The following is a 121,896-nucleotide window of genomic DNA, read 5'->3' as shown; positions in this document are numbered from 1 at the left end:
AGGAACCGGCTGAAACCGTTGACAACCCACCTGATCCATGGATCCTAGGATGAACATCAGCATATAGGCAGATGCTTTGAACTTGTATCAGGACAGGCACAAAATTTCAAGTGTGCCCAATCATGTGTTTGTTTCTCCTTGTGAGTCTGATAATCAATTGGGCATTTACCATCATGGGAACAAAAATATTCCGATTATATAATAAGTATCCAAGTAACCATGTTCTGATAGTAACAGGTATCCCTGTTACTATCCATGAATCCCCAGTGTCTTGTTTTTGAACAAGTCCCCTACCCTCTTCCAGTGGAGGTTGTGGGGGAGGGCTAACGATTTCTGGAGAAGAAAGAGACAAAGGTTCCCAATGCCAAGATGGGAAGATTTATTAGGATTGGCCTCCTAATTAAACAGGAAATAGATACAGACTATTCCTCAGACCTCCAGGGAGTCTCAGCCTGCTCCTGATCAACCAGATATCTGAATGCTGCCTCCTCTGGGGCTCTCACAAGCTCCTCCTTTCCACCTGCTCCTGGTGTCTCACTTTCCCTGTTTGAAAGGCCCTTCCACTCTTGTCACATACTGAAATCTTTGGAGATATTACTCCTCCTCAAGGTCCTCTCACTTCCCCTGGTCACAACTAATTGTTCTCTCCTATTGCCCTCTATACCTCTTTCAGATGGAGACTCATTATATGTGTTGATGCCTTCTATTCAGATATCTGTGTGCTTAGCCCCAGGGGGACACCCTGTGGAACAGAAAACACTTTGCCTCTAGGGAATTACAGATGCACACTCATGTACCCATGTGCAGCTAGCTGCACACTCACACACAGAAAAACAATACCAGTGGGATAATAAGTACTGAAAAACTGGTAGAATACAACTATCAATAATTACTGGCTTGATATATATATATATAAGCCGTATATATGGCTTTATGTTGTTAATTAGAGCCACCTTCAGATGGCTCAGAGGTTAAAGCGTCTGCCCACAATGCGGGAGACCTGGGTTCGATCCCTGGGTGGGGAAGATCCCCTGGAGAAGGAAATGGTAACCCACTCCAGTACTCTTGCCTGGAGAATCCCATGGACGGAGGAGCCTGGTGGGCTACAGTTCACGGGGTCGCAAAGAGTCGGCCACGACTGAGCGACTTCACTTTCAAGTAGAAAGGAAATTTGAGAGACAAGAGGGACTACCTTTGGCCTAAAAAGAGTCAACCTGACTCCGACTTTTATTCCAAAGAATGAAGAAACTATCAGCATACTTGAGTTCTCTCCTCAACTTCCTCGTGATGATTTCTTCCCTGAGGACTGGAAATCATTTGCCACCTAACAGCCTGTGAATGCGTGAACAAGGGAAACAGGTGCCAAGCAAAAGGCACCTGACCTGGAGGGAGAAACCTGCCTGGGAACTCCTCAGGTTTACAAGCCAGAACTTTGGGGTCTGATTCTCCTACTTAGTTCTTTCAAAAGCCTCGGCCTCACCTCCTCGGATTGGAAGGCTGCCACAGTCTAATGATCCCGCACGAAGGAAAGTCAAGTACTGGGTTAAATCCAAGACCTGAGAGCACTCCCAGCCCCATCAGTTCTGAAGTGCGCCGCTATGTTGCCCGGCAACTAACTGCTACTGCGGGGGTAGAAGGTGGGTGGGATGATGAAGGAAAAGTACCTGAATCAAGGACACCGGAAAACATGAAGTAGGAGGGGCTTTTCAAGTGTCGGCGCTTAAAATTTACATCATCTTCCAAACTGTAGCTGAGTTTCGGGGAACTGAGTTGTGTTTAGCTTGGCTTCCTTCTCAACGTTGACTACCTTGGCGACCGGTTTTCTACAAGGAGCAGGTGCTGCTCCACATCCTTATCCCGCCTGCCCTCCCCCGGCCCCTCCTGCTTCCTGTAGCCATCTTCCCGGTTCCAGAGGCGTCCCAGAGTAAACGCCAGGCATTGGCTCTTTTAGCGTGACCAGCAGAGGCCGACGGAGCTAAACCTGACGTGGAACCAAAAATAAGCCGCGTCAGACACGTGGTACAAGGAGGCGTTCATCTTGGAACCGGGCAAGGAGTTTTTCCGCTTTGGGCTGTACATCTCTAATATGATGTGGCGAAAGAATCTGCTTTTGTTTGTCCTTCTTTAATTGCTTTTCCAGATCCCTGGTGATGATTCATCTCTCGAATCAGGGGTTTGGTTTAAAATCACACTTCTGTCCCCACTGTTATGCCCGTATTAAAAATGGCCGCCTCCTTCCAGTGATAGTTGCTCTGCGAACTAGATCCGGGCGGAAACAGTGGGTAAGCAGAGGCAGAGGGGCCAGAGCCAAGGTTGCTTCATAGAGGCTCGCGGGAGTCCCGAAGGCGGCTCAGGTCAGAGTTGTTGGGGTTTGCTCAGGCTGCTGTAGGAAGAACCAGCCTGTGGGGAGCTGCTACATCTTACTGCTGGAGCTTGCCCATTAGCTAAGAAGGCGGCCGAGTGGGCCCCCTGGCAGGTCACCATGTGGGCCTTCCCGGAGTTGCCTATGCCGCTGTTGGTGAATTTGATCGGCTCGCTGATGGGATTTGTGGCCACACTCACCCTTATCCCTGCTTTCCGAAGCCACTTCATCGCCGCGCGCCTCTGTGGCCAGGACCTCAACAAATCCAGCCGGCAGCAAATGTGAGGGGCCGGGCAGCGGGGGGGAAGGGGTGGGCAGAGGCGGGGACTGGAATGCTTGACTGCGCGCTAGACGAAGCGCTAACCTGGCAGCCAGCCCGGGATTCTGGGAGGTGGAGGGCAGATCTGGTTAGTATTGGGGAAGGGATGGAGGCGGAAAGGTGGCACCCTTGGGTGTATCTGGGATTCCAGTGGTGGTGCCCTTCCCCACCAAATTAGGTGACGGTACTGCTTGTATTAGTGAGTGACCACGCCCCCTTTCCCCTTTTCCCCCCCTTCACCTGACTTGCTGCTGGGCCACAGCCCAGAGTCCCAGGGAGTGATCAGCGGTGCTGTTTTCCTTATCATACTCTTCTGCTTCATCCCTTTTCCTTTCCTGAACTGCTTTGTGGAGCAGCAGTGTAAAGCCTTCCCCCACCATGAAGTAAGTGGGTTAGTGCGGGCGGCTGCCTGGGGCTAGGGCTAGGAGTTAGTGAAGTTATTTGGGTTTGCGGGGAGGAGCTGAGAACGGACGAAAAGACGGGTCTTGAAAGGAATGTTAAGTGGGAGTAGGCTGGAGCCATGACATGCCCGAGCCTCCCCCAGTTTGTGGCCCTGATAGGTGCGCTCCTTGCCATCTGCTGCATGATTTTCCTGGGCTTCGCGGATGATGTGCTGAATTTGCGCTGGCGCCATAAGCTGCTGCTGCCCACAGCTGCCTCACTACCTCTCCTCATGGTCTATTTCACCAACTTTGGCAACACGACCATTGTGGTGCCCAAGCCCTTACGCCCGATCCTTGGCCTGCATCTGGACTTGGGTGAGTAGCACTGCCACTTCTGCCCCTGTGACCCCTACTGCAGGGCACCCTTGCCTTCCGTGAGATATCCGACCGAGCATCCTTCCTGGTGCTCCACATTCTCCTTCCTGTTTTGTCCCCCCCCCCCCACCCCCCCACCCCCGAGTCTTCTTAGATCCTTTTGTTGACCTTTCATCCCACACTTGGTCCTCACCACTTTTGTCAGAGGAATATCCTTAAATCCTCATTCCACAGGCGGCATTACTTTTCTTACTGTCTTCTTCCCGCAGGGATCCTGTACTATGTCTACATGGGGCTGCTGGCAGTGTTCTGTACCAATGCCATTAATATTCTAGCAGGAATTAATGGCCTTGAGGCTGGCCAGTCACTCGTCATTTCTGCTTCCATCATTGTCTTCAACTTGGTGGAGCTGGATGGTAGGTGGGATTGGAATAGGGAGAGAAGTCTGAGTGTTAAGGAAGCGGCCTGATCTCTGGGTTTGGGGAATTCAGAAAAAATGTGATATGTGAGTAATTACGGAAAATAAGGGGAGCTATTTACTTATTAATAGTAAGTTACAAATAGTAACTAAGATTTGTTAAATGTGAGAAAGAAAGCCTAGCATTTATAAACGGTTTGTCACTAATAGGTAGGCCATAGCCTTCTCCTATTGAACATAAACAATTTTATAAAACCCCAAATCAGATAGGGTAACTCCATCTGTGACCAAAACCTGACCCTCTCTATAGCTGTGTCTCAGAATAGACAAAACCACAGGAACACAGTACATCTCACAATGACCAAGATCCCCTGCTGGCTAAAATGAATGGTTGCTGCTTCCTTCTGATAACAGTTCAGTTCTTCTCACTTCTTGGATAAAAATTATTAAGCTTCTCAATCATGGCACTAACCCTGCCGACAGCACCCAGTCCAGGGCAAAACTCTGTTTCCTTGCATCCTCTGCAGAATTACTTAAAACAAATCCTATAACAAGCCCTCCTAACACCTCCTTACTGCGGCATCCTAAGGTTCCCCACAGTGTGTGGGTTCCAAAGTGTCCCTTATTACACCTCAGTAAACCTAGCTTTGCCTCCAGGCATGTTTCTAGTGGTCTTTGGCTGAAGGACCTCCATAAGGGCTAATTAAAGTTAAGCACTTTAAAAATGTAATCTCACTTTAAATTCTGTAGCAGCTCTATGTGGCAGGTATTTTTTATCAACTTTTTTCACAGATGAGAAACTGAGATTCGGAGAAGTTAAACGTGTCATGATACGTTAAATGTGTCATGATCAAGCTCACTCAGAAAGTAAAGCTGATATTCAAACCAGGGTGTGAATGGTCTGAACCAAATGTAAGACAGTAACTAGTTTAGGAGGGGTTCATGAAAGAGGTGAAGTATTGGAAATTGCCTGGGCGATATACAAGGGGTAGTGAGTCCTTGAGACTTTAGAGAGGTGGACTGTATAGCTTGGGAAAGAACTTAGAGACAGAGGAAAATAGGACCATGATGTGCAGGGGAAGTGGACATCAACTTTTCCTTCTTTCTTTTCCCCCTTCTTCCAAAGGTGATTATCGCGATGATCACATCTTTTCCCTCTACTTCATGATACCCTTTTTTTTCACCACCTTGGGACTGCTCTACCATAACTGGTAAGTAGGCCTGTGGACGGGGGGACAGCTCTTTAGACATGTGGCAGGTATTGTCGTGATTGTGACCCATCTCCTGATACAGAGGCTAAACCTGCACATCTCTGTATTTTCTCTGGGTCTTTAGTTGGTTATGTTCTTAAGTCTTGGTCTTCCCCAGTGGCTCAGCGCTAAAGAATCCACCTTCAATATAGGAGACCTGGTTCAATCCGTGGGACAGGAAGATTCCCTGGAGCAGGACATGACAACCCACCCCAGTATTCTTCCCTGGGAAATTCCATGGCAGGCTACAGTTCATGGGGTCACAAAGACTCAGACATGACTGAGGGACTTAGCATGCACACATTCGCAAATCAGTCACTGGGGCAGATGCTGTGGAGCCCCCAGGAATAGAAGGAATCAGGCCCTTGGTTCCTGGAGAGTTGCTGGGAGAGCGGGAACCCTCTCTGAGCCAGATCTAGCCAGGGCTAGCCCAGTGCCCAGGATGTGTAATGTGAGATAAAGGATTGCTAACACCTCTTGCTGCTGGCTCAGATCCTCTCCCCCACGCAGGTACCCATCACGGGTGTTTGTGGGAGATACCTTCTGTTACTTTGCTGGCATGACCTTTGCCGTGGTGGGCATCTTGGGACACTTCAGCAAGACCATGCTCCTCTTCTTCATGCCCCAGGTGTTCAACTTCCTCTACTCACTGCCTCAGCTCCTGCATATCATCCCCTGTCCTCGCCACCGTATGCCCAGGTAGCTTTGGGGCTTGAAAGGGACATCATAGCTTTGTCACTTGGGATGCCTTAGACATTTGCTGTGCAAAGGGAGTGGGCCCAAAGAAGGGCATTCTCCACACAGTTAGCCCTTTATACATTACAGAGCACATTTAGTTACATGATCTCATTTAATGTTCACAGGAGCACTGATCACACAGAAGTATGCAGCAGAACCAGAAATAGATCGCAGGGTGTTTGACTCTATATTCAGTGCTCTTTCTATGAGTTAACCACAGTGAGGAGAGTTCTTTGTGTAGTGGCCCAGTCACATGAAGCTCTCTTCCCCTGCAGACTCAATACCAAGACAGGCAAACTGGAGATGAGCTATTCCAAGTTCAAGACCAAGAGCCTCTCTTTCTTGGGCACCTTTATTCTAAAGGTAACAGGGTAACAAGGAGGTAAGGCTCTAGGCTGCCATTCTGAATTCAGGGAATGGGAAAACCTAGGCCTACATCAGACCTGAGGGGAGTTTGCAAGCATTCAGCAGATCCCATTCCTGAAGCATAAGTATTAGCAAAAGTTCTCTCCACCTTTGGCCTCTCCAGGTAGCAGAGAACCTTGGGCTACTGACGGTGCGCCACAGTGAGAATGAGGATGGTGCCTTCACTGAATGTAACAACATGACCCTCATCAACTTGCTACTTAAAGTCTTTGGGCCCATGCATGAGAGAAACCTCACCCTCTTCCTGCTGCTGCTACAGGTGCAATGCTATTGGGGGTGTGGTTTACACTTCCTTGTCTCCCTCTCTCCAGGGTTCTTACTATAGTTCGTTTCTCCTTGCAGGTCGTTGGTAGTGCTGTCACCTTCTCCATTCGGTACCAGCTTGTCCGACTCTTCTATGATGTCTGAGGCCCCGATCCATTGCCCTTTGCTTCACAGCCTCCGGGGTTACTGACTCAGGCCAACATCTCCTGGACCAAGACTGCCAACTAGCCCAGGCCTCTCCCACCCTTCATTTTCCTCCAGATTTTGTTCTCAGCATTTCCTTTCCCCTGTGATTATTGACACGTGGGCCTGTCTCACTCTCTAATGACTGGTGATTGGACTTTGCCTATGGCTTTCTTCAGCTTGCCACTCTCCCTCTCCATCCCATCTTTGCTGCCTCCTAAGTTGGGGTACTGTAGCTTTTATGCAATTGCCCACAACTCTGACACTCAAGGAGAATGCTGGACTTGGGGACAGAACCCTGGCTGGGGATAGAGACACAGGTTCAAAGGTGACTTGACATTTGACTATAAATTAAGTATTCTGATGATTAAGAGCAGACCGGGGGCCAGGTGCTCCCAGTGGTGACAATAAAGTATTGTCTTTTTCTTCTTGTTCCTATAGGTATATTTCCTATGTGGGCATTGTAGGGTGGATGGGGAAGGTTGAAGGAGGTATTTCCTCGGAGAGGATGCCTATCTCTGTCCCATCCTTTTTTCTTTCTTTCTTTTTTTTTAAGCACATCAGGCGCCTCCTAGCAAGAAGTGATCAGAAAGAACAGACCAGACAGAACATGTTGAATAAATGTGAAATCTGCTGCTTGGGTGGCATAAAGGGCCATAAGATTGGGGTTATCTGTTCTCTGGGGTAGGGTTGGACTTTAAGTGGGGGTCTCATTCCTTCCCTTTTTCACTCTTCTTTTGCCAGGTAGGAGGAGGGAGTGACCAGACCTAGGACGGGAGGCAGAGGTAGTTGTGGTGTTGACTCTTTTCCTTTAAAAATCTTAGGCCTGCCTTGCGCAGACTTCCCAGACGCTCTTGAGGTGGCTTCCGATTCTACCCTTCTTGTCTTCCGGTTCTGGTCTCGGGCTATAGCGTTTAAATCTGGCGCGCTTCACTTGGATTGGCTACAGCCGAGACTGGCTGGCTGTCGGGTAGTCTCTGCGCCTCCTCCCGTGTTCCCCGGGCAAAGGGTTTTCAAATTCGGCCAATCGGCGGACGCGTTCCCTCAACTGGGGCGCGTCACCGAAGAGTTAACCTCAGCCAACCAGAGGCGGGTATTCGAGAAAAGAGCCAATCAGAAAGGCGCGGGGGTGTGCCCTGAGGGGCTTATAAGGGCAGCCCGTGGTCGCGCGCGGAAGCGTTAGACTGCGGCGGGTGGTTGTTCCTGTGTTTTGTTAGCCGTCCTCACCGCTCCTCTACCTCATACAGCATGTCTGGCCGCGGCAAGACCGGCGGCAAGGCCCGCGCCAAGGCCAAGTCGCGCTCTTCGCGAGCAGGCCTCCAGTTTCCCGTGGGCCGCGTGCACCGGCTGCTGCGGAAGGGCCACTACGCCGAGAGGGTGGGCGCCGGCGCGCCGGTCTACCTGGCGGCGGTACTCGAGTACCTCACCGCCGAGATCCTGGAGCTGGCGGGCAACGCGGCTCGCGACAACAAGAAGACGCGGATAATCCCCCGCCACCTGCAGCTGGCCATCCGCAACGACGAGGAGCTCAACAAGCTGCTGGGCGGCGTGACGATCGCCCAGGGAGGCGTCCTGCCCAACATCCAGGCCGTGCTGCTGCCTAAGAAGACCAGCGCCACCGTGGGGCCGAAGGCGCCAGCGGGCGGCAAGAAGGCCACCCAGGCCTCTCAGGAGTACTGAGGGCGCCCGTGCCGCCACCGCCCAGCCCTCCCCTCTACACCACAAAGGCCCTTTTAAGGGCCACCACAGCACTCACAGAAAGAGCTGGGCCACTTCGGGCTCCCGGCCTGGCGGCCGCGCTGTCGCCCCTTCCCGGCCCGCCCCTCCCCCCCGCGGCTGGCTCCCGCCGAAGCCCGGCGGAGGGCGTGCGTTCGAACGCCGCTCGGCCCCGGGAGCGAGCTCGTGACTCGGCCGGCTTGGCCCCAGAATGCCGATGGGCTGCGGGGAGGCCGCGGCACCTTCCGGAAAGCCGGGCCGGGGAGTGCGGGAGGAAGGTGAGTCGGTGCGGACGGTCGCCGCCGAGGCCGTGCGCTCTGCTTCAGCTCGGTGCTTAGTACAGGACTCGATTGTCGCCGCCGGCGGAGTCAATCGGTTGCTTCATTTCGTCCCAGGACCCCTTTTGTTGCCGGATCTCGGGCCTCGCACGTCCGCGTTCCCTCCATCTTCATTCGCAGGCCTGTGCGCGTACTGGAAGAAACCCTTCGCGGCGTGACCGTCTCCAATACTAGCGGGTCCTGGCGGCGTGGGGTCTGCGGGAGCCCTGCCTCCGGGCCCGCCCCTCCTCCCCACTCCCTTCCCGTCGGGTCCATTCCGCCTGCCAAGCACCTAGATACCAGCACAAGTCCGTTAATCCCCGTCTGGACTGAGCCGCCTTTGGCTTCGGAACTGGAATTTTGCAGCTAACCCATCCAAAACTAGTACTTTAGGTATTGGGGGGAGTTTCAGATGGACTAATTTTATTAAAGGGTTTTTTCCTAAAGAAAAGTGAGTTGTGTTCATTTTGCAAAAGGGTTGTAGAGTCGACTCTGTAGATACCTAAAGGTAGTGGGGGAGGGGAACCGATATAAGGCTTTACTGTTAACTGGAGCGACAAATTGTAGATTATTAAGATGATGGCTTTCTTGGCGTTCCCTGGGAGACACTCGATTCTGTCAAAAAATGGGAACTACTGACAGAAGGCGTTTTTCAGGAGAACTTTGAAAGGGTCCTAGCCTCAGAGATCAGGCATAAATAAAGAGTTTTGAGTTTGTCCTTCCTTTTCTGCAGCTCCACCAAAAACAAAAACCACCTTTAAATTTGGTTTATTAGTAGAACTGGTTACATTCAAAGGCTGTGGCTTCTTATTAAGATTTTTTTTTTCTCTAGAGAGGAAGCCCCCTCCTTGCCTCCTGGGGAGGCAAGGCCCCTCGGTGAGACAAGTCTCTGGAAGTCTCTGCCCCTGCAGTTCAATCCTGTGGGGGTAGCCACTCCTCAGGTAGCAGAGGGCTGGGATGTAGGCACTGGACACCAGCAAGGCAGGCACCTGTGCCCCACAGACCAATTAGTGGGCTTCATTGAGCTGCCGTGCAACATCCAAGATATTCTTGGCTCCTTTGTTCAGCAACAACGTGGCCAGGCTGATGCCCAGGTTCTCAGCAGCCAGCTGGGGTTGTCGTGGAATGTTCCGGGCAGTGATGCCCACCAGCTGTGGATCATCTTCAGGGCCATCTTCATGCTGGGCAAAGGAAGAAGGGTTGGATTTAGTGAGAAGGAGAGGGGAGGTAACAAAGATGTGTTTCCTCCCCCCTGCAGCCTTGGCACCTGGACAGGGACATGGATGGTGGTTTGCATGGTGTCTTGCATGGTCTCTGCGCCATTCAGACTCCAGACTCCTCCAGTCAGGTACAGCTGGGAAAGAAAATGGCTGCCTCAGTAAACTGTAAGAGAACTGCTTAGAAACCTGTGCTCTTCATGCTGGTGGATACACAGGGGAAACGCCAGAGTTCCTTCCCTGCCCTCCCATCCATCTCCCCCTGCTTACTTGCCCATCCTTAATAGCTGTATGCACTGCCACTGGCACACTGCAGCCTCCTTCCTGCAACAAGTTCTCCCTGTTAGCTTAAGACCCTTATCACCACCCTGTAACCAGAGCCCACAGAGACAGACAGACCCCTGCCAAGGATATAACGGAAAATGAGGCAGGGGCCCAGACCTGGGTCCTGTCCATTCTTAAAAGAATGAGTTAGGGCTAAATACACAGCAGGAGAAATCTCCCCATTACCCTTCCTAATATCCACCCCTCCACAGGAGCACAGGTCCTACCAGGTGCCTCAGGAAGGATCGTTCAGCAATGCAGCGAAGTAGAGTCTCGGGATCGTGCAACACACCCACCAGATCCAAGATATCCTGGTCTTTGGCTCGAACTTCCACACCCAGAGCTCCCTGATGGGAAAATAGCCTAAGATACCAGTACCAATCTTTCCCCAGCCAATGGAGCTAAGGGACAGTACTTGGTTGAAAACAAAAGGAGGAGACACAATACATGGCTTCCCTGATCAAGCATACCTGACCCACAGCATACATGCACTCCTCAGGGTGCAGGATCTGTGGGGGCAGAAGAGGCAGTCAGAAGGGTGGAGGTAGGGGTGCCTAGAAGCACACAGCACTGAGTTGGGGTTTCCCTACCTACAGAATGCCTGGATAAGCAAAAGTGGGAGTCCAACCTCTGATCCCTAACCTTGCTAACCTGGGTCTCATTTCCAGCTTGCACTGGTTAGAGATGGGTATTCAGAAAGAATATAGGCAGGAAGGAGATGAAGCTAACTAGAGAGGGGAGAGGGAACCTACCTGCCCCACCCGGTTCTGCCAGCCCATGCGCTGCAGGCCAGCTGCGGCCAGGATGATGGCACTGAACTCCTGCAGCTCATCCAGCTTACGCAGCCGTGTGTTGAGGTTTCCCCGCTGTGGAGAGACACTAAGGACCACAAGCTTTGGGCAGGCTGGAGCCTGATGCTGTTTCCTCTGCCTGAGTCTTTCTAGCTGCTAACTTCTCACCTTTTGAGTTCTCAGCTTGGTGACAACTGCTAACACTTACTCATACTTGCTATATGCCACACACTGTCCTGAAGTGCTTTATATACATCAATTCATTGAATTTTCACTACATCCCTAGGGTGAAAAGAGTAGGCAGTAGTATTACATCTCCATTTTACAGATGAGGAAATGATACAGAGAGGTTTTTAAGTTATTATATTTAACCTTACCCAAGGTTACAACACCTCTAAGAAGCCTTCCTTGACCCTCAAGTCTGTGTTTAGATGTTCCAGCTAGAAGCCTCCAGAGAATTCTCTACTTTCCACATTGAAGGACTTAGCAAATATTACTTTGAAAATCAGCTTTACAAACAGAACTGTAAAAATCAAAACAATATGATGGAATATAAAATAAAAATAGATTTATGGTTACCAAAAGGGAAAGTAGTAGGGTAGGGATAAATCAGGAGTTTGAGATAAGCTGATACAAACTACTACATACAAAACAGATAAACAGTAAGATCCCACGGTATAGCACAGGGAACTATGTCCAATATCTTGTAATAAACCACAATGGAAAATAATATGAAAAGGAATATGTATATATATATATATGTATAACTGAATCACCAAATTACCAGAAATTAACACGACATTGTAAATCAACTATACTTCAGTTAAAAAGTTTAATTAAAATGGAAGCAACTGCCAATCCCACTGCCTCCATGTAATCATTATTCAGCATCACTCTGTATTGTCAATTCCTGGTTGTCTGTCTCCAGAACTAAAATGTAAACTATGTTAGGAGGGACAATGCTGATCTTGCTCACCATATCCCCAGTGCCAGGCACTTGCTTGGGGCTAAGAAACCATGAAAGAATTATGAATGGATGGATGGATAGATGGGTGGGTGGATGAATGGAACCACATGCAGTCCACTGCATTCACAGTGTACTTCCTCTGGAAGTTCTTCCCCTCACAACTCCCAGGGCCCTCTGGACTTTGTCTTCCTCCTTGGCTGATGCCTCCTCCCTTCTCTGAAAGGATACAATATTCCTGAACTCCAGGTGTGGGAACTTTCTCTGCAGCTGGGCTGCTCTCCGCAGGGAGCTAGTTCCTACCACACTGTGCAGAGAGATGGTTTAAAATGAGATTTAACTCTAAGCAGGAACTGTTCTGAAATCTCCTCCTTCCACCCCTCCATCTGCTGTACATATCCCAAGATGCCTGTCCACTTACCTCTTCTCTGGCAAGGTTTCTAGAGTCTTCCCAACAAATTTTGGGTGAAAGACAACAGCATCATAGGGGCTCTCCCGCCTGGAGATGGACAGGTGATAGAATGAGGGAGAGATCTCAGTTCAGGTCGTTTCCAGTCTTTCTCAATAGTGTCAACTAACTAGCCTTTTCTGAGTTTTCTGCCATGCACGACATTCCTCAGGTTAGGGGAGACAGCCTAGAGACAGAAGGCCAAGTCCCAAAGGGAAAAGTCAAGGTTAATGTGATTTCCCTGACTGGCAGAGCTCTTACTTGCAGACAGCTCCAATGGTGAAGCCAGGAGGAAGCACCGTGGGCAGGTCCTTCAGCGAGTGAACAACCAGGTCCACTCTAGGGAGATGGGAGAGAAGCGAGAAGAAGGGGTCTGAGCAGCAGGCCCCAGCCCTTCTCCGCTCACTCCTGCCTGTATGTCACTGGTGGAGCCTAGAGCAGTCCAGGAAGCGGGCATTTCTGAGAACTTGGGTCCCTGAGACTTGCTCCCCCTCTTCTCTTCCCTCTCACCCCCCTCCCCCAGCCAGTCCAGCACCCTAGGCAGCCAGATGGCTCAGATCCAGGACTCTCTCCTTTTCTGAGGCCTGAAAAACTCACATATGAGCCCCTCTCTAGCCTATCCAAGCGTTTAAGCCTAACAGTCTAGCTGACACCCAGATGTGATGTGCACTGGGTTCCTAGTGAGAGCTTGGGAGGGCTTCATGCTCCCGATTTCACTTACTCATTCCTCTCCAAGGCATGCTCAAGCTCCTTGGTAAACAGGCTCTTCTCTCCAATCTGCCAGGCAAGAAAGAACTTCAAGGTGAATCTTTGAGGGAAAGGAAAGAGGACCAGGGAGGAAAGGGTTGGATGAAAAATGGTGTTACCTTAGAGAGCGCAGTATCAAGAATCTTGTCCCCCGTGGTGGACATAGCAACTGAAGAGAAAGTCAACCAATTAGATGCTCATCGAACAGCATTTATTGAGCCCCTCCTAAGCCCAGCACTTGTGCTAAGATTGGCAGTGGATACTAAGGCAGAAAAGCGCCCGATCCTATCCCCTGAGAAAGTACAATCTAAAAGGAAGACCAGACGCAATCATAAAAAGACCCAAAGCAGAAGATGTTAAAATGCTAGGCTAGCCCAGGTAAGCTCAAAGCTGGAGGTGTTTGGAGGAGGAGTGGGCCCTCCAAACTGGGGACAGCCAACAACTCTCAGAGGCAATGGGACCAGGCTCTGGTCAAAGAAAGCCCCCTCCAGGGGGGTAAAAGCTTCCAAACAGCTTCCATTCCTGTCCAGAAAACTCACTTATTTCAAACTGCAGGCCTGGGTATAAAGCTTTCAGCGTTGCCACCACACTGTCCGTCTGTATGCGAGCCAGCTGGGGGGGAGAAATTTAGGTTAGCCCTGTAGTCTGGCCACTGCCCTAGGCTCAAATCCTCACAGGGTCATGGAGATCCTGAAGGGATTGGAATTCAGAGAGGGCATTGAATGGCTACCTAGGAAGGGGAGGGGTCTGGACTGGGAGTCCTCTGTATCCCAATAACTTCCCCAGCCTAGGGACTATCTCTTTACAGAATGCCATCTGTCATTCTGCATGGGATTTAATGCTCAGTCACCCCATTTCCTCCATCCCCGGGCTGCTGAGAACCCTCTGGGCCCCCCAACTTATAATACCATGAACACAGAACTCTTCTGACAAACCTCCTCCACCCTGGTACCTGCACTAACCTGGCTCTTGCGGGTACCCACTCGAATCACTCTCATCTTTGGGGTGTCTTCTTCCTGCAAAAAAAGTCCCCAGGTTACAGTCCCCGCTGCTGTTCGAGGTCCTCAAAACCTTGTCCAAGAACCAGACTCACTGGCTTGGAATAAAGGAACCTCAGCCCCTTCCCTGTGGCCACGTGAGCCTCAGAGTAGGGAAAGACTCTCCAAGACAGTCCTTTTACCTTCCCTAATACCTTCTGCCTCCTCACGGATCTAGAGAAGCAGAGACCAGAGAGAAGCGATAGTAGGACCCGCTGTTGCTGTAATGACAAGGACACTAAGCCCTGAAGCTCATCTAAGCAAAGGCACCAGGAATGCTGCACTCAACCAGGTGGACAGAGAGATAAGGCCCATCAGCCTGGCCCCAGAGAGGGCGGGCCTGCAGCAGGCAGGGGCAGGGCAGCTGGGGCCACACAGGGGAACTTGCGCTGAGTCACTGAGGACAAGTTCAGCATCCCCAACAGAGCAGCACTCAAGAAAGCTTCAGTGCTACCTAGACCTACCCCATAGCTGCCACACTATGGATCCCGTAATCTGGTTGGCATGCACATGTAAAGGACTGGGGCCAATAGATCTGACATATAGTCCTGCTCAGCTTCTTGGCAGGGTGACCTTAAATTCACCATCTTGTTTTTCATCTATAAAGTTACTTGTTCATCTATAAAATGAAGTTTGCAGTCAATTATCTTCTGCTTTTGATATTCTATAAGACTGAGGGGATAAGCTGTCTAATGTCCCTTCACCTAGAATGTGGCCTCTGATTTCACCAAGGAAATATTAGGATGTCATAGACCAAGCCAAGAACTCAATGGGACATACCTCTTCCTCTTGTCAGTGTATCTTGGACAAACGTATTCGGTGCCAACCAGGGAGAACAGAGTTCTCCAGTCTGAGGTCCTATTTCTTTCCAGATCAGACCTTAGCCCCTACAGACACTATCAACTTTCCCTATTCTGGAATCTTCATCCGATGGAGTTCTTCTGCAGCCAGGTATCTGGGGCCTCTGTCACTAGAGGAGGTAACAACTAGTTGCTCTCAGACTCTAGTCTGCTCCACAGCTATCACTTCTCCAATAAATAAACCCTAGGGTACCCTGAGCAAATTAGACTGAGCTCAAAATGCCAAAAATGGCCACTAAAACTCTGGGCCACAAGGAGCCCACAGAAACATCCCATAAACTGCTATGTTCAAACAATCCCTTAATTTTATTGATTCTGCACAGCATATTCAAGTCAAACTCTTCCAGTAAAAAGATCCTTATCAAGTACATATATACTAGAGCTATTGCTATTAATCTTCATAACAACTTAGCAGGTAGAGAGGAACCATGTTACAAAAGCAAAGGCTGGCTGTGAAGAGCAAAGCAACTTGACCAGGGCCACAGGTTAAATCACATGGGTGCATGCATGTGTAGGCTCAGTCGTGTCTGACTCTTTGTGACCTCATGGATTGTAGCCCACCAGGTTCCTCTGTCCATGAAATTTTCCCAGCAAGAATGCTGAAGCAGGTTGCCATTTCCTACTCCAGGCGATCTTCCCGACCCAGGGACTGAACCTGTGTTTCCTGTGTCTCCTGCATTGGCAGGCAGATTCTTTACCACTGAGAGCTGGAATCACATCGTTACTCCTAGTCCAGCGCTCAGGTATGTCAACAATGGCAAAGAATCCCACTCCTTACCAGCAGGTAGTTCAGGAAGAGATAAACTGCTGCCTCCCCCCTTTCTTATCTCAGGCTGACTTTGGCCTCACCAGCTCTGCACTTTGCATCTGCACAAGCCCAAAGCTAGGACCCCAGGCTAAGAATAGGAAGGCTCGAGGGCGCTCCCCACCCACAAAGGTAGTAACTCAACGGTGCCTCAGCTGGGGAATTTTGAGTGTAGGTTGGGGCTAGGTGGCCGTTAAAAGAAAAAAAGGGGAGAAGGTGCACTTCCAAAACGTTTGTGTGTAGTTCAGAGACTTAGAGGTATGCTCTCCTCTCTCGATCCTAATTGCCTCAGGCCGGTCTCGAGTGAAGGGATCCCATGGAATAGCACCCTGTCTCGTGTACATGAATTTTTCTGGGTTGGGTCACTAAATCTAGAGCCGTGGACTCCAGGCCTTATGATGCCAGATCCCCGCAGCAACGAGGTTCCCGTTCCAGACAAATCTTCTGCTCTTAAGTCTGTCCCCACTGTTCACAGATTCCCCCAGGGCAACACGGATTTTAAGGGCAACCCAGCTACTGGCCCTTTAAAAACTATTCGGGCCAAAGCGGGGGGTGGGGTGGGGGGGGTGGAGACAGATCATCGTCCCGACCAATAGGCGACGGAGAGTGGCAACTTGGGGCCAATCGTTGCACCGCTAGTGCGGAAGACTGAGGTTGAGAGGGTCACCGGCTCTGGACTCACCGCCGTTGCGGCCGCGTTGCCATTACCAGACATGGCTGTGTTCGGCAGGTAGGCCGGGGGCTGCCGCCAATGTCCTCCGGTGTCGGGGAAGCCGAAGGCCCCTGCCGGCCGGACACTGGGCTCGCGCAGGTCTCCAGCTTCTCCAGCAGCCACACACTCCCGGCTCCGCTAAGGGACTGCGTCACTTCCGGCGCCGCCAGACAGGGCGGGACTTCCCCTGGGCGGGAATTAGAACGATTGCGACAGCGAAGACCTTACCCTGGGTTACCATCGCTACTGATATGGCAACCTTGCTTATTTAACTTAAATGCAGAGTACATCTTGCGAAATCCCGGACTGGATGAAGCACAAGCTGGAGTCAAGATGGCCAGGAGAATGATCAATAACCTCAGATATGCAGATAACACCACCCTTGTGGCAGAAAGCAAAGAACTAAAGAGCCTCTTGATGGAAGTGAAAGAGGAGAGTGAAAAAGCTGGATTAAAATTCAATATTCAGAAAACTAAGATCATGACATCCGGTCCCATCACTTCATGGCAAACAGATGGGGAAACAATGGAAACAGTGACAGACTTTATTTTCTTGGGCTCCAAATCACTGCAGATGATGGCTGCAGCCATGAAATTAAAAGATGCTTGCTCCTTGGAAGGAAAGCTATGACAGACCTAGACAGCATATTAAAAAGCAGAGACACTACTTTACTGACAAAGGTCTGTCTATTCAAAGCTATGGTTTTCCCAGTAGTCATGTAAAGATGTGAGAGTGGAACTATAAAGAAAGCTGAGCTCCAAAGAACTGATACTTTTGAACTGTGGTGTAGGAGAAGACTCTTGGGAGTCCCTGGACTGCAAGGAGATCCAACCAGTCCATCCTAAAGGAACTCAGTCCTGAATATTCATTGCTAGGACTGATGCTGAAGCTGAGGCTCCAATACCTTGGCCACCTAATGCAAAGAACTGAGTCATTGGAAAAGATCCTGATGCTCGGGAAGATTGAAGGAAGGAGAACGGGATGACAGAGAATGAGATGGTTGGATGATATCACCAACTAGATGGACATGAGTTTGAGTAAGCTCTGGGATTTGGTGATGGACAGGGAAACCTGGTGTGCTGCACTCCATGGGGTCGCAAAGAGTCAGACATGACTGAGCGACTGAACTGACTGAGCGCCTCTACTCCCCAAAGCTGGCTCTGGTCTTCATTGTTTGAGACCCAGGCCCAACTGTTCATTTTATTTTTACCTAGCCAGGAGTACTGATGTCCTGTGGCTAAAATACGCTCCCCAGATTTGGCCACAAAATAAGCTGTTGTCCCTACTGCCCCCCAAAAGTAAGTCAATAAGCCAGAAGTGGGAGTCCCCGAGAGGAAAAGGATATTAAGCCCTACTATGCAGGGTTGTGGACTTCCCAGGTGGCGCAGTGGTAAAGAAACCACCTGCCAATACAGGAGACACAGGAGATTTGGGTTGGATCCCTGGGTCCAGAAGATCTCCTGGAGAAGGAAATGGCAACCTACTACAGTAGTCTTGCCTGGAGAATCCCATGGACAGAGGAGGCTGGTAGGCAGGCTACAGTCCAGGGCGTCTCAAAGAGTCCAACATGACTGAGCACCCATACGCCTACGTAGGGTTGGAAGTAAGGCTAATTGAGCAATTTACCATGCCCCCAGGCTGGATTCAAAGTCTACAAATGAAAAGGCCTGCTCTGGAAAGTTAATCATCCAGAATTCTACAACTTTATCTCTTTAGTTGTGTCACAAGCAATTAGTGCAGCTTATGCAGTGCTTCTGCTACAACCCTGAAGTAGGCAACATTTTAATTTCTATTTATTTTTAAAATGTTTTATTTTTGGCAGGGCTGGGTCTTCATTGCTGTGTGGGGTTTTCTCTAGTTGCACTGAGCCAGGGCATTTCTATTTTTAAAATGAGTCAAAACTGGCTCAGAGATCAAAGGTCATGCCTAAAGACAAATAACTGTGAAAAGGGAGTGCCACGACATTAGTGTTAGCCAAGAAAGGACTAGTTAGTAATGCTTTACCCATTAACAGCGCTAATAACCATGTATTAACCACTTCCACAAATCTGGACACCTGTCATCCATACCAGCCCCTGAGGGCTTAAAGTGTCCAAACTTGACTTACCTGTGTGTGTTTCAAAAGCACCTAGTATTTGACAGAGATGTTTTGCAGCTGAACTTTAAGAGAGATGGGGTCATCAACAGCCCCAAACCAGCCCCAAAGCAGATGAGACCTGGTGGTGTCTCAAAGCTACCTTTTCTTCATCACCATGCCAAGATCCCTGCCCAAGGGGGCTATCTGTACACTAGGCACAATTCCTGCTGTGTGCAAAGAAGCATGGAAGACTGTCATGCCCAGGCTGCCCCCCAAAATCTCTGCCCCTTTTCTAGTCTGACCTGTCAACTCCTATCTTTTGAATTCCCTTACTCCCCTCCTTGCAGGGAGGTGTCTTTAGAGCATGTGCTCTCTCTTCTCCATTCCTTCATCAGTGAATAAAGTTTCTGCTCCGCTACACCAAACTTGATTTCTACTGGCATTTGCAACTTCAAGCAAAGGATCCATTGAGGAGTTACCAACTTGCTGGGGACCAATAACACAATAACAACCATACCAGAAAGATGTTTTAATTCCTTACGCATAGACGAAGACCTGAGGTTCAGAGAATGTTCAGAATTGCCCTAAGTGAAACTAGGATTCAAGCTCTGGACAGCTGATCCAAAGTCTGTATTCTCAGCTGCTACCAATGTAGTGCACTCCACCTCTTCTAAATACTGCCTAAACCACAATGTCCAAGTTACTTCTTTTAAGCAAACAGACCCATAGGAGCAATTTCCCAACGGGAAGTGTAATCCAGATGACACACAGACACCTATAACAACATGAACTTCAGCTGACAACTTTCAAGAGAGAGAAAACTGTTTCATAAAGGCCCTTTTTATCCTGCTTATCATCTGGTACTGAATACAGCAAGACACAAACCCACCCATTAAGAAGCTTCAGTCCAAGGCCCCTCACCAGAATCTGCCTCCTGCCTGAATACCTAGTCCACACTAGAGCCACAGAGACCAGCCACACTACAGAGCAGCCTTAGTCCAGGCTGCTCTTGGGTCTCAGGCCTTAGCCTTTGCAGACGTTCTTCAGTAAACTAAACTGTGCTAAATGCCAGAGGCCCGACTCCTTACTGGCGTGAAGTCTCGTTAACATCATCTTTAAGGAACTCTATAGGAAGGGAAAGGACGCTCTAGGAGTGCAGAGGGAAAGAAGTACAGTTTGCAGTTAAGAATCACCAGGAAGTCTCCACAATAAATCCTTCAACCATGCAATCATTATATGCTTTTATTTATAGACTCTGGGAGCCAGGACCCAAGCACAGCCTGGTGCTCTTGGATACAGAATAAAGCAGCTATTGTCCAGACTCTGAGGTTACTGAGGTACCCTCCCCCACTGGTCTGGAATGATCTACACTGCTCAGAAAGGCAACAGGAGGAACGGTGGATTGGCCAGCCAAAGGAGGAGGCAGGAAGAGAAAGTCCCCTTAAGTCCTGAGGCAATGGCATCAGATGAGAGGGGGTTCCTGGGCAGGTCTCCCCAACTCCTATGCAACAGCTCTGTCTCTGTCCCCCTGTGTCCCTGCTGCTGGGCCTCTACCATCATACCCCTTCCCACTAGCCGCTTAAGTGCCCCTCCTGGCGTGCATGAGCAAGTCCCGCTGCAGCCCGGCCTCCATGCTTGCAGTCAGTCGGGCTGTGGGTGGGTCGGTCAGCAGAGTCAATTTGTTGAAAACACCTCTGCCAAAGTAGTCAGCAATCACAGAGAAGCTGTCGTTGGAGCACTTGAGCTGAGGAAAGAGAAAAGGTCTGAGTCAGAACGCAGAGGCGGAGGAAAAAAACAGTAGCCCTCCAGCACTCCCCGCCTCCCAGTAGGTGGGGCAGTCATGTGGCCACGCCTCCCTCCCTACCTGGTGCTGAAACTGATCGTGGAGATCTCGCTTCTGTTCCTGGGCCCGGATCATATCCATGACCTTGCGGTTTTCAGGGAGGCAGGTGGGGCAGTCAGCGTCACTTTCCGAGTAACTCTCAAAGCAGTGTTGGTGGAAGGAGTGGCCGCAGAGAAAGTGGACTGAGGGCAGCTCCAAGGCACTGTTACAGATGCTGCACTTGGTCTTCTGGAAAATCTTTGGACTAAAGGCAAGGGAGACCAGAAGAGTGGCAAAGAATGAGGGCAGGGCCAGGAGCCATGTGGAAAGAGAAGACAGCTCAACGAAACAAGGAGACGTCCCCATTAAGGAACGACAAGGGACTCCCTTGAAGGTCCAGTGGTTAAGAATCTCCTTGCTAACGCAGGGGACACCGGTTCAATCCATAGTCTGGGGCAACTAACCCTGTGCCCTCCAATTACTGAGCCCATGCTCTAGGGCCCACAAGGCGCCAACTACAGAAGCCCACACACCCTAAAGTCCATTCTCATCAATAAGAGATGCCACCACAATGAGAAGCTCAAGCCCTGCAACTAGAGTAGCCCCTGCTCACCACAACTAGATAAAGTCAGTGTGCAGCAACAAAGACCCAGAGCAGCCATGAATGAATGAATGAATGAATGAATAGGAACTACGAGCCCTGCTCTTCCTACCACCTAAAGGAGGTCACAGGAGGACCCCATGCTGGGCTTTCAGGGAGTCTCAGCACGCCCCCAGCATGTCCATCCAATCCACTGGGGGGATTGCTCTCTCTCTTGCAATTTCCACTATTGCCACTAAATTATCTTTCAGGTCTTAATTGCATATGACCCTTTCCCTTTCAACAAGACCTTTCCTGGCCACTTGATCAATTACAACACACCTAACCCCTCACCCTATTCCTCTTCCTCAATTTTCTCCTTAGAACTTAGCACCATCGAACACACTACAATAGTTTGCTTATTTAACACATTTACTGTCTGTCTCTACCTCCACAACATAAGCTCTGTGAAGGCAGGGCTTTTTCTATGTGTTAAGAATGAGGCTTGGGACAAAACGGACTCAGTAAATATTGATGGAATGAAGAAACTGGACACGACTTAGTGACTAAATAACGATAACAAATATTTTATAAAGCTAATGACAAAGTTAAGGGTTAATGTCTACTATAAATACTTGTAAACTGTCCACTTTTTTGTCAACGTTTTTTACTTCCAAGGGCTTCCCACCACAACTTATATGTGTGTTTAGGAAAGGTAAAATACAGGCACATCTAGAGAGAAAAGTACCTGCTACAAGATAACAAAACCCAATAAATCATGTTCTAGGTAATAAATCATTCTTTGGAATTCCCCCATTAAAACAGATCTTTAAGAATGAAATGTTGAAACTGATTCCATATAATCCTCTGTATGTAAAAAATGACACCCTGTGAAGAACAAGCTTATCCCTCTACACTCCTGGATGCCAAGTACCTTGCCTTCAGCTCCTGGATCTCCTGGCGGATGCGGGTAGTCTCCTCTCGGTAGCGCCGCACCCGGAGCTCGTCCTGGGCAATCTGCTGGCTCTGTTTCTGCAGTTTTTGGACCAGGTAGTCCCGGATGACAGACAGAGTGGCCGTGGAGTTATGGGCCAGGGTCTGCACCACTGAGATGAGAGGAAGCAAAACCATGAAGCATGCAGCTTTCTGGACAAAGCTGAAGGACCCCTACCCCAGAGCCCGACCGCCAGCAGCCTGCACCCACCTAGCCACCCAGCCCACCCCTCGGAATACCTAGAAGGGGCGGCATGAGGTTCTTGCTCTCGATGTGCTTGAGCACAGCTGCCACGTACTCCTTGCAGTCCTCCTCCTTGCGGGCAAAGTAGCTGAGCGCCTGCTCCCACAGGGAGGGCTCCTGCTCCCCGTGGCGCTCGCACACGGCGACCACCTGCCGGTACTGCTCGTGCTGCATGTGGTAGTGCATGATCTGCTGGAACCTGCGCCGGGCGGGGTGGGCGTCAGCGGCCGACCCTCACTCAGGCGAGTGCCTCAGCTCTGCCCCCTCCCCTGAGGACCCCCTGACTCTTACAGTTTGCCCTGCTCATAGAGGTAAAGGACTCCATCCTGGAAGTCGTGCATCTGGCAGAGGACCAGGGCCTTGTCAAAGACATCACAGAAGCGGCCACTCTTCAGTAGGGAGATGGCCTCTGCGTGAAGCTTCTCTTTGACCTAGAAGAGGAGGGTGGAGCTGCCGGACATTAGGGGAAAACTGACCCCTCAGCAAGTCAACTACTCTTCCCCTCACTCCAATTTCCTCAATTTCTTCCCAGTATTTATTTATTTAGGCTGCGCTGGCTCTTAGTTATGGCATATGGGATCTAGTTCCCCGACTAGGGTTTGAACGCAGGCCCCCACATTGGGAGTGAAGAGTCTTAGCCTGCCTAAAACTCCGGATTTAGACCAGCAGTGAAAGTGACTCAGTGGTGTCTGACTCCTTGCAAGAAAGTCTTCAATTTCCTTTTCATGGGGAACCATTTAGCCCCTCAGGGTGAGGTGTTATTGATCTAAAGCGAGCAAGTGGCAACCAGAGAAGAAATGGAAGTGCTGTCTTTTTCTCAACACCTCTGGTGGCTCTGCCAGGCCTCACCTGCGGATCCTCCTCGTGGGCCCAGTTCTGGAGTTGCAGCTCAAGCAGCGTGTCGTAGATACCCTGCGGGGAGTCAGGCTGCACCTCGCTCATGTGCTCTAGGAACGCTTTCAGCTCTCGAGGATTGTTGGCAAAGATGGGGATGAACTCCTCCGAGTTGGCCTAGGATGGCAAGGGATGAGAGAGGAGGCCAACTGAGTGGGCCTGCTAACCATGCCCCTGAGATGACCCCCGTATGTTCAAAAGCCATCCTCCCTGAGGCCTCACCCTGCAGCCTGGAGCCTCCCTATCACCTCGGCCTTCAAGGCTAGGCCGATAGTCGGTACAGAGTCCCTTCAGCAGCTGGGTCGTCTGCTCTGGTATATGGTGCATGAGGATCTTGCCATAGCGTTTCATGTTGCTCTCAGCCTGCTCAAAAGGCAGCTTGCCGATATACCGGAGGGCTTCCTGATAATTCTGTGGGGACAAAAAGGGCAGCAGAATTGCAGGCTCCTGCCTCACCCATCAAGACTATTTTCTTTTTTGAGCTCCCTGTGCAGATTCTCCAGTTGTGGCGCATGTGGGTTCAGTGGCCCCATAGCATGTGGGATCTTAGTTCCCTGACCAAGGACTGAACCCATGTTCACTGCACTGGAAGGCAGACTCTTAACCACTGGACCCCCAGGGAAATCCCAGGAGGTACTTTCAGCATCCCAGGGATATCCCAGAAAAAGAACACAGCCTGCCCGAGTCAGGAGGCTCACCTACCTTGATGTCCTCTAGCTGGATCTTCAAGTACCACTCATGATGAGCATGGTTCTCAGCCAAATAGAGGGCGTGAGAATAGTAGCCAGCCTGCCGGAGGACCTTGATGGCTGTCTCCACATCAAAGTGGACTTCACTCTCACTCTTTGTCTGTCAGGAAGACATCAGACAAAATCATTCACAGGTTGCGGCTGGGCAAGGGAAAGGAAATATGCATCTCATTCTAAGACCAGATTCTTAAGGTAATAGTAAAGTGGATTTTTTTTTTTTTTTTTTTTGCCACACCGAGCAGCATGTGGAAACTTAGCTGCCCCACACAAGGGAGTAAACCCCGTGCTGCCTGCAGTGGAAGCAAAGTCTTAACCACTGGACTGCCAGGGAGGTCCCAAAGATGATTCTTTTAAAAGATAAGTTATCCTGCCTCTCCGTGTTTCTCTGCCTCTACTGTTAGAGGGATGCCTCTGGGGACACTGGGCTTCCTGGGGCTTAGATACCACGAGAAGTTCTGGCATCAAGAAACAAGAGCAGGGGAATTCCCTGGAGGTCCGGTGGTTAGGACTCTACGCCTTCACTGCTGGGTCCCAGGTTCGATCCCTGGTCGGGGAATGAAGATCCCACAAGCCACACAGCACAGCAAAAAAAAAAAAAAAAGAGGGGAGACAGGAGAGAACTCACAGAAAAGGCTATTTCTCTTCCTTGCCTACAGACCAGAGGACCAGAGGATTCTGGTCCCTAAATACAGGCAGCTCTTCCCTCTCCCTGCAGTCCTGGTGAAGCCCCTCAAAGAACCCTCTGCCAGCACCACCCTGCACCTTGATGAACTCCTCCAGCTTCGAGCTGTCCTTGAGCTTGGTGTAGCAGTTGAGCAGCAGGGTGGTGTGGTCGGCATTGGCCAAGGACTGCCGGTGCAGGGTCTGCAGGTAGGCTGTCAGGTTATGGATGCGCTGGGCATCGAGGAACTTGCGGATCACGTACGATGGCTCCAACTTTCCAATGGTTCTAGGGAGACACGGGTGTCAAACAGCATCAGGGTCATCATACTTCTCAAACTTTCATGTGCGTAGGAATCGCTTGCAGGTTTCAAAATGCAAATTCTGTTTCAGCAGGTCTGGGGTGAGGCATGAGATCCTGCAATTCTCACAAGATCCCAGGTGGTATCGATGCTACTAGACTGTGGGCCGTAGGAGCATCGAGGCTCCAGAATACTGGTTTTTAGACTTGACTGAAAACAAGAATTCTAGAGACGTTGGCAAAGAAGCTAGACAGGGTTTTAGAATTCTTCACTAAGTCAGAAACTAATTAGTACCAAGGAAAGAAACTGTGGAAATAAGAAATAAATACCCTTTTCCCTTTAAAGAATTTGATCAAAATGGGTATTAACAAAGGCCAAGCTAACATTTCGGAGAAGCCGATGGCACCCCACTCTAGCACTCTTGCCGGGAAAATCCCATGGACAGAGGAGCCTGGTAGGCTGCGGTCCATGGGGTCGCGAAGAGTCAGACACGACTGAGCGACTTCCCTCTCACTCTTCACTTTCATGCACTGGAGAAGGAAATGGCAACCCACTCCAATGTTCTTGCCTGGAGAATCCCAGGGATGAGGGAGCCTGGTGGGCTGCCGTCTATGGAGTCACACAGAGTCGGACACAACTGAAGTGACTTAGCAGTAGCAGCAGCAAGCTAACATTTAAAATAACAGGTACTTTTCAGCTCAACTTCCTTGAGAGCTTTCCTGGTAGCTCAGACAGTAAAGAATCTGCCCGCAATGCAGGAGATCTGCTTTCAATCCCTGGGTTGGGAAGACCTCCTGGAGAAGGCTACCCACTCCAGTATTCTTGCTTAAAGAATTCCTTGGACAGAGGAGCTTGGTGGGCTACAGTCCATGGGGTCGCAAAGAATCAAACACAACTAGTGACTAGCACTTTCACTTATCATCACCTCAACTGCACACTGATCAGGTAGCATCTGACCCTAAATATTCCCTTTCTAATAAGGTATACTGTCTCCTCATTTGAGGCATCGCAATTTATGTAGGAAAAAAGAATAGTTCACGATGGAGTCCACTGCCTGCCCCAGTCCCCAAGTGCAGGTTTCAGTCTAGCTGGCTCTCTGTTCCCACATTCACAGGTATATCCTAAAGCACCTCCAGACTGACCGGATATACTGCTGGACAGCACCATCATGGTTGCCCTTGCTGTAGAGGTGGTCCCCATACTGCATGAAGATCTGAGCCAACCCATCGCTGTCCAGATGCTGGCTCTTGGCCAGGTTAATAGCCATCTCAAATAGGTTCTTCTTAAACAGCATCTGGAAAGGAATAGAGATTAGAAAACTGGAAGAAGTAGGCCTGAGAAGACACCTTCCCAGAATGCATCCACAACACACAAGCTGACGGTTATGAAATTCCAATCAGCCTAGATCTTAGGGTGAAACCCCCAGACACCCCCAAGACTAACATCAGCTCACCTCACCAGGTTCTCTGCAGGCAGGCAGAGTGGACCCTGAGAGTGGGCTCAGGCCCCCAGCCATTGCTTCCCTCTAAGGCCACATCCCAGGCCACTGACCTTGGAATCTTACCCTAAAGAGGCTGAGTAAGGCTGTGACCCAAAGGGAAGGAAACACCCTGGCCAAGGCGACTTGGGGAGTCTGTTCCTAGAGCCATGTCTGGGTGCCCATAGCCAGCTCTGGGAACCTGGTGGCCTTGCCTCCAGTTTGGTCTGTGTGTCCTTCTCCTGCAGTGCGTGGACCCGCCCATCCCGCGTCAGCACGTACAGGGAGCCCCACTCAGCAAGCACATCCACTACATCTTCAAAGACGGCGCTATAGGCTATGAACTTGTTGCACAGGTCATAGATGTTGAGAATCTGTTTGTCAGAGCTCTGGGAGTCCCGGCTGGTAAACTCTGACCTGTGTGGGAAAGGAAAAAGCACCGGATATTTATCTGTACCACCTTAGTCTCAGCTCCCCTCTATTTCCTTTCCCCTGACAACTCTGGTGCTACCTACTCCTCCCAGAACAAATCACTGCTAGCAGCTCATCCTGCAATACACAGCATGGTGCTAGCAGTTGTGGGAAGAGTATGTGTAGACCTGGTCTTACCTTTAAGGATCCTATAATTAATACAGGCAACAGACTGAAAACTTAAGTACATTCCAACATCCAAGATTTAACAAATAATTAATGCCTGGTATATGGAGTCCACTAGGCCTGGTACTGAATGAAAACTAGTATCTGACAAGGATCACCTGCATCACGCTGAAGATTCTGTCCCACTTTCTGATGACTCAGGAAAAAAAAAAACCCACCCTGTGTTGCATCTCCCAGCACTTTCCAATCTCTCTACTACTCAATCCCTTGTTCCTCTACCCAATTCATTTCACCCAAGTAACTAAAAACGCAATGCCAAGTCCCAAATTCCCTGGAGCATTCTAGTGCAAAAGGATTGCTCAGCAAATGTCTGCAGCAAAAGCACACTTTTCAGCAAAAAAAAAAAAAAAAAAAAGTTATAACTGAGTCTAGGTGTAAACACCTGTACAAAAAGTACAAAGTAGGGGGTTGACAGGATGTAGGCATTAGGAGTTTGAAATCAGGTTAATTCTAAGGAACAAGCCCAGCCCACTCCCTTTTGCTTCTCCATAGAATCCTTACTTGGGAGAAACCTTCCGGTCACGGGAGACAATGACAAGATAGCCTCTAAACCAGTGAGCGATGAGTTTATGGCCCTCAAAGGCAAAGCAGGGCCCACGTTCATCAGGCTGGTACAGATAGACACATTCATCCCCTGCCACTATGAACTGCAGGTCCTGAGAAGGGTCGCTGAGGGCTGAGCAGCGCAGGCCACAACCATGGGTGTCCAATTCCACACGAGGATAGTCCTTTCCAGAAACTATGTAGGACTGTGAGAAGTAAGAGAGGGGTTAACAGGCTCCCTCTGAGGAGGTAGCATCTAAATGTTCCCAACAGTATCCCCACCTCCATACTGGTTCTCTTAATTCTTAGCACCCAAGACTACCTGGATGTTTGCCTTCTCCCTTAAATGGGCCATTACCATCAGCCATCTACTAAATATATAAGCAGAACCCACATTTTCTTCCTCTGTATACACTATCACTACTTATTTGGCAAGTAAGAAAATTTTACTGCTTTATCAGAAAACTCTGGCTGAAAAGAAAACAAATCTATTGGTGTGAGTAAGCTGTTATATTAGAAGCACAAGAACCAAAGAAGTAATTTGTCCAGTGTCACTTAACAAGCCTATTTGAAGAAAAACTTATGTCTTCTGCTACAAACCCAAGAGTTCTCTTCCTAGCTCTAAATCTTCCCAGTCTCCTAAGTAAAGAAATAAAATATTAAGTTAGGCAAATGATTCAAGGCTGTAGATTAAAAATATAAGAACCTCTTTTGTCAGTTCCTTACCCTAGCCCACTGAGCAATTAAAAAAACCTTTCTACTTGCCCCAACAGTCATACCAGGAGGCGCTGGTCATACCTGAACATTCTCAGTTGTCACAACAAACAAGTGAGTGGTCTTTCCCGCTTGGCGAAAGGCCAGTCCAGTAACAGGATAGTTGCCCTTGTGCAAAATCTGGGTCTTGCTATGTCGGTCCCGAGTGATGTCCCCTTTGTTCAATGTAACACTGCCATCTGTGAAACCTGTAGGAGAGCAAGGAACAGTATTTTATTGAGGCTGAAAAGGTACGGAAGCAGAAAAAGACCTTTAGAGGCACTTTTTAGAAGTGACTATCTTTCTCCTCATACCCAACCTCTCCAGTGGTTACCATGAGGATTAGAACTCACGGACTTATTTTCAAAGAACAAAATGAAATGCTTTCCCATCCCAAACTTTAAAATCTCAAAAGTCCTCACTTCAGTACAAAATGGTCTCATGAAAACAGTGAAAATGAGCTGTAGAAGCAACTCTGAAGGAAATCTATAAAGAATCATGGGGTGTTAGCTTTGCCTTCTTTCTTCTTACCAATGGCCATAAAGTTGAGATTTTCATGGACAGTCAAACAAGATACAACAGTCGGTTCTGTCCCCGGGATGGCAGGGAAGATTCGAGTGCAGAGTGGATTGCCACCATCTCTCTTCTCCAGGTTCCAGATCTTTACCTGGGGACAGATCTCAGATGTGTGAATGCTAGTCACCCTCCAACAAATAATCATTCCCAGGCCTCTGGGTCTTTCCTGTTTCCTTTCTAGGACTCACCAGGGGGTTGATGCCCTCTTCATCCTCACCAACAGAGGCCAGAATATTGTGCTGCTTCAGTTGGTACAGGTGTGTCACCCGTAGTTTGTAGGCTTGGAAACCCGTAAGCTGTAGGGAGCGGGGCAAGAACCAGATCTGGCCTTCCATATGTGCAGAGCAGTCAAGGAGCCTCCTTTTCAAGGGGAGATTCTTACATTTAGGCCAGAACGGAAATAACAACTACCCCCAGGGCTTCCCTGGTGGCTCAGATGGCGAAGAATCCACCTGCAATTTGGGAGACCTGGGTTCGATCCCTGGGTTGGGAAGATCCCCTGGAGGAGGGCATGGCAACCCACTCCAGTATTCTTGCCTGGAGAGTCCCCATGGACAGAGGAGCCTGGCCGACTACAGTACATGGGGTCCCAAAGAGTCAGACACAACTGAACACAGCACAGCACCCCAGTGGCTCAGCTAGCAAACAACCCACCGGCCAATGCAGGAGACGCAAGAGACGGGGGTTTAAACCCTGGGTCAGGAAGGTGCCCTGGAGAAGGAAATGGCAACCCGCTCCAGTATTCTTGCCTGGGAAATTCCATGGACAGAGAAGCCTGCATGGGCTGCAGTTCATGGAGTTGCAACGAACTGGGCATGACTAAGCACACATGCACAATAAAAACAAAACCTATACAACTGTTTAAATTTTTCAAGGGTTTTTCCACATATCATCTCTGGAAACCCCCCATTTTCAAAACAGTAGAAAGGCCAGAGTTTAGGGGCAGCATTATACAAAACAAAGCAAAAGAAATCGTGGTTTCATTTAACTCTTCCCCCACAATATGGGCTGGGGAGATAATGACACCTTACATATTCATCTTTTAAAATCAACTTGCATCTGTTCTTTTGATCGACCTTAAAAACAAAAACCTTGCCCAACTGTTATTTTACGCCCCTTTTGCAGATAAGGAAATTGAAGTCCAGAGAGGTTAAACGACTTGCCCAGGATTGTTCACTCATTTGGCAACAAGTTAAAGAGAATGGACTTCCTCCTTTCTTCCCTCAGACCACAGAAGGAACACCGAGCGCCCATCTAAAGGAAACTGGCACGTAACACGAACCCTTCTGACGGACAGATTTCATCTCAGCTGGATCTCTTCAGGGATTCGAGGAGGAAAGGGACAGCTCCAGAAGAAGGATATCTCCAAAGACTAGGCTCCCTCGGCCTGAGTCGCAGACTGTGATGCCAGGAGGGAGGCAAAGGAACTTGGAAGTAGCGGGTCCAGAAGCAGGCGCGGCCCCGGGAGCAGCCCCATCATTGCCCTGTGGCTCCTTCACCAGCTCCTTGTCGAAGAAAACGAAGCGCCGCCACTGCAGGTAGGTCGCCATCTTGGCCGCAGGTCCCCGCCTCCGGGGAAGAGGTCACATGACAGGAGCCGGCGTATCACATGACCCCTCGACTTCCTGGAGTCTGGGTGCACCTGCGCTGTCCTCGCGAAGTGACGGTTTCCCGCTGCTGGGACAGTGGGCGCGGCCGCTTGAGGCAGGGTTCACCACCCGCAGCTCGCTCCGCAGTTTTCGGTTTCGCCGGCTCTGTAAGTGCCTTGGCTGAAATGCTTCTTAAGAGCTAGACCTTCACCTCTCTGGGCATCAGTTTCCTCTTTAATTAAATTGGCGGGCAGTGAGGGATGAAGATGAGGGATGACACGCGGTTTGTGAATTGTAACCCGCTGTGCCTAGATGAATTACCTTCTGCATCACAGGACTGTTTTGAGGCCTAAGTGAATCGGTGTATATGAAACTGGTTTTTCGGCTGTAGGAAAGGAGAAATAATATTAGAGGTTTGTGGCTGCCACCAGGTACAGATTGTAACTACAGTCAGTGTGTTTTTGGGTCCCTCTGTCAGAGACATGGTGTTTATTGGGCACCTAAAACATGTTTCTTAAGGAAGCTGGGAAATACTTCTGGGGCACAAATTCCAATAACCTGGCCTTTCTCTCCTTGCCGTAATGACAGGGTATAAGCAGAGTATAGCAAAGAGCCTTGAAGCTGCAGCACTGGGCACTGCGTGATTTTACAGGTGACAAGGGTCAAAGACACTTCATGGTACCCATGGGTCCCAACTTGGGCTAAACCAGCTGTCTCTCTGGAAAACTGCAAGTGTACTGTTTTTTCGCCACTGGTAGCTACAAATGGGAGTGACAGTCATTTGAGACAGTATGCAATATGAAAAAGTGGCCATATGATTAGTATTTGTGAAGTTTATTTTTGCATCCCTGTCCCCCACAGCCTATTTTCAGAACATGTTAGGCTTTATTCCCTCCCCAGATTCTCAGCAAGCAGGGCCTGTGTGTTGCTTACCAAGAACCAGGTCTAACAGCCTAGTAGATGCTCCAAGTGGATTGAAGCGGTGAATGTAGATGATTTTCCTCTTACCCTCTCCTTGATCTAGTTGATGGAAAAAGGTGTGTCTATTTGTCTAAAGAAATAAATGAGGGGAGAGCACACAGATTTCCTGATTTACAGCCCAGATTTCTTTCTTCTTTGTCACGCCGGTATTAGTACCATTTTGAATCTCAGTCTCTGAGCAGAAGCACAAGTAGAGTCTAGATGGGACCTGATTTCACCTTTGAGTTATGTCTGTTGTTAAGGCTATGGATAATACTTGTTAAAGGAAGTAAAGTGAAAGCAAAGAGAGATGTGGACAGCAGAATGACATCTTTGTTGTTGTTGTGTTTGCTCCCCCTACTGTCCAGTGGTAGAGGCTCTGATATCTGAGCCACTGGATCTTCTGTTGGTACATAAAATCTTCTGTTGGTCCTCCGGAGGACCCATGCACCTCTTCAGACTTGCTGCCTTCCTTCCTTTCCTCTTTTTGACAAATATGTCTTTGGTATTCCTGAAATTGTACTAAATGCCCAGCATATATACATGAAATAGACATGGTGCCTGCTCTTCAGGGAGCTTGACCACCACCATAGGAAACAGACATAAACAGGACTGACAGTAATGAGCCTTTAAATTTCTTTTTGCTTAAATTGAAGTAAGTTGATTTTAAAATAAATAAATAAATTGAAGTAAGTTGACTTACATTGTTTCAGGTGTACATCAAGGTGATTCAGTCATACACACACACACACACACACACAAATACTTTTTCAGATTATTTTCCATTATAGGTTATTACAAGGTATTGAGTATAGTTCCCTGTGCTATACAGTAGGTTCTTGATGTTTATCTATTTTATATAGTAATGTGTACCTGTTAACGCCAAATTCCCAATTTGTCCCTCCCTTCCTTTCCTGTTTGGTAACCATAAGTTTGTTTTCTGTGTCTGTAGTCTAGTCCTGCTCTTTAAATAAGTTCATTTGTTCATACTGTTTTAGATTTCACATATAAGTGATGTCATGTGATACTCATCTTTAACTTACTTCATTTAGCATTATAATCTCTATGTCCATCTAGGTTTCTGCAAAGGGCATTATTTCATCCTTTTTATGGCTGATATTATTAATATATACCACATCTTTATCCATTCGTCTGTCAAAGGACATTTAGGTTGCTTCCATGTCTTGGTATTGTGAATTGTACTGCTATGAATATTGGGGTACATGTGTCTTTTCAAATTAGAGTTTTCATCTTTTCCAGATACCAGCCCTAAATTTCATGTAGCGAATTATACCTAATGAGGTACTTTCCCTCTCCATTGACTCTTCATAGCAACCACCTGCAGAAGTATCATTATCTCTGATGAGAAACAGTCTCAAAGAGGTTCAGGAATTCTTCAGTTCCCTAACCTTTAATTAAATAACTTGCCGGGGGTGTGAAGCTAGGCTACACTTGTCAGAACATACACCAGGATTTGTCTTTTAGGTATGCTTGTCTGAATCCAGGTGCTTCAGTATAGTGAGGATGTAAGAAGGCAAACTACACAGAGAGTGATTGTGTGTATAAAATCACTTCCAGTTCTGCACACTGAGAACTGGAGTTCTGAAGGGACTAAAGGTAAAGAAGCAACTCAAGTCTTTAGCTTGAAATTAAAGAGATCATGACTCAGAATCAAGAATTACCTAGCAATGCCCTCTCTTTTGCCCTTCAGCAAACTGCTGCCCATGATGTACAACAGTCATATCCACTACAGCAAAATAGGAACACTTCTTGTTCCAGCTGCAAAATTTTATTTTCTATCATCCCCTCCCCCCCATCTGGCTCTCTGAATAGAAACTATTTTCTTAACTACTGAAAAATCTGTTTTTTTTCCTTACCCTAAAAAGGCTAGCAGCAGTTTCCACTTTAGGAACAAAAAGGTCAACCTAATAAACTCAGAGGTCTTATAGTATAAGAGAGCGCAAGGCTTCAAGGCAACCATAAAACAGGAGAAAGGAGCAATTAGCTGATTATTGATTGTGAAAATCTGGCCTGCAAGAGGGACCTTCGTCATGAATTTGGTAAAGCACTTAACCAAGCTTTTAGCACTGCAATAATGCATATCTTTTAGTTTTATTTCTCTAGACTGAATTTTTTTAAAAAAAAGCTAATGTATATTGGGTCCTTAGGATTCCCTAGCACTGTGTGAAGCACTTTACCCCCTTCTTTAATTTTGACACCAACCCTGTGATGCTGAAAGCTCAGCTTCTCTGCACACAGGTGCTGAATCAAATCTCAGAGTTTTGAGTGAAGTGGAAAAGGATAGCTTTATTAGTTTGCCAAGCAAAGAGGGCCACAGTGGGCTAATGCCCTCAAAGTTGTGTGTCTCCACTTGGAGAAGATAGTGAGTTTTATAGTAATTGTTCAAAGAGGGCGTGATCAGCTTGTGGACATTCTTCTGATAGGTTCATGGTGATGCAAGTAGAAATTAGCATAATTAACCTTCAGGTCAACTAATCTGAGGTCTACATACTTGTACCAGTATACCATCATTAACCATGTCAACTTCTCTCACCTGGAAGGGGTTTCAGTATCTGCAAAGTAACTCAAAGATATTGTTGTGTGTATCCATTGATGGGGAAACAGGACCTTGCCCCAAGACTGCTCTTGAGTTTGCTTCTCCCTGGTCTCACATCCCCTCCCTTCCCTAGTTAACAACTGCTTGAATCTGCCTACCGGAACTCAGGGCAAGTGATGGAGGCTGAATGAAGGCTGTCTCCTACAATCAAAGTAATGGGGATACAAAGCCCTTGTGCCCAGGAGCCCCACAGGCCCTTTTTGGTATGACTTGTGAGGCATGTACCTGCATGCCTCTTTGAAAGATATTGAAACTGAGGTTTCAACTGAGCTACACAACAGACATTTCTTCTGTAATTCTAAAAATATTGCTATAAAAGTAGGAAAAAAAAAAACTTACCCTAGTGCTTCTCCTGCCTAAAGTTACAGTAAATAAACCATCGAGTCTTTCGTGTGACACATACAAAATAATTTCTGAAATTATTATTGAAGTGTAACATACAAACAGATTAAGTATACATACTACAATCCATTGAATTTTCACAAAAGCCATTGCAACCAGCATCCCCAAAGCCAGCCTTATGCCCTCTTCTTACGTGAAAGGGTAAGTACCATCCCAGCTTCTATGACTAGAATTTAATTTTGCCTGTTTTTAAACTTTATCCAAGTGAAGTCATAAACTGTGTGCTCTATGGTTTCTGTCTGCTTTCACTGAATACTGTTTGTGGGATTTATTTAAGCAGTTGAATGTAAGAGACCAGTTGCTCTGTAGAATTCCATTGTGTGAGTGTACCACTATTTATTTGATCCAACTTTTTTTTTTACCAACTTCACGTGGCACTCAGGATCTTAGTTCCCCCAAGGGATCGAACTTGTGGCCCCACCAGTGACAGCACCAAGGCCTAACCCACTGGACTGCCAGAGAATTCCCTATGTATACAGTTATTGCTGGGCATTGGAGCAGTATTCCATTTCAGTGCATTTTGAATTAAGCTATTACAGAGTCTCAGTGAACAAAGTTTCTTCGTGAATATGTTCAAATAGATATATACCTAAGAATGGGGTAACTGGGTGACAACACTTTTTAAATTCTCCTGGACCAGGATGTTCACCACAATTGACACTGGCCTCAGCCCATGACATGGTTATATAATGTATGCATGGTTTATAATGTATGCATGTGCTCTGACGTAGGTGTTCATTTTATTCATGTTCTGTGAGATGGCAGCTTTCTCCCTTGGGCTTCTGCACAGTGTAGGGGAGGGGAGGTAGTCCTCAAACGTTATTACAGGGTTTTCTGGAGCAGAGCTAGTGGATTCAGCTGTCTTGTGCTGTGCTGTGCTTAGTCACTCAGTCGTGTCCGACTCTCTGCGACCCAGTGGACTGTAGCCTGCCAGGCTCCTCTGTCCATGGGGATTTTCCAGGCAAGAATACTGGAATGGGTTGTCATGCCCACCTCCAGGGGATCTTCCCAACCCAGGGATCGAACCTAGGTCTCCTGCATTGCAGGCGGATGCTTTACGGTCTGAGCCACCAGCGAAGCAGCTGTCTTGTTTCATCTAAGTCAGATGTTCTACATTAAAATTTTCCTACTGTTTTACACCTTGCTCTTGTGAAACTCCCATCTGGTCAGAGAACAAAACAGGTGACTCCCCAGAGCAATTGCACCTGCTGCCCCTCCCAGGGGGATAGACACCCAGGTTCAGAAGCATAGCTGATGCAGACTGTGCTCCCACCAAGGATATTCTGGGAGTGGGAGCTCACATAAGGAGCAGGGCAGACTGACTTTCTTACTCTCCCAATAAAGCCATTCAGTGATCTCAAAAATCTGTGGAAAATTCTTAAACAGATGGAATACCAGACCACCTTACCTGCCTTCTGAGAAATCTGTATGCAGGTCAAGAAGCAACAGTTAGAACCAGATATGGAACAATGGATTGGTTCCAAATTGGGAAAGGAGTACATCAAGGCTGTATATTGTCACCTTGCTTGTTTAACTTATATGCAGAGCACATCATGCGAAATGCCGGGCTGGATGAAGCACAAGATGGAATCAAGATTGTTGGGAGAAAGAAGTAAAATAAAGTGAAAGTTGCTCAGTCATGTCCGACTCTTTGTGACCCCATGGTCTATACAGTCCATGGAATTCTCCAGGCCAGAATACTGAAGTGGGCAGCTTTTCCCTTCTCCAGGGGATCTTCCCAACCCAGGGATCGAACCTAGGTTTCCTGCATTGCAGGTCGATTCTTTACTAGCTGAGCTACAAGGTAAGCCCACCCAGAGAGAGATCAATAAACTCAGATATGCAGATGATACCACCCTTATGGCAGAAAGCAAAGAACTGAAGAGCCTCTTTATGAGAGTGAAAAAACTGGCTTAAAACTCAGCATTCAAAAAACTTAAGATCATGGCATCCAGTCCCATCACTTCATGGCAAATAGATGGGGTAACAATGGAAACAGTGATAGACTTTTATTTTGGGGGGCTCCAAAATCACTGCAGATGGTGACTGCAGCCATGAAATTAAAAGATGCTTGCTCCTTGGAAAACAAGTTATAACCAACCTAGACAGCATATTAAAAAGCAGAAACATTACCAACAAAGATCCATCTAGTCAAAGCTATGGTTCTTCTGGTAGATAGAGTTGTACTATAAAAGAAAGCTGACTGCTGAAGGATTGATGCTTTTGAACTGTGGTTTGGAGAAGACTTGAGAGTCCCTTGGACTGCAAAGAGATCCAACCAGTCAATCCTATGGGAAGTTTGTTCTGAATATTCATTAGAAAGACATGCTCCAGCTGAAGCTCCAACACTTTGGCCACCTGATGTGAAGAACTGACTCATTGGAAAAGACCCTGATGCTGGGAAACTTTGAAGGCAGGAGAAGGGGACAACAGAGGATGAGATGGTTGGATGGCACCACCGACTCAATGGATGAGTTTGAGCAATCTCCGGGAATTGGTGATTGACAGTGAAGCCTGGCGTGCTGCAGTCCGTGGGATTGCAAAGAGTTGGACACGACTGAGCAACTGAACTGAAAGTCATTCAATAGGTTTTTAATAAGTGTGCAAAACTGGGAACATACTTGTTTCCCAACAGATTGACCTCTGAAGGAAGGGATAGGTCACCCCCATCTCTGGAATCCCAACACTTAGCACAATGCTTACATGCAACACAGGGCCAATAAATGTTAAAGTGCACATTCTGTTTGAAAGAATCTACCCTACTGAATTGGAGAAGGAAATGGCAGCCCACTCCAGTACTGTTGCCTGGAAAATCCCATGGACGGAGGAGCCTGGTAAGCTGCAGTCCATGGGGTCACAGAGTCAGAGGACACAACTGAGCAACTTCACTTTCACCCCACTGAATAGGTGGTCAAAAGTAGAGTCAGTTATTGAGAAACAAAATCTTGGGGACTTTGCTGGTGGCCCAGTGGTTAGGAATCTGCCTTCCAATGCAGAGGACACAGGTTCAGTCCCTGCTTGGGGAACTAAATCCCACATGCCACTGAGCAACTAAGCGTGCGCACCACAACAGGCTTAGAAAATAAGCAAAATCTTTCTCTGTGACATTGAAATGACAACTTCTATGTTCATCAGTATGACTAAACAACTCCCATGCTATGGAATGTTCTGTAGCAGTAAACAAAGTGAATCTGTACACTGGTATGAAAAATACACCATGATTTATTTTAACCAAAGAAGAAAAAAGCAAGTTGCAACAAGCTAATCATATAACATTTTATCATTTAAAAAAGACAGCAGCTACATATTTCAAGAGGCATACATGTATGTAAATAGAGGAAAAGGCCTAGAATGTTACACATCTAATAACAGCAGATAACTCTAGAGATTGTGGATATTATCAAAGAGATTTAACTTTATCTGGCATATTAAAACTTTTTACAAGATTACATTTGTATATTATTTGCGTAATTAAACTGTATTAGTTTCAAGCGAATTTCTGTTTCTACCAATTTCTCTACTACCTGAAGACTGAATTATTCTAAAAAGGAAGGAAAATAGACCTCCTCTTGATACTGCCAGTAGGTTGATCTGCTAAGCATAGACACCAGACTCAAATCTGAACCCAGCTGGATCTGTTTACTTTAACCTTTGCTTTTCATCGCTTTTAGTCACTAAAAAGATGCTGTCTACAACTGTACTTATATATAATGACCTGGCTAGGGGAACCTGCCCCCTGCCTGAATGTTAAAGTGCCTTTATTCAGCTCCTAGGGATACACTCTGACCCTGCCCAACTGTGAATGGTTACAGAAAAGAAGAAATTAACACATCCCTTCCCTGATGCTTATTTTGCAGGATTTATGGCCTTTTTACTTTACTTCCACACCACCTCCTCCTCTGTTCTATAAAAGAAACTGACATCCAGACCCCAATCAGATGGTACTCTAGGGTGCAAGACTGCCATTTTCTTGGTTGCCAGGTTTTCCGAATAAAGTCTCTAGTCTTTGCCTCAGCACTTTGTCGTCCAACTATTGGCTATTAGACAGAGTTTGGATTTTGTAACAGCCCTAAGCATTATTTAAAAATGTAGGAAAAGGACCAGATAAGATTTCCTTAACCAAGCCTGGGCTGTGATAGCCAGGGCCTTCACAAGAACCTTCTGTAAAGGGAGGCCAGGCAACGATTTCATGAGAGGAAGCAGTGATACCATATTTAAGAAAAGTGCTCTGATGTCAATAAAACTGGAAAAAGAAAGTGTGCTCTCTCAGGACCATGCAGATTTCTATGGGCTTGTGAAGTACAGAGAGGGGAGTTAAGAGCGCCAGAAACCTTTCCGAGGTGCTTTAATTAAGAAAGAAAGTGCACAGGCATAATGGAAGAGAAACAGGAGGTGGTGCATCTGTGCTTAACCAATTAACAGCCTCACAAAAGCGGCTTTTGTGTCAGGGATTTGCAGTTCGGAATGTTCTTTCTCAAACTGGAGTAAAGAGTCCAGGCCAACTTCTGCCACTAATACAAGCGTTACCTCCGACTCATCAGCGAACATCTCTCTTGGTGGCTTTAGTTTCCGCAAAGAAAGAAAGCGGGGGTTAAGGTGGACTAAGCAGTCGTTCTCTGATTTCCAGCCAAAGCCTAGGGCAGTTCAATACCGACCAGCAAGCTAGCACCTCTTCCGCGTGGTTGCCTCGGGGATGCAAGGATGCCTGCTCCTCGGACGGGGCTCCCAGATGACCAGAAGAGGCCCGAGTGCTGGACCACCCGTTTGCCGACTCGCTCCAGGCACCGGCCACTCCAGACCCGAGCAATCAGACCTTCAGCGCCGCGGCCGGAAAGGTCCCTCGAGCGCACCAGGATGGACGCTGGGCCGCGCGTGACGTGGACCAATCGGCGGCCGGGATCGGCGGTTTTCCTCCAACTGATTGACTGGCCTCTCCTTCGCCTTCGCGGCGGCGGCCGGAGACGGAGGAGGGGGTGGGCCTAGGACGTGGCCCAATGGGGACGCGCGCCGCGGCGGTGGGGGGCGGGGCCAGGCCCGCGGCGCAGGGCCGGGCGGCGGAGGCTCCAATGAGCGCACGCCGCGTCCGGGGCCGGCTGGTGCGCGAGACGCCGCTGAGAGGTTGGTGGCTAATGTAACAGTTTGCAAGCAGAGGGGAGTTGTGGAGGGCGCAGGTTTGGGGGACGCGCTGCTGGCCTCGTGGGTTTGTTCGGAGCTGCGTTTGTCCCAGAGCTGGGGTCACGGGAGCGGAGGCAAGAGGTAGCGGGGGTGGGGATGGAGATGGAAACCGGCCACCCCTTAGAGGAGGCAACGTGCTAGCTCCGGGGGCGGGTCAGTAGCGGGAGTGAGGGCCGCACGGACGCCGGTGCGCTTGGCCCTGCAGCTCGGTCTCCGGGGTGTTCTCATGCCTTAGAGGTGGGCTGGGACCTGTTTCCGGGAGTGGGAGCCGCCGTCTTTGGCAGGTGAGGCTTAGGTGAATTCGGAATACTAGCTGCCTTCTCGGCGCGGAACCTTATCGTTCCAGGCACAGCGGCTGTGTGTAGGTACCGGGGCCGGGATGGGATGGAGAAGGGGAGCGGGCGGAACAACCCGAAGGGATGCTGAGGACAAGACGTGCCCTTCTTCCATCCCTGCCTCGTCCAGCGTCACTATCTCTCAGTTCCCGTCCAGGCCCGGCCAGGCTTTCCGCGCCAGCGGGGGAGCTCCAGGTGTAGGGAGGTAGTCTAGTCCTGAGCGGGGATCCCTGGCGGCACCCCAGGTGTGTGACAGCAGGGACATTGCTGGGGTGCGCCCGTAGAGCTGCCTGTGCAGTGGGCGGAAGGCCTTGGTCTCCGTCCTCCTGGCCTGTTACCATCACTGGTTAGGGATGTGGCCAAAGGCTTGGATCCCCGGTGTTTCACCTGGGCCTTCCTGTGGTCACTTCTGAAGATGGTGAGAGTGCTTGGTTCTCATTAGAAGGGAGGGGAGGGGATGTAGCCTATCCTGCCCTGGATGAGGATGGAGTAAGTATGAATTTTAAAGTTTTTCTGTTCTGGATGAGGTTCTGCCTTCTTCACTCAGGGAATCCAGTTACAAGTGTTGTTTTTCTCCTCTCCTAAGGACACAATGGCAGCCACAGTCAGAAGGCAGAGGCCGAGGAGGCTAGCCTGTTGGGCCTTGATGACTGTGCTCTTGGCAGACCTGTTGGCATTGAGTGGTATGTCCCCCAGCAGAGGCGTCAAAAGAAATATGAATGAATGAATGATGGATGATATGTGGCGGGCAGGGGTAATGAGGCTGGTGAATGGGAAACCTTTCGGCTCTTAGGTTGCCAGACCCAGACATTTTTGTTTGTCTGCTGCTGTCTTACCTTCTCCATGGAAAGCGGTATGCTTTGATTAGTGGGGCCTCAGGAAGGCAGGGAAAGGGGCTAACTGACAGATCTGTTTCCCCTTCAGACACACTGGCGGTGATGTCTGTGGACCTGGGCAGCGAGTCTATGAAGGTGGCCATCGTCAAACCTGGAGTACCCATGGAGATTGTCTTGAACAAGTGAGGGCGGCCCCAGGGTCGGGTGGGGAAAAGAGGGTCCGCACCCCAGGCCCAAGTGTGTTCTTCGTAGTGGCCTCAACAGACTTTGTGTCTGCATGATTGTGGGATGTTGTATGTACCTGGGGGTGTTGAGGCTCCTGAGAACACACCGTGCCATAGGCACATGGCCCCAGTGTGTCTTTTCCTCAGGGAGTCCCGGAGGAAAACCCCAGTGACTGTGACCCTAAAAGAAAATGAACGATTCTTTGGCGACAGTGCGGCCAGCATGGTGAGCTCGCAGCCCACCCCTTCCCAGAAGCAGTGGGCAGGAGAGGCGATGGCAGACTCCAGAGTCTACTCCCTGATCGATCTCCAAGGTAGGTAGGTGATGGCAGGTTTGGGAGTCTTAACACTCTGCACTTTCTTTACCTCTTCTCAGGCCATCAAGAACCCAAAAGCAACACTGCGTTACTTCCAGCACCTCCTGGGGAAGCAGGAGAATAACCCCCATGTAGCCCTGTACAAAGCTCGTTTCCCCGAGCATGAGCTGGGCTTCGACCCGCAGAGGCAGACTGTGTACTTCCAAATCAGCCCGTGAGTGCCCTGCTGGGGAAGGTGGGCTCAGGGGGCCTGGTGAGATCCCTGTCAACATGTGTTCACCACTGTCCTTATGTGGATGCTGGGCTTTCCTCTCCGCTAACCATCCCCCTCCCCCAGGCAGCTGCAGTTCTCACCGGAGGAGGTCCTCAGCATGCTTCTGAACTACTCCCGATCTCTGGCTGAAGATTTTGCAGGTGGGTGGCCAAGGTGGAGCCAGTGGCAGCCACGTTCCCTGGAGACTCAAATGAAGGCAGGTCTGAGTCCCCAGGAACACTTAGTAACATCTGATGACATTTTTGGTTGTCACAACTAGGGAGCTGCAGCCACTGTCATCTACCGAGTAGAAGCCAGGGGTGCTGCCAAACTTCCTAGACTGCACACCTCTGCCCCCCAAAACAAAGAATTATCTGGCCCAGGGACTTTCCTGGTGGTTTAGTGGTTAAAACCCTGAGCTTCCATTGCAGGGGACACAGATTCAATCCCTCGTTGGGGAATGAAGATCCCACGTCTTATGTGGTGCGGCCGAGAAAAAAAAAATACTATCTAGCCTAAAATGTCAGCTGTGCTGAGACTGAGAAACTCCCATCTAAGGTGTGGAGCTGGTGGGAACCCTGTTCTCTTGTCCCCTGTAGAGCAGCCCATCAAGGATGCAGTGATCACTGTGCCAGCCTTCTTCAATCAGGCTGAGCGCCGAGCCGTGCTGCAGGCTGCGCGAATGGCTGGCCTCAAGGTGCTGCAGCTCATCAATGACAACACCGCCACTGCCCTCAGCTACGGTGTCTTCCGCAGGAAAGATATCAACAGCACTGCCCAGGTGAGCCAGGGAGGAGCTGCCGACTGGCCTGGCAGGGTGGCCGAGTCTGATGATGGAAGCCACTTGGCTTGATTTGCATCTCATTTGCATTCTGGCCCTTGACAAATGTGGCCACAGCCCCCTCTCAGCTCCTTTTGGAGCTGTTTGGCTTTCATTCAGTGCAGCCCTTTGGAGGCAGGCAGGCAGGCACCCTGGAGTTGTGTTCGGTTCTTGTGACAGTGGCCTTGATGTCTCCGCAGAATATCATGTTCTATGACATGGGCTCAGGCAGCACTGTGTGCACCATCGTGACCTACCAGACAGTGAAGACTAAGGATGCAGGGATGCAGCCACAGCTGCAGATCCGGGGTGTGGGGTAAGTGGGTACTGCGAGGTGGGCTGCTTGCTGAGCTGCCCTTGGGTCCGGGTTTCTTCTTGGAGGGTCAGCTGCCTCACTTTCCTGCTCCCTGCAGGAGAACTCTCCTGGCTAAAGCATCCACCTTTGTAGGATACGTCTCCCAAAGAGCACGAGGTAGATGGAGATACGGAGAGACAGTTTGGGAAGGTTGAGGGCAATGAATGTCCCAAGCTGCTTCTGAGGAAATCCATCAGGCCATAGGCCCTATGAGGAGTGTAAGCTTCAACTATGTCTTTGTTCTTGGCATCTTTGGTTTCCTTATTGCTGATGTGATGTTATTTCATGAACCCATTCTTTACTGTCCACCTTTTCTGTTTCCACATGAGTCTGAACTGCTGCCGCCTCTCACCTGCAGAAGAGCAGATCTCACTGCTGCCTGTGTGGCCTCCCTCCAGTTCTTTTTCCACATTTCAGCCAGAGGGTTCTTTTCAAACTTGTCTGTATCTCATTTCTTTAGAAACCCTTCAGTGGCTCTGCACCTTTGTCTTGGCTTATGAAGCCACCTGTATGTGCCCTGACAACTCCAGCTTGGCTCTGACCTTGAGCTCCAGCCGTCTTTGCCCTCCATTGAACTTACACACTCTTGTTCTCTCACACCTCACCCTCTGCCTAGAATGTTCTTTCCTCTCTTCTTCACCTCGTTAACTCCAACTCACCTTCAAGTTTCAGCTCCAGCATCACTTCTTCACCGAACTTTCCCAGACATCTCTAAATAGCTGAAATTTCCCTTATGTATGTTCTAGTGGCATCCTCTGTCTGTTATAACACAGGGGATTGCTAAAATTTCACAGTGTGGTTGATGGCTCAATTATAAACTATTTGATAGCGGGGACCCTGTCTTTTATTTTCCTTCTTACAGTTGTATTTCCAGAGACAAATATTTAATATGATGCATAATAGTTACAGTTGAATAAATGGCTAGATGGACTGTCACTGAGAGGTGTTAGCCATGTGGGTGAGACCCAGGTTCCTGTGTGGATGAAGGGACCCCGTGTGTTCTTCACACTTACTGCACAGGTTTGACCGTACCCTGGGGGGCCTGGAGATGGAGCTCCGCCTGCGTGAGCACCTGGCCGGGCTTTTCAACGAGCAGCGCAAGGGTCAGAGAGCAAACGACGTGCGAGAGAACCCTCGTGCCATGGCCAAGCTGCTTCGTGAGGCCAATCGACTGAAGACCGTTCTGAGCGCCAATGCTGACCACGTGGCCCAGGTGCTCACACGTGGCTGCTTGAGGGCAAAGATTCCTTGCCCCGCCCCCTCCCAGAGGGTGGAGGACCCTGCCACCCTGAGCTCAATTTTGGGGTGGCCCATCCCTTGTTCCCATGCTTCCTGCCTGCCTCCCAGCATCCTGTTCCCTTGGTGTCTCACCCACCCACCCAGAGAGCAGGACCCGGGTGAGTGCTCTGACCTTCCTATTCCTTTCCCAGATCGAGGGCCTGATGGATGATGTGGATTTCAAGGCAAAGGTGACTCGAGCCGAGTTTGAAGAGTTGTGTGCAGACTTGTTTGAGCGGGTCCCTGGGCCCGTGCAGCAAGCGCTGCAGAGTGCAGAGATGAAACTGGTGAGGCAGGGTCATCGAGGTGGGCGTGACGGGGAGACAGATGGGATGGAAAGTGAAGAGGTGGCAGGGAGGAGGGAAGAAGTCAGAGAAGAGTCTGTGCTGAGGATGAGGGTGACCTCGGAATTGACCCATCCTCCACTTTCTCCCCCTGCAGGATGAGATTGAGCAGGTGATCCTGGTGGGCGGGGCCACTCGCGTCCCCAAAGTGCAGGAGGTGCTGCTGAAGGCTGTGGGCAAGTGAGTGTGGGGCCTGAGCAGCAGGAGGGCTGAGGGGAGGTGGGCCAGGCCAGGCTGCAGATGGATGGTCCTGAGCCTTGGGATGTTTACAGGGAAGAGCTGGGGAAGAACATCAATGCCGATGAAGCCGCCGCCATGGGGGCTGTGTACCAGGCGGCCGCGCTCAGTAAAGCCTTTAAGGTGAAGCCTTTTGTCGTCCGGGATGCGGTGATCTACCCCATCCTGGTGAGTAAGCCTGTGTGCTGGGGTGGAAGGCTTCCCATACCTCTCCCAGGGCCATCTCGAGCCTGTCCCTCTGTCTTCCTGCCATCGGCATTCCCCATCCCAGACCCTGCTCTGCTTCTCCACTGGGCCTCCCCTCTCCTGCCATGTAGGTGGAGTTCACGAGGGAGGTGGAGGAGGAGACTGGGGTCCGCAGCCTGAAGCACAATAAGCGCGTCCTCTTCTCTCGCATGGGACCCTACCCTCAGCGCAAAGTCATCACCTTTAACCGCTACAGCCATGACTTCAACTTCCACATCAACTACGGTGACCTGGGCTTCCTGGGGCCTGAGGATCTTCGGTGAGGGGGTGGGGCCAGATGGGGGCTCGGGGGAGGGCGGGGTGGGGTCTGCGAGTGACACCAGGGAAGCAGCCTGTGGGCTGGGCTTGGGCTTGGGCTGAGCTTCTCCTCTGGGGGTGCTTCCATCCCGAGGGTGTCCTGGGGGAGGGCCCCCTGTCTCATACCCGGAGGCTATGTAGACTAGAGCTTGGAGGCAGGCTTGTGGGGGCCTCCCCTGAACGGCTTTCTTTCTTTTTTTTTTTTTTTTGCCCCTGAATGGCTTTCTCCTCCCCACCTAGGGTATTTGGCTCCCAGAATCTGACCACAGTGAAGCTAAAAGGTGTGGGCGAGAGCTTCAAGAAGTACCCCGACTACGAGTCTAAGGGCATCAAGGCTCACTTCAACCTGGACGAGAGCGGCGTGCTCAGCCTGGACAGGGTGAGAGCAGGAGGCCCCATGTGCCAGGCGGGGCCCAGGCGCTACCAGCCGCTTCCACAGCGGCTCCTTGTATTATTCAAACATGGTCAATAAAATGGGTTTGGGAGTTGGATAAATCTTGAGCTAAACAGGGGATCTGGTGTGGGCCATCTCAGAGCCTGTGAGTGCTCATGGACGTTGTAATTTTCAGGTCTAGGATGGCTGAGAAACCTGCTTATTAACAACAGTTCAGGGGATTTGTATCTTTTAGAACATACTGTGGGCAACCATGGCCTATTCTGTTGAGTGGAGGAGTGTGAGGGTGAGGAGGGGAAGCTCCAGTCTCCTCCTCAGAGGGCTTGTAATCAACTGGGGTGGAGGAGACTCCATCCAGGAGCCCTTGGAGGAGGCAGGGGAGAGGACAGGCTAGCACAGCTGGAAGTCACATGGTTGTGCCTCACCAGGAACCCGCCAGGCAGGATGTTTGTGGAGAAAAGGTGGGTTAGCATGTGCTTGTCTTCACCTTGGATCCCTGTCTTCAGGTGGAGTCTGTGTTTGAGACGCTGGTGGAGGACAGCCCAGAAGAGGAATCTACTCTGACCAGTAAGATGAGCAAGTGCACGCGTGTGAGAGAGTGTCGTTGTGTGCCTTCCAGGGAGGTGGGCAAGCCTTGCCCTTAGGGTTGGGGGTGGAGTCACTTCTGTGGCGCTTTTTAAGTCTTTGGGTTTTCCTCTTTCTAGAACTTGGCAACACCATCTCCAGCCTGTTTGGAGGTGGCAGCACACCAGATACTAAAGAAAATGGTACTGACACAGTCCAGGTAAGGCCAGGATGGAGTCAGGGGAGCACGGAGGACGGTGCATGGGACCAGGCGGCAGCAGCAGAGATGGGGGTTGGATGTCGACCCCAGCTTCTCAGGATGTGATAGGCCCCGCCTCCTCTTAGCCTGTGGAGAAGGGTATGGCAACCCACTCTAGTATTCTTGCCTGAAGAACTCCATGGACAGAGGAGCCTGGTTTCTACAGTCCATGGGGTTGCAAAGAGTTGGACATGACTGAGACTTTCTTTCTTTCTTTTCTCTTAGCCCAAGCTGGGTTCACCACACCCTTCTCTGGACTCTGAGCCATCCCAAGGCTCACCGTCACCTTCAGACACTTTTCCTCTCTCCAGCTAGACTGCCTCAGTCCAGACGCCCATTGCCCATTTCCACACAGTGGTCCTCTGTCTCCCCCAAGCTGTGCCATAGGCAGTGAGCCCTTCAAAGCAGAGCCAGTCCTGATCCATGGGCCCTGCTGATGACTCCTCAGAGGGTGTGTCTGCTTGTTTCCAGGAGGAGGAGGAAGGGCCTGTTGAGGGGAGCAAGGATGAGCCTGGAGAGCAAGCGGAGCTCAAGGAGGAAGCTGAGGCCCCAGCGGAGGACACCTCTTCGCCCCCACCCCCTGAGGCTAAGGGGGCTGCAGCACCTGAGGGAGAAAAGGCCACAGAGAAAGATGGCAGGGACAAGCCCGAGGCCCAGGTGAGCTCTCGGCAGAGTGAAGTTGGCCTGGACCCTGAGGCTGATGGGACAGGCGCCTGCCTTGCTTCTGTCCCTAGAGCCATCCCCGCCTGTGGAGGTCAGGATGGCTGATGCTTTCCCTGACAGCCTCGTCTCTTCCCCACAGAAGCCAAGTGAGAAAGGGGAGGCGGGGTCTGAGGGTGCCCCTCCAGCCCCGGAGGAAGAAAAGAAGCAGAAACCAGCCCGGAAGCAGAGGATGGTGGAGGAGATCGGGGTGGAGCTGGTCGTCCTGGACCTGCCTGACTTGCCTGAGGACCAGCTGGCCCGCTCGGCCCAGAAGTGAGTAAAGGCTGTGAGCGTGCGGAGGGTGGGCACAGGGTGTGGAGTGGCACCTCTCACGCCTGCTGCCCCTCGGCCACAGACTCCAGGACCTGACGCTCCGGGACCTGCAGAAGCAGGAACGGGAGAAAGCAGCCAACAGTTTGGAAGCCTTCATCTTTGAGACCCAGGTGGGTGGGCTGGGACACAGGCCTGCCTCAGGACAAGGGACAGAGTTGGGGAGGAGAGTCCTGCCCCAAGAGCCTTGGCCCAAGGGCCTGCTGCATGCTTGCGCTCTGGTGCACCTCCCCAGGACAAGCTGTACCAGCCCGAGTACCAGGAAGTGTCAACCGAGGAGCAGCGTGAGGACATCTCTGGGAAGCTCAGTGCCACGTCCACTTGGCTGGAGGATGAGGGTTTTGGGGCCACCACAGCGGTGAGAGGGCTCCCAGGACATGGTGGGCAGGATGGGGAAAGGAAAGAGAGCTGGAGTGTGAGGTCATAGAGAAGGATGCAGGGCTGTCGTCCCCTAACCCCTCTGCCCTCTCCCACCCCCACGTCTGTCAGATGTTGAAGGAGAAGCTGGCCGAGCTACGGAAGCTGTGCCACGGGCTGTTTTTTCGAGTGGAAGAGCGCAAGAAGTGGCCCGAACGGCTGTCTGCCCTGGATAATCTCCTCAATCATTCCAGCATGTTCCTCAAGTGAGCGGCCCCTTTGCTCTTCTTCCCCACTCAGTCCCACCCCATCCCTCCTGGGTTGACTGTCTCCTCTCTGACTGCAGAGGGGCCCGGCTCATCCCAGAGATGGACCAGATCTTCACTGAAGTGGAGATGACAACGTTAGAGAAAATCATCAATGAGACCTGGGTAATCCCCATATAAATACTTAATTGGAGGCTTACCTGGCAAGGTGGGCTGTCCTTGGCAGTGGAGGAGATACAGAGAAATGGAGACTCAGCAGTCATTGCCTTCTCACTTAGCAGCTCATTGGAAAGGCAAAAGATGGCTGCATTTGAGATCACATCTGATCAGTCCCAGACCAGGTCATAGGCATGAGTCGTCGATTAGAGGGGTAGTGGAGCCCATCCCCGCAGGGTCAGAGAGAGCTGCTCTGAGGAGCTGGGCCTTGAACTGCATGCAGAAATTGGGGCAGGGTTTGGGGAGGTGAGAATGACTTGTGAGATTGAGAAGCTGTTCTGGATGTGGGGGCTATTTGTTTAACCAGAGCACCAAAGTGGTTGAAATAAGGAGGAAAATAAGAGGTTCAACTGTGGTTAGTCCATAGAAATAGGATGGAAGCCAGAAATAGGCAGTTTGGCAGTCCCTTGTGGAGAGCCTCAGAGGCCATCCTGAGGTATCTGTTTGCTTCTGGGGCTGACAGTGACGGGCAGTGATTTGGGGTCTGAGGGAAGGAGCCAGAGGTTGGTTGTGGTGTGTTTCTGGGACAGAGGCATCTGCTGGCTCCGAGCCTGTCCTGACCTCGCCCACAGGCCTGGAAGAACGCAACCGTGGCCGAGCAGGCCAAGCTTTCCGCCACAGAGAAGCCCGTGTTGCTCTCGAAAGACATCGAGGCCAAGATGGCGGCCCTGGACCGTGAGGTGCAGTATCTGCTCAATAAGGCCAAGTTCGCCAAGCCCCGGCCCCGGCCCCGGGACAAGAACGGGACCCGGGCAGAGGCTCCCCTCAATGCCAGTGCCAGTGACCAGAGTGAGAAGGTCATCCCTCCCCCAGGTGAGGCCAGGGGACTGGTTCAGGCATCACTGGGCAGGAGGAAGCATTCCCTTCCTTCCGGGGACTACCTTTTCCTCCTGGTTTCCCTCCAGGCCAGACTGAAGACACGAAGCCCATCCCAGAACCTGAGAAAGAGACTGGTGAGCTGGGGAAGCGGATGGGGAACATGGACATCACTTAGCCTGAGGGGTCGGCAGACTAGCAGGACAGCCTCTCTCTGGACAGCCCTGGAGCGTTGAATAGCCTTTATATCTTGTAGATGATTATTTCCAAAAACACAATAGACCCAAGTGTGGCCCACAGATCCTAAAATACTGACATTCACTGTCTGGCTCTTGCCGGAAAAAGTTTGCCAACCCCTGCATTAGCCCCTTCCTCCCTCTTGCAGACACTAACCTGTTCTTTCTGCAAAGCAGGACCTGAAGCAGCAGACTCTGAGCCTCTCGAGTTAGGGGGTCCCGCAGCAGGTGAGGGTGGAGGTGGCGGGCTGTGCTGGGGGGCAGTGCCTGCCCTGAGCTGGGCCTGTTCTCTCCGTCTCACCTCCCTCCATCCTTTGCTCTCTTCCCCCAATTCCTCCCAGAATCCGAACAGAAGGAACACCCGGAACAGCCAACAGGACAGAAGGGAACTTTGAAGAATGATGAACTATAACCTCCCAGTTCCCCACTCATCCCTGCCCCCTTCTCTCACCACCTCTATTTATTAAACACCAAGGACTGGGGGAGGGTTGGTTCCCCGTCACCCCAGAGGCTTCAGTTCCTCTTCTCTCACCTGCGACTGGAGGTGCGGAGAAGGGGATGGAAGGGACGGCTTACTGGTTCCTTCTGGAATAGTTCTGTGGTTCAAATCGAAATCGTTCTGTTCCCCAGCCCCACCCACTGGTTCCCTACCCATCCAGGTCCTAGTTTGGGAAAAATCACTATTATGTCTTAATTCTTTGCCTGCGGGTAGGTGAGAGCGTGGCCATCAGTGGTTGGCTGACAGGCCTGCTAGTGGGAAGGGTGTCCTGGGTGGTTAGAGGGTCTCCAGGCTTTTCTGGTTGTCCTTCCCTCCCTTTTCCACCACGAGATCTATGCCACACAGGCCAGTGTCTGAAGAACCTTGCTTTCCCGGTTTGGTTTCTGAGTTCCTGTCTGTACTTTTGCCTCCTCCAAGGTTTTTTCCCCTAAAAATCCCCATTCCCATGCCTCCCCACTGTGGGTCTCCTTGCCTTCCTCTTGCAAGTTGGACAGTCCTCTGCCTCTTGGCCAGAGCCCGTCCATCTGGACTGCCTAAGTCACTCGAGATCGACCCCCACCCACACGTACAACCCGAGTGGCCAGAGTAGGCAGGGAGAAAGTGAAGAAGAGAATCCAGCCGCCTCTCGAGGGAGTGAGATGTGTAAGAGCACTGTAGCTCCCCAGCCTGTGGACTCTGGGCCAGGAAGGGTGTGTGAGTGGCTGGCGCAGGGTGCCAGCACTCTGCAAGCGGCTGTTGGAATCTGCATCTTCCTGGTACTCCATGGCCCTTGGACTTCTGCCCCCCTTCTCTCCCTGTTGTTCTGCCCTCTCAGAGCCTTTCCCTCACCCCCTGGCCCCCTGGGCTGACCAAAATGTGCTTTCTACTGTGAGCCCCTTGTCCCAAGACCCTGGGGGCAGGAGAGAGTGTGGCATGAATGTAGAACTGCCGTCTCGCTCTCTTGGAGGCAGGCCTTGTGGGCAAAGGAAGAGGGTACAGGCTGGCCTTACTGTAGTACATTGGTCTGCTGGGATGGGGGCCCTTTACCCACCACATGGATGTCGGGCAGCCCACCCGCCAGGGTCCCATCTGTAGCAAGAGCCAGGGCTGCCACCCCCACTCCCAGGGCATGGGGGAGCCTGGTTGTATCTGTCTCGTCCTTTCTTTTTCTCTCTCTCTTTTTTTTTTTGCCACATTGGCAGAAATGTGCCCTAAGGGTCCTATCCTGTCCTTTATGTTTGAATTGTTTCACTAGCAGTTGAGGCTGGTTGGACAGATTTGAGTCAAATTGTACTTTGCTCCATTGTTAATTGAGAAACTGTTTCAATAAAATATTCTTTTCTACAGTTTTTGTGCCGTGATTTTTTTTTTTAATGTGTTTATTTCTAGGACTTCCCTGGTAGTCCAGTGGTTAAGATTCTGTGCTTCACGCGCTGGGGGCATGGGTTCAGTGCCTAGTTGGGCAAGTTCCACATGCCACATGGGATGGCCAAAAGATAATATGCATATAAATAATGCATGTTTATTATGGCAAATTTAGAAGGTAAAAATTTGAATAACAAAATTATCTATAATACTACCACCAAAACAACATTAACATTTTTGAACTTAGTTGAGATTCATGCATGTAATTTTTCTTCATGAAAACAAAATTGTTTTATTTTTCCTCTGACATTATTTGGACCAGGTATTTTTAGATAATATTTGAAGTATTTTTAGACAATAACCATTTTTAAGGTAACAGTCTCATTTTACAAATAAGAAATGGCAGCAGTTCAAAGAGGTTGAAAGGTCCAAGGAATCAGAGGTATTGAGAGGCTCAGCTAAGTTTGAATGTAATGCTGACCCTATAACCCTTCTCTTGTTATCCTGACAGGAATGTGTTGCTACAGCTTCATCATATGTAGAACACTTGATTTGGTGGTTCATTGGTTGCGATGAAGCCATGTTTCACCAAAGGAAAGTCACTGTAGTCAATCATTTACATGTCTAAGCAGTTGAATAAGAAATGACCATGAAGGTTGTGTTTTTCTATAAAGCTTAAACAAGTCAGACAAGTTTTGAGCCTGAACCTTTTTTTTCCCCAACAGACTTTTTAAGGGCAGTTAGGTTCACAGCAAAATTAAGCAAAGTACACAGAGTTCCCATATACCCTCTGGCCCTATACATGCACAGCCAACCCCAGTATCAACATCCCACACCAGAGCAGGTGGTTTGTTACGCTCTATGAACTACTATAATAACTATTACTATCTGTGATCTATCACATTGCATCATTGCATATAGAGTACTCACCATCCTAAAAATCCTCTGTGCCCTCCCTCCCTTTTATAACTCCTGGCAACCACAGATCTTTTTACTGTTTCCATAGTTTTGCCCTTTCCAAAATGGCATCTCATCAGGATTCCTACAGTATGTAGTGTTGTTTTCAGGTTGGTTCCTTTCGCTTAGTAATATGCATTAAGGTTCCTCATTGTCTTTTCGTGGCTTGACAGTGTCTTTTTAGCACTGACTAGTATCACGTTGTCCAGATGTATCATAATTTAAACATTCACCTACTAACGGACATCTGGGTTGCTTTTTCAAATTTTGGCAATTATGAATAAAGCTGCTTTAAACATCTGTGTTCAGGTTTTAAGTTTTCCATTCATTTGAGTGTGTAATTATGTATATATTTAAAGTTAACATCGTAACCATGTTATTAGCAATTTGTAATATATTCTTAGTTTTTAAATAATTTTATTTACTTATTTTTGGCTGCACTGGGTTTTCGTTGCTCTGTGTGGACTTTCTCTAGTTGCAGTGTGCAAGCTTCCCATTGTGGTGGCTTCTCTTGTGGAGCACAGTCTCTAGGTTCATGGGTTTCAGTAGTTGCTGTACATGGGTTCCGTAGTTGTGGCAAATAGGCTTAGTTGCTCTGCGGCATGTGAAATCTTGGACCAGGGATGTAACATGTGTCCCTCTCGTTGGCAGGTGGATTCTTATCCTCTGTGCCACCAGGCAAGTCCAGTTCTCAATTTTTAAATAGCCATTTTTCTACAGGGTTGATTTTTTCCCTCTAGTTTCCATCATCAGGTGGGCATCAATAACAACTTTGCAGTCCACTGACTAGATATACCATGGTTTATGTAATCTTATCCTCTATTATTGCACACCTAGAGTATTTCTGCTTTTCAGGGTTATAGACAACAGGATCCAGACATAAGGTTGTATTCATGATCTCTTAGGTTACATTAAAAAGGCAGGAATAAAATGGCAACGGTTATCAAAAGTTGGGCCAGGGGCAGTTGGTAATGTCTGAAGGTACTTTGGGCTATTGTAACTGGGGAGAGGAGCAAGGATTTCTAATGAAAAGATGTCAAGGATGCTGCTAAAACATCCTGCAATGCACAGAACAGCCCCCCACTGCAAAGAATTACCCAGCCCTGGGGAATTCTCTGGTGGTCCAGTGGTAAAGAATCCACCATGCAATGCAGGGGACACATCCCTGTAAGGGAACTAAAATCTCACAGACCTCAGAGCAACTAAGCCTGTATACTGCAGGTACAGAGTCCGTGCCCTTCGTGGAAAGACCTCAAGTGCTGAAACTAAGACCAGATGCAGCCAAATAAATAGAAAAGAAAGAATTACCCAGCCCCAAAAGTCAATAGGGGCTTCCCAGGTAGCTCAGTGGTAAAGCATCAGCTTGCCAATGCAAAAGACGCAGCTTCAATCCCTGGGTTGGGAAGATTCCCTGCAGGAGAAAATGGCAATCCACTCCAGTATTCTTGCCTGGAGAATCCCATGGACCAAGGAACCTAGTGGGCTATAGTCTGTGGGTTCCCAAAAAGTGAGACGTGACTGAGCGCACATGCATGCAAATGTCAATAGTGCTACATTGAGCAGCCCTGATATAAATTCTCATAGTATTTTCTTTCAATTCTTTACTAATGTGTGTGGGAAGCAGCACTGTTCACTGATTAAGAAAATGGGTTCTTGGAACTGGGCTCCTGGCTATTCCCGAGACAAATCTTTTGGCTAGGGTATTTCTTACCTTTTTAAAGGAAGATGAGACTCAAGCTTGAATGATTTCTAGAAACCAACACAGCATTCAGTTCAGTTCAGTCCAGTTGCTCAGTTGTGTCTGACTCTGCGACCCCATGAACCACAGCACGCCAGGCCTCCCTGTCCATCACCAACTCCCGGAGTCCACCCAGACCCATGTTCAAGTCGATGATGCCATCCAACCATCTCATCCTCTGTCATCCCCTTCTCCTCCTGCCCTCAATCTTTCCCAGCATCAGGGTCTTTTCTAATGAGTCAGCTCTTCACATCAGGTGGCCAAAGTATTGGAATTTCAGCCTCAACATCAGTCCTTCCAATGAACACCCAGGACTGGTCTCCTTTAGAATGGACTGGTTGGATTTCCTTGCAGTCCAAGGGACTCTCAAGAGTCTTCTCCAACACCACAGTTCAAAAGCATCAATTCTTCGGCCCTCAGCTTTCTTCACAGTCCAATTCTCACACCCATACACGACCACTGGAAAAACCATAGCCTTGACTAGACGGACCCTTGGTGGCAAAGTAATGTCCCTGCTTCTTAATATGCTGTCTAGGTTGGTCATAACTTTCCTTCCAAGGAGTAAGCTTCATTTAATTTCATTCCTGCAATCGCCATCTGCAGTGATTTTGGAGCCCAGAAAAATAAAGTCAGCCACTGTTTCCAGTTTCCCCATGTATCTGCCATGAAGTGATGGGACCGGATGCCATGATCTTAGTTTTCTGAATGTTGAGCTTTAAGCCAACTTTTTCACTCTCCTCTTTCACTTTCATCAAGAAGCTCTTTAGCTCCTCTTCACTTTCTGCCATAAGGGTGGTGTCATCTGCATATCTGAGGTTATTGACATTTCTCCAGGCAATCTTGATTCCAGCTTGTGCTTCTTCCAGCCCAGCGTTTCTCATGATGTACTCTGCATATAAGTTAAATAAGCAGGGTGACAGTATACAGTCTTGACATACTCCTTTCCCTATTTGGAACCAGTCTGTTGTTCCACATTCAGTTCTAACAGTTGCTTCCTGACCTGCATACAGGTTTCTCAAGAGGCAGGTCAGGTGGTCTGGTATTCCCATCTCTTTCAGAATTTTCCAGTTTATTGTGATTCACATAGTCAAAGGCTTTGGCATAGTCAATAAAGCAGAAATAGATGTTTTTCTGGAACTCTCTTGCTTTTTCCATGATCCAGTGGATGTTGGCAATTTGATCTCTGGTTCCTCTGCCTTTTCTAAAACCAGCTTGAATATCAGGAAGTTCACGATTCACGTATTGCTGAAGCCTGGCTTGGAGAATTTTAAGCATTACTTTACTAGCATGTGAGATGAGTGCAATTGTGCGGTAGTTTGAGCATTGTTTGGCATTGTCTTTCTTTGGGATTGGATTGAAAACTGACCTTTTCCAGTCTTGTGGCCACTGCTGAGTTTTCCATATTTGCTGGCATATTGAGTGCAGCACTTTCACAGCATCATCTTTCAGGATTTGAATGAGCTCCACTGGAATTCCATCACCTCTACTAGCTTTGTTCGTAGTGATGCTTCCTAAGGCCCACTTGACTTCACATTCCAGGATGTCTGGCTCTAGGTAAGTGATCATACCATCGTCATTATCTGGGTTGTGAAGATCTTTTTTGTACAGTGCTTCTGTGTATTCTTGCCACCTCTTCTTAATATCTTCTGCTTCTGTTAGGTCCATAAATTTCTGTCCTTTATCGAGCCCATCTTTGCATGAAATGTTCCCTTAGTATCTCTAATTTTCTTGAAGAGATCTCTAGTCTTTCCCATTCTATTGTTTTCCTCTATTTCTTTGCATTGATCACTGAGTATTAAGGCTTTCTTATCTCTCCTTGCTATTCTTTGGAACTCTGCATTCAAATGGGTATATCTTTCCTTCTCTCCTTTGCTTTTGCTTCCCGTCTTTTCACAGCTGTTTGTAAGACCTCCTCAGACAGCCATTTTGCTTTTTGGCATTTCTTTTTCTTGGGGATGTTCTTGATCCCTGTCTCCTGTACAATGTCACGAACCTCCATCCATAGTTAATCAGGCACTCTGTCTATCAGATTTAGTCCCTTAAATCTATTTCTCACTTCCCCTGTATAGTCATAAGGGATTTGATTTAGGTCATACCTGAATGGTCCAGTGGTTTTCTCCACTTTCTTCAATTTCAGTCTGAATTTGGCAAACACCACATTAATACTATAATTTTGCCAACGTGATAGATGAAAAGTGGCATCAATTTTATTTCATGATTGAGGCTGAGCATCTAATTGAAGAACCATTTATATTCCTCTTCTTAGTGACATTTGTTCTCTAACATTTGTGCATTTTCCCACTAGGTTGTTGGTCTTAATGATTTTTAAGAATTCTCTACCTATTGAAAATCAATCCCTTGTCCACCACTTGTAAATGTAATGACTTGCCTGGTGATCCAGTGGCTAAGACTGCCCTTCCCATGCAGGGGTCCTGGGTTTGATCCCTGGTCAGGGAACTAGATCCCACATGCCACAGCTAGAGATCCTGGGTGCTGCAATTAAGATCCGGTGCAGCCAAATAAATAAATACAGAAATATTTTTTTAAAACCTATAATAATTAAACCTGTACATTACTGGTATATAAGAAACATTATTATTAGCCAGTTACTAAGAATTCTGAAACAAAAACACAGGTGTAAACAACACGGGGATGATAAGCAGAGGAATTAAGAAGGAATTTGTTTGTTAAGAGGATGATATCAATTTTGAACAGCTTAAGGCACTGATGGAAAAATCAGCATGACTATGGTTCTTAATAATTGATGATATGCTTACAAAAGACTCACTTGAAAGAGACAAACAGGTTGAAAATAAAAATACTGAAAATGATATTTCATGCAAATAGTAACCGAAAGACAGCTATATTATTTTATTATTATTATTGAATACCAATTTAAACTTTAAAACAGACATTAAAGGGGACTTCCCTGGTGGTCCAGTGGCTAAGAATCTGCCTTGCAATGCAGGGGCTGTGAGTACCATCCCTGATCCAGAAAGAGCCTGCATGCCAGCAGAAAAACTAAGCCCATTGTCACAACTAGAGAGACCCTGTACGACCACGAGAGACCCTACATAATGCAGTGGAGAGCCCCTGTGCCCCAAGTAAGACCAGATGCAGCCAAATAAATAAATAGTAAAAAATAAAATTAAACAAAAATAGACATTACAGGACTTCCCTGCTGGTCCAGTGGCTAAGACTCTGTGCCCCTAATGCAGGGGGTCCAGGGTTGGGGAACTATGTCATACATGCTACAAATAAGAGCTGGTGCGGCCAAATAAATAAATACATATTAAAAAATAAAACAGTAAATTTTGTGCTATATGAATTATATCTGAATTTTTAAATATGTGTAATTAGTGTTATTATTTTTAAATTTGCTCTATGTTAGCAGTCATATTATAAAAAGGGTATAAAGAGAGAGAAAATTTTGTAGGGCAGAGCAGTGACTTATTTCTATTTTTTCTTGATCAGTATCTTCAGAGTATTCTCTGTTTTTAGTTTTTCAAAGAGTCTAGCTTTGAGACACTGTATTATAGTTTGTTTTTTGTTTCGTTAATTTCTGCTGTTATTGCTGATTCATTTTCTTTGAATTTATTTTATTTAAAAACAATCTTAGGGCTTCCCTGGTGGCTCAGTGGTAAAGAATCCACCTGGCAATGCAGGAGACATGAGTTTGATCCCTGGTCCAGGAAGATCCCACCTGCCACAGAGCAAGTAAGCCCGTGTGCCACAACTACTGATCCCGTGCTCTAGAGCCCAGGAACTGAAACTACTGAACCCATGAGCCACAACTACTGAAGCCTGCATGCTCAGAGCCTGGGTTAGGCAAGAGAAGCTACATCAATGAGAAGCACGTTCACTGCAACAAAGGGCAACCTTCGCTCATCGCAGCTAGAGAAAGCCTTTGCAAAGAAACGAAGACCCAGTGCAGCCAAAAATAAATAAATAAATAAATATAGTTTTTTTTAAGAACTATAGATAATTTTATGCTTTTGATGATGTTATCTTCCGTCAGAGAGGAATTTCTTTTGAATATTGTAAGTAGTATAGGGGAAAATCGCCTATTTTTTTCCTAAAATTGTATTCCCCAGTTTTATTGAAGTATATCTGTCAAATAAAATTGTATTACATTTAAACTGTAGTACAAATAAAAGTGTAATATTATTTAAAGTGTAAAAGTGATGATTTGTTATATGTACATATTATGAAATGATTCCCAAATGAAGTTAATTAAGATCTACTCTCTTAGCAAGTTTCAAGTACAAAACACAGTGTTATTAACTATAGTCACCATGCAGTACATCATTAGATTCTCAGAACTTGTTCATCTTATATCCTTCAACCATCCTCTCCCCATTTCCCCTACCTCGTAGCCTCTGACAGCCACCACTTTGAGTTCAACTTATACTTTCGTGCTGTGCCAGGTCTTAACTGCACCATTCAGATGCTCTAGTTGTGGTGCTTGGGCTTAATTGCCCTGCAGCATATGGGATCTTCATTCCCCGACCAGGGATTAAACCCGAGTCCCCTGCCTTGGAAGGTGGTTTCTTAACCACTGGACTGCCAGAGAACTCCCCTTTGTCCATTTTTAAATTGGGATATTTGGGGGGGTTTTGTTGTTGACTTGGAAAAGTTTCCTTATATATTTTGAAGGTTAATCCTTATTGGTTTGCAAATATTTTATCTCATTCTGTACATTGTCTTTTCATTTTTTTGGTGGTGGTGGGGTGGGGGCGGGGGTTGTTTCCTTTGCCGTGTAGAAGCTTTTTAGTTTGATGTAAGGTCCGTCTAGTCAAGGCTATGTTTCTCCCAGTAGTCATGTATGGAAGTGAGAGTTGGACTGTGAAGAAAGCTGAGCGCCAAAGAATTGATGCTTTTGAACTGTAGTGTTGGAGAAGACTCTTGAGAGTCCCTTGGACTGCAAGGAGATCCAACCAGCCCATCCTAAAGGAGGTCAGCCCTGGGAGTTCTTTGGAGGGAATGACGCTAAAGCTGAAGCTCCAGTACTTCGGCTACCTCATGCGAAGAGTTGACTCACTGGAAAATACTCTAATGCTGGGAGGGATTGGGGGCAGGAGGAGAAGGGGACGACAGAGGATGAGATGGCTGGATGGCATCACTGACTTGATGGACATGAGTTTGGGTGAACTCTGGGAGTTTGTGATGGACAGGGAGGCCTGGCGTGCTGCGCTTCATGGGGTCGCATAGAGTCGGACACGACTGAGCAACTGAACTGAACTGAACTGAATCTCATTTTTTTATTTTTGCTTCAGTTGCCTGTGTTTTTGGTGTCAAATGAAAATGAAAAAAAAAAAAAAAAACATTGCCACGACCAACGTCAAGGAGCTTTTCCGTGTTTTGTTCTAGAAGTACTATAGCTTCAGCTCTTATGCTTAATTCTTTAATCCTTTTTGAGTGGACTTTTGTGTATGGTGTAAGATAGAAGTCCAATTTTAGATTTGTGTATGTGGATATCTCATTTCCCAAATGCCATTTATTGAAGAGATTTCTCCCATTGTGCATTCTTGACACCTTCATCAAAAATTAGTTGACTGTTTGCCTGCGCGTGTGCTCAGTCACCTCAGTTGTGTCTGACTCTTTGTGACCCCATGGAGTGTAGCCCACCAAACTCCTCTGTCCATGAGATTCTCCAGGCAAGAATATTGGATTGGTTCCCAAGATCCTCCAGGGGATCTTCCTGATCCAGGGATCAAACCCAAGTCTCCTGTGTCTCCTGCATTTCAGGCAGATTCTTTATTGCTGAGCCACCGGAGAAACCCCAGTTGACTGCATATATGTGGGTTAATTTCTGGGTTCTCTATACTGTTTCATTGATTTATGTGTCTATTTTTAATGCCAGTATCATACAGTCTGATTATCCTAGCTTTGTAATACAATTTAAAATCAGAAAGTGTGGTACTTCGAGACTTGCTCTTCTTGCTCAAGACTATTTTAGCTACTTGGGATCTTTTGCGGTTCCATATGAAGTTTGGAATTGTTTGGAATTGTTTTTCTATTTCTGTTTCTATAATGCCATTGGAATTTTTATAGGGATTGCACTGAATTTGCAGCTAGCTTTGGGTAATATGAACATTTTAAGCATTATTAATTCTTTCAATCCATAGACACAGAATATCTTCCCATTTGTGTCCTCAATGTTTTTCAAAAATGTTTTATAGTTTTCAATAAACAGATATTTCACCTCCTCAGTTAAATTTATTCCTAAGTATTATATTCTTTTTGATGCTACTGTAAATGGGATTGTTAATCTCTTTTTAGCCTTTTTAAAAAATTATTTTTGACTGGGTTGGGTCTTTGTGCTATGCATGGGCTTCCTCCAGCTGCGGTGACTGGAGGCTACTCTCCAGTTGTGTTGTACAGGCTTCTCATTGAAGCGGCTCCTCTTGTTGTGGAGCACAGGCTCTAGAAGAAGTGGGTTTTGTAGTTGTGTCATGCGGGTTTAGTTGCGTTGTGGCAGGTGGAATCTTCCCTGACCAGGGATCAAACCTGTGTCCCCTGCAGTTGAGGGCAGATTCCTAACCACTGGTCCACGAGAAAGAAAGTGAAGTCGCTCAGTCGTGTCCCATTCTTTGCAACCCCATGGACTGTAGCCCGCCAGGCTTCACTGTCCATGGGATTCTCCAGGCAAGAATACTGGAGTGGGTTGCCATTTCCTACTCCAGGGGATCTTCCCAACCCAGGGATCGAGCCTGGGTCTCCCGAATTGCAGGCAGATTCTTTACTCTCTAAGCCACGAGGGGAGGTCCTTAATTTCTTTTTTGGAGCCCATCCAGCAGTCAGGCAGATCTGCCTCTTGCTTCAACAGTAGTTGGTCAGAACAGAGCAGGGGCTTTCCTTCCAGCCTCTGACCATCCTGTAACCTGCTCTCCAGTCACCACCTCCAGGACTATCTTCTCGGCCACCCTCTACCTCCAGGACCAGCCAACAGGGTTTTGTGTGGTGGCTCCTTACTGTCATCAACCATGAGCTCCCAGATTTGTCAGACCTATTCCACTGACATGGAGACTGTGGCCCACCATCTAGTCAACCAGCATCTGGGAGTCTCTGGCCTTCTACACTTACCTCCCTGGGCTTCTACCTCAACTGCAACAACATGGCTCTGGAGGATGTGGGCTGCTTCTTTCTGCCAGTTGGTCAAGAACTGTGAGGGCTCCAAGCATCTTTAGAAGATCAAAACCAGTTCACTTGCTCTGACCTCTTCCAGGACTCAGAGAAGTTGGCCCAGTAGGGGTGAGGCAAGACCTGGAGGCTATGGAAACCACCATGGCCCTGGAGAAGACCCTGAACCAGGCTCTTCTGCATTTGCGTGCCCTGGGTTCTGCCCACACATACCTGGACGACAGCTTCCTAGAGGTGAGACAGGCTGGGACTCAGGCCTGGGACCCTAGAGTGCAGTGCTTGCACCTGGACAACTGACTATATCTCTGCAGCAACAGAATACAAAGAAACTATAAGGGACTAAAAGCAGCTCCGTACATGCGCAACTGGGGCAAATGGCAACCCACTCCAGTGTTCTTGCCTGGAGAATCCCAGGGACGGTGGAGCCTGGTGGGCTGCCGTCTATGGGGTCGCACAGAGTCAGACACGACTGAAGCGACTTAGCAGCAGCAGCAGGAATAATTTAGGAGAAGGCAGTGGCACCCCATTCCAGTACTCCTGCCTGGAAAATCCCATGGACAGAGGAGCCTGGTGGGTTGCAGTCCATGGGGTCGCTAAGAGTCGGGCATGACTGAGCGACTTCACTTTCATGCATTGGAGAAGGAAATGGCAACCCATTCCAGTGTTTTTGCCTGGAGAATCCCAGGGACGGGGGAGCCTGGTGGCTACCGTCTATGGGGTCTCACAGAGTCAGACACAACTAAAGCGACTTAGCAGTAGCAGGAACAAGATACGTAAAGATCAAAACCCAACTGCCACTTCTGAGATGTCAGACCCTGCACACAGCGTAACCAAGGGGTTGGGCAGATCACCCAAGCCACCCCTCCACCTGGACCCAGGGGACCCATCCTTCCCCTCCCCCATATATATATTTTAATGGCCAAATGGCAAATGCATTGGATCCTGGGTTCAGACTTTTTTAAAATTTTATTTATTTATGTATTTTTGGCTGTGTTGGATCCTCATCGCTTCTCCGACTTTTCTGTAGTTGTGCGCAGGTTCTCACTGCAGTGGCTTCTCTTGTTTCGGAGTACCGACTCTAAGGCACTCAGGTTTCAGTAGCTGTATGTGGGCTCAATAGTTGCGGTGCATGAGCCTAGTTGCTCAGCAACATGTGGGATCAAACCCGTGTCTCCTTCACTGACAGGCGGATTCTTTACCACTGAGAAACCAGGGAAGCCCTCTCCTCCCCCACTTAAGGGACCAGCTTACACCTCCTGCCCGCCTCCGCCCTCCACCCCGACCCCACCGCAGGGAGTGAGCAAGGGCACTGGTTACTTGTTCTCGCTCCCTCCTGCTGTAGTCCCAAGAAAGCCTTGCTGAATTTTTTTCCTGGCCTCTTATCAATTTCTACTGATTAAAGATTTCACGAACTCTGGTCTGTAACAGAGAAAGAGGTGAAAGTCATCAGGAAGAAGGTGGCCACATGACTAATCTCAGCAAGGCTGGCAGCCCTTGGGCTGAGATGGGCAGAGAATCCTTTCCAAAGGTCCCATGAGTAGCCCCCCAAAGCTCAGTAGCCTTTGAGGGGCTCCTCTGCATCTCCCCGGTATAAGGGCTTCTGCCTGAGCCTCTCCCTGCAACCTCCAGACAGGTTTTTAACCATCCTGGAGCCCACCAAATGGAAACAATGAAGCTTTTTGAAGAAAATACAACCTCTTTCCAGATAATTCTTGTTAGTGTATAGAAACTGGCTTTGATTATTAATTTCATATCCTGCAACTTTACAGAATTCATTGAGATAACAGATTTGGGGTTTTTTGGTGGAGTCTTTAGAGTTTTCTCTATATAAAATCATGTCACTTGAAAACAGATAATTTTAAGGGTGGAGGAAGATCATAATGCAGCGATCTCAGGACCATTTTACCTTCTTTTCTTTTTCTATTTTTTCAAGCATGTATTTCACTCTCACATGTGAGACAGACTGAGTAAAAATATGTGATGTGAACGTCAGGTTTTTATTTCTTTCTACATGCCAAAGACAAGTAGAAAATAACACAAATTATCCTTTCAAGCCGATAAAATTCCTATAAAAATAATAAGTTCAGCTGTCAAAGCTAAATCAAATTGTCTCTAAATATAGTAGCAACCCAAATGTGGTGAGGCCAAGAAACATCACAGCCACAAAACTAAGGTTAACTGAGGAAATGGCTTGTTCATTTTGCCTTCTTAGAAATGATCCAAAAAACTGATAAGAACAGACGCTACACTTGATCTTAGTCTAAAGACTTTACACTAACATATGTAAAATAGATAGCCAGTGGGAATTTGCTGTATGACTCGGGAAACTGGAACCTGGGCTCTGTGACAACCTAGAGAGGTGGGATGGGGTGGGAGGTGCGAGGGAAGCTCAAAAGGGAGGAGACATATGTATACCTAAGGCTGATCCACGGTGATGTATAGCAGAAACCAACACAATATTGTAATTATCCTTCAATTAAAAATAAATAAATAAAAGAGATTTTAAAATAAGTTAAATCTGGAACAGAAAAAAAAAAAAAGCGCTTGCCATACCAGGATATCCTTACCTTCTGCAGAGAGAGCTAGGGCAAAGTGCTGGGGTTGGACAGTGTCATCCACTGCACAGACAGGGAGTTCTGCTAGAGGACAGCCAGGCTGCCCTTCTGCAGCCACCCCAATCCACACCAGCTGCCCCGCTCCTGCCAAGATTTAGCGCTGAGTCCAGTGATTGGAAACCCACCCCCAATGTCCCACAGAGCAGTGCTGGAGGTCCAGGTGTGCCCAGTCCTCTGTTCAGGTGTTTTCTAAACTGCTGTCAGAGAAAGTGCTAGCAAGGACATGGGGAGAAGGAGGGGGAGTTGCCTCCCAAATAAAAAGTAAAAACTTATCAAGGACTCCAAAAAGCTGTTATGTATGTGGATTATCTCTTTCTGCATTTTTCATATTACAAGATTAAAAGAGACAATTTAATGACTATTTAATTATGAATACATTTTAAATAACAGTAGGGCTTTCCTGGTGGTCCAGAGATTAGGAACCGCCTTGCAGGGGACACGGGTTCCATTCCTGCTCCAGGAGGATCCCACATGCTGCAGGGCAACTAAGCCCGGGCACCGCAAGGGCTGAAGTCAGTGTACCCTAGGGCCGGTCCTCCCCCACAAGAGAAGCCGCCACAGTGAGAAGCCTAGGCACCAGGCACCGCAACTAGAGAGTTGGGCCCGCTAGCCACAACCAGAGAGAGCCCGTGAGCCCCAGTGGCGACCCAGCACAGTCAATAATACATGAAGTGAAGTGAAGTGAAGTCGCTCAGTCATGCCCGGCTCTGTGACCCCATGAACAGCAGCCTGCACCAATAATACATAAATATTATTAAACAATAAATATTATATAAATTTATATTAAAACAACACTAGTAAACCTACTACCACAGGTCAATGCAAATAACATATTCTTATGAAAAACAATTATATTTTCAGAATTGTGAGGGAATTCCCTGGTGAACCAGTGGTTAGAAAACTGTGCTTTCACTGCTGAGGACCCGAGTTTCAACTCCTAGTTGGGAAACCAAAAAAAAAAGGAAGAAAGAATTTTGAGAACAGCAGGGTTGTTTTGTACCATGTTTGTGAATCTGTTTGATGTGTGGTTTGAAATCCTCACACCTGCTTCAGCATTCAGCTGCCACCCCTGCTATTTTGGTTGAAATCTAGGAAGAACCTCCAGCCTCATACAGATATGTAGTTGGAAAAGGAGAAGTTGTTTAATAATAGCCTTTTCAGACAATTGTGAATATTCTTTTTTTTGGTCTACACTAAATTAGACAAGTGGCAGTTTCTTAAAGATTAGTTGCAATGTGGAATCAGAAACCAACTCAGGAACTTTTCATATCTTATTCAGTTAAAAACCTACTGACCTATTTTGCACTTTGAAGAGATTTTTTTACCCCTGCATGATTTTTTTTTTAATATCATGCATTGGTAATTTGGAAAGTGTTGGTTCACTGAATTACACAGATCTTCAAATGCTAGCGCATTTCATGACACGATACCAAAAAATGATTCTGATAATACACCACCGACCTTATCAGAAACATGTTAAGATGGTGGGAAGTTGTCAAGCTCAAGCTTTATTGTTGGCCACAAATACTATCAGTTGTTTTCCTTGAAGTGATGATAGCTTACAGTGAACAGCGTTGGATTCGTGATCTCCTGGAGAAAAAGAAGATTTAGCTTTGGGACTAGAGACCAGGCTTGATCACTCATGAGCTTTTGTGTAGCAGAGTTTTATTAAAGTATGAAAGGGGAGAAAGCTTCTGACATAGACATCAGAAGGGGAACGGAGAGTGCCCCCCTGCTAGTCTTTAGCAAGGGAATTATATACTTTTTAAATTAGTTATTACAATAAATCAAAAGAATGTCTCAAGGTTGTGAAAATTTTACCAGACCCACTCCCACGATTTACATTTTAGGATAACAGGATTAGAACTTAAAAATAGAAAGATCCTATCAGACCCACTCCCATAATATACATTCTAAAATGTCAGGATTCAGTTCAGTTCAATTCAGTCGCTCAGTCATGTCCAACTCTTTGCGACCCCATGAATGCCAGCATGCCAGGCCTCCCTGTCCATCACAAACTCCCAGAGTTCACTCAAACTCACGTCCATCGAGTCGGTGATGCCATCCAGCCATCTCATCCTCGGTCATCCCCTTCTCCTGCCCTCAATCCCTCCCACATTAGAGTCTTTTCCAGTGAGTCAACTCTTCGCATGAGGTGGCCAAAGTACTGGAGTTTCAGCTTTAGCATCAGTCCTTCCAATGAACACCCAGGACTGATCTCCTTCAGAATGGACTGGTTGGATCTCCTTGCAATCCAAGGGACTCTCAAGAGTCTTCTCCAACACCACAGTTCAAAAGCATTAATTCTTCGGCCCTCAGCTTTCTTCACAGTCAACTCTCACATACATGACTACTGGAAAAACCATAGCCTTGACTAGATGGACCTTTGTTGGCAAAGTAATGTCTCTGCTTTTGAATATACTATCTAGGTTGGTCATAACTTTTCTTCCAAGGAGTAAACATCTTTTAATTTCATGGCTGCAGTCAGACCATCTGCAGTGATTTTGGAGCCGAAAAAAATAAAGTCTGACACTGTTTCTGCTGTTGGAAACAATGGAAAATATCAGGATTAGTCAGAAGTTTTTCAGGAAGGAGAAACTGTCTTCAAGCAGGATACCCTGTTATATAATCCCTAGTACAGAGTTTATACTGAGTTGTTTGTTGTGTAATCATCAGTTCCAGGCTTAAAGAAAAAGAACTTTTCTTGTGACTAAGACTAAGGAATGTAGAGGGATTTAAAAAAAAACAGTTTGTCCTTTCCTCCTCCTAGAGAATCCCAGACTCCCCTCTCCTCAGGGACCCCCGGACTTCTTATCAACCTGCCTAGGAGTTGACTCAGTGACCGGGTTACTTTGTTCATTTTGGAGAAAATGTCTGCCAAATGCCCGAAGTCTAGATAACCATAGCTCTTCTCTCACTTGTTCTTTCAGGTAAAAAGCATGTTTCTTTGAATAAGAGGCTAATTCAGCTCACAACTCAAACAACTGCAAAGAAATGCACCAAGGAAATACATCCTTGGACAACCATGGTACTCCCAGAGGCAGCAGAAGTGTTTTAGGCATACTTCACGTTTCATCACGCAAAACATTAAAAAGATGTGTATTCAGGAGTTCAAAATTAATAAAATTAACGAGTTTTCCTGCTTCATCAAGGACAGTCTGAAGTGAAACTGACTTTTGTCTCTTCTTTTTTTTTAACTTTGTGCAGTGGTGAAGAAAACAATGATTACTAGTGTGGTTTGATGTCACTGCCTGATTCATGCCAGGGGGGCAGCAGCAGCTTAATTTTCCATTGCTTTTGTACCATCAGTACAGATATTAATATGGTTTAAAAAAAGGGCAAATTACATCTCATTATTATTATAAAGATAGTTTTGACCTCCCTACCTCAAAAGACCTTGAAGAGTCCAAAGGTAATACTTTGAAAAACACTTAGTCCAACCAGGATTTGAGCTGATTTGACAGGACTTTAATTTTTAATTATTAATCTATGTTTATTAAATTAATAATTTACTTTTTAATTTTTTAATTTGGCCATGGCAGGTGGCTTGCAGGATATCAGCTCCCGTGACCAGGGATTGAACCCTGGCCATGGCAATGAAAGCCCGGAATCCTAACCACTGGGCCACCAGGGAACCCCCAATTATACTGTTGTCTTTGTGAAGGTTGCGGTATTTCATGTTGATCCTTATTCCCAGAATGTGATCCATCAGGTGCCCCCAGGTTAATGCCTGGGCAGGTTTTCAGGCTGCCTTCTCCTTGATGGCCTTGAACTTCAATTCTTGTCCCCCAAATCTTCGACTTTCAAGAGCAGGGATGAGCATCCCTCCCTCTCCACAGTTTCTCTTGGATTGCAAAAGCCTTTGTGAGACAAACAGCACCAAATGTTGGGTTCACTTCTTTGGGCTTTTCTTCACTCTGGGATCTTGACCTCTGTGGCAGATCTATTAGAAGAAATGACTCTAGTTCTTCACCTGCAACTTTTCATTTATTTATTTGGCTGCGTCGGGTATTTAGCTGTGGCACGTGGCATCTTTGGTCGCAGTGCACAGACTCTCTAGTGATGGCACAGGGGCTCCAGAGCAGGCGGGTTCGGTAGCTTTGAGGCATGTGGGATCTTAGTTCTCTGACTAGGGGATCAAACCCTGGTCCCCTGCACTTCAAGGCGGATTCTTAACCACTGGAACACTGAGGAAGTCCCTATTTACAACTTTTGCAATGTGATTTTGCAACTCCTTTCATCAAGAGGTGGAGACTTTCCCTATCCCTTGAATTTTGGGTGGTGTTATAGTCTGCTTTGGGCAATAGAAGATGACAGAAACAATATTGTGCCATTTCTGGAACTAAGCCTCTTTAAGAGGCTGGCATGCTTCAGTTCAGCCTCAGACCCTGCTGCAAGAATTGCCATGAGAACAAACCAAAGCTACTCTGCTGGGATATGCAAGACCACGTGGAATAGAAAGAGACTGTCTCACCTGAGTCCATCTTAAATCCAGACACCAGCCAAGTCACCTCCTAACTGCAGACATGTCCCCTGAGCCTAACCTGGATCAGCAGAACTGTCCAGGTGTCCAATTATCCCTTGGACTTGTGAGCCATAATAGAATTCTTACTATTGTTTTAAACAACTAAGTTTTGGGGTGATTTTGTTCTATAATAATAGCTAACTGCAAAAGCTAATTGATACCTTGCCCCTTTGGTAGCTCTCTGAGACCTTCAAACACCTATTAATATTTTATATTTTGAGAAGCTTTTCTATTTGTTATTGGTGGGAAGATTGGTCTGAAATAAGCTAGTCTGACATTACTCAAAGCAAAACATCCTTGATGACTTCTTGCTTTTCCTCATACTTTCATGAGACTGCTTTATCTTTTTTGGAATATTTAATATGTTGATTTTAGCTTCTTGGCCCACCAGTCTGCCTTGTCTCTTATGTGCGTGCTAAGCTGCTTCAGTCGTGTCAGACTCTTTGTGACCCCATGGACTGTAGCCCACCAGGCTCCTCTGTCCATGGGATTCTCCAGGCAAGAGTACTGGAGTGGGTTGTCTCTTATAGGCTGTTCAATTTATCTTATATATTTTTGAAGTCTTTATTGAATTTGTTACAATATTGCTTCTGTTTTATGGGGTTTTTTTTTTGGCCCGGAGGCATGTGGGATCTTAGCTCCCCAACCAGGGATCCAACCCACACCCATGCCACCCGTACTGGAAAGGAAAGTCTTAACCACTGGTCCACCAGGAAAGTCCCTCAATTTGCTTCATCTATGTTTTTGCATTTATTCGTTTCTTTTTGGCTGTGCTAGGTCTTCATGCTGCACAGGCTTTTCTCTAGTTTCAGGAAGGGGGTGCTACTCCCTAGTTGCAGTGTGTGGGCGTCCCATTGCGGTGCTTCTTGGTGCAGAGCACAGGCTCTAGAGCACAGGCTCAACAACTGTGGCCACGGCCTTAGCTGCTCCACAGCACGTGGGATCTTCCTGGATCAGGGACTGAACTTCTGTCTCCTGTTTTGACAGCCAGATTCTTTACCATTGGGCCACCAGGGAGGCCCTGTTTTACCTAAATTTAAAAAAATAATAATTTATTCTTATGGTGGTTTCTTCCCTAGAGTTTGCCCCCTTGAACTCATATTCCCCTAGGGATATTTGCTACTTTGGTGCGTGACTCGTGAGAAAGGGCAAGCATTCTGGTTGCTAGCATAGGCCCCTCCTGGTGAAGCAGGCTTGTATTCGGAGGAGGGTATGAGATGTGAAGGAGAGATGTTAAAATTATCCAGGGCAGTACAACTGCCTTTTGATGAGTTCTTTTCCTCACTTAGAATCATTCAGATTTTGAGGTGGTGAATTAAATGCTGCTGCTGCTGCTGCTGCTAAGTCGCTTCGGTCGTGTCCGACTCTGTGCAACCCTAGAGACGGCAGCCCACCAGGCTCCCCTGTCCCTGGGATTCTCCAGGCAAGAGTACTGGAGTGGACTGCCATTTCCTTCTCCAGGGATCTTCCTGACCCACGGATTGAAACAGGGTCTCCTGCATTGCAGGCAGATTCTTTACCATCTGAGCTATAGGGAAGTCCATTTCTTCAATGGCACTGTTTATCTGGGGTTTATTCTGTGTGGGGTTTGCAACAGATATCTAAATGGATTTTTTTCCTAAATAACTAAACAATAATCTTACACCATTAATTAATTAATTACCTCCCCCCAGTTGGTTTATCATGGTTTAAATTATACATGTGAAGGCTGCTAGTACATCTTGTTCCTTTTTACTGTCTGGCTAGTGACTTCCTTGGTGGTCCAGTGGTTAAGAATCTGCCCTCCAATGCAGAGGATGCTGGTTCAAACCCTGGTGGAGGAACTAAGATCCCACATGCCTCGGGGCAGCTAAGCCAGAGTGCCACAACTACTGAGCCCACAAGTAGGGAGAAGCCCGTGCACTTCAGTGAAGATCGCTGCATACCAGAACTAGGAGCTGGCACAGCCAAATTAAAAAAAAAAAAAAAAAGGCCTGGCTATGCTCTACACCACATAATTACCATATCCTTATAATTGCTAATGTTTGGCAGTGGAAATTCTCCTCTTTACTCTTTTTAATTTGTTAAGTTTCTTACTCTGATTTTTTTATTTTCCCAGATGATCTCTAAAATAATTTTGCCCAGTTTCCAAGAAGTTTTACTGGGCATTTTGATTGGATTGAAATCACTTTTAAAACCTCAAATGAAGGGGAGTCTCTGATTGTGTAGCATTGGGACTTTGTACTTTCACTACTTGCATTCATTCCCTGGTCAGGGAACTAAGATTTTGCAAGCAGCCTGGCCCCCAAAAAAGGAAACAAATAAACAAAAAAAAACTCCAAATGAACATAGGAAGGATTGATATTTTGCTGTATCAAAATCACAGGTTATTTTTCAGGCATATAGTATGATTTGCACTTATTCACACTAGGTTTTAGTATCTAGAGTTGGACTGTGAAGAAAGCTGAGCGCCGAAGAATTTATGCTTTTGAACTGTGGTGTTGGAGAAGAGTCTTGAGAGTCCCTTGGACTGCAAGGAGATCCAACCAGTCCATTCTAAAGGAGATCAGTCTTGGGTGTTCTTTGGAAGGACTGATGCTAAAGCTGAAACTCCAATACTTTGGCCACCTCATGCGAAGAGTTGACTCATTGGAAAAGACTGATGCTGGGAGGGATTGGGGGCAGGAGGAGAAGAGGATGACAGAGGATGAGATGGCTGGATGGCATCACCGACTCAATGGACGTGAGTTTGGGTGAACTCCGGGAGTTGGTGATGAACAGGGAGGCCTGGCGTGCTGCAATTCAAGGGGTCGCAAAGAGTCGGACACGACTGAGTGACTGAACTGAACTGAAAACCTGCTTACTTTGGGGGGATGTCATCTTCTTATTTCCTTTCCTGACTTTTCTTGGGCTTCTCTTGTTGCAGAGCATGGGCTCTAGAGTACACAGGCTTAGTAGTTGTGGCACTTGGGCTGGGTTTCCTCTTGGCATGTGCAAGAGGTCTTAGTTCCCTCATCAGAAATCAACCCAGATCCCCTGCATTAGCAAGGAGGATTCTTAACTACTGGACCACCAGGGAATCCCCACAAGCTGATTCTTAGTTTTTTGTGTTTCACTCCACTCAGCTCAAAATTCTTAACTCTATAGAACATGTTTATAATAGGAAAAAAAATCAAGATATAAAAGTATTTAGATGGTGTGGGCAACTGTTCATCTAGCAATTTACAGATTATGACAGTAGTGTTTTATATCAAATACTATCTGGGCACTGTGTTGAAGGGGCCATCGTCCATACTCAGGGAATTTATTTAGTTGGGGAGGCTAACAAGTAAATGGGCAATTTCAACTCAATAGGGAAAATTATAGGATTATATTCATATATGCTAAGGTATATATATGTATGTATATAGAAAAGAGTAAAAATAGAAACACTCAATTTTACATGACAATCATCAGCTAGTGTTTAAAACTTCTTTTTGGTGTTTTCCAAATTTGCTGTAAAGATAATGTATAACATGAAAAAAATTGAAAAGTTAAAAAGAAATGGGGCTCCCTCTGGCCAAATGTGGGACAATTTGACCATTAATAAAAATAATGGTGGACTTCCCCAGTGGCTCAGCAGTAAAGAATCCACCTACAGTGCAGGAGTCATAGGAAACATGGGTTCAATCCCTGGGTTGGGAAGATCCCCTTCAGGAGGGCATGGCAACCCACTTCAGTATTCTTGCCTGGAGAATCCCATGGACAGAGAAGCCTGGTGGGCTACAGTCCATGGGGTCCCAAAGAGTCAGATATGACTAAAGTGACTTGGCACCACATGGCATGACATAGATAATGGTAGCATGGAATATAATACAGCAAATACAAAAACCTGGGAATCCACATTGATCCTAATCTTTTCAAGGTTGGAGGAGGGGGACAAGGTCTTCACAGGAGACTGCTGCTGCTGCTGCTGCTAAGCCGCTTCAGTCGTGTCTGACTCTGTGCGACCCCATAGACGGCAGCCCACCAGGCTCCCCTGTCCCTGGGATTCTCCAGGCAAGAATACTGGAGTGGGTACTAACTCATAAATACAAAAAGAATGATAGAATGAGAAAACCTCTAATTTGCAACCACCCATCACTGCAAATGGTGACTGCAGCCATGAAATTAAAAGACACTTACTCCTTGGAAGAAAAGTTATGACCAACCTAGATAGTATATTCAAAAGCAGAGATATTACTTTGCCAACTAAGGTCCATCTAGTCAAGGCTATGGTTTTTCCAGTAGTCATGTATGGATGTGAGAGTTGGACTGTGAAGAAGGCTGAGTGCCGAAGAATTGATGCTTTTGAACTGTGGTGTTGGAGAAGACTCTTGAGAGTCCCTTGGACTGCAAGGAGATCCAACCAGTCCATTCTGAAGGAGATCAGCCCTGGGATTTCTTTGGAAGGAATGATGCTAAAGCTGAAACTCCAATACTTTGGCCACCTCATGTGAAGAGTTGACTCATTGGAAAAGACTCTGATGCTGGGAGGGATTGGGGGCAGGAGGAGAAGGGGACGACCGAGGATGAGATGGCTGGATGGCATCACTGACTCGATGGACGTCAGTCCGAGTGAACTCTGGGAGTTGGTGATGGACAGGGAGGCCTGGCATGCTGCGATTCATGGGGTCGCAAAGAGTCGGACACGACTGCGCAACTGAAAAAAAAATGTTAATAAATGATTCAGGCAAGAATCATCAATGGATACTGAAACCACTGGGTGGAAAATTGTTGAAACAGGAGGATACATCTGTAGTATCAAAGTATGGTCCCATAGATGACTAATTACAAAGAGGAAAAGCTTCCTACCGTATAGAAATCAGGTGGGTGTCATCTTAACTATAAATGATCAAATTTATCACATGCCTCCTGATGTGTGGTCCACTGAGGACACATCACCATCTATACAGTACTTCTGCCAAAATTATTTAACATGATCCATATTGCAAAAACAAGCAGACAAACTCATAAGAGGGACATTCTTGCAAAACAACTGACCTAGACTTTTGAAAAATATTAAAGTCATGAAAATTTCTTTTTCTTTTTTTAAAAAACATGTTTATTATATCTCCTTTTAGAAGTGGCATCTACATCCTGAACCTAAACTCAAATGGACTGACACAGGTAATAAAGTGTTTTGAAACACTGATTTTGCGCGCTTGCTTAGTCTGACTCTTTGTGACACCATGGCCTGCAGCCCACTAGTCTTCCCTGTCCATGGAATTTTCCAAGCAAGAATACCGGAGTGGGTTGCCATTTCCTACTCCATCTTTCTTTCCTTCTCTTCCTTTTCTTTCTTTAATGGGAAACTGATTTCTTTTTATTTAGGCCTTAGGAAGAAAGTTAAATTTGGTCACTAATATTATTTTTTTAACTATCCAGTTTTGGACTGCAGCACGCCAAGCTTCCCTGTCCTTCACTATTTCCCAGATTTTGCTTAAACTCATGTCCACTGAATCAGTGATGCCATCCAACCACCTTATCCTTTTAAAAATCTAGTTTGGGGAAGAAAATTAAATTTGATCACTAATATTACTTTTAAAAATATCTAGTTTGGGGAGGTCTAGTGATTAGGATTCCAGGCTTTCACTGCTGTGGCCTGGGTTCAATTCCTGTTAGAGGAACTAAGATCCCACAAGCTCTGCAGCACGGCCAATATGAAAAAGAAAAAAAAAAAAAAAGCTAGTTTTACATAGATAGGACCAAAGTATCAGAGAAATAATTTCTTATGTAAAAATTGGCCAAATTTTATAAAACATCTAACATACAATATAATTCAAATTATATAAAGCCTGCTTGGGATCATATCATTCTGAACATATGACAGTTGCAATGCCGTTCTATTAGCTGTGAAAATACTTGCTCTCCTGTGGCTTCAGTTCAAAAGACTAGAGTTGAATCTGCAAGAATAAACTTAATATCTATGGATGAAGAATGTTGTATCAGTAAACAGAGGATGTTGAAGTCATCAACCCCTCAGCCACTGCAGCCACCCCCAACTGTGCACCCTGAGAGAATTTTGTTGTTGTTCAGTTGCTCAGTTGTGTCCAACTCTTTGCAACCCCATGGACTGCAGCACGCCAAGCTTCCCTGTCCTTCACTATTTCCCGGAGTTTGCTTAAACTCATGTCCACTGAATCAGTGATGCCATCCAACCACCTTATCCTCTGTCAACCTTTCTCCTTCTGCCTTCAATCTTTCCCAGCATCAGGGTCTTATCCAATGAGTCGGCTCTTTGCATCAGGTGGCCAAAGTATTGGAGCTTCAGCTTCAGCATCAGTTCTTCCAACGAATATTCAGGGTTGATTTCCTTTAGAATTGACTGGTTTGATCTCTTGCTGTCTAAGGGGATTTAGGGTGGAGTAAAATAGGATACTGGCCCAAATAGTCAATGTGCATAGGAAAGAAACGATTTCAGTGAGCCCAGACTCTTACAACTTCCCATACATAAGGAAGTACTAAATTCATTAACTTGAGATATCTGTTTTTTTCTTTAATTAACAGTAATCTTTTGATGTTCTGGACTACCTGTTTTTATTGCAAATAACTCCTATATAGCCTGACTCCTTCTTCATCTCTTTGGGGCAGTCTCTCAGAGCTGCTCTGAGAGACTGTCTTCCAGGATTAAATCTTCAGCAAAGTTGGCCAAATGAAACACAATTCTCAGCTTTTAGGTTGTGCTTTTTTTTTCTCAGTCGACATATTCAATCTTTTGCCAGCATTAATTTAGACTGTTACTAGTAGGAGAAACATCCATGATGAATAATTCTACTATAACAAAATATTAAAAAAGAATATTTATCATGAAGACATCACAGTATCAGATAAACTTTTAAAAATAATTTATTTTATTTGGTTTCTCCAGGTCTTTGTTGCGGTATGTGAAATCTAGTTTCCTGACCAGGAATTGAACCCAGGCCCCCTGCATTGGGAGCTCAGACTCTTAGCCACTGGACCACCAGGGAAGTCCCAGATGAACTTTTTATAAGAGAAAAGCATGAAGGAACAAAAAAATATAAAACAGCTTCTACAAACAAAAAATTAGTGTCTTCCCCCAAACTCCATAACTCTATTTGAAGGGGTAGAAAAGTGCGATTGATGATGCTAATAAGAAAAGAAACTGAGTATTGTACTTATTTCTTATTTTGTGCAATGCTTACTCTTTACAACAGTGTTCACAGTCACACCCATAACAGTGTGACCAATGGCATCTGAAAGAAAAGTCTTTATAATTATTTTAAAAGGACTTTTAAAATTATAATACAAAGCTCTCTGCTTTTTGAGCAGTCTTCCACTGTGCATTGTAATGGTAAGGCTTACTTTTATTTATTTTTAAAAACTCATTTATTTTCGCTGGATCTTTGGGCTTCCCTGGTGGCTCAGTTGGTAAGGAATTCGACTGCAATGCAGGAGACCCCGGTTCCATTCTTAGGTCAGGAAGATCCCCTGGAGAAGGGATAGACTACCCACTCCAGTATTCTTGGGTTTCCCTTGTGGCTCAGCTGGTAAAGAATTCGCCTGCAATCCAGGAGACCTGGGTTCAATCCCTCGGTTAGGAAAATCCTCTGGAGAAGGGAAAGGCTACCCACTCCAGTATTCTGGCCTGGAGAATTCCATGGACCGTATAGGCTATGGGGTTGCAAGGAGTCGGACACAACTGAGCGACGTTCACTTTCTGGATCTTTGTTGCTGCACACGGGCTTTCTCTAGTTGCAGTGTGCATGCTTCCCAGTGCAGCGCCCTCTCTTACGCAAGGGGCCTTAGCGCTTGCAGGCTTCAGTAGTTTTGGAGCATGAGCCTAGTTGCCCCTCAGCATGTGGAATCCTCCCAGACTAGGACATGAACCTGTGTCCTCTGCATTGGCAGGCAGACTCTACCACTGGACCAACAGGGAAGTCCTACTTTTAATACAAAGACTAAGTGTTTGGGAGTTTTGAATGACTGAATTTAACAAACATCATTTTATAGTTGCTTTAAGCATCTCTTTTGTTTCGAGGATTCTTCATTTCATTGAGGCTATCAGTAGCTTGGAGTTCTTCACCACATTCTTGTTTCTCTGACTGTGAGTCACTTTCAGAATCATCTGGACTTTCAGAGTCAGGAGAATCCTCCTCCTCCTCATCACCACAATTATCTCCAGCCACATTGCCTTCTCCATCATGATTTTCTACTTCACTGTGGAAGGCAAGTCCACAATGTTGTTGATATCTTCCGGATAATTTACTGTCCATACTTCGCTAATACTAAGACTCCAGTCAGTCAATTCAGTTGCTCAGTCATGTCTGAATCTTTGTGACCCCATGGACTGCAGCACGCCAGGCTTTCCTGTCCATTACCAACTCCTGGAACTTGGTCAAACTCATGTCCATCAAATCAGTGATACCATCCAACCATCTCATCCTCTGTCATCCCCTTCTCCTCCTGCTTTCAATCTTTCCCAGCATCAAGGTCAGTTCTTTGCATCAGGTGGCCAAAGTACTGGACTTTCAGCTTCAGCATTAGTCCTTCCAATGAATATTCAGGACTGATTTCCTTTAGGATGGACTGGTTTGATCTCCTGGCTGTCCAAGGGGCTCTCAAGAGTCTTCTCCAACACCATAGTTCGAAAGCATTAATTCTTTGGTACTCAACTTTCTTTATGGTCCAACCCTTATATCCATACATGACTACTGGAAAAACCATAGCTTTGACTAGATGGGCCTTTACTGGCAAAGTAATGTCTCTGCTTTTGAATATACTATCTAGGTTGGTCATAACTTTTCTTCCAAGGAGCAAGCATCTTTTAATTTCATGGTTGCAGTCACCATCTGCAGTGATTTTGGAGCCCCCCAAGATGAAGTCTGTCACTGTTTCCCCATCTACTTGCCATGGACTGATGGGACCGGATGCCATGATCTTCATTTCTGAATGTTGAGTTTTAAGCCAGTTTTTTCACTCTCCTCTTTCACTTTCATCAAGAGGCTATTTAGTTCCTCTTCATTTTCTGCCATAAGGGTGGTATCACCTGCATATCTGAGACTGCTGATATTTTTCCCAGCAATATTGACTTCAGCTTGTGCTTCATCCAGTCTGGAATTCTGCATGATACTCCTTGACATACTCCTTTCCCAACTTGGAACCAGTTCATTGTTCCATGCCCAGTTCTAACTGTTGCTTCTTGACCTGCATATAGACTTCTCAGGATGCAGGTCAGGTGGTCTGCTATTCCCATCTCTTGAAGAATTTTCCACAGTTTATTATGATCCACACAGACAAAGGCTTTAGGGCAGTCAATGAAGCAGAAGTAGATGTTTTTCTGGAATTCTCTTGCTTTTTCAATGATCCAATGGATGTTGGCAATTTGATCTCTGGTTCCTCTGCCTTTTCTAAATCCAGCTTGAACATCTGGAAGTTCTCGGTTCACATACTGTTGAAACCTGGCTTGGAGAATTTTGAGCATTATTTTGCTAGCATATGAGATGAGTGCAATTGGGTGGTAATTTGAACATTCTTTGGCATTGCCTTTCTTTGGGATTGGAATGAAAATTGACCTTTTCCAGTCCTGTGGCCACTGCTGAGTTTTCCAAATTTGCTGGCATATTGAGTGCAGCACTTTTACATCATCATCTTTTAGGATTTGAAAGAGCTCAACTGGAATTCCATCACCTCCACTAGCTTTGTTCATAGTGATGCTTCCTAAGGCCCACTTGACTTCACATTCCAGGATGTCTGGCTCTAGGTGAGTGATCACACTATTGTGGTTATCTGGGTCATTAAGATCTTTTTTGTACAGTTCTTCTGTGTATTCTTGCCACCTCTTCTTACTGTCTTCTGCTTCTATTGGTCCATACCATTTCTGTCCTTAATTGTACCCATCTTTGCATGAAATGTTCCTTTGGGATCTGTAATTTTCTTGAAGAGGTCTCTAGTCTCTCCCATTCTATTGTTTTCCTCTATTTCTTTGCATTGATCACTTAGGAAGGCTTTCTTATCTCTCCTTGCTATTCAAAGCTAGTGGAGGTGATGGAATTCCAGTTGAGCTATTTCAAATCCTAAAAGATGATGCTGTGACAGTGCTGCACTCAATATGCCAGTAAATTTGGAAAACTCAGCAGCGGCCAAAGAACTGGAAAAGTCTTCATTCCAATTGTGAAGAAAGGCAATGCCAGAGAATGCTCAAACTACCGCACAATTGCATTCATCTCACATGCTAGCAAAATAATGCTCAAAATTCTCCAAACCAGGCTTCAACAGTATGTGAACTGTGAACTTCCAGATGTTTAAGTTGGATTTAGAAAAGGCAGAGGAACCAGAGATCAAATTGCCAACATCTGTTAGATCATCAAAAAAGCAAGACAGTTCGAGAGAAACATCTACTTCTGCTTTATTGACTATGCCAAAGCCTTTGTGTGGATCACAACAAACTGGAAAATTCTTCAAGAGATGGGGATAGCAGACCACCTGACATGCCTCCTGAGAAATCTGTATGCAGGTCAAGAAGCACAGTTAGAACTGGACATGAAACAACAGACTGGTTCCAAATCGGGAAAGGAATATGTCAAGGTTGTATATTGTCACCCTGCTTATTTAACTTATATGCAGAGTACATCATGCAAAATCCCAGCCTGGATGAAGCACAAGCTGGAATCAAGATTGCTGGGAGAAATATCAATAATCTCAGATATGCAGATGACACCACCCTTACGGCAGAAAGCGAAGAACTGAAGAGCCTCTTGATGAAAGTGAAAGACTGGAGTGAAAAAGTTGGGTTAAAACTCAACATTCAGAAAACTAAGATCATGGCATCTGGTCCCATCAGTTCAGGGCAAATAGATGGGGAAACAGTAACAGGCTTCATTTTAGGGGGCTCCAAAATCACTGCTGATGGTGACTACAGCCATCAAATTAAAAGATGATTACTCCTTGGAAGAAAAGCTAAGATCAACCTAGACAGCATATTAAAAAGCAGAGACATTATTTTGGCAACAAAATCTGTGTAGTCAAAGCTATGGTTTTTCCAGTAGTCATGTATGGATGTGAGAGTTGGACTGTAAAAAAAGATGAGTGCTGAAGAATTAATGCTTTCAAACTGTGGTGTTGGAGAAGACTCTTGAGAGCCCCTTGGACAGTAAGGGGCTGTCCCCATCTGTTTGCCATGAACTGATGGGACCAGATGCCATCAAACCAGTCCATCCTAAAGGAAATCAGTCCTGAATATTCATTGGAAGGACTGATGCTGAAGCTGAAAGTCCAGTACTTTGGCCACCTGATGCTAAGAACTGACTTACTGGAAAAGACCCTGATGCTGGGAAAGATTGAAAGCAGGAGGAGAAGGGGATAAAAGAGGATGAGATGGTTGGATGGCATCACCAATTCAATAGACATGAGTTTGAGTAAACTCTGGGAGTTGGTGATGGACAGGGAGGCCTGGCGTGCTCCAGTCCATAGGATTGAAAAGAGTCAGACATGACTGAGTGACTGTACTGACTGACTGACATGCAACAATATAATCCTTGATTGGATTCTGGATTTTAAAAAAGCTCTAAAAGACATCTTTGGAAAAATTGGAGACATTTAAATATGGACTATATATTAACAAAAACATTTTTTGAATGTGAGAATTGTAGTTAGTTATATAGGAGAATGCCCTTGTTCTTAGGGCAATACAAGCTAAAATATAGAGGGGTGAAAGTTCACAATGCCTTCAACTAACTTTCAAATGATTCAACAACAAACACATGTATAATTATACAGAGATTTTCAAAACATAGCAAAAAATTTAACATTTGAGAGGTGAAGGGTATTCTTACAATTTTTCTATTGGTTTGAACACTGGTTTGAAAGTTAACTTAATCTAAGCAGTAGTTATAAGGGCATTAACGTATGTTTTTAAAACACAAAACATTGAGCTGTACACTTAAGATTTGCAGTTTTTTTTTTGTTTTCATACCTTTTGTATTTTATACCTTAACAATAAGTGAGGGGGGAACAATGGCTCCCTGTCTGCTAGGTGAAATACGGATTCTGATATGGCTTGGTTTTGGAGACAATCGTTTTCCTGGCCCTGGGCTCTACCTCATGAAAGCACAGTGCCTGATACACACTAGGCTCTGGCTCAGTAGATATCTGTTCAGTTAATCAAGTTCAGCCACCAATTGTCCTATCTTATCTTGCCTCTCCTCCACCTCCTCCCTTTCCTGATCATTTTTCTGCTGTTAAAAAACAAAATTCAACTGAGTAAATTCTAAAGATCTTATTGACTTCATTCAACAATTTATAAATCAGGACACATCCAGTCTAGCACTTGGAAAGGCACTCTGAGGAACTGTAAAAAATGAAAGGCTTTTATAGGTAGAAGGAACAAGAAATTAAACTAGGCAAAAGGCAGATTGGTTATTACCAGGTTACTTTCCTTTAGGGAACGGTAGAGGATCTGTCAGGTAGATGACATAACTAGTACTGATCAGGCAACTCCTGATTAACTTATTTAAGATCCCATTTGTGGGAGAGGCAAAACTGTAATGAAGTCTCCCTTTGGTGATCTGGGGCTTAGGTAAGCACCTCAATTTTGGACCTGCTGCTGTGTTTTTAACATTACTCTAAAAGAACTTTACTCTTGGGACTTCCCTAGTGGTCCAGTGGGTTAAGAATCCACCTGCCAGTGCAGGGGACACGGACTCGACCCCTGGTCCAGGCGGATCCCACATGTCATGGAGCAACCTGTGTGCGCCACAACTACTGAATCCATGCACCCTAGAGCCCATGCTTAGCAACAAGCAAAGCCAGGGCAATGAGAAGCGGCACACCAAAATGAGAGAGCAGACCCCGCTCACCACAACTAGAGAAAGCCCACAGCAACTGAAGACCCAGAGCAGCCAAAAAATAGATAATAGATTTAAAAACAAAACACAACACAGCTTTACTCTCAACTTTGAAGCACTTAAAATAATTTCAGCAATTCTTTAATATACTCGGTGAAAGCAATTATCTAAATTTTCGGAGCTCTAAATCTGTTCAACCCTCACAATCACCCTATGAGGTTGGTAAGAAACTGGGGCTCATACAGATTATTAATTACCCAGGGACACGCTGATCCAAGTAGTGCGTCCGGAATTCGAATTTAAGCTTTACTCAGGGTCCACACTTTAAACACTCCAGCTATTTTAACTATGTCCCCAACAATCTGACCACAAGATAAATCTTCAAATTGTGCTTACTGAGGCCTGCACTAATTTTTACAGAAAACACAAGACATCTCCCAGACCGTGAAAACAGTGACTGGTAGCCAGAGGCACTTACTAAAAAATGGTTTCTCGAAGCCGATCAGTTAAGAAGGGAACATACGACTCCAGCCCCTAAGCGGCGCTGTCCTCATCCGAGGACCAGGGTGACCCGCAAGATTAAACCTAAACCATTAGAGCAGGATCGACTCTCAGGACCGCAAGTCGCAGGCGGAGGCCCCGCCCCATTCAGGGCGCGCACGCATGCGCCCTACAGGCCCGGCCGGCCCCGCCCCTTGCTACTCCGGCTCCCACCTCCGTTCAGGTAGGGGGCGGTGTGCGGGCGAGGGGCGTCTCCTGAGGGCGGGACTGGCGCGCGAGTCTCAGGTGTTGCGGCTCTTTCGTCGGAGGCCCAGCTTTCTACCCCGCCCGGAGCTGTTTCCGCGGCTGCCGGTTCAAGGGTGGGGGCACTCGCTGGGTCGAGGGGCCGCCGAAGCGCTATCTGGGAGCAGTCCGCGCCGGCTCCTTTGTGTTACACGAGTCCTGGGGTCCCCGCACCACTCCAGCCCCGGCACTCGGGCCCTCGTCCATTCCCAGCCGCAGTCGGGTGTCCTGGGTAGCTTGAGGACACGGGGCTGGGCAGGTGCCGAGAGCACGCCGCCTCTCTCCCTCCTTCCCCTTCTTACCGCTCGGTTCCACCCGGTCAGGCCGAGCCACTCGGCCCCCGAAGCGAGGGGCCTCTGGGGCCTCCGAGCGGCCAACTGCTCCGCTTGCGCCCACGCCTTCTGCTCCGGTTGCTTTCCCCACCGAGCCGAAAAGCTGGGGACGTATTGCCGGGGCCCTGGGAAGCGGGGCGCTTGGGCACTGCGCCGGGAGTCCGCCGCTGCACCTTCCCGCCCACGGGCTGTCCAGTCACAGTCCCTGAAGCCCCAGCCTGCCAGACCGGAGCCCATACTGACGTCAAGGGTAAAGGCGATCAGACCTCAGCCCCTAGCAGGGCTTTCGATGTGACACTGTGTGTCTTGAGCTGGGGAGTTTCTCCTGCCTTCCCTTGCTTACAGTTCTGCAACTATCAATAAACAGTTACGCCCCATCGTGTGCCAAGAAGCATCGGGAGTTAAGGGCTTGAAGTCAGCTGTGGAAGACTAGGAAGAGAGGTTGTTTGGAGTTCGTGTCTGATTGAATGTGTATGTGTAGAAACTAACCCAGCACCTAGTGCAGTGCCTCGCAACCAGTAATCCCTCAATAAACTTTCCCTGAATGAATGAGGTAAGTGGCTGAGGAAGCCGGCTGGATCATCCCACCCCTGCCTCCCCTGGGCGCAAGGAGACAAAAGTAATTAGGCTAAGTCTTTAATCACCGCTGGTCTCATAGGCTCGCGGAGGCGGAAGCGCCGTGAAAGAAATCCTGGGGACACCGGGTGCTGGCCCAGGTCAGGGACACTGCCTTCCCTCCCGAACCCCCTCCAGCCCCCACAGCTTGGGCGTCAGTAATCTCCTATTTTCTTGTCTCCCTCAGGACACCGGGTTCCCTAGGAGCCGCCCCAGGCTTAATGATTGTCCAGAAGGAGGCTATAAAGGGAGCCGGGGAGGCTGGGTGGAGGAGGGAACAGAAAAAGCCTAACTCAGCAGACCCGGCACTGAGAGCCCGCCAGCCCCAGCCGTGGTCAGAGACTCTGTGTCCCAGCCAGTAGGGCCTGCTCCTTGCCACCATGGCAGCCCGAGGCTACGGCTATTACCGAACCGTGATCTTCTCGGCCATGTTTGGAGGCTACAGCCTGTACTACTACAACCGCAAGACCTTCTCCTTTGTCATGCCATCGTTGGTGGAGGAGATCCCTCTGGACAAAGATGACTTGGGTGAGTCCTGGCAGGGCAGGGTGATGGGCTCAGGAACACAGGACCAGCAGGACAAGCTGAGTGTGCAGTGTGGTGGGTATAGGCACCGAACGTGTGTGGATTGTCTGCACAGCTGAGGCCAAGGGACAGTGCATGTGCAGGATGAGGAAGCTCTGAGATCCATGTCAGTGGGCACAGGTAAAGGACAGTGGGTATGGTCTGTGCATGTCTGACGTTTCTCGTGTGTGTGCATGTGTGCCTGTGACCAACAGGTGTCCCAGAGACACTGTGTGTCAAGGGGATTCTGAGCAGTTTCTGCATCTCTGTGGGTGCAGGCTTAGACCACAGGGTGAGTGCTGGCTGCTGACATTGTGAGCACTGGAAACCAGTGAGTTGGCACAAGGACTCCATGTGGTCTAGCAAGCTAGCCCTTCAGGAAGAATAAGGTCCTTGACTCCGATTCTAAGCCTTTGCCCCATGTTCAGAGATGGGGCAACAGAACTGCCAGAGGCCCTGAGGGGGAAATCAGGTATATGAGAATCACAGGGAGAAGGGCTGGCCTGCCCCCTGACAGCTGCTGCTAGGACTCTCCAAGAGGCTGAAAAGTCATGGGTCAGCCTGGGGCTAATGCTAATGAAGAGACTGAAGGAACAGCCTGGCACCATGAATGAATGTCAGGAATCCTTCCTCTTGGAAGGAACCTGTCTCACCCTGCCAGGCACCTCTGCACACCTGACCCCATGAAGTCCTCCACCCTCTTGTGCCTTTGGCCCTCCCCTAACCCCCCAGGTGTCCTGCCCCCTGCTCTCCTCCTCTGCAGGGCTCATCACGAGCAGCCAGTCCGCTGCCTACGCCATCAGCAAGTTTGTGAGCGGGGTGCTTTCTGACCAGATGAGTGCTCGCTGGCTCTTCTCTTCTGGGCTCCTCCTAGTCGGCCTGGTCAACGTAGTCTTTTCCTGGAGCTCCACAGTGCCTGTCTTCGCTGCTCTCTGGTTCCTCAATGGCCTGGCACAGGGGCTGGGCTGGCCCCCATGTGGCAAGGTTCTGCGGAAGGTGAGTGTCTGCTTCCGAGGAGCCGGTTCAGATTGGCAGAGAGGACACCTAAAGACCACATGGGCGCGCGGGCACCTCCACCCCAGAGCAGGTTCCTCAGGAGTTTCAGCCCAGCTCCTGTTGCTTGTCAAGATATTTTAGGAGGCCGAACATGGTGGGATCAGGTGGCAGATGAGGGAATTGGCCTTGCCAAGTAGAAGCGCCCTCTCCCTCCTTCCTGTAATGTGAGCTCCTGGGTCTGTCCCACCTGACCCCACCTTCTGAATGGACTGGGGTCTGGGCACCTACTCTGTTCCTCTCTGCCCCACAGTGGTTTGAGCCATCTCAGTTCGGGACTTGGTGGGCCATCCTATCAACCAGCATGAACCTGGCTGGAGGGCTGGGCCCCATTCTGGCAACCATCCTTGCCCGGAGTTACAGCTGGCGCACCGCGCTGGCCCTGTCTGGGGCACTGTGTGTAGCCGTCTCTTTCCTCTGTCTCCTGCTCATCCGCAATGAACCTGCTGATGTTGGCCTCCAAAACCTGGACCCCACCCCCTCCGAGGGCAAGAAGGGTGAGTACCCACCGAAGCCAACCTCTGGGAACCTGTATCATTCACCTGGCAGACTCTCACTGAAGATGGCTGTATGCTTGGCCCTGTGCTAGCCAATGGATGTCAGGGGAGGGATGGTGATGGAGTGGGTGCTGCTGCTGCTAAGTTGCTTCAGTCGTGTCCGACTCTATGCGACCCCATAGACTGGACGATGCAGCCCACCAGGCTCCGCCGTCCCTGGGGTTCTCCAGGCAAGAACACTGGAGTGGGTTGCCATTTCCTTCTCCAATACATGAAAGTGAAAAGTGAAAGTGAAGTCGCTCAGTCGTGTCCAACTCTTAGTGACCCATGGACTGCAGCGCACCAGGCTCCTCCGTCCATGAGATTTTCCAGGCAGGAGTACTGGGGAGTAAAACTCTATCCTGAGAGACAGCAGTACCAGCCAAGTGGCAGAGCCAACAAATGCTGTGACTCATGTTATAGCCTGGTCCTTCCTGGTAACAAAGCCAGTTCCTTGTGTGGACAGCATCCTAAGCTTAAGTGTCTTGGGTACCTCCTCCATCCTCACTGGTTCTCACATTCTCGTTCATTGGTTGAGACTTGCCGTGGAGGGGAGAGGGCAGAACAGTAGGTGAGGGGGTACCTTTGTGCTGATCCTTGTCTATGTGGATGGACTCTGTCCCTGTGGCTAGTTAATGAGTGGTGGGGGCTTGAGGGGGGCCGGGCAGCTGGAGCAGAGTCTGAGGCCTGGCCTCCTCCCACCCGCAGGCTCCTCGAAGGAGGAGAGTACCTTACAGGAGCTGCTGCTGACCCCTTACCTGTGGGTGCTCTCCACCGGCTACCTTGTGGTGTTTGGAGTAAAGACGTGCTGTACTGACTGGGGCCAGTTCTTCCTCATCCAGGAGAGAGGACAGTCTGCCCTCGTGGGTGAGCTGAGTGTTGGGATGGGGCAGGCCTAGGGAGCAGGAGCCAGTGCAGCGGATGGGGAATTCAGGCCCAGTTCCCTTTATCCCCCCGCCTCTGTCCTGAGGCCAGAGACTACTCAGGCAGCTCTAGTCAGTCACTCCTGGGGACCCTGTGCCTCTCTGGGTTTAAGCCAGTCTGGGACAACCCCAAGGTGTAACACCCTTCCACCCTTCCTTTCCCTCTTCCCACTGCAACTCCTCACTGCAGGTAGCTCCTACATGAGTGCCCTGGAGGTTGGGGGCCTTGTAGGCAGCATCGCAGCTGGCTACCTGTCAGACCGGGCCATGGCCAAGGTGAGTGGGCAGAAGGGACAGGAAGGAGGAGGGTCCCTTTAAATCTTCCCAGCATGACTGGGACACCAGAAGTGGGAGCCCTGGGGCACATGCAGCTTGGCATGCTGTTTAGGCTGGCTGAGGTGGGAATGTTTCCAGGATATTTTTTCTTCGTTAAGAATGTGGAGATGAAGCTAACTGATGTCAAGGAGAACCAGCATTTCTCTCCACCTAGCTTCTCCACAGCCCCAGGAAAACTGGGTGCAGCCTGCCAGCCCATGTCCTCGAGCCTGCCCCAGGTGGAGGAAGGGATGTTGTGGAGTTTGGCCTCAGAACATAATAAGCAGGTCCCAGGGCCTCCCAGAGCTGCCCTGGGCCAAGAACTGCAGTGGGATTGCCAAAGACCAGTCAGCAGAGGCCTGCTGTGTCAGAGTCCAGGGGTGGGGGTTCTCTGCTGCTCCTGGGGCCTGACGTTGCCAGGACTGTGCCCACAGGCAGGGCTGTCCATCTACGGGAATCCCCGCCATGGCCTGCTGCTGTTCATGATGGCTGGCATGACGGCGTCCATGTACCTCTTCCGGGCCACTGTGACCAGTGACTCCCCCAAGGTAAATAAAGAGGGCCTGGTTCACAGCAGGGACAAGGATGAGAAAGCAAGGGCCACTGTCTCCCTCTCCCTGGCCTTTCTCGGACTGTCCTTTTCAGCTGTTCATACCTCAGTTCCCCTCTTCTGTGCTCTGGTGCCCCTCCTTGACTCTGGGCCTGGTTTCTTCTCCTCTCTGTGCTCCTCTAGGATATTGCTTTCTGGACTCCAGCTCTTCACCCTCTTGCTGAGCTCACAGGCTTTACAGAGAACGAGGTGCTCCATCTTTATCTCTGGTTTTCTTCTTGGTGTGTCTCACCTTTATCCTACCTCGCTCTGCCTCATCCCTAGCCAATCTGGCTTGCACAAATCTTGAGGGGACAGCATCTAACTCAGGAGGGATGGCTTCTGTACCTCCCTCGCCTACCCACACAGCCCCCCAGGTTGGTTCAGTGTGGCCCCTGCTCCTCCAGTCCTGTAGTCAGTTGTACTGGGAAGTGGTCTGTGTGTGGGAGCCACTCTCTCCTTGTTACAACTGTTTGATCCTGGCCAAGCACTCTCTCCTGTGGCAGGGGCAGGTAGGTAGCAGTCTTTCTCAGACTCTAATTGCCACCCTGCGCTGCCCTTACAGCTCTGGATCCTGGTGTTGGGAGCTGTGTTTGGTTTCTCCTCTTATGGTCCCATTGCCTTGTTTGGAGTTATAGCCAATGAGTGCGCCCCTCCCAACTTGTGTGGCACCTCCCATGCCATTGTGGGACTCATGGCCAATGGTAAGTGATACCCCCATTGATGCCTTGCACTCAGGCCAGCGAGGGGCTGGATTAAGCCTCTCTGGCTCCAGCCTCACTGTGACACGGGCTCTTCTCCTCCCTGACAGTGGGCGGCTTTCTGGCTGGGTTGCCCTTCAGCACCATTGCCAAACATTACAGTTGGAGCACAGCCTTCTGGGTGGCTGAGGTGATCTGTGCAGCCAGCACAGGTGCCTTCTTCCTTCTACGAAACATCCGCACCAAGATGGGCCGAGTGCCCAAGAAGGCTGAGTGAAGACAGCGCAGGCTCAGAGCATCCTGTCCTACTTGGGGCCTTTCCCCTCCGTGGGGGCAGGGAGGAAAAGGAGGGAGGGGGCCGTCTTAACTAACACCTTTGACTTTCCCTTTCTGCTCCTTTTTCCTTATCTACGTGGCACTAGAAGTTATCAGTAGTTAATGAGGTCCCAGCTCATCTCATCTCTATTTAAAGGACAACCTTTGTTCTTGGACTCCATTAGCTCCTATTTCCTGCCTTCAAATAGGAAGCCCCTGCACTTAGGGTGTCTCCTATACCCTTCTCCCTCTCCTGAACCCCATCCTGTCTCCATCTTACCCTCCTCACCTGAGGTGAGGCATCTCCTGCCTGCAGCAGCTGGGCAGCCATGGCCCAAGACTTCTGCCAGAAGGCCTCAGCAGGGGGGCAACTGCTCCTGCCAATACCTTGGACTCCAGGGCCAAAGGGTCACTCTCACCAATACAAAGGGTACAATAGGTGGGAGGGTAGAAAGATTTGTTATAGAGAATTAAAACTAGATTTGATACTAACCTTGTCAGTGAATCATTCTTTCAAAAGGTGTAATACAAGCCAGAGATAGCTTTCCTTTGGGAAATAATCTGCATTCTCTACCCCACAAGAGACTTCATTCCCCTGGAATGGGAAAGCTGAAGGGTAAATGGACTCCTTTAAGCTCCTGCCTCTTCTGCCTTCAACTTCATACTGCAGAATTCAATGAACATTTTAGAGGTTATGCTACTGGGTGTCAGGCAGTTTAAATAACTTGCTGGAAGGAGGCAACAGTATAGTCAGAAAGTCTAGGTTCAAGGTCTGCTGGTAACTAGCTTTGAGACTTCAAAGCAGAGAGTTTGTACTTTGCTAAATCTCATCTGTAACACAAACAGGATGAACATCCTGAGCTAAGGGAGAGAATGCAGTGAGATAAAGCAGGAAAGCCTGGCTGTGAGCCCTTGATAAATGTTCCATCATTGTTTTCATTATCATCATCACTACACCACCCAGGAAGTCAGTGGCAATCCAAGGCTCCTGCTTCAAAGTCCCATGTTCGTTCATTCACTTAATGAATATTTATTTGTTTTGTTTTCTACTGGAACACACTATCTCAGCTTCCTTAAATTCCCTTATCATTCCTGTTTCCCCTTCTGAGGCTTTCTCCCCCAAACCATCAATTAGGATAGCAAACACTGAACTCAAAGGAATGTTTATTACAACATTTATGGGCCTACCTCCTATAAATAATTTGTATAGAGTTGGGAAGTAGAACCATGATAGATATAGGAGGAAAGAGAGAATGGTATTAAGGCTTGGGATCAGAACACATCATCAGGCTCAGCATCCTCCCATTTTCAAGTGCAATAACAATGCTGCCGGGATCTCCATCAAAGTGGAAACCGCAGGATTCCTGCTGTAGGATCTCTTAAGAATTTGGTGGGGTCCACTGCAGGTTGAGCCTAAGACCCAGGTCCAAAGGTTCCAGCCTTCTCTGCCACCTCCAGGGCTAACTTCAGGTTCTGGTCAAACAGTTCACACCTAGGCCAGGCCCAGGAGGCACAAGTAAGGACAAGGTGTTAGGCCTGGCTCTCTCCCCACCGTGAGTACAGAGGCAGAGCCAGTAGAAACTCCGCTTGAAGGCCATGAACCTCAGGGAAATTCCTTGCTTTCTCGAAGAATAAGTAAGTGAAAGGCTAGTTACTTTTGTTTTATTTTTAAATAATTCTATTACACTTCAGAATGACATTGGGGAAGAAAATACAGGGAGAGGAAACAAGGAGGCTTGACTAGAATCTACAGACTGGGACCGCTTACCTGATGGGCATTTCCAGGGAGTAAAATGGATTCTTCAGGGCAAAATCTGAATAAATCTCATAAATTTTTCGGAGAAGAGAATCTATCCCAGCCTGCCTAGGATCCGCCAGCACCACAAACTTTATCCCTGGAGAGGGACCGGGAATGATTACCAAAGGGTAGAGAATCAGCAAATAATATTGTCCTGTTTGTACAGCACTTTATATGGTCACTTTTACTTTATCCTTATTGCCTCATAAAGCATGAAAAGCAAGACTTTGAATCTACAGGTAACAGCAGAGAAGTGAGATGATTTTATAGCACCACCCAGCTGACTGACTGACTAGGCTTCGGGTTCTAGCTTTGGCCTGGGTGTCCCTCAGCAGAAAGCGCCAGGCAGGGAACAAACTCAGGCAGTTTTCAGTGCTCTGCCTTCACGAAGTGAGGACATGCCACTCAGGATCCAAAGGCCATTTTCAACTGGCATTCCAGTTTCATTTTGGAACAACACTTACACCTTCCAAAATGTGTGCAACACGAGAGAACACTAAGGTGAGTTTATCTGCGCACAGGATGACGAGGGCTGAACATGGACAAAACTGGCAGCAAGATTAAATATTGGCTTTAGATTCACAAAACAAATAACTGTGCACTTGTCCCAGAAAAGGTTAACCACCACCCCCTTGGTTACCAGAGCCAACTTTGGTCAATGCCTTCCTCCAACCAGACCCATCGCATGCCTCTGGCCTGTCTGGAAGTGCGTACCTGTCAGTGTCTGGAAGCAGTGCAGTTTGAATGTATCTGTCTCCAGCATCTCAATGCCTGAGCTGCCCTGTTCAGGAGACAGCTGGGAGCCGATTGCGAACAGCCTATTTGCAAGAAAGGCAAAGTTGGGAATGCACCTCAATGCTATAAGGGAGGAGTGCTTCTCAAACTTTTCCACCAAGGTGACCCTTATGTTCTGAACACTTAAATTACAGCTTGAAATAGAAGCAGCAATATCAAAATTTCATAAGAATCCATTTGAATTCTGCATGTATTTTACATTCACACTTTGCTACAAAACATAGTACATTGAAAACTTTGGGTAAAATTAACACTCTGGGATTACTTGCCATGTTTACCCACCAGCTGGGTATGCATATCCAACCCATCTTGTAATACAACTGACAGCAGGAAAGGATCTTAAAGATCATTTAATCACCTTACTTTAAAGATGAACACATTAAAACTCAGGAAGGAGAAGGTGACTTAGGCAAATAAAATCACACCACTGCCAGCGTTACCTAAAGCCTAGTCATACTGGATCAATTCTTCACATGACACAGAACTGACGATTTAGGAGGAGGCAGAGAAGGCTGATGGGACCCTACACTCACAGCAAGAATAGAAGACATTGGAGGTGGACAACTTGTCCAAAATCCTTGACACGACTTGTACAATCATTTATAATATTTTCTTGACTTCGTGAACCTTGGCACACAAATCAAATGTTTTTCTATCATAGGTATGATCCTATGCTAGTTCAATCCAATTGTTGGGTTTGTGACCAATTACCTATGTCTAGTAGTTCTGGGTTACCTTGGTGGATTTCTCCCCTCAAATGCTCTAACTGGCTGGCCGAGAAAATTTAAAGAAAAATTTTAGTTATGTTCAGATCACTCTTGGTATGACCAGATGGACTCCCCTCACCTGGCCAATTGATAAGGATTGCTCTGACCCCGGTCATAAATAGGAATTTTCTTCTACTACTCAAGCTCAATCAGAAAAACAAGCAAAGGTTTAGCCAAGGAATAAAATCTCCCACAATTATGGAATGGATTTATGTAGATGGGGCGTCCCTGGTGGCTCAAATAAATGGTAAAGAATCCCTTTGCAATGCAGGAGACCCAGGTTCCATCCCTGGGTGGGGAACATCCTCTGGAGAAGAGAATGGCTACCCATTCCAATATTCTTGTCTGGAGAACTCCACGGACAGAGGAGTCTGGTGGGCTACAGTCCATGGCGGGTGTAGGGGGGTCACAAAGAGAGGGACACAGCTGAGGAACTATGTTACTTTTTAGAGAAAGCTAAGCACCGCCAGTCAGCAAGTCTCTGAGCGCAGAACTACACTAATCCAGTCAGCCTATGAGCCAAGAGTAGACGGACAGAATCTAGGAAGAGTTGTGGGACTTACGAGTGGAACATCGAGGCCAGCATGAGCTTCTCATTGGAGGTGAGGCGAGGCCGGCCGAATCGAATGGACACAGGGTAGTTAGCAGGGTTGCCCAGGTACTCGAGCACCTCTTTCCCATCGGCCGTATACTTGCCATTCACGTCCACACCATTGATAGCCAGCACTGCGTGGCCCACTGCAATGGCGAAGCTAACCGTCAACCAAGGCTCAGACTGCGGATCCCGCCAACGGTACAAATGACCTGGCCCCCAACTTCATCTGTCCCCCGGCCCAGAAACAGCAGCCCACCAAGGCAGCACCTGGCCCCGCCTCCCCATCCCACCACCTCCCCTCGCGCCCCGGGACCAAGCCTAACCTACCCCGGATGCCGTCTCGCTGGCCGAAAGCTACCAGCACACGCTCGTCGTGCAGCTTAAGCAGCAGATCCAACGGGTAACTGAACGTTTTCTCAGCCTCGGCCCGTGGGGCGTAGCTGTCCAACTGGTAAATAAGGCCGCCAGCTTTGTTCACCACATAAACACTGAAAATTGCCATAGCTGCCGCCGAGGCTGCCGGACTAGGATACGGCCTCTTCCTCCCGGCCCCGCCCCGGAAGCGCAGCACGGGGCCCGCCCTCGGGGCTCCAGGCCTCGCTTCCCTTCCCGCTGAGGCGCTTGCGCACTTGGAGTACGCCTGGGTGTCACTAAGACAGGGACTTTAGTTGCCGGGACCTATAAAATTGTTCTCCTTTCCTTTTTACCGGATCTTAGCGCCAGGAAAGTGTAAAACGTGACTGCCTCTCAACTGGCCGCAAAATCGAAAAGCCAAGGATAACGCCAAGAGCGTGACGTTGCGGAGGCGGACCCTGCTTCCGGCAGCCAGTCCCGGACCAGAGCCCGACCTGCGCCTCCGGACTTCCTCCGCGCGGCTCCGCCCCTTGTCCCGGAAGCAATCGCTGCGGCCGGAGGTTTCTGGGCTTGCTCGCGGGGCGCATTTCCTTTTTGTCCGACATCTTAGCGAGGCGGCAGTGGTTGCAGCTGCTCTCCGGGCTTCGCTATGGTGAGCTTGGTGTAGGGGAAGCTGGCGTGGTTCTGGGAGCGGGCGGTGCCGGCGCGCTTTGGGGGCAGCATCAGAGGAGGGCTCACATAACTGCCGGTCCACGTGTGGAGATGGGAGAGCTGTAGCTTGCCCCATGTGCTCCGGTAGTGGAGTCTGGGCAGGGCTGGGGGCAAAGGAGTAGCGGGAGCGTGGAGGGCTGCCTTGTGACCTGGCCGCATTCCGGCTTTTCTCCTACAGCCGCCCAAGGACGACAAGAAGAAGAAAGATGCCGGAAAGTCGGCCAAGAAAGACAAAGATCCAGTGAACAAATCTGGGGGCAAGGCCAAAAAGAAGGTAGGAGTATAGCCCCTCAAACGGTGAGGGATGTTGGGGACGTCTAGTCTCATTTCCCTATACTGTAGCAAATGGCTTGTAAGGTTGTGGGGTTTAGAGTCAGGTTATTAAGAGTTTATACTCACATCATCGTTTTGCTTTTGACTCATATAAAGAACGGGGGTGTATATGCTACTCGGAAATGAAAAAGTGTGTACTGAGCTACTTTAATTGGGCTAGTGGGGCTCAGCCAATATCCGAAAGCCTCAAAGATGGTTTGTTTTCCCCCCAAAGTAGTGTCTCCAATGCCTTCAGCAGTAACCAAAGTCTCTTTTACTTTGAATTTGGCTCTATAATTATTTCAACCTTAATTTGCTGAGTGTTTGCAGGTTCTGAATTTTATAGGTTTCTGCAGCCCAAGGGACAGACCCACTCTTGTATAGCTCTGCAACCGTGTAACAATTCTTTGAGTCAGGTTGTTCCAGAGAACGGAAATACTGGTTCTTTAGAGAGCACTGATTTTTTTTTTTCTTTTTTTTTGGTGAGCAGAAGTGGTCCAAAGGCAAAGTTCGGGACAAGCTCAATAACCTAGTCTTGTTTGACAAAGCAACATATGACAAACTCTGTAAAGAAGTTCCCAACTATAAGCTTATAACTCCAGCTGTGGTCTCTGAGAGACTGAAGATTCGTGGTTCCCTGGCCAGAGCAGCCCTTCAGGAACTCCTTAGTAAAGGTGAGAGGATGGAGTGTTGTACTGGTTTGTATGCTTTTTGCACCTTAGTTTGGGCTGACCATGTTAGCCATTTTAAGTGCAGTAGGTGGACTTCCCTGGTGGCGCAGACGGTAAAGCATCTGTCTACAATGCGGGAGACCTGGGTTCGATCCCTACCTTGGAGAAGGAAATGGCAATCTGCTCCAGTACTGTTGCCTGGAAAATCCCATGGACAGAGGAGCCTGGTAGGCTACAGTCCATGGGGTTGCAGAGAGTCGGACAAAACTGGGCAACTTCACTTCAGGTGGAGGTTAGCAGTACAATTCTAGCATGTAATCTAGGCTATTGGTAGTGCCTAACAATGGAAACAGTGATTTTCAGATTACAGTAAAGTGTTGTGAGGGTAGCCATCCCAAGAGTAGGTAACTCACCCCTTAAAGTAGTCCCTTCTTTTTAAGGGGTGAGTCAGATTAGATTATCACCAAGAAATGTAGGCATGTCTCCTAAAGTCATGTTTAAATTACGCATTTCTAGTTTGTTGAGTTTTTATAGTACTATTGTGTGAAAATTTTATCCTCTCTTCCTAGGACTTATTAAACTGGTTTCAAAGCACAGAGCTCAAGTGATTTACACCAGAAACACCAAGGGTGGAGATGCCCCAGCTGCTGGTGAAGATGCATGAACAGGTGAGCTGGTGAACCTGGGCCTCCTATACGAAGTACACATCCCCTTCACAAGGGTCTATAGTTCTGATTTTTTTTTTCTTCTTTTTTTAAACAGGTCCCACCAGCTGTACATTTTGAAAAATAAAACTTTATTAAATCAAATAACTGGGTTTGTCTGGTTCGTAAGAAAGGCAGTTACAGGATAATAGCTTATAACAGATTTGTTGCCTTGGCTTTGAGCCTTATGGTGGTTGGAAGTACATCAGGAAGCCATTAGTGTTCTTCCTTTATGTGACTGCTGTTTGTTTCTTGCTGCAGCTTCCGTTTTGAATTGATGCCTGAAAAGAAACGAAAGCTTAGCAGCACAAAGAGTGCGATCTCCACAACAGGGAGCAGGTTGAGGTCCTGACTCTGGGCTGGTACCTGGATTGCCAGCGGCGTCCATTATTCCAGACCCGGCCAAAAGAGGGCAGCCAGCCGGCACTGGTGCTGGAGCTGTGGTCAAAGTTGGCCCCAACTCTGTCTGGTGGGAGTTTCTTCAGTTTCTGTTTTTCCTCTACAATGAGCAGTTTTATTTGAGTAGCAAGAGTTACAGAGTAGGAAGCCTCCATCACCATTCCTGTATTAACTTACTTTCTTTAAGAAACTCTTCATAGGAGGGTCCTATTTGTTGGTTCCCAGAACTACAGTCCTCATCTTGGACCATCCAGGGGGGTGTGGCACCTGGAAAAGGAAGACCCTTTAAGAAGAAATGAAAACACTTCAGTTCTGGACCATGGGAATTAGAGGGGCTTAAGCTTACTGGAGGCATGACATAACAATGCACACATTTAAAGTGTACAATTTGAAATGTTTGGGGTAAAATCACACCGTGTATCCTTGTGCCCCTTTTAAATTTTTTTTTAGTGCATCTCCTTTATACCCCTTTCCCAGGCAACCACTGATGTGTGTTCTGTTGCTATAGATTAGTTTGCCTCATATAATTTTGCATGAATGGAATACAATATGTACTCTTGTCTACCTTTTAGCATAGTTATTCTGAGATTGTGTGTTACAGGTATCGGTCATTCCTTCCTTGTGGAGTATTCTTTGAATTGTTCAGATTTGTTGGGGTATGTTTCGATTTTTTCAACTTTTAAACTGCTAAACTCTTCCCAAGTAGTTATGCCATTTTGCATTCTCATCAGCAGTCTATAAGAGTTCTGCTGCTGCTGCTAAGTTGCTTCAGTCGTGTCTGACTGTGTATGATCCCATAGATGGCAGCCCACCAGGCTCCCCCGTTCCCTGGGATTCTCCAGGCAAGAACACTGGAGTGGGTTGCCATTTCCTTCTCCAATGCATGAAAGTGAAAAGTCAAAGTAAAGTCAGTTGTGTCTGACCCTCAGCAACCCCATGGACTGCAGCCCACCAGGCTCCTCCGTCCATGGGATTCTCCAGGCAAGAGTACTGGAGTGGGGTGCCATTGCCTTCTCCAAACAGTTCTGCATACATACTTTTTTTTTTTTTTTTTTTGCTGTGTGACATGGTCAACTCGTTCCCTGTCCAGGGATCAAACCCACACCCTGTGCATTGAATGCAGAGCCTTAACCACTGAAGCATCAGATAAGTCCATAGTTTAGCTATTTTGATGACCAACTTCTTATATGCCTTTATTGAGTTTTGTGCTATGCTTAAGTTGTTTGAGTTGTGTCTGACTCTGGACTGTAGTTCACTGGGCTCCTCTGTCTATGAGGTTTTCCAGGCAAGAATACTGGCGTAAGCTGCCATGAGCCTTGCAGGGGATCTTCCCAACCCAGGGATCAAACCCCATCTCTTAAATCTCCTCCACTGGCACACAGGTTCTTTACCACTAGTGCCACCTGGAAAGCCTATTGAGTTTTGAAAGGTCTTCATATACTGAAGATATAAGTTCTTCATCAGATGCTTTTCTTTTTTTGAAAACATGTTTATTAAGCTAAAGTTTTGCGGTGTTCCATTTTTCAAGCAAAATAATTTTTATGCTATGGTGGGCATTATGTAAGGTACAAAGACTCTGACCCTCAACTGCAAGTAGTTTTAGATATTAAATACAGTTCCCTGTGCTATGTAGTAGGATCCTATTTAGTTGATACCCTTATTTTTATTTCCTTCTCCACAACTACATGTATTCTTGCTATAAAAGAAATATCCTTATAGTTCTTATTTCTCTTTAATATAAAAATATTAAGTAGTATTTTAAAAAATACAGAGGTTGAACAAAAACCCACATAAGAATTACCATGTCCCAACATTTACTAACTTTAAAACACCTTAGATATGAAAGTAAAAAAAATCTGCTAAGCAGGTAAACGTATGTCTGTTACTTTTCTGAGTTAGATGCATTTGACATATGTGTCGGGTACCCTCCTACCAGTGAAAGACCTACAACTCAAAAACCTCTTACGGTTTAAGAAACATTGCCATGGGCCTTACCTGAGTGTATGTTACCAATTCCTGGTGTATCCTGTAGTGGAAAATGGGGGGAAAATTGTAAGAAAGCCACGAGATGATAAGGATACTCAGCCTAGAGGAAGAAATTGTACAGGAGGTGGATGGAACCACTGCCATATCGCTAACGCTGCACTGGGCTTAGGTTAAATCTCACAGAGTGTAGTAAATCATTGAAAGACAGTCTTGTCCCCACCAGACTCAAGGGCTCAAGCTGGAGATGTCCAAAAATAAAGTGCCTACTACATGGTAAGTAAACAAAACCCCTTCCTCACAGAGCATACATATTACTGGGGAAGAGAACTAAGTGTGAATTACACAAATTACATTCACAGGTTTTTACATGGTATGACATACATTTATAAGTTTTCCATGAAAAAGTGACATCTGAGCTGAAGAGGAAGGTAAGGGTAAGTAGAGGAGGGAAGGAAGACATGTTATTTAAGACGGTGGGAGGGAAGTTAAAAGGGAGGGGACATAGTTATGGCTGATTCATAATGTATGGCAGGAACCAACACAGTATTATAAAGCAATCATCCTTCAATTAAAAAAGCAATTACATATTCAAAACTAAAGAGCACAGCAGGAGGCTGGAGGATAGGATGTAAGATAGCAGGTGATGAGGTTATTTTCTCATGTTTGGCACAAGATTGCAGGCGTAGAGACTGTCCCAAGGTGAAATAAGGAGACAAGGCATACTCACTGAGCAAATGCGAGAGATGAAAAAAAGGAGGTGGGCATACTCATTGAGGGAATGTGAGAGATGAAAAAAAGGAGGGGACAGTCTGTCTACAGTTCCTAGAAAGAGGAGTGTGGGGGTTAGGTGCCTGTGGGGTGTCTGTAAGTGTCCCTCTGTTGGGCTGGAACTGGACTCTGCATGGGATGATGTAGGAGTTGGCACTCCTCTGTGACAGTGGGGGTAGTGTGGACACCATGGAGGCTGAGGAATGAGTACATGACGCTGTGGAACAGGGCAGCCAGAGGGAAAAGCCTGCAAACACAGGAAAGGCCAGAATACACAGAAAAGCCAGGGGAGATGGGTGTCGTGGGAACCGCGGGGGCACTAGCCATTTCCCATCGTACCTGATGGCCAATGAATGTCAGAGGCTGTCCTGTCTCCATCCAGTCGAGCTCGGGGGCTGGTGGCAGGTCCAAGTATGAGGGCTGCTGTGAGGTGGAGGCTACTTGGCTGAAAAAAGACAAACAGGAGCCAGGCTGGCAGACAAGGTCCTTTAGCCATGAGGACAGCAAGAATGAGATTTGTTTCCATGTCCTGATCAAAGTTACAGAACATTCGAAGAGAGAATGTCCGGTAAGAGGTTTCCTAACAGTCTTTTACCTGCTCGTCCCATTCCAGCTTCCAGGTGCTGAAGAGCCCTCTTCTGGGTCTGGCACTGTCTGAGGCTGAGTTTGATTCAGGAAAAATAAATGTGTCTAGAATGCTTAAGAATTTGCCTAGGCCATGCTCCCCACCTCCAGAAGTAAACAAATTGACTAATTGAGGATATTGCCCCAACTGGCAACCTCCCTCCCTCCCAGCCCTGCCCACATTTTCTCCACTGATAAGGCCTGCCCCCTGGTGGGCAGGGAAGGGAATTCAAGACAAGCAGATGGAGTCCATTAATTTTTCATCAGAAGAGCTGGTAGGTGAAATGCTGGACCTGGGAGAACCAGGAATCAGTGGATTTGGATACTGCTCTGGCTCCTCCGAGGGAAACCAACCTCTAAGACAGACCGAACCATCTCCTGCCGGCTTTGCTCCACCTCTCGGATCTGAGCTGCCATCTGTGGGAGAGGGGTGACTTAGACAGGTGCCAGAAGGTGGGGCTGGGTCCTTCAGAGGCCTTTCCTTTAACTCACCTCTTTAATCACTTCATCCTCTTTTTCCTCATAGGAATCCAGACTTTTCACCATGGATTTCTTGAATCTAAAAAGGAAAGGGGCAAGTCACCCCAGAATCCCAGTCCCTGCCAGTTGTGAAAAGATCCTCAGTAGATAATTTTTCTCTAGATTCTGAACAGTGTCAGGCTCCCAGAAACCAAGTCTCAGGAGTACAATGAACACCCATGTACCTCTCACCCAGATTCACTGTTAACATTCTGCCATACTGGCTCCAGTTCTCTTTTCCCTTCTCCCAAGAACATGAGACTAATTCTAAATTTTTCAGTATGCATTTCCTGGGAAAAGAAACAGCCTATAAAACCATTACCACACTTAAAAAAAAAAATCAATTACCCTTTCTGATGTCCAAATTGTCCCATACCTGGGACGATATATTTGCAGTAGTTTTTATTCTACAATATACACAAAGGTATCTGAATATTATCAGTACTACTATCAATGAGACTACTAAGCAAAGCTCAAGATTTCTTTGCAGTTCCTTAGTCCTTAGACAATATCCTTCTAAGGGTATACAGAGTTTTGTTTTCAAATGTTACTTGAATTCTGGGCTTCCCTGGTGGTCCAGTGGTTAAGAATCCATCTTGAAATGCAGGAGACACCAGTTCAATCCCTGGTCCTGGAAGATCCCATATGATGCAAGCCAACTAAGCTCGTGCCCCACAACTACTGAACCAGCACTGGGGAGCCTATAAGCTGCAACTAGGGAGTAGCCCCCCACTGTCCACAACTAGAGAAAGCACACACGCAGCAACCAAGACCCAGAGCAACCAAAAAAAAAAATTTTTTTTAAGATGTTAAATTCTTATTCTTTTGTCATTGTTATCAATTTAATAGTTATACGATAATTTGTCTTTGCCTAATTTTAATATGTAAAACATTTATATAGGGGAATGGCTCTCCCATGGTGCCCTGGCAGTCCTGACAGGCAAAGCCTTGAACTGCAACTTATCAAAAGTGGCTCATTTGTATCTTTACAGGTCAAATCAGTCAAGCCTGGCCTGGCCTTGTCTTGTGTGAGCTTGAAATTATACAGTTGAAAAATCAAAACTATATTTAAATAAAAAGTTTAGAGAGTCTGTCCATATAATTCTCAATTATAACCTTTCTGCTAACTACCCTTTATTCATCCACCAAAAATTCTATAGAGCTGGGTCAGGCTGTGACAAGTAAGTGGCCTGTTTTTCTTTTTTTTTTTTAATTTTTGATGTGGACCACTTTTTAAAAAGTCTTCCAGGGACGTCCCTGGCCTCATTTTCTTATCTCCTCCCGGTCAGAACCGGGAAGACAAGGTGATGGGATTTAAGTACTTCTTGAAGGTGAAGTTAAAGGTGAAGTCACTCAGTCGTGTCCGACTCTTTGCGACCCCATGGACTGTAGCCTACCAGGCTCCTCTGTTCATGGGATTTTCCAAGCAATAGTACTTGAATGGATTGCCATTTCCTTCTCCCAGGGATCTTCCCAACCCAGGGATTGAACCCAGGTCTCCCACATTGTAGACAGACGCTTTTACTGTCTGAGCCACCAGGGAAGTCCTTCTTAATTCCTCATTATTCTCCACACTGAGTAGAAAGGAATGATAAACTATGTATTCTCTTAACTTTGGCTTTGGGATCCTCTTGGGTTCCACTCTCCATAATCTCAATACAGTCCCAATAAAAGTGGTGATGTGAGGCTGCCTGAGTCCTCTTCCTGAGGCAGTCACAACTCACTCCCTCTGTGCTGCCAAGCTTCCTGCCCTCCAGGTAGTTGGGGCCTTCCAAGGCCAGTTAAAACTATTAAAAGTGGGTACTGGGTGAGTTTTTTGCACTCTATAAAAAGCATGTTTTATTTCTAAAGAAACTTAGTAGTCTGTCACATATTTAAACAGTTGACTATGGTCACCTTTTATTATACACTTCTCTATTTGCTAAATACATTGTAAATCCCACCCCTTCAACTAGATCCCTTTCAAGGACTCTGTCATATTTCATTTTTGTTCAATATGGTGCCTAGAATAATGAGTGCTACAAAGACAATGGTCACTAATGAAGTCCTTTCTAAACCGTCCAATTAGTAGAGGAAGCTCCTGACACAGATGCAAAGAATCTACACTCTGCCACCTCATTATGTGAAGGAATGACTTACCGTGCAAAGTCCTGGGGGGAGATCAAAAACTTCTCTTTCATCTGGAACTCAGCCTTGTTTTCCCACCAGAATTTGTTGGTTGCTTTCTTGTGCTCTGGACTGAGAATGGAAAGGACAAGTAATCTCAATGATAGATCACAGAATATTACATGGCATTTGATAAACAATGCAAACTGACACCTGGGTCTCTGGGCAAGGCTGAGAGAATACTAACAGTAGTTTCAAGATCTCCAGTTTTCCCCTTCCAATAAAAATGGGACAATCTGAGAGGAAGCGATGGGAAGGAAACTTGATTGAGCTAGTTGTCCAATCAAGGCCACCCCCAGCACTGGGACCACTGGGACCATAAGGCCGCTACCCCTCAGGGTTGGCCATGCCTACAAGATGACGGAATCATTCAATCTGATCAAATCACAAAAACGTTCTTCTTCTCACCCACCCTAAACCCTCCCTCCATTCATTTATAGATTAATCTAAACCTATTATACAACCGCTGTATCATACAACTAGCGCTGTATGCGGTTCCGGGCCCGGCGCTGACCTGGCCAGATGCTCCAGCAGCCCCCCGTGCAGAACGGTCAGGTTTCCGTGGCTCAGGTGTTTCCGCACCTCACAGCCGCAGCACAGGCACCAGCACCATCGCTCGTGCTCGGGCACGTAACGCTCCACCTGAGCAGCGCGGACGGCCTTGCGGGCGGCCTCCACCTGCGGCGGAGAGGATGCCAAGGCGGACAGGCTAAGTAGGACCCCGGCGGGATCCGCAGAGCCCACCCTTTCGGGCCTTCACAGCCCCGCCCCAGGCCGTCCATGGTCCCCTCCAGCCTCCCGGCCGTACCTGCGGCAGGAGCCGCTCCAAAGCCACCTTCAGCTGCCGCTGGTGCTTGCGACTGTAGACGTGCCCGCGACCGCAGAAGAAAGTCTGGCGGCAAAGAGGACAACGCTGCGCCGGCGCCATCTGCCCAGGACTGGGAAGCCGCGACGCAGAGCTTCTCCTTCGCGGCCCCGTGACCTCTGACCTCTGGGGGCGGGAGAACTCCGGAGCCCCGCGGCCCCCAGCGGCTGGTAGGCGCCACTGCAAGTCTTTCGCGGCTGCGCACGATTTTCTCCCGGCTCCTCCCTGTGCGCAAGCCCAACCAGTCACCAGCATCGCCAAATGCTGTCTGGCTGGGAAAGGTGAAAGGAAAGAGCTCCCGCAATAGTTAAGGGAAACCGCACACGTATCGGGAACACTGACAAGGACCCGTAAGTGAAAGTGAAGTCGCTCAGTCGTGTCCGACTCTTTGCGACCCGTGGACTGTAGCCCACCAAGTTCCTCCGTCCATGGAATTCTCCAGGCAAGAATACTGGAGTGGGTTGCCATTTCCTTCTCCAGGGGATCTTCCCGACCCAGGGATCGAACCCAGGTCTCCCACATTGCAGGCAGACTCTTTAACCTCTGCACCACCAGGGAAGCCCCATACAATGTAACAAATCGTAACTCGTGTTTATAGGGTGCTCAGTATGTGTCCAGAAGTTGACACGTACTCTGTGATCACAATAACTCTCTATGTGCATGCGTGTTGAAGTCGCTTCAGTCGTGTCCGACTCTTGTGATCGCACAAGGACTGTAGCCCACCAGGCTCCTCTATCCATGGAATTTCCCAGGCAAGAATACTGGAGTGGGTTACCATTCCCTTCTCCAGGGTATCTTCCTGACACAGGGGTCGAACCCGGGTCTTCCTCATTGCCGACGGATTCTTTACCCTCTGAGCCACCAGTGACCTCTTGGGAGCACAGGTGGATGGCCTAACCTAAGACCTAGTCACTCACACCCATGCTGCCACAGGGGCGATCTGAACGCTGCCCCTGTAACGCTGTAAAACGGGAAAGCTATAAGGGGTTCAGAATCATTGCTGACATCTTTAATTAATCTATAAACGTGCTAAACTAGTGGAATTTTTTCTTCACAAGCCACTCACTTCTCCTAGAGTCAACAGCCTTCCTGTCTGTCTAGCTCCCTTAAGAACTCATAGGTTGAAATCCCCAGACTGTGACTGTGATCTGCACCCTAGAGCTCCCTCCAAAATATCTGAGGCCTGGCCCAGACTCTACTTGTAGGACTTGCAAACAGAGCTGTCACAGGGTCCCCAGCTTCCCTGACTGTGTGTTACCTGTACTGGTGCATTAACCTGGATGGGTTACAGTGGCTGTGGGTGTATACAGTCAACTCTACATTATTCAGACCCAGGAAGTAGGCAGACTCCCCTTCAGAGCTTGACTTTCTGTTGGAGCTTCCCCTTAGACTCAGGCCTTCACTAGATGTGATCCATTTTGATGACCCTTGCAGTTCTCAATTCCTTGACCTCTCATCACTCCCCTAGCAGGGGTGATCCCGAACTTTTTTCACCAAAAACTGCACCTTCTCTGACTTCAAACTCTGAAATTCTTCTCTGACCACCGTCTTCCATCCTCCCTTGTGGCCCTACCTTCCAGGTAGTCTTTAACTGCAAGGATGAATATAAGCACTCTTATCCATTCACTGAGAAAATTATTCAGCATTTGCCAGAAGCTAAATACTTTGCTCCTTTAAAGATTTTAAAATCTTTAAAGTGTGGCCTCCAGGTCAGCAGCATCAGCATCTGGGAACTTGTTAGAAATGCAAATGCTTGGGCCCCACCCTAAACCTACTGAATTGGAAACTCTGGAGTAGGGCCCAGAAATCTGTGGTTTAATGAGCCCTTCAGGTAATTCTAATGCCCAGTCAAGAATTGCTGGTCTAGGACTTCCCTGATGGTACAGTGGATAGGAATCTGCCTGCCATTGCTGGAGACATGGGTTCAATCCCTGGTCTGGGAAGATTCCATATGCCTTGGAGCAACTAAGCCGGTGTGTCACAAGTACTGAGCCCATGTGCCAAGAGCTGGTGCTCCGCAACAAAAGAAGCCACTGCAGCGAGAAGCCCATGTACCACAACTGGGGAGTAGCCCCGGCTCACTGCAGCTAGAGAAAGTCTGCACGCAGCAAGAAAGATCCAGCACAACCAAAAATAAATAAAAACAATAAAAACCTATCTCTGCTTAAAAAAAAAAAAAAAAAAATCACTGGTCTAGGTCTTAGGTCGTCTTGGCTTTGCTTTACCCACTGGAACCCAGAAATATTTTCACCTCACTCTCATGGCAACCTATCACTTCACTTGACTTACCAAGACCTCTCATTCTGTCACACCCCAACCGTCAACCCAGCTATCTCATCTGTCTCCGTCATTTGTTCCAAAACTGCATTAGGTAGTCTACACTGTCTGCTTCAAATTCTAACTTCGCAGCCCTCTGCAGTTTGGCTTTTGAAACTGTTTCCCTAAAGTCCTCCACCACTATTTATTGGGTTGCCATTTGAACTAGATTCTGTGAAACAGAACTCACCATCTTCCTCAGATCTTCTCTGTTTTCATCCTCACAGGAAATAATACCACGAAGTTAAAGCCTGGAGTTTTGGAGTGAGTTATCTTTGACACTCCTTTAGTCCCCACATCCACCCTGCACAAGTTGTCTTATTAGATTTCTGAGATGTTTAAAATCTGTTCTCCACCTTTTACACTCACAGAGCACTTTATTTCAATTCCCTTCCTTTCTTGTTTTGATTCATGTAAAATCTTTGACTGGTTTCCAAGTGTCCGGTGTACTTCACCTCCATTCATCCTCCAGACTCTGGTCTAAAGGTAGTCTCTAAAATGACTTTCCTGATTAATGTCTAAATTGCCTTCAGGAAGTATCTAAGTTTTGCAGCAAGAATTTTACACTAGGTTTCCTAACCTCCTTTTCAGTCTTATACCCCACACTCCCCTCCCCTTCTCCAGGCAATATTTCTAGTTCCACAGCTTCTCCAGCCCTTGGTTCCCCAGCCTAGAATTTACTTCTTTCCAGCTCTGCCTGACAAATTCTATTACATATAATAGAAATATGAAACTGCTGTGAAATATGAACTAGAATGGAATTTCCCTAAGGCTGGTGATTTTGTCTGGAACATAGTAATATGTCAGTCTATTTATAAACTCTTGGATCAATTCATGATTGAATGAATGAAATGTCACCCCTTTTGTGAAGCCCACCAGAGTGGATCCTGAAGGATTAATTTTTCAATTCCAAGATCCTTTGCTCATCTTGTCATTTTTTTCAGTCGTCAGTTGAAAATCTAACAGTTGAAAGATCAAGTGTAGGGACTCTATCTTGGTCGTGCCTGACTTGGTAGAACTAGCAGAAAGGGGTCTTCAATGCATGTTTGTCAAATTAAGTTAAAATCATCAAAACTCCAGGAACCCTTGTGTTGACATGCCCATGGTATGGTAATCTGTGCTGGGAAGAGCCTCAGAAACATGCAGCTAACAGCCTCCTAATTATGTTGCAGAAAGAGGGACCTATTCCAGGGCCTGAGAGTGGCCTCTTTTCTAACATTCAGAGATGAATTGTCTAAGGAAATACATGTGCTGACAAAGCAAGAGACTTTATTGGGAAGGGACAGCTGGGCAGAGAGCAGGAGGGAAGGGACTCCAGAACTACTCTGCCACCTGGCTCACAGTCCCAGGTTTTATGTTGCTAGTGCTAAGTTGCTTCAGTCGTGTCCAACTCTTTGCTATTCTATGGGCTGTAGCCTGCCAGGTTCCTCTGTCCATGAGATTCTCCAGGCAAGAATACAGGAGTGGGTTGCTATGCCCTCCTCCAGGGGATCTTCCTGACCCAGGGATTGAACCCATGTCTCAAGTTTCCTGCGATGGCATGTGGGTTTTTTACCACTAGCACTTATGGTCAAAAAATAATTTCCAGGTTGTCTCTGGCCACTCATCTTGCTTGGCCCATATTCGATCTCAGGGTCCTTTCTAGTGGCCCACGCATCTCTCAGCCAACATGGATTCCAGTGTGAAGGATTGTGGGAGGTTGGTAGGACAATATTATGGCATCTCCTCTCTCCTTTTGGCCCCTCCCAACTCTCCCCATTTTTGGTGGCAGCACCATGTTCCTTACTGGGACCTCCTGTTGTGAGATAACTTAAGCAAGTGGTCATCATTGTGCCTGGCCAAGGTGGGCAGTTTCAGTCAATGCTTCCCTAACAATTAATAGTATCAAACTACAAAACAGCCTAGTGGATAAGTTTATTTTAAAATTCTAAAAAGTAATTTATTAGAAAAAAAAAACTGTACCAAGGTTATAAATAAAAAAAATTGGCCTCCATCTCTTTGCTACCTGCCATTCCCCAAAGATGACTATTACTGTTTGATATCTATTTTCTTCAAGGCGCTTTCTGCTTCAACAACATATGTGTATCTATATAAACATAGTTTCTGTCACATTTGGAATCATTTCAAACATACTGTTCTGTTTTTTTCACCCTAAAAATGCATTGTGGATATCTTTCTATATCAGTACACTGAGTGTGATTTAAGTACTGTCTATATATTCCTGTCAGATGTGTTTACATCTTCAGCTCAGGCTTATCTTCTGAACTCCAGACTTACAACAATTATCATCTTGACATAACCACTGTGATATCTCAGATTCTAAACACAAAACTGCTCACACCTGCTACTCATTCACCCAATCACTCAAACAAAAAACCTCAGAGTCACTCTTTTCTTCTTCTGCATCTAATCAATCCTGTTGACTTGTTGATTCTGTCTCCACCCTACAGCATCAAACTGGGCTGCCTCTCCCCTTTCTATTGCCATCTGGATTCTGCAGTCATCTCCCTACAGGCTCCCTGCTTCCACTTTTGCCCCTACAAGCCACCTTCAGTGAATAGCTAAGCATCATTTAAAAAATTGAAGGGAGTTATGTCAGTTATTTCAACTACTTTCCACTATACTTGGGAAAAAACCAAAACCTCTCAATTTCATATCATAGTTTAGAAGGGTCTGGTCTCTGCCTCCCTTCCCAACATCAACTTAGTTACCATATTCTGTGGCCCATCCCCATTCTCGCAATAGGCCAAGGTGAGGAGGTTCCTACCTCCTGAGCTTTGTCTATTCTGTTCCCTCTGCTAGAACACTTTTCCTTACCATGCTTCAGCCTGGCTACTCATTAAACAGGTCTCAGTTAAAACACCTTTCTTAGAAAGGCCTTCTCTGACCTCCTCTCCAGTTAGGGTTGAGTATCCATATTGTCTCACAATAACCTAAGTCTACCTTATTAAGACTTCTCATCATTGTCCATTATTAGGGTGTCTGTTTAATATCCTTTGAGACTGTGAGGGAGGAGTCATTCTGGGTTTCACTCTATCCCTAGCAGCTGGCACAGGGCCTGGCATAATGAAAGCTCAAAATGAATAGTTGCTGAATGAACAAAGAGGAGGAGGTAGGTGTAAGTATAGTAGTCTATTAGAGAACAAATGAGCAAAGGCAGATTTTTCTCCGAGTTCCTTTTCCCACAAAGGCTATATTGTTGTATTCTTTCCTTCTGATCTGTTGCTTTTTGGGATCCACTTGTGGCTTAAACCAAATAACAAGAATGTGGACAGGGATAAAGATGTGTACATAGTACAGGTGAAGCAAGCTAAGGCCAGTTGAAACCAGAGCTTAGGATTCAGGACCCTCTTCTTCCTGGGACCTGTATAGATAAGGGCGGTCAGTAAGGGGACTCTGGCTGCAGCGTGTTGGGTGGGCTCAGAGCTGATGACACTAATGACCTGGCCCTCCACCCCTCCTCTGGTGGATGCCACATTAAAAAAAAAAAAAAAAAAAAAGCATCCAGATAGCCCAGAGAAAATCACTCCAGGTGGGCCAGGGAAAGGCAGTTCTCTTTTTTTCAAAGAATATTCTTGGTGGCTTCCCTGGTAGCTCAGTGGTAAATAATCCACCTGCCAATACAGGAGACACAGATTCGATCCCTGGTCTGGGAAGATCCCACGTCTGGGAAGATCCCACATGCTGTGGAGCAACTAAACCCGTGTGCCACAACTATTAAACCTGTGCTCTAGAGCCAGGGAGAGGCATCTACTGAGCCCAAGCACTGTAACTACTGAGGCCTGAGCCATAGAGCCCACACATTGCAACAAGAGAAGCCAGCACAATGAGAAGCCCCTGCTCTCTGCAACTACAGAAAAGCCCCCACACTGATGAAGGCCCAGGACAGCCAAAAACATTTTTTTAAAAGGGGGGTATACTTGTTTTGTTTTTCCCCAGTGGCTGGAGACTATTTTGGCTGTGCATGCAGGATCTTAATCCTTCAACCAAGGATTGAACCTGTGCCCCCTGCATTGAGAGCAGAGTCTTAACCACTGGTCCACCAGGGAAGTCTCAGAAAGGCAGTTCTTGACTTGCTCCAGCCGGGAATCTGCATGAGTGTGTCATCTCTTTCTGGCACCAGTCACTTTCTCTTCCCTGATGGACCCCACTTCCCCAGCCTCCTCTACTGCTTGCCCAAAGCATCCTGACCCCTCACCCAGCAGGGCAGGGCTGCCTTTAAGCGCATCTGGAGAAGAACTAGCTGTTGTTTTCCAGACCTGGAAAAAACACCCTGTGTTCATGTCTTCTGTGAGAAGTCTTCCCCAGTTCCTCTCAAGCTAATTGCTCTCTTCTCTGTGCTTCCAGAGAACATGGACTCTGTTAAGAGAAATTACTAGTGACAAGTAATAGCAAACAGCATTCATACTACCTAACGGGCCCCATGCTAGGCTCTGGAGTTTGGACATGAAAGGGACTTATTCCATTGTATTTTCCTCAGTGGTTGCCAAAGTCACCGAGGGTGAGCGCCTCTGGGACAGGGGACTATATCTTATACATTCCTTGGTTTGGTGGTTTCCTATTTCATTAGCCTTAGCACCCTAGAATGGAGCAAATACTCTAAGACCATCTTTATTGCTACACATGGGCTTTCTCTTTCTCTAGCTGCAGCGAGCGGGGCTCCTTGTCATTGAGGTGCTCAGGCTTCTCACTTCCTTGGCTTCTCTTGCTAAGCACAGGCTCTAGGGCAAGTGGGTTTCAGCTGTTGTGGTACATGGGCTTAGCTGCCCCATGGCACATGGGATCTTCCTGGACTAGGGTGTCAAACCCATGTCCCCTGCACTGGTGGGTGGTTTCCTAACCACTGGACCACCAGGGAAGTCCCGTACAACCATCTCCACCACCCTGAAGTGAACCTTGCTGACAAAATAACCTACCTATACATATCATTAACAAACAAACAAACTGGAGGACTTCCCTGGTGGTTCGAAGGTTAAGAATATGCCTGCCAAGCAGGGGACTTGGGTTCAATCCCTGATCCTGGAAGATCCCACATGACGAAGAACAACTAAGCCCATGAATCTTACCTGTTGAGCTCTGGAGTCTGGGAGCCACAACTACTGAAACTTGTATGCCCTAGAGCCCAAGCTCTGCAATGAGAAGCCACACCCCGCAACGAAGAGTAGCCCCCACTTGCCACAACTAGAGAAAGCCTGTGCACAGCAACGAAGACCCAGTACAGCCAAAAATAAATCATAATAAAATTTAAAAAAATAAACTGTAATGCTCTGTAATATAACAGAAAAAATAAAGGGAAAGAAATTTATAATGAGTATATTGGATGAGAGTACAATGGATAAACTATATTTGAAAACATGAAACAGTTGAACATTTGCACATTCTTACAGTAAATAGCTGAAATTTAAGAGATGTCATTCAGATGATTATTGAAAATCCATTTCCTTTATACTGGCTACCTTGACACCACCACATATTTGTTTATACATGTAGAATCCTTGTGGTCACAACAGATACAAACACAGGCCAATACAGGGATGTGGTACTGGTGACTTAAATACCAGAGCAGCTTTGCTGTCAGTGATTTCCCAAAATGGCAAACAACACTTGGTAAACTTCCAAACGAAAAAAAGGACAGTCTTCCTTCATTTTACATAAGAGTTGCATTCCTGGAAAAGTCAGTGTATAATAAAACAATACAACAAATAGTTTCTGCTTAGACGTAAAACTGGGTTAGGTTCTTGGCTCAGCTCATTCATTATCAATGGCCTTAGGTATAAGGGTCAGCTCTTCAAGATGAGACACTATCTCCTACACTGACATTGGACACTCCTGGGCCTGCCAATCGCCCAAATCACTGCACAACCATAGTGCTCCCCAGGGTCAGTGAGAGCCCCTGGCCTAGCACTACTTTTGGTGCATGTTCCAGAAGGAAGGCAAAGCTGCAACGGGTCGAGAAGAGATGGCTCTGGTGACAGACTGGTGACCAGGGCGAGACTTCATTTCTGTTACCAAAAATGTGCAAACCACACATGAACTGGGGCCTTTCTTTCAAGGTAGAGATTTTGGTCAGGTGGGATACTGCTAGTACTTTTCAAGAATAGCACTTCTCAGAGACCAGGGAGGAAGCAGTCTGATTTTATAGTGATACAGACTACAAGGGATTAAGAGCTGAATAAATGGACAGAAAATGAAGGCAACTCCTTAAATATAATGACCACCGCACGCAGTGAGCTCAGGAGAATGACAGCGCGCGTGTGCTCAGCCACTTCAGTCGTGTCAGACCCTCTGCGATCCCACGGACTGTAGAGCTCGCCAGGCTCCTCTGTCCACGGGATTCTCCAGGCAAGAATCCTGAAGTGGGTTGCCATGCCCTCCTCCAGGGGATTTTCCCAACCCAGAGATCAAATCTGCGTCTTACAGCTCCTGCATTGGAAAGCCGGTTCTTTACCACTAGCACCACCTGGGAGATTAACAGTACCTACTCTTTAAGGCTTTTAATCCAGGTTTAATTGTATGGATTAACCCTGAAAACACACATAAAATGATGTCTGGTCCAACTGTAAGCACTCAGTGTTAATGTTGATAAGCCAGACATGGAAGTATACACTTTCCATTGTCCTATTTAGTTTCCAAATCAAAATCTGTGTGTACTTCTATTATCCCTGACTTGCATGCAAAAGAAATGGAAGTTTAGAAGTGTTAAGAAAACTTGTGCTAAAAAAGATACAAAGAGAGAGGACAGGTGATCTGCGGAGAGGGAGCTGAGCTGGGAGTCAGAGATGGAGAACAAGACTTTTGCTGGCAACAGCAAGGTCCCAGTTCCCACTGACAGTTGCCAAGCGCTGAAAGTAGATATAGGCTGTTACTAGCCCACCAGCCTCCAGGAGCAGGGAGGGTGTCCTAACTAGACATCACAATAAGCAATAAAATAGCTACCCTTTATTTAGAACTGAGTTCCAGTTTCAGTAGGAAGCACTCTATTCCATCCCCATCGATCTCCACACTGGTACAGTGCTAAGAAAGCCATCATTAACTCATTTTCCTCATCTAGACACTGAGAAAGTGGCTGCCTGAGGCACGTTCTTCTACAATGAGGATGCAGGAGAAGCAAGTGGCTACATCAGAGCTGAGAAACAGGAAGGCGAGCAGGAAGGAAAGGAGAAGTGAGACTATCCTTGTCCGGGAGCTGCCCGGACAAGGGGTGCCCTTCCTGAGACTCAAGCACCACCCACTGCCACCTCTGGGGAGGAGTGATATCCAGTCCCCTGGGACCGTGTCTGAGGCTGGAGCCATACTTCTGTGCAGGCCAGCTTCGGGGTAAGGGGGAGCAACAGCAGGACAGGTATTTCAGCCCCGTGGGAAACCCACAATGATCTTTGAGCACTGTGGGGAACACCTATGGCATCCTGACACAGCTCTGAATCTTGTTCCCTTCTTATCCGTCCCACTGGCTTCTCTCCCTATTGCTCAGATCTGAGGGTGGCAGCTGGCCTTGCCCTGGACGCAGTCTCCTGCAATCCAGAAAGCCACCTCAGCCCAGCTGAGATCTATAGCCTCTGGGGACCCTGAATCCCCACGTGCTCTGGCTTCTACTGAACCCTGAGGTATGAAAGGGCCATGCCCCTCAGCTCCGAGTTCCCCTCCCTCCCTCCTAATGCTTAAGTGGGAGAAATGAGGCTTGAGCCCAGCTACTCCTTTTCTCAAACTGTTTTCCTTTGGGACTTCCCTGGTGGTCAAGAACTCATCTGCCAATGCATGGGACAGATTCAACCCTTGGTCTCAGAGGATCCCACATGCCACAGGACAACTAAGCCCGTGTGCCATAAAGACTGAGGCTGTACTCTAGAGCCTGGGAGCCACAACTACTGAAGCCCGCCCACCATAGAGCCGGTTTTCTGCAACAAGAGAGGCCACCACCATGAGAAGCCCAAGCACTGCAAACAAAGAGTGATAGTGAAAGTTGCTCAGTCAAGTCCAACTCTGTGAGAGTCCTCTGTCCATAGCATTCTCCAGGCCAGAATACTGGAGTGGGTAGCTGTTCCCTTCTCCAGGGGATCTTCTTGACCCAGGAATCAAACTGGGGTCTCCTGCATTGCAGGCAGATTCTTTACCAGCCTAACTACCAGCCCTTCCTTACTTGCCACAACTAGAGAAAGCCCAAGCACAGCAATGAAGACACAGTGCAGCCAAAAATAGTTTTTCAAAAAGAAATTCTTCCCTCTCACCTTTCTCATTGCTCCCTCATGGCCTCCCAGAAGGTATTTCCTTCAACTATTCCATAAATGATACAATTCCCTAGGCCTCTCCTCACTGTCCCCAGCTGATTACATCCACTCCTGTGAGTGGGTGGTGATTTGGGGGGCCTTTTTCAGGGCTGGCTGCTTAATGCTAGCCATCTTCCAAGAAAAAAAGAAATCTCGAGAAGGCTGAGTATTTTCTTCCTTTGAGGAAAGAAGAGTATGGGCTCCCTCTGCTGCACACCAGGCAACCGGCCCATTGCCTCTGGAGCACCCAACAGCTCTGAGGGCAACCCATGTCCACCCTCAGAGCTGACCTGCACCTCCCGTGCTACCTCATCCTCAGACCACACACACACACCAGGCTGCTGCAGATTCTTTAATAAGGCATGGGCTGCTGGCTGGTTCTTGGAACTAAAGGTCAAAGAGTGAGGACATCACATCTGAAAGGAAAGAAGAAAGTCAAAGGGATCTGTCTGCCCCCTGCAGCTGCTCTTCCCTAAACCTGGACCACTCTTTCACAGCAGATGACGTAAGTACTTCTCTCTCAAGCTCAAATGCCACCTGGTCTCCAGGAGAGGAAAAAGCCCCTTTTGCTGAGAATTTCCCATACCATGCTTCTCACATCATGTGGTCACTACTTCCCCAGGCTGCGGGGCTGTGAGCAGCACCAGCTGTTTCGCCTCAGCTCCCGATACCTCACCTGCCATGCTTGTCTCTGTGAGGACCCCTCAGGCAGGCACCACCCAGCATCTCAGAACACCTCTGGCTTCTCCCCTCCCTCCAGAAGCTGCCCCTCCCCTCCACCTTGGTGTGACCCTAGCTCCTTTCATGCACACCCAGCCTCGGGTCAGGATCTTCAGGTCCCCTCCCCTGGGCCTCACGTGTGACAAGGCCTCACACCTGGCTGGCTCATGCACTGTCGGATCCTTTCCAGCCGGGTGGAGGCCAAGGCACGGGCCTCTTCTGCAAAGCGGCGGTGTCCCTCGTCAGTCAACTTCCAGAGGCAGGATCGGGGCCGTGAGCTGGCCCCACCCTGCATGCTGACCGGCACCTTCTCGAAGCTGTCTCGGAAACAGAGATTGTGACGCACGGTATTCTTCCAGCCTTCAGGAGCCGTCCGGAAAAAGGGGAAATGTTGTCTGTGGACATGGAGGAATGGTCAGGAGAGGGGTGGTCTTCCTGGGAGATGCCTCTCCTGGAGAACATTCTCACCCAGGGGCCAGGAGCCCCCAGCCCTCCTCTCAAGGTGGTGAAGCAGAAGCTGGCCCACGAGGCACTGTGCTGACTAGGCCTGTGGCTGCGCAGCTGGTACAAAGCCTAACCCTCTGAACTCAGTCTACTGCCCCTACACTCCCAGGCTCGCTTTCCTTCCTCCCTCCCTCCAAGGGTTCAGGACTGACAACTGAACAGAGCTAAAATCAGGCCAACAGCTTCTGTCAGAGGAATCCTGGTCAAGGAGGACACCTCTTGAGGATTAATATTCTGTGACTGACTCTTCTAACAGAGGGAAAAGGTCCAAAAAACTCCTCATACTCATGGGTACCTGACTGTCAGAAAGCAATGTAAATCCTTTCTCAGCTTGGCTTCCCTGGGTCCCTGGGGGACAGGCCGTGCCAGATTAGTTTAGTCCAAAGGGAAAACGTGAGAAACTGCTGGGGGATCTTGAGGGAAGATGACAGAATTTATGACCCAGGTGAAAATATGTTTTGAAGAACTAAGATAGGGACTTCCCTGGTGGTCCAGTGGTTAAGATTTCGCCTTTCAATGCAACTGGAGCAGGTTTGATCCCTGGTCAGGGAGCTAAGAGCCCACATTCCTCATGGTCAAAAAACAAAACATAAAAGAGAAAGAATTATTGTAACAAAAACTTAAAAAAAAAAAAAGAACTAAGCTATAAAAAGGTTGGAGTCTCTTAGATGTGAGGGGTGGTGGTGGCTATCCTGTCTATGTGAGGTGAGGACACATATTCGGGGACAACCTGGAACCAGGGCCTGGGAACAGAGAGGGATCCTCTGGGGTACATGTGGGGGAGGTGAGGCAGCAGCCCAGGGCCCCCAGCCTACTGGAAGGTATCAGAGCAGGGCCCTGCCCCCTCCCTTCGCCCTCCTCACAGGGCCCCGGCACATACCGAGTGAAACTGTAGATCTGTTGCACGTTGAGGCCACAGGGGGCACTGTTTCTTAATGCCAGTGCAATTAGGTGGAAGTAATTGAGAGGGGGCCGGGACCAGAGCCTCCCCTCCTGGCTGTTGGCTTGCCGAAGCCTCCGACTCTGGAGGGGGGCCGGTTTGTGAGAGGACGGGAGAGCCACAGAGGAGCGGTCATCCTGGTCCTCTGCCTCCTTCTCTTCTGTGAGCTGGAGGAGCACAGAGTAGGAACTGGTCCTGACTCCATGGTCTCGACTCCAGGGGTGCGGTGGCAGGAAGGGGCCGTGGGCCAAGGCCACCATCTGGGCTTCTCCCCACCCCAGAAGATGGGGGGCACAGCTAATTTCTGAACCCACTAACCCTTTGTCAGTCCTAAGAAAACAGAGCCCTCTGCTGCGTCATCCCTGGGCCCACTCCCTGCCTAGAGCCCACCCCAGAAATCCCTACCTCCCAGTTGCCGGGGGAGGTGGCAAACTGCTTCCAAGGGGAAGACTGGTCTCCAGGGGGTGACAGCGACTCCACTTCTGTGGCCTCCGGACATTTGTCAAAGTCTTTTGGGACTGGCTGAGGGGAGGGAGCTGTGGTTGTCAGATTCTTCCCCTTACTGGGTTCCGGGACCTCCAGCTTTCCAGGGGGGAACATGATGTTGGGGTCTACCCACATCCACAAGTTGGGCTCAAAATCTAGACCTGCAATAGAGAGAGAAAGAGACTGTGGCCCGTAGCCCAAGGACTTTGGGCAGCCCACCCAGGCCACAGGGCCATGTCACTTCCCTTCACTCACCATCTTTATCAGGGTTGGGTTTTTTTTCCAGAAGTAGCATTGGTGGCTCAACTATTCGGAGTTTATATCTGGCAACTGGCAAAAAGAAAGAGAGTCAAAACATCCTAGGATTTCCATTGTGGCCTTGAAGCCTCCCTGGAAGATGGCTATGGGCCCTGCCTGGGAAGTGATGTCTTATTCTATGGGTTTCCCCTTATCTCTCTGACCTTCTCATTATCCTCTGCATTCTTCCCTTCTCACCCCACATTATGTCCTTGAACCATCTCATTAATGCCTGTTACTTCAGTCAGTCACCATCTATAAACTCAAAGCTTCCATATCTTTATTTCTAGCCTAGACTTCTCTGCTAGCCCTTAAGTATAACTGTCTATGGGATAACCCACAAGCACTTTAACCAGGCAGGCTACAGTCAACAAGGTCAAAAGAGAGTCAGATACAACTTAGTGACTAAACAACAACACCCATATATATGTATTCTTTTTCAGATTCTTTTCCATTATAGGTTATTACAAGATACTGAATATAGTTCCCTGTGTTGTACAGTAGGTCCTTGTTGGTTATCTTTTTTATATATAGTAATATGTATCTGTTAATCCCAAACTCCTAATTTATCCCTCCCCTCACTTCCCTTCAGGGCTTCCCTGGTGGCTCAGACGGTAAAGAATCCACCTTCAATGCATGAGACCTGGGTTCGATTCCTGGGTTGGGAAGATCCCCTGGAGAAGGGAAAGGCTCCCCACTCCAGTATTCTTGCCTGGAGAATTCCATGGACAGAGGAGCGTGACAGGCTCTAGTCCATGGGGTCGCAAAGAGACACAACTGAGAGAGTTTCACTTTCACTTCACTTTCACTTCCCTTTTGGTAACCATAAGCTTGTTTTCTATATCTGTGGGTGGAAATCATTCTTGTCTCCTCTTTGCTATAGAGCCACACCCAGTCAATCACCAAGTTCTACCATCCCAGTCTAAGCCTGTAACCTAAAAGTTCTGTTTACCTTTTCTTTAACTTATCATATTGCAATTTTGAGCCAACTCATTGGAAAAGACCCTGATGCTGGGAAAAATTGAGGGCATAAGGAGAAGGGGGCGACAGAAGATGAGATGGTTGGATGGCATCATCCACTCAATGGACAAGAGTTTGAGCAAACTCCAGGAGATAGAGAAAGACAAAGAAGCCTGGCATGCTGCAGCCCAGGGGTGGTAAAGAGTTGGACACAACTGAGCAACTGAACAACAACTGCAGTTTTGAGTGATCTAAAATGTTAATCCAATTTTGCCACTCTTCACTGTAAACCTTTGGATGGCTTTCCATTGCCATTGGGCCAAATCTAAACTCCTTAAGATAGTCTATAAGGCCCTGGCTCCAGGCTCTCAGGCTCCCTCAGTCATGTCCGACTCTTTGCGACCCCATAGACGGTAGCCTACCAGGCTCCTCTGTCCATGGGATTTTCCAGGCAATAGTACTGGAGTAGGTTGCCATTTCCTTCTCCAGGGAATCTTCCCAACCCAGGGCTCGAACCCGGGTCTCCCACATTGTAGACAGACGCTTTACCGTCTGAGCCACCAGGAAAGTCTAAGATAGTCTATAAGGCCCTGGCTCCAGGCTCTCCACCCATCTCCAACAGACCTTATCTAGAAGATCCTAGGTCTTCCCATAAGCTGTTCCCTTTCCTGGAAACCCTCTTCCTGCTTGCCTCATTAATTGCTACTCACCCATTAAGTCTGTTTAAACATCTTTCTAAAGCAGCCTTCTCTGACTATCTGTCCTCTCACAGTACACATTTTATTCTAATTGCTTGCTTAGAGTCTGTCTCCAGGTCTGTTTCCCTCACTGCCTGGGACATAGGAGGAGCTCAATTTAAATTAATGAATGGATACATGGCAAGCTCATCAGAGTAAATTAGGTATATATTAGAGCTAGCTGCGTGGTAGGAATCTAGCTTCTGGTCCAGGTAGGGGGAACTGGTTTTGTCTCCCTCATTGTCCCCATGAGTGTCATACTACAGAAGAATCTAGGTCTTTGGCTGGAAAATGATGGTATACTTATTGGAAAGCTCACTCTAGAAAGGAAAAAGTAGTAACAGATATAATAAAGAAAAAGGCAAAACTATAATCATTTGCAGGGGAAAAAAACAGATTAGCATAGAAAACCATATAAAATTGATATAGTAATGAAAATTATTAGAACTAATAAGAGTCAGCAGGTTTGATAGATATTAAGAGCAACATACTAATCACCACCGTTCCTTTATACCAGCTTTAAGAAACTGGAAAATAGAATTTTTTCCAAAAAGATGCTGTTTATAATAGCAATCAAAGATATAATGTGGACCTTTATGTGGAAAAAAAATGTAATTACTATTTGAAGACCTAAAAGACTTCAATAAACCAAGACATATAATACATATTATAAAGATGCCAATTGGCTTCCCAGGTGGCATAGTGCTAAGAACCCATCTGCCAATGCAGATGAGGGTTCAATCCCTGGGTTGGTAAGACAACCCATTCCAGTATTCTTGCCTGGGAAGTCTCATGGACAGAGGAGTCAGAGCGGGCTACAGTCCATGGGGTCACAAAAGAGTCAGACACTATTTAGCAACTAAAACAATGATAAAGCTGCCAATTCTCAAATTAACCTATACATTTAATGCAGATATTATAACACATAAATTAGAAGGGTCTGCACAGTAAAACTCACAAGGGAAAAAAAAAAAAAAAAGCAACAGATAAGAAACCAGAAAAGAAAAATCATCTCCAAAACTCAATTCTCTGACAGACAACTCCTACAAATCAAAAAATAAAAGGCTAAGACAAAACTGTGGGTAAAAGATACGAATCAGTATTCAGAAGGAGGGGATACCTGAAGACGCTCAACCTCACTAGTCAGAGGAATACAATAAAAGAATGAGATAATACTTTACATGGAACTGACAAGAATTATAAAGACAGGCAAAAAAAAAAAGCTTTGGCAAAGATGCAGTGAAACCAGATCCTTTATTACACTGCAGATCTGAATAGCAACTGGTACAGCTGAAGAATAATCAAGCAGCACTATAGATTACTGTCTGCCCCTGGGTGTGTCTATTCTAATTAGAAGAGGAATTTATACACTAATCTTCATTGTTGCCATCATCTACCAAACTCTTGTCCACTCATTTAGAAGAATTTAGTTCCTGGCTCACAGTCACTAATGCCTTAAATCTTGGCTATTTCAATTGATACATAGATGATTCTCCAAAGACCCTGGCCTGGAAGTTTTTTGAATTCTTCGCCTCCCCAAATTTTGCCTTCCATCCTAATATAAACAGTCCTTCTCACTGTAATAACCTGAGCCAGTAACCGCAACCTCTCCATAACCTCATTGCTGCGCCCTGTAAAAGTGCTGCATCACCTCCCCTTTCCAGCCATCTTCTTCTCAACCCCAACCATCTTTTGATACCAGTGATAACACCAATCCACAGATCTATGGCTTTGGAGCACTAGTTTGGAAGAGCTGGATTTAATCAGGGTCGTGATTTGGCGTAGCAAGTGTTCCAGAGCCAAAGGAGTTGACGGTGTATGCAAGAGAGTGATTGTGTTTGACTGCGGGATTCCAGGTTAAAGAGAGGACTTCCTCTCTAACTCCACTCTTTGAGAGCAAGAAAAACGGTGACAGGATCAACAGACTGGTAATCTCAGTGGATCAAAGGACAAGGTCTCTGTCCCTTCTGTCCTTGCTCGGACACAGGCGGCTCTGTGCCTCCTCAAGCATACACAATGTACCTTTTTTTTTTTTTTGGTGGGGGGAGCTCTTGGAGGTTCGTGGGATCTTAGTTTCCTGACCAGTGAGCAAACCCGGCCCTGGCAGTGAAAGTGCCGAGTCCACACTGGACTGCCAGGGAATTCCTGTCTCCTCTCTTTCCTGATGCTGGGAAAGATTGAAGGCAAGAGGAGAAGGGGGAGACAGAGGATGAGATGGTTGGATGGCATCACCAACTCAATGGACATGAGTCTGAGCAAATTTTAGGAGATAGTGAAGGACAGAGGAGCCTCACGTGCTACAGTCCACGAGACTGCAAAGAGCTGGACATGATTTAGCAACTGAACAGCAAGAGCAACAACAACTCTTTTCTGTTATTAATTTCTGTCTCTGGACCATATCAGCATTCAAATATGCTGCTAATTCTCTGATCTTATTAAAAGAAGAACTTGTTGGGACTTCCCTGGTGGTCCAGTGGTTAAGACTTCACGCTCCCAATGCAAGCGGCTGGGTTTGATCCCTGGTCAGGGAACCAGATCCCGAATGCTGCAACTAAAGATCCTGCTGCTACCGCTGCTAAATCGCTTCCGTCATGTCTGACTCTGTGCGATCCCAGAGACGGCAGCCCACTAGATTCCTCCATCCCTGGGATTCTCCAGACAAGAACATTGGCGTGTCAACAAAGGCCAAAGATCCAGCAAACTGCAACCAAGACCCAGTGAAGTCAAATAAATAAATACAAATATTAACAAAACTTTTGTTCCTACTGTCTGTACAGGCCACTACTCTATATTTTTGCTTGCTTTTGAGGCAGAACTCCTTGAAAAAATCGCCTGTACTTTCTGTCTTCATTTCCTCTCTCTTCCACTCTTATATCCTTGCCAATCAGACTCCTCCCCCACTCCCCCAAAACCACTATGCTTAAGGTTGCACTCCACCAAAACCATATAATCAAGACTCTGCTTTGATAACTCGAAGTCAGCCCATCCCTGATCTCTCCTGTAACCACTCCTTCTTTGAAACACCTTCTTCACTTGGTTTCCAGGAAAAGACAATCTCAGCTTTGATTCTCAATGGTCATTTCCTCAGTTTTTGTTGGTTATCTCTCTTCTCTCCAATCTCTTTAGAATGGAATGCCCCCTAGGGCTCACTCTATTTTCTCCCCTTAACTGCCACAAGTGTAACAAAGACTTTCAAACTTCCTACCTCTATCCACAATTAAAACATATCTACCAGCTTACTCAACATTTCTACTTGAATATCTAAGAAATATCTCAGCCTTGGCATGTAAAGAACAGAATTCCTGATTTTCCTCCCCGGATCTTCCACATCTCCGTACAAGACAACTCCATCCTTGAACCTGGTCAGCCAGAAGCTCTGGAGGAGTCATCCTCTAATCTTTTTTTTTTACATAATACATCCAATCCATCAAGAGAATCCAGCTGGTTTCTTCTCACCACGTCCTCCACCATCACCCTGGTGGTCCAGTCCACCATCAACTCTTGTCTGGATTACTACTATAACTTCCTATAGAGTTTCCTGGTTCCCAGTCTCTCTACACTTCAACCAGCAGCCACAATGATCTTTTCAGACTATAGATCATTCAGGATAAGCTGTGTAATTTGCAAGTGAAAATGAAGTCACTCAGTCATGTCTCATGACTCTTTGCAACCCCATGGACTGCAGCCTACCAGGCTCCTCCATCCATGGGATTTTCCAGGCAAGAATACTGGAATAGGGTGCCATTGCCTTCTCCAGGAGATCTTCACGACCCAGGGTTTGAACCCGGGTTTCCTACATTGTAGGTAGATGCTTTACCGTCTGAGCCACCAGGGAAGTCAAATGTGGGGTTCCTTGTTCAAAAATTATTAAAAATCTTGACAGTGATAGCAGGACATTAAACCCAGTATAAACACCCTGTGTAATGGCACAGGTCACTCACTATATTGGCAATCAGGTCACTCCACTGTTCTAAACCTTTCAACGGTACTAAATCTTACTGCTGCTACTGCTAAGTAGCTCCAGTTGTGTCCGACTCTGTGCGACCCTATAGACAGCAGCCCACCAGGCTCCCCTGTCCCTGGGATTCTCCAGGCAAGAACACTGGAGTGGGCTGCCATTTCGTTCTCCAAATCTTACTGAGTCAACCCTAAGGCCCTGAGAGGGGAAGAGGGCTCTTCCTGACCTCTGCTCTATGATCCACACCCTCTGAACTCTTCTCTTTATTTACTTTGATCCAGCCTCACTAGCCTCTTTACGAGTTCCTCAAACACTCCAGGCATATTTCTTTCTGAGGGCTTTCTACACGAGCTATTTCTTCTGCTTGAGAAACTTTTCCTGTAAGTATGGTCTAGCTCACCATCTCACCTCCTTCAGTTGTGCTCAAATATGTTCCTGGGACTACCCTGGTGGTCCAGTGGTGGTCCATTGGCTAACACTTGGTGCTCCCCACGCAAGCGACCCCAGTTCAATCCCTGGTCAGGGAACTATATCCCACATGCCACGACTAATATATATAATATATATACACACATACATACACACACACACGTGTGTGTGTGTGTGTATACATATTAATATAAACTGCCTGTGTGGTCCCAGTAGAATATCAGCTCCATAAAGAGTTGTCTCTTTTGCTCATGGTGTATCAAGAGTATCCAGAACAGTGCCTGGGGAAATTGGAGGTGCTCAATTAATATTTCTCTTTTTTTTGGCCATGCCTTGTGGCATGCAGGATCTTAGTAACCAGGGATTGAACCTGGGCCCCCTGAATTGTGGAATCTTAACCACTGGACCACCAGAGAAGTCACTTGATAAGTAAATATTTCTGGAATCAAGACACAGGAATGTTCAGCATTACTCATGGTGACAAGGAGTTCCA

The 121,896-nt window shown here is 47.5% G+C and overlaps 10 protein-coding genes across 43 annotated transcripts in view; 5 read left to right on the top strand and 5 right to left on the bottom strand.

The window, feature by feature from the left end:
• Positions 1-2,303: 2,303 nt before the first annotated feature.
• On the top strand, positions 2,304-7,143 carry DPAGT1 (dolichyl-phosphate N-acetylglucosaminephosphotransferase 1). Of its 2 annotated transcripts, none has more exons than XM_042232960.1 (9): positions 2,304-2,643; positions 2,944-3,064; positions 3,319-3,439; positions 3,709-3,855; positions 4,984-5,068; positions 5,618-5,806; positions 6,121-6,208; positions 6,375-6,530; positions 6,614-7,143. In XM_042232960.1, exons 1-9 carry the CDS (start codon positions 2,483-2,485, stop codon positions 6,677-6,679), a joined length of 1,134 nt encoding a protein of 377 aa, XP_042088894.1. In that variant the 5' UTR covers positions 2,304-2,482; the 3' UTR covers positions 6,680-7,143. The 2 variants fall into 2 exon arrangements, with proteins under 2 accessions (XP_042088894.1, XP_004016144.1); XM_004016095.5 differs by having other exon boundaries at positions 3,226-3,439.
• Positions 7,144-7,893: 750 nt separating this feature from the next.
• On the top strand, positions 7,894-9,202 carry LOC101106791 (histone H2AX). The gene has a single exon (XM_004016093.6). It carries the CDS (start codon positions 7,967-7,969, stop codon positions 8,396-8,398), a length of 432 nt encoding a protein of 143 aa, XP_004016142.1. The 5' UTR covers positions 7,894-7,966; the 3' UTR covers positions 8,399-9,202.
• Positions 9,203-9,503: 301 nt separating this feature from the next.
• Positions 9,504-16,806, bottom strand: HMBS (hydroxymethylbilane synthase). Of its 11 annotated transcripts, none has more exons than XM_004016091.5 (14): positions 16,627-16,806; positions 14,205-14,258; positions 13,782-13,854; positions 13,362-13,411; positions 13,217-13,272; positions 12,757-12,834; positions 12,469-12,546; positions 12,279-12,354; positions 11,045-11,158; positions 10,763-10,801; positions 10,520-10,639; positions 10,239-10,292; positions 10,019-10,105; positions 9,504-9,932 (listed from the first exon to the last, which is right to left on the bottom strand). In XM_004016091.5, exons 1-14 carry the CDS (start codon positions 16,657-16,659, stop codon positions 9,759-9,761), a joined length of 1,086 nt encoding a protein of 361 aa, XP_004016140.1. In that variant the 5' UTR covers positions 16,660-16,806; the 3' UTR covers positions 9,504-9,758. The 11 variants fall into 11 exon arrangements, with proteins under 11 accessions (XP_004016140.1, XP_011950957.1, XP_011950958.1 ...); XM_012095567.5 differs by lacking the exon at positions 16,627-16,806 and adding an exon at positions 14,423-14,526; XM_012095568.5 differs by lacking the exon at positions 16,627-16,806 and adding an exon at positions 14,435-14,526.
• Positions 16,807-19,957: 3,151 nt separating this feature from the next.
• Positions 19,958-30,536, bottom strand: VPS11 (VPS11 core subunit of CORVET and HOPS complexes). 3 transcript variants are annotated; one of them, XM_060399748.1, is made up of 16 exons: positions 30,266-30,536; positions 29,172-29,435; positions 28,939-29,074; positions 28,453-28,616; positions 27,613-27,860; positions 26,670-26,871; positions 26,120-26,271; positions 24,778-24,964; positions 23,969-24,115; positions 23,489-23,677; positions 23,222-23,383; positions 22,664-22,803; positions 22,369-22,571; positions 22,070-22,241; positions 20,598-20,820; positions 19,958-20,477 (listed from the first exon to the last, which is right to left on the bottom strand). In XM_060399748.1, the coding sequence occupies exons 2-16, from the start codon at positions 29,316-29,318 to the stop codon at positions 20,313-20,315; spliced, it is 2,637 nt and encodes an 878-aa protein (XP_060255731.1). In that variant the 5' UTR covers positions 29,319-29,435; positions 30,266-30,536; the 3' UTR covers positions 19,958-20,312. The 3 variants fall into 3 exon arrangements, with proteins under 3 accessions (XP_060255731.1, XP_060255730.1, XP_027835088.1); XM_060399747.1 differs by having other exon boundaries at positions 29,172-29,343; XM_027979287.2 differs by having other exon boundaries at positions 29,172-29,320; positions 30,347-30,536.
• On the top strand, positions 30,163-51,232 carry HYOU1 (hypoxia up-regulated 1). Of its 14 annotated transcripts, XM_042232957.1 has the most exons (28): positions 39,617-39,669; positions 40,073-40,087; positions 40,208-40,306; positions 40,648-40,744; positions 40,986-41,079; positions 41,269-41,347; positions 41,498-41,652; positions 41,776-41,852; positions 42,291-42,472; positions 42,712-42,827; positions 43,887-44,079; positions 44,297-44,431; positions 44,586-44,668; positions 44,761-44,893; positions 45,043-45,230; positions 45,509-45,647; positions 46,169-46,229; positions 46,367-46,446; positions 46,957-47,142; positions 47,288-47,460; positions 47,543-47,630; positions 47,753-47,875; positions 48,007-48,140; positions 48,221-48,305; positions 48,929-49,169; positions 49,262-49,309; positions 49,583-49,636; positions 49,750-51,232. In XM_042232957.1, exons 4-28 carry the CDS (start codon positions 40,654-40,656, stop codon positions 49,818-49,820), a joined length of 3,009 nt encoding a protein of 1,002 aa, XP_042088891.1. In that variant the 5' UTR covers positions 39,617-39,669; positions 40,073-40,087; positions 40,208-40,306; positions 40,648-40,653; the 3' UTR covers positions 49,821-51,232. The 14 variants fall into 14 exon arrangements, with proteins under 14 accessions (XP_042088890.1, XP_011950950.3, XP_011950949.3 ...); XM_042232958.1 differs by lacking the exon at positions 40,208-40,306; XM_042232954.1 differs by lacking the exons at positions 39,617-39,669; positions 40,073-40,087 and adding an exon at positions 39,688-39,807.
• TRAPPC4 (trafficking protein particle complex subunit 4) lies at positions 51,017-92,246 on the bottom strand. 3 transcript variants are annotated; one of them, XM_042232718.2, is made up of 5 exons: positions 92,041-92,246; positions 91,682-91,856; positions 90,271-90,374; positions 89,527-89,653; positions 51,017-88,422 (listed from the first exon to the last, which is right to left on the bottom strand). In XM_042232718.2, the coding sequence occupies exons 1-5, from the start codon at positions 92,213-92,215 to the stop codon at positions 88,389-88,391; spliced, it is 615 nt and encodes a 204-aa protein (XP_042088652.1). In that variant the 5' UTR covers positions 92,216-92,246; the 3' UTR covers positions 51,017-88,388. The 3 variants fall into 3 exon arrangements, with proteins under 3 accessions (XP_042088652.1, XP_004016136.1, XP_027835086.1); XM_004016087.5 differs by lacking the exon at positions 51,017-88,422 and adding an exon at positions 88,906-89,250; XM_027979285.1 differs by lacking the exons at positions 51,017-88,422; positions 90,271-90,374; positions 92,041-92,246 and adding an exon at positions 88,906-89,250 and having other exon boundaries at positions 91,682-91,817.
• On the top strand, positions 83,035-88,250 carry SLC37A4 (solute carrier family 37 member 4). 2 transcript variants are annotated; one of them, XM_027979281.3, is made up of 9 exons: positions 83,035-83,290; positions 84,090-84,322; positions 84,633-84,876; positions 85,624-85,782; positions 86,029-86,114; positions 86,588-86,701; positions 86,887-86,952; positions 87,308-87,446; positions 87,554-88,250. In XM_027979281.3, exons 1-9 carry the CDS (start codon positions 83,143-83,145, stop codon positions 87,718-87,720), a joined length of 1,356 nt encoding a protein of 451 aa, XP_027835082.1. In that variant the 5' UTR covers positions 83,035-83,142; the 3' UTR covers positions 87,721-88,250. The 2 variants fall into 2 exon arrangements, with proteins under 2 accessions (XP_027835082.1, XP_011950948.2); XM_012095558.5 differs by lacking the exon at positions 86,887-86,952.
• Positions 92,247-92,955: 709 nt separating the features above from the next.
• Positions 92,956-94,570, top strand: RPS25 (ribosomal protein S25; the record flags this gene model as incomplete). Its single annotated transcript, NM_001009457.1, is given in 4 exon segments — positions 92,956-93,052; positions 93,581-93,764; positions 94,331-94,429; positions 94,524-94,570. Coding segments are annotated over 3 exon segments (376 nt in total), but the record flags the coding sequence as incomplete, so codon positions are not given.
• On the bottom strand, positions 94,537-101,920 carry CENATAC (centrosomal AT-AC splicing factor). 4 transcript variants are annotated; one of them, XM_027979282.3, is made up of 11 exons: positions 101,736-101,920; positions 101,442-101,605; positions 100,901-100,999; positions 98,735-98,801; positions 98,569-98,659; positions 98,214-98,278; positions 97,958-98,089; positions 96,860-96,890; positions 95,042-95,131; positions 94,832-94,964; positions 94,537-94,746 (listed from the first exon to the last, which is right to left on the bottom strand). In XM_027979282.3, exons 1-11 carry the CDS (start codon positions 101,853-101,855, stop codon positions 94,671-94,673), a joined length of 1,068 nt encoding a protein of 355 aa, XP_027835083.1. In that variant the 5' UTR covers positions 101,856-101,920; the 3' UTR covers positions 94,537-94,670. The 4 variants fall into 4 exon arrangements, 3 of the variants coding, with proteins under 3 accessions (XP_027835083.1, XP_027835084.1, XP_027835085.1); XM_027979283.3 differs by having other exon boundaries at positions 97,958-98,063; positions 98,597-98,659; XR_009596587.1 differs by lacking the exon at positions 94,537-94,746 and having other exon boundaries at positions 94,851-94,964; positions 95,042-95,147.
• Positions 101,921-109,346: 7,426 nt separating this feature from the next.
• The window catches only part of FOXR1 (forkhead box R1), a 13,626-nt gene continuing 1,076 nt past the window's right edge, over positions 109,347-121,896 (bottom strand). The window contains exons 1-6 of one of the 2 annotated variants that reach the window (XM_060399784.1): positions 115,947-116,072; positions 115,278-115,352; positions 114,942-115,183; positions 114,477-114,703; positions 113,249-113,487; positions 109,347-112,788 (exon numbers count right to left, since the gene is read on the bottom strand). In XM_060399784.1, the coding sequence (XP_060255767.1) occupies positions 112,760-112,788; positions 113,249-113,487; positions 114,477-114,703; positions 114,942-115,183; positions 115,278-115,317 (777 nt within the window). In that variant the 5' untranslated portion in view covers positions 115,318-115,352; positions 115,947-116,072 and the 3' untranslated portion in view covers positions 109,347-112,759. Of the gene's footprint in view, positions 112,789-113,248; positions 113,488-114,476; positions 114,704-114,941; positions 115,184-115,277; positions 115,353-115,946; positions 116,073-121,896 lie in introns of those variants that run through there. The other variant, XM_015100770.4, reaches the window with a different exon arrangement.

The sequence above is a fragment of the Ovis aries genome, chromosome 15, assembly GCF_016772045.2.
Source record: "Ovis aries strain OAR_USU_Benz2616 breed Rambouillet chromosome 15, ARS-UI_Ramb_v3.0, whole genome shotgun sequence".
NCBI lineage: Eukaryota > Metazoa > Chordata > Mammalia > Artiodactyla > Bovidae > Ovis > Ovis aries.
Note: the sequence above shows the minus strand (reverse complement) of the source record. Positions and strands in the feature narration are given on the sequence as shown.

Excerpts from the sequence above, each read along its gene's own strand:
- SLC37A4 (XM_027979281.3), top strand. The coding sequence starts at position 83,143 with ATGGCAGCCCGAGGCTACGGCTATTACCGAACCGTGATCTTCTCGGCC. Across the intron at positions 85,783-86,028 it reads AGGACAGTCTGCCCTCGTGG|GTAGCTCCTACATGAGTGCC; the intron begins GTGAGCTGAGTG and ends TCCTCACTGCAG. Across the intron at positions 86,115-86,587 it reads CAGACCGGGCCATGGCCAAG|GCAGGGCTGTCCATCTACGG; the intron begins GTGAGTGGGCAG and ends CTGTGCCCACAG.
- CENATAC (XM_027979282.3), bottom strand. The coding sequence starts at position 101,855 with ATGGCGCCGGCGCAGCGTTGTCCTCTTTGCCGCCAGACTTTCTTCTGC. Across the intron at positions 101,000-101,441 it reads CTGCTGGAGCATCTGGCCAG|TCCAGAGCACAAGAAAGCAA; the intron begins GTCAGCGCCGGG and ends TTCCATTCTCAG. Across the intron at positions 98,279-98,568 it reads CCCTCGGAGGAGCCAGAGCA|CCTCAGACAGTGCCAGACCC; the intron begins GTATCCAAATCC and ends AATCAAACTCAG.
- TRAPPC4 (XM_004016087.5), bottom strand. The coding sequence starts at position 92,215 with ATGGCAATTTTCAGTGTTTATGTGGTGAACAAAGCTGGCGGCCTTATT. Across the intron at positions 91,857-92,040 it reads CCAGCGAGACGGCATCCGGG|TGGGCCACGCAGTGCTGGCT; the intron begins GTAGGTTAGGCT and ends TCGCCATTGCAG. Across the intron at positions 90,375-91,681 it reads CTGGCCTCGATGTTCCACTC|GCTGTTCGCAATCGGCTCCC; the intron begins GTAAGTCCCACA and ends TCTTGCAAATAG.
- DPAGT1 (XM_004016095.5), top strand. The coding sequence starts at position 2,483 with ATGTGGGCCTTCCCGGAGTTGCCTATGCCGCTGTTGGTGAATTTGATC. Across the intron at positions 3,440-3,708 it reads TGGCCTGCATCTGGACTTGG|GGATCCTGTACTATGTCTAC; the intron begins GTGAGTAGCACT and ends TTCTTCCCGCAG. Across the intron at positions 5,807-6,120 it reads CCTCGCCACCGTATGCCCAG|ACTCAATACCAAGACAGGCA; the intron begins GTAGCTTTGGGG and ends CTTCCCCTGCAG.
- LOC101106791 (XM_004016093.6), top strand. The coding sequence starts at position 7,967 with ATGTCTGGCCGCGGCAAGACCGGCGGCAAGGCCCGCGCCAAGGCCAAG.
- HMBS (XM_060399775.1), bottom strand. The coding sequence starts at position 16,659 with ATGTCTGGTAATGGCAACGCGGCCGCAACGGCG. Across the intron at positions 13,412-13,781 it reads AGGCCTGCAGTTTGAAATAA|TTGCTATGTCCACCACGGGG; the intron begins GTGAGTTTTCTG and ends CTTTCTCTTCAG. Across the intron at positions 10,640-10,762 it reads GCATGTATGCTGTGGGTCAG|GGAGCTCTGGGTGTGGAAGT; the intron begins GTATGCTTGATC and ends TTTTCCCATCAG.
- HYOU1 (XM_012095559.4), top strand. The coding sequence starts at position 30,593 with ATGACCCCTCGACTTCCTGGAGTCTGGGTGCACCTGCGCTGTCCTCGC. Across the intron at positions 41,348-41,497 it reads GCGACAGTGCGGCCAGCATG|GCCATCAAGAACCCAAAAGC; the intron begins GTGAGCTCGCAG and ends ACCTCTTCTCAG. Across the intron at positions 47,461-47,542 it reads CTGGCCCGCTCGGCCCAGAA|ACTCCAGGACCTGACGCTCC; the intron begins GTGAGTAAAGGC and ends CCTCGGCCACAG.
- VPS11 (XM_027979287.2), bottom strand. The coding sequence starts at position 30,533 with ATGGCGACCTACCTGCAGTGGCGGCGCTTCGTTTTCTTCGACAAGGAG. Across the intron at positions 22,804-23,221 it reads CCCACGAGGAGGATCCGCAG|GTCAAAGAGAAGCTTCACGC; the intron begins GTGAGGCCTGGC and ends CTCCTCTTCTAG. Across the intron at positions 20,821-22,069 it reads ATCCAGGAGCTGAAGGCAAG|TCCAAAGATTTTCCAGAAGA; the intron begins GTACTTGGCATC and ends CCTTGCCTTTAG.